General features: G+C 40.9%; 3 protein-coding genes across 11 annotated transcripts; 2 read left to right on the forward strand and 1 right to left on the reverse strand.

The window, feature by feature from the left end:
- The first annotated feature begins 2,296 nt into the window (after positions 1 to 2,296).
- On the forward strand, positions 2,297 to 21,050 carry LOC148900300 (sodium/potassium/calcium exchanger 1-like). 3 transcript variants are annotated; one of them, XM_088991929.1, is made up of 10 exons: positions 2,297 to 2,409; positions 2,761 to 3,832; positions 5,329 to 5,490; positions 7,326 to 7,434; positions 8,693 to 8,755; positions 11,904 to 12,028; positions 14,749 to 14,970; positions 18,202 to 18,291; positions 18,371 to 18,537; positions 20,801 to 21,050. In XM_088991929.1, the coding sequence occupies exons 2-10, from the start codon at positions 2,873 to 2,875 to the stop codon at positions 21,048 to 21,050; spliced, it is 2,148 nt and encodes a 715-aa protein (XP_088848055.1). In that variant the 5' UTR covers positions 2,297 to 2,409; positions 2,761 to 2,872. The 3 variants fall into 3 exon arrangements, with proteins under 3 accessions (XP_088848055.1, XP_088848056.1, XP_088848057.1); XM_088991930.1 differs by lacking the exon at positions 8,693 to 8,755 and adding an exon at positions 9,212 to 9,262; XM_088991931.1 differs by lacking the exon at positions 8,693 to 8,755.
- Positions 20,918 to 93,088, reverse strand: LOC148900301 (C-myc promoter-binding protein-like). Of its 7 annotated transcripts, XR_016114437.1 has the most exons (36): positions 92,619 to 93,088; positions 70,754 to 71,084; positions 67,430 to 67,676; positions 67,269 to 67,338; positions 65,669 to 65,838; positions 61,668 to 61,951; positions 61,170 to 61,236; positions 60,959 to 61,017; positions 60,671 to 60,815; positions 60,253 to 60,428; positions 59,757 to 59,857; positions 59,388 to 59,603; positions 55,030 to 55,175; positions 53,440 to 53,478; positions 51,694 to 51,827; positions 51,373 to 51,505; positions 47,919 to 48,125; positions 47,690 to 47,818; positions 45,979 to 46,120; positions 45,739 to 45,837; positions 45,414 to 45,476; positions 44,511 to 44,627; positions 44,259 to 44,405; positions 42,174 to 43,324; positions 41,022 to 41,253; positions 39,739 to 39,839; positions 38,368 to 38,543; positions 38,100 to 38,267; positions 37,841 to 38,015; positions 36,372 to 36,626; positions 36,187 to 36,304; positions 31,564 to 31,590; positions 30,196 to 30,358; positions 28,875 to 28,939; positions 28,327 to 28,809; positions 20,918 to 21,053 (listed from the first exon to the last, which is right to left on the reverse strand). XR_016114437.1 is itself a non-coding variant. In XM_088991922.1 (35 exons), the coding sequence occupies exons 2-35, from the start codon at positions 71,059 to 71,061 to the stop codon at positions 28,673 to 28,675; spliced, it is 5,967 nt and encodes a 1,988-aa protein (XP_088848048.1). In that variant the 5' UTR covers positions 71,062 to 71,084; positions 92,619 to 93,088; the 3' UTR covers positions 24,936 to 28,672. The 7 variants fall into 7 exon arrangements, 6 of the variants coding, with proteins under 6 accessions (XP_088848048.1, XP_088848051.1, XP_088848052.1 ...); XM_088991922.1 differs by lacking the exon at positions 20,918 to 21,053 and having other exon boundaries at positions 24,936 to 28,809; XM_088991925.1 differs by lacking the exons at positions 20,918 to 21,053; positions 53,440 to 53,478 and having other exon boundaries at positions 24,936 to 28,809; positions 92,619 to 93,087.
- A 20,404-nt stretch (positions 93,089 to 113,492) lies between these two features.
- Positions 113,493 to 117,200, forward strand: socs4 (suppressor of cytokine signaling 4). The gene is made up of 2 exons (XM_088993203.1): positions 113,493 to 113,754; positions 114,948 to 117,200. Exon 2 carries the CDS (start codon positions 114,959 to 114,961, stop codon positions 116,114 to 116,116), a length of 1,158 nt encoding a protein of 385 aa, XP_088849329.1. The 5' UTR covers positions 113,493 to 113,754; positions 114,948 to 114,958; the 3' UTR covers positions 116,117 to 117,200.
- The last annotated feature ends 2,173 nt before the right edge of the window (positions 117,201 to 119,373 follow it).

Consider the following 119,373-nt stretch of genomic DNA (forward strand, 5'->3'; position numbering starts at 1 on the left):
TAAAGTGCAACCCTCCAGTCATTTTTTCGTGTTGCTTGGTCTCACTTTCAGAATGGAGGATTACATATCTAAATTGAAAGAATTTTGTAAACTGGACTTTCAATCGAAGCAGGAGGTAATAATTAAAGGAAGACCAACACCGGAGCTAAAAGGTTTGCTTCAGACAACGGGACAGAATACTCGCTCTTTTCAGACGGACTGGTACACACGAAAAGGCTGGCTGTGTGGATGTCCAGCAAGAAACCGCCTTTTCTGCTTTTCCTGCCTTCTGTTCTCAACTTATGACAATGTCTGGACTCAAATGGGATATTGCGACCTAAAAAACTTACAACGGAGCCTCATCAAACATGAGCAGTCCACCGCGCACATCCAAAGTCAAATCGCGCTAAAAACATTCGGGATGTCCACGATCGACTTGGCTTTGGATGAAGACTCAACATCAGCATCCACAATGCTAAGGTAAAGGAGAACCGGGAGATTTTAAAAGATCTCATTAATGCCACCTGCTTCCTTGGCAAACAACAGCTGGCATTTCGTGGAAATGATGAAAGTAAAGGCTCTGCTAATCGTGGCAACTATGTTGAACTATTACATGCTTTCGCTGAGAAAGATGACAGGCTAGCGAGACATTTTGGGACATCCACTGTATTTTCTGGCCTGTCAAACAGAATACAGAACGATTTAATTGAAGCAGTTGGTGATGTCATTAGAATTGACATTAAAAAGGAGATTGGTGCAGCCCCATTTGTTGCTGTCGAAGTAGATGAGATGTCATTCTCAGCACTGAAAAGACTGAAACATACAGTCGCAACAGGACTGGTCAAGGACGACTTTCTTCACTGGCAGTGATCTCCATTGAGACAGAGAGACTTTTAAAACTGAAGAAAGATAAGGAAGGCTTCTACAAAGATGTTATCGATGCCTTTCTTCAGAAGGAGCGGCGCATGGACTTCATTTACAAGTAAAGGTAACACGATAATAACGTTTTTTTTATTATTATTTTTTTTCGATGCTGCAGTTTGTATATATAAAGAATGATGACATGACATTTTAAACAAAACACGTTAACTGTTGCCAATCAAATGGTGAATAAGCTACTCTGTAGAGTTCATATGTTTGTAAATCTGACTATGATGACGTCAGTGCCTCACCAGCCATGAACCTCACCGCACGTCACTGGAAATGCAAATGGTTTTCCCGCGTCGCTTCTGCGATCCCACTCCGGCCACGACGGTCGGATCGATGCTCGACGCCACTTCACCAATGGAGGGGTTCGGCCGTCACGCTTTGCACGGCGAATCGCCGTGTCGCCAGAAGCACTCGATCTGCTTCTTCTGCCAAACCACGATAGTCGCCGGTGGCAAGGCACGTCGAGTTAGCTAGCACGGCGCGCACTGCGGCCGGTAGCTGGCGAAGAAACATGTGGTGGGAAATGAATCCGCCATCATCCGAATTTAACAGCGACAGCATTTTGTCCATGGGATTCACTGCTGTTTCATCGCTGAGTCTGGGAAGGGATAAGAAGTCTGTGCTGGGGCGCTGTGCCAGAACTCGGGCAACTTCGGCGACGGCTGAGAGTTGGGGCGCCGGTCGTGGCGACATGGCCATAGAAGACACATCTTCGTCTGTTGCCATGAACATTTCCAAAGTCGGGGTCACCAGTGTAGCCGTTGAGGAAAGAGCACATACGGCTGAGTGTGGAGACATGTTTATTCCAACGGCTAACAAGTGGATCTAACTCAAACAGAAAATGCAGTGAAATATATGTAACATAAACCCGCCCCCTCCGGTGCACCTGCTGGGTGAGATTCCTGGTCCTGGTGCCCGCCCTACACGAACATATCTAAAAACTGATGTGCTTGGAAAAAAGTAAGTATGTTTTAATCGGTATCAAACACATTTCAAAACAAGAGCATCTCTAGTTTATTTTTTTTTAACCAATCTAATTGACAACAATGCTTAAAACGGATGCGCCGTCGTATTTGATCAGCTGAACGCCGTGTGGCTAATTACGTGCGAAATGATAGTTTCTTTTGGATGGTAAACAAAACGACTTAATATAAGATTTTTTTAAAATCTTGGCCTCACTTCACACGTCACTACACAGCCCTGAATGAGGATCGCTGATTAATGAGCATGACTGCACCTGGCGTCAATCAACCACCTGTTGTATCATCGATATGAATGTTGGATAATGTACCAGCCATATTTGTGAAAGGGAAGGTGAGAGGGAGGTGTTTGGTTATAAATCTTCTTAGTGGTGTTATGCTGAGCCTTGTTCTCGACTTGACAAGCGGGGCGCCTTTGTACTCTCCCCCACCCCCCGGCCCAAACCAATAGTGACGTCTCTGTGTGGCTCAGGTGGGTTGAAGTGAAGCTCGATCATGGGGAAGAACAGCTGAACAGTTGGTAAGTCTGCTCGCTTTACATAATCGGTAAAACGTTTCTTTTGTGGGTACCTTTTACTGTCGGAGAGCATGAAGTTGCATTTAATTCTTCAAAAATATATTTTAATTGTGACGTTTTTTGGTGAACTAACAACTCAATAACCACTTACTCCTTTATTGACCCGCGATAATGTCCAAAATGGAAACCCAAAATGTTCTGTGTTCTCACAGGTACCAAATTATGTGTGTAGTCATAGTAACAGCTGGCTGTTTGCATCTTTTCGCTTCAGTACCTACAGCTATCACGAGGGGTGAGGTATTTGTGTTTGTGTTGCTCTCACTATTTTCTTTGCATGTCTTTGCTCTGTCACAGGTGGAAGTCAGACAAGATAAGATGAAATGTTCGAGTGGCTAAATCTGTGTCTTTTTGCCACATAGCAGAAGAGGAACCATGAAGGACTTTATATGACATTTGCTTTTTTGACATGAGGACAATAATTGTGGCTCCTCGCCCGGGGAGATTTAGACGCAATCGCGTCCTCTTCTTAACTGTAAGCGTGCTTTTGTGTTTTTTCTACACGTTGACGCTGAAAGCCAGGCTGTCACAACTTGGAGTCTCCATCCATACGCGGGACATTTTGGAAGAAAAAGAAGTGGATGATGGTGTTGGAGATGTCAGTGTTGGAGTGTTCGCAGCACCCAATGCAACGCAGGAACAGGTGCAAGCACCCAAGAGTACAGAACCCACCTTGGTTATTGTCAACAGGACAGATATTGAGCAGTGTATTTATGTGGAACCGCAACCTCCTAATCCTCCACCAACCACCACAGCACCCACTCCGCTACAGCCGCCGCACAGAGAGGGCGAGTACCCAAAAGACATTTTCACGGTGGAACAGCGACGCCAAGGCTGGGTGGTTCTGCATGCCGTAGGGATGATTTATATGTTTGTGGCCCTCGCTATAGTTTGCGATGAATTTTTTGTTCCCGCTCTGGAGGTCATCACAAACAAGCTAGACATTTCCGATGACGTGGCCGGTGCCACCTTTATGGCCGCCGGCGGCTCAGCCCCAGAGCTTTTCACTTCCCTGATCGGCTGTTTTGTGTCCCACAGCAACGTGGGCATAGGCACGATCGTGGGCTCGGCCGTCTTCAACATCCTCTTTGTGATAGGCATGTGTGCCATCTTCTCTCGGGAGGTGCTGCACCTGACCTGGTGGCCGCTCTTCCGGGACGTGTTCTTCTACATCCTGGACCTGATCATGCTTATCATCTTCTTCCTGGATAACACAATTCTGTGGTGGGAGAGCGCCATGTTGGTGCTGGGCTACATCAGCTATGTTTGCTTTATGAAATTCAACAGTCAGATTGAGCACACGGTCAAGACACAACTCAACAAGCACGTGAGCGTTATCAAAGTGTGGACCACCGAAGAGCCCGAAAAGGTCAGTCACGATGACAGGAAACACCTGTTTCTGTGTCTGTTGATGTCAATACCATGTGTTGATGACAGCAGTTAATGACCGCTGAAATGATGTTTGCCTTGGAACTTGAGGGCTGAATAGTAGACTATACTTTGTCAGTAATGTCAGATCCATCAATGTTCGACAGCTCTTCTTATTCACGCCATGGGTGAGCCGGAGCCTATCCCACCTGCCTTTGGATGACAGGCAAGATATGACCTGTTGACCGGTTGAAGTCAATTGCAGGGCACAAATCTCATTCCCTTTCATACCTCTGGAGAATTTTGAGCACCACATAACCGGTTTTGCAAAGACCAAACCCAGGCAAGCACAAGGAGAAGAACATGACTACACCTCAATTGTGGCAAAGTCTATCACCTGTTTTGTGCAAGTGTTTAAGCAAGGGCTGTGCAGCACTCAAAATGTTACGTCACAAAATTATTCCCAATTAAGATGCAATTTATGAGATCTTCTCCATCAAAACAAAACCAAGTAACTGAGGGAGGCGAAAAAAAGAAGTTGATGATCATAGGTGGCCACAAAAACATAAGGGGAAAAGACACATGTCATACTAAATGCAAACATGATCAACAAAAACAGCCAAAATGCACACCAAATGTAGGAGAGATTTTTAAGTAGTGTTGATCTTGATGTTGCAACTCCTATCATCAACTATGTTCTCTCTTGCAACAGACAATCTTTGTTGACTGCATGAAGTCCTTTTTTGTGCTTTCACGTGAACACATTTGGCATTGTGTCCCCCTTTCTGATCCATTCTAAGGACATTGCACTATGAGCAGGTGTTTGTGTCAAGGCCTTTGATGCAGACCTAAAAGCAGTCCAGGTGCCTGGCTGCCTCCAAAAATGCCGGTAGTGGTCGCACCAGGTGATATAAATGCGTAATGGCTCATTGCAATGTTTTGATCAAAGCTCTTGTTTTGCAGACTGCCAAACAAGACAGCTAAGTGTATGCATTTCATATTCCAAACGGTTTCAAGTACCAACAGCACGTTCCGCTATTAGCATCAAGCACCTTCACGGATTGCATTTGCTTCTTTACTCGAGTGTCTGCGTGAGCCCACATCGTAATTACTGCCATATGTGGTCCTTGGATTCACACTTAAACATCCTCATCTCACATTTCCATATCGCAAATTGAGCTTTCAAAATATCTTCTAAAACAATCAGGAAACAAATGTTCAGTTATTCATTTCTCTCCCTCTCTCTGACGCTCTCTCTCTCTTCATTTACACCTGCTTATGCACAGTCTAGTTACTATTAAGCCAGTCAGTCATCTCCACTATTATATGGTCGCGGTGAATTTCACATGCAGCCCATCCAATGACGCTGTTCAGACTAAATGCTACAAAATGGATGAATTGGTGTTGGTAAGACCTCACACAGTAGGACTGCTCTTTTTCGAATGTGTCTATTTCAAGAAGAAATGACAATAACAAACTCTGTCCTTGACATCACAGGAGAGCGAACCCTCACCGCCTTCTCCACCTCCCCTTCTACCTGCTGCTCCTACTGCCGTTGTGTTGAAAAAGGAGGAGAAATGGAGACCGCAATCTGAGCCTCCTCAGAGCTCTTTACTGCGAAAACCGTTAAATCTCCAAGAGGACAAAGCCAAACTTTGGGTACTCATCAGATGTTTGTCATTTTGTTAGATCATATTTCGGCTTCAGTGACTTGCCAGAAACACAATGCAGGCAGCCTGGGCTGGTTTTCCCACTCAAATGAAACCTTGAATGGGATAAGCTGCAAGGAAAATAGAAGAACTGGCCAGAAGTTACCAAGTACATTTTAGCTTGCAAACCTCTTAATTATTATCGACAATATTCAGAATCAAGGGCTATATTCATTCAAAATGTTATTTTAAAGGACAACCGACTTCACTTTTTTGTTTCTTAACTGACATCAGAAAAACGTTTTATAGCATCTAAAATACCCGAAAGATGCAGTATGATATTTTTATTGAAATGCAAAACACCAATAAAAATGACTTAAAGTGTCCAAAATGAGCTGCGAATTGGGCATTTTCAGAAAGTCCCGCCCCCAGATTGTGACATCACGCCAAGACGTCTTGCATTGCTTGAGAATCAAAACAATGGCTTCAGATTTGGAGAATATGCTTTCTTGTTACCTCCAGTTATGAATATGATTCAAATAATTCTGAAGAGGTAAGCATACATGTTTGCAATCTATTAAATCATTTATTCCATGCCATGTTGGGGCAACATTGGTGAGAAACGATCACCAGAAAAGAGGCACAAAATGGCAACCTCCCGTGGCCACCTCCGTTTCCACAGGCTGAAATATTCCTTATATGGAGCTTGGACACCCTCTTCTGGCGACTTTTGGGTGCAACACAATATTTTCAGACCAAACAATACAGCAAAATACATTGACATGATGGAAAGACTGCTACAATGTGTCTTTTTTTCGGTCAGGGGGCGTTCCTTTAGTGACGTCACGTACGGACTCGTCACCAACTCAAAAACAAGACTTCCTGAATATTCAGCGAGAGTCTTAAAGCGTAAAATATAGCTAGCTGTAAGGGGTGGAATCTTTGTAAAATACGCTCAGTAGAAGCCATTTTACAAATTATGGACACAACTTGTCCGAAGACGTCGGTTGTCCTTTAACAGTGGTTAAAATTCATTATACCATATACCGCACCTTCAATGTATGGTACATTATATGTAATGTTTTTACATATATAAGGCCCTTTCTGACAACTCTATTCACCCCCACCAAATTCATAAACAACTGTTTTGTTATTTTTGTGACACAGTTTTTCTTTTAACATGTAGTGCAACATTTATATGACATAGTGGAGGGGAACTTTTTCTCTATTCACTTAGTGTATTCACAATACACTATCACCCGTAATCGTGCAAAGCAATAACAATAATAACTGAAATAATACTCTAAAGCAACAGCATAATAACTCAATGCCGTTCACGCGTTAATATCTGTATACACAATATGACCAAGCTTGGTCAACTGTAAACACAGAAAAGAAACACGTAAAGCTCATTTTATCAGTTTGTTTTATATATAAAGCACACTGGATTATAAGGCGCATGGTCAACTTTTGAAAAAAAAAAAAAAAAAAAAAAAGAAGGCTTTTAGGTGCCCCTCATAGGATGGAAAATACAGCAAGTTATATTTCATTTTTTTTAAACATTTCCAGTCATCCAGATTTTGGAGTCCACCTGATTCAGGTTTGGGAAACAAATTTGAATAAATCTATTCAACTCAATAGTGCTTTTGTAATTTATTTTAAAACAATCCGGGCTGTCCGTGTGGAAGAAACAGAGCTGACCACAAAGCACCTCTTCTCCACGCTGGTCACAAACCTGGTCGCCTCCTGCTTTGGGATAGCATCTCCCATTTTTTAAGTGTCACGTGTTTCAAGTTACCATAGGCTGGCTTTGCATGTCATTGCTTTTACGTTCATTGTATGCAGGTGCGTCCCACGCTGCAGCGAGGCGGGAGCTCAGTTTCCCTGCATAACACCTCACTGAGGAGCACCATCTTCCAGATGATGATCCACACGCTGGACCCTCTGGGGGAAGGTAACAAAGAGCGGAGCCGCGAGAGCGAGCCGTAGATGCGCTTTCAATCTCAGTCTTAATGCGAGTTTAGCAACGGTTTTGGTGGCATAGGCATGAATGCATGGGTGAAATTGAAAGTACCGCTACAGTAGGTAAGATAAAGTAATGCTTCTGTCTAGAAAATGAGAGGGAATATTTACATAACACTGAACAATCAACGGATGCAATAATGCGTTCATACTAATAGTTTGAGAAATGCAACGCAGAATACAATACATATTGATTTATGTAGCGCTTTAACAATAGCTGAAGCATTTAACATGGACAACTCTCATATACAGGAAATAAAGCAGTCACAAAGATAGAAAGCACCAGGGAATAAAACTAAGACCAAGTCTGAATCATGCTGAGTCAAATAGTTCTCTTCGTCCATCCAACTGGACAGTTGTAGAAGAAGAGTTCTAACTACAGTAATTGCCGCGGTCAACGTTGTGAGTGTGTCTTGGTGACGCGCATCGTTCAAATTGCAGTGCCGGTTCTTTACTCTTGCAACACTCCATCACAGCTAATCCCTAATCAGCTTTCTAATACACACTCATATGAGCTGGATAAAAGCCAGCATGCGAGTTCAGCAAGCTCCTTTATCTCTAATGAAATAGTACAGTGATCACTGTGGCAACTTGCAGCATCAGCATCTTTTGCATGCAACAGCATGCTATTTATTTTGTCGGTTTCAGCTTCTAAATACGATGTACACTTTAACAGAACCACCCGCCCCCCAAAAATGCTGATTGCTAACATTTCGCTTGATTGTAAGGTAAAAAAAAATGTGAATTTTAAATAGGTTTTTTTTTCATAAACCGGCTCATTAATCTGTTATCAGAATTAATTAGTTATTATTATTGCTAAATCCTAAACACTAGAATTTCCCTAAAATGTTTCTTCATTGTTCTTATTTTATTTTTAAATGTATTTAATTTTAATTAGTTTTCACTGTGCATTTGTTAATTTTTTTATTTTTTTTTCCAAAATGATTTGTTTTGGTTTAGATTTGAGTTTAGACTTTTTGAAGATTTTTAAAAAAAAAAAAGTATTATGTTGTAAAACTATTTTTAAAACAGTTTGAAAACAATTAGACATCTCCACATCAAAATACAGATACTGCATAACAGTCTGCAGTTTGATTTCCCATTACTGCATTTCACATTACTGGTGCTGAAGTTCGAAGTGGTTAGCGCATCGACCTCTGACTGTGAGGTCACTTTGGGTTTGATCCTAGATTCGGCCTTTCTGTATGGAGTTTTCGTCGGTTGTCCCCGTGCCTGCGTGGGTTTTTATCCAGGTACTTCGGTTTCCTCCCACACTCCAAAAACATGCATGTCAGCTGATTGAACACTCTAAATTGTTCCCCTTTGTGAGTGTGAGTGCGAATGGTTGTTTGTGTATGTGTGCCCTTCGATTTGCTGGCAACCGGTTCAGGGTGTCCCCCGCCTACTATCCGAAGACAGCTGGGATAGGCTCCTGTGCCCCGTGTGAGGGTGAAGCGGTTTACTTACTTTTTGATAGATGGAATACAAAAAAAGTCAATGTTCGTTATTTCATTGATTTTTGTTAAGGGAAATAAAGTAAGACTCAGTACCATACTTTCCTGTTGTGAGTTCATTTTGAAGGCTGATGTAAGTTGTGAAAGGAATTTTCAAGCAAGGTAATTCTCTAAATGAATGGAGGATGTTTTTGTACATTGACCGCAGTGGTGTGTGTGACTGGAGAGTCACCTTTTCTTGTGCATGTCCCTCAGAGACGTCCTTTAACGGCGATATCAGATCGGAGGGCTTATTGCAGAAGAAAGGTAACCTGTGTCTTGCGTCGTTGTTTTTTCTTTTTTCTTTTTGTTTATGGCCGTATGTAAACATTGCATTGTGGCATTTTGTTTGCATGGAGTATCCCATGACTGGCTGTGGTTGTTGGCAATTGATCCTTTGTGGTTACACAAAATATTCATTTGTGAAAACTCGGTGTCAAAAAAGGTCAACTGGCAAACACCCATTCTGTATCCCCCACACCCCTGTTTGTCCTTTTTTTTCTGTGTGTCTCGGGTGCCTCTTGTAGCTATTTTGAATCTGATGCAGTGATTGTCTTGACTGCAGCAAATAACAAAGTAAAGCCTCTGAATGCCCCTGACACAGTCAAGTCACATCACTTGGAAGGTGAGTCTGAATGTGAACACTGTTACCTATACACATACATGTTGTTGGGTCTCGGGTGGGCCTGCTTATCCATCTCTTTTGTCCAAACGTGATTATAAGCAAGCCGCTTTGCACTTTCAGCCCACCCCGACGTAACAATGGGGCTAATTTACAAAATAAATCCCCCCACGCAAGGTTGGTTGTTTGGGCAATTCGTTATACGAACACATTTTAAACATCACTTCTATTGCCTTTCACATCATTTTATTTTCTTGGACTTCCTGTTATGTCACACTGTCCAGCTTTACATGACGTCACATCCTTTCCGTCTTTATAAAAGCTCTCCCAACAAGCCCCTCCTTTCTCTTCCCTCTTGGCTCTTCTCCCCTGCCTGCCCTTCGGGGTGGGCAGTTACATTATGTGCCGCCCCAAAGATTATTTAATGTTTTTGTTCCTACTTCTGATTTTTCTATTGTTAAACGGACCTAACATTGGTTACCTTCTTTGGACAGCCGACGTCTCCGGACAAGTTGTGTCCATAATTGGTAAAATCACTTAAAATGACCTCTACTGAGCGTATTTTACAAAGATTCCACCGCATATAGCTATATTTTACGTTTTAAGACTCGCGCTGAATATTCAGGAAGTCTTGTTTTTGAGTTGGTGCCGAGTCCGTACGTGACGTCACTAAAGGACCGCCCTTCACCGTAAAAAAGACGCATTGTTGGGGTCCTTCCATCACGTCAATGTATTTTGCTGTATTTGTTTGGTCTGGGGACCTCGTGTTGCACCCAAAAGCCGCCAGAAAGCCAGAAGAGGGCGTCCAAGGGCCATATAAGGAATTTATCAGCCTGTGGAAACTGAGGTGGCCACCGGAGGTCGCCATTTTGTGCCTTTTTTGGGTGAGAGATTTTCCCCCTATGTTGCCTCAAAATGGCACAAATAAATTCTTTAATCGATTGCAAACATGTATGCTTTGCTCATCAGGACTATTTGAATCATATTCATAACTGGATGTGTAACAAGAAAGCATATTTTCCGAATCTGAAGCCATTGTTTTGATTCACAAGCAATGCAAGACGTCTTGACGTGACGTCACGAACTGGGGGCGGGATTTTCTGAAAATGCCTAATTCGCAGCTCAGTTTTTTGCAGATTTTGGACACTTTAAGTCATTTTTATTGGTGTTTTGCATTTGACTAAAAATATCATACTGCATGTTTTGGGTGTTTTTGGATGCTATAAAACGTTTTTCTGGTGTCAGTTAAACAAAAAAGTGACGTCGGTTGTCCTTTAATGAGCCAAGTTAGTTTGTTGGGCTGTGTTTTAGGATGATTGGGGCAAATAATTTAATATACACTGATTCTGGAATTTCTGATTACCTTTGTTCACGGTTGAATGTTTATCAAGGTCTGCACTCACTAATTTTGTCTCGTAAAGTGCATCTACCCCGGTCAAGGATGACGCTTCATACAGATGTCACGACCTTGGAACACTGTGAAAACTATAAGACATTTAAAACAACAATCGACCTCAATACAATATGTTCGACAAGGCATACAATAAATAAGCAAATTAATAACGTACCGTGTACACCTTATAAACCGAAGGTCCATAAACTTTGACGACGTGGACTTTAGACTGTCGTTCTTTCTCTCCAACAATTACTCGCGTTCTGTCTCTCTACAACGATTACTCTCGTTCTGTCTCTAATGATGACTTTGGTACATTGAAACACATGACACGGAAGCGGAAGTGATAATGACAAAACATAAATAAAGTATTGAAGACTATTTTAAGAAAAACATGTGACAAGAAATAACAAGATCAAATAAATTATATTTTTGGTGTCATGGCAACCAATGACAATATTCCCGCCAGCTACATAAAGCATGTACCCCCAAGGCCCCTCTATCTTTGGTCATTTACCAAACATTACTGATTGCGGAGGCTCAAAGTCGGTGGATCTTAGCAATCAGACATCTGTGTGACCATACATCATATTTTGACTAATGAGGTGCTTCATAGCACGAGAGGCAGAGAAAAGCGCTTCGACTGGGAGCTTGAAGAAGCCTCAAGGAGGCCAAATCAGTCAGCGAGAGGATTGACGAAATGATGGTTGTCTGTGCACTATGGGACTCAAAATACCTCACTGTAAACCACAATATTTCAGTGACTTTTTTGTTGTTGTGTAATTCATGTCAAATTCATCCAATCAAAATGTGACCGGCGAGTTCAAGAGATCATTTTACTCTGTGATGAAAACGTGTCTGACGTTTTCCTGTGATTTCTTTCCCCGACCCAGATAACGATCAGAAGCCACACCATGAGCGGTCCGCACCTGGTACAGCAGCAGAGGAGCCGTCCACCTCCCAGCTTCCAGCCGAGCACAAGGCAAAGAACATGACAGGCGATCGGGATGGCTCAAAGGTATGCAGCTCACCGTCATCTGTCACATTTACCCGATGGTTGCTCACCAAATACAGACATCCTAATCACTTCCCCCTTTTTATGAGTAGTCCGGTTGTTGCTGATTTTGAAATTAAAAGCATCATGAAAAAAATCCTCAAGAGTCACATCCCAGCTGACTTTCGGCAGTAGCACAGGACATCCTGAACCCAAATGCAGGGCATAGACCGAGGGTAGCCAACTTGTGGCTCTGGAGCTGAGAAAACGCATGGCACAAATATTTGTAATGTTTTCTTATATTTTAAAAATATGTAGAAATTATCTTAAATTCCAGCATTTCTGTCAAAGAATATTTGTGTCATAGCCTGCGACACACGTTTCTATTGGTAGGGCGGATTGTCAGTCAAGTGGCTGACAAAAAAAAAACCCAAAAACAGTGCTTTCACAGAGGATACAAGCAAAAAATCGGAATCTGTACAGCCGCGAGAAGCATTTTTAAATGGTATACATGAGCCACGACAGTTACCAGACTGCAAAAGTGTGTCCCATGCTTCGGTCATCTAAGCCGCCATAATGGCCGTTGCTCATGATGGCATGTAAGTGTGTGCGCATGCAGGCATGCACAGGTCGATCGAAAAATAGATCTTCATTCAAAATAAGTTGGGCTCGACAGCGTGCACTGCAGGGGAAAAAACATTTCATCATGAATACGTCTGCGTAAGCTCTTAGTCGTACAGGAGTGGTCCATCGATGAGATGGTTTCTTCAGCCGTCATCTGTACTTCTTTGAAACAAAACCCTTCACTCAATCGCCATGGTGGGGTGAGGTTTAATTTGGATCGTTCGTACAACAGATCTCTTAGGCAACATAGGCTTAGTTATGCTGATGGATGGATTTGCCTTTATTAGTCTCGCAGTGGAGAAATGCAAAGCAGCAACGTGATGAAAGGAATTAAAGTAGAAAAACAAAATACATGAGCAAACAATAAGGTGATACCAGAGCTAATGGGGCAGTCAGGCCAATCGTAGACCCCATTATCAGGCAGGACAATAGACGTATTGTATTGCAGGCTATTGTATGAACGATCCAAAATGGGGTGAGGTTCAATTTGGATCGTTCATACAATAGCCTGCTTAGGCAACATAGGATTAGTAATACTGATGAGGTCATACCAGTCGAAGTGGGGCAATCAGGCCAGTCGTTAGTCAGAACGATAGGAACTATCAGTGGAGCAGCTGCAGGGAATAGTCCTCCGCTCCCCCCAACATGAGAGCACGGACCTATCATAGCAGAGTCCGGACAGTAGGGATATATATATGTAGGGCCGAAACTACCAACAAAAGATTTTAGTTCGGTGACGAAGCCTCTTGGATGAGAAGCGAAACGTCCGACACCTTCAAAGAAGTACAGATGACGGCTGAAGAAACCTCATCGATTTCATCATGCAGGCTACCATAATTGTTTATTTGTAGCCAACTTAGTCATTTTGATAGTCGGCTAATATATCGCGCACACACTCACACTCACATAGCGTGTGTGTGGAGGCCACACAAGGAGGCCAGACCCGGAATCGAACCTTGCACCTCTGTACTGTGAAGTGGACATACCAACCAGATGACCACTGTGCATCTCATATATATAAAAAATAAAATACTGCTTAAAAAAACATGACTGATAAACCTGCAATTTACATAGTACATGGCCAACTGCCAAAACTAAGGAAAAACACAACAAATGTATAGAAACATTGATAAATTATGTGAATGACAACATTGATGGATGTCAATTCACAATTATTTATGGGTCCACTTTAGTATAGGAAACAATTTTATAATCCATTCATCCCTTGATCTGCAGCGCTAATCTTTACCAGGGTCGTGGACTCTCCTCTCCTTCCAATAAAAAAACTTATTTTGGGTGGTAAATGAATTAAGGTGGCGAGAGTGTTATCAGGAATGGCCACTGGTTGCCTAACATTGCTCTAAACCAGGGGTCTCAAACACAATTTACCCGTCTGGGTCTGGGTGAGGCTGGGCCGCATCAGGATTTCCACAAGAAAATCACAGATAAAACATTCCAATGTTCTCAAAATCTTTATTTTTAACACACAAAAAATGATTTCAATAAATAAATGGAAAAATGAATACAAAATAAATTAACCAGTAATAAATAAATAAAATAATTATAATGATCATAAGGCCGATAGAGACGACTGAAAAAAACACACGAAAACTAATTATTTTAATAAAGTTTCAAATGTCTGTATTCACAGTTCTTTAACCTTTAACTTTCTTAACATAAAGAAAATATTGAAGATGAACTAAACATGGCTTCTCTTGCCTACTTGTTCAGCTCCACACACAAGTTGCATTCATATCAATCATGCGGGCCGCACTAACATTAATCTTTCATATCAAGGCGGGCTGCAAAATATTCTTTTGGGGGCCGCGAGTTTGAGACGCCTGCTCTAAACAATCCCGATGTGAATCTGAATCTAAAGGTTTGTTTGTCCATGTGCCTTGCATTTGGCTGGTTAAGTATACGTCATTCTTCCCTCACGGTTAACCACGAGAGGCTCCAGCTCTCCTGTATCCCTCGTGAGAATAAGCTGTCGAGAAAATAGATATGCATTGTAAGATTGAATTGGGAAATACTATATCATCCATGACAAATAGAAAGCGACCCTTGATGAATGCCTTTGGTGTGACTCACGGATATTCGGAAATGTCTCTTGGCTGCAGGACAGCTCAAGCGGCAGAAGTGGTGATGAGAGCAGTGATGCGGATAGCAGTGTATCGAATGAAAGTGAGGATGATGATGATGAAGACGAGGAGGAGGACGAGGAGGAGAACAAGCCCTTGTCTTTAGATTGGCCAGAAAGCAGACGCAAGCAGGTCACTTACCTCCTCCTGCTGCCCATTGTGTTTCCACTGTGGCTCACGCTGCCTGACGTCCGCAACCCGGTGCGTATATTCACACACACCTGAGATTCTTGACCTCTGCCATGTGAGTGAGTTGCGATGTGAGAAAATTAATTTCAGTCTGGTGACTATTTTTGTTAATTGCATCAGTGCATCCAAACACAAATCTCACGACACACTCACACAATGTAAAGACTGAAAATCATGATCTTGCTTAGTTCATACTTTTACAGTTATACATACTGTAATTTTTTTTGACAGATCGCAAGGGCAATGGATAGCACATGAACGCTGCAGTCATATACGGTTTTGTGTCCCCAAACCTATTTTTGATGCCTATAGAAAAACAACAACAACCAAAACACACTTTTTTTGGAGATATTTTCGTTTCTTGTATTTGTTACCGTATTTTCCGGTGTATAAGGCGCAGAGTGGACTATAAGGCGCACCACCAATGAATAGTGTATTTTCAAACATTTTCAATATGTAAGACGCACTGGACTATAAGGTGCACCTTCAATGAACGAAGAAAAACAAATCAAAATAAACTATATAAATATATACATGTTTTCCAAATACAGTGAGACCTCAACTTATGAACTTAATTGGTTCCCAGACAGAGTGTGTAAGGCGAAAGGTGTGTATCTAAAAAAAATTGCCATAGGAAACCATTAAAATGGGAATAATCCGTTCCCGGGTTTCCATAAAATATACTTTTCAACTAAATGAGCCTTAAAACTACACACAACATACCTTATTCTATGTATAATAAATGTGTTATTGTATTGTAATGAAAGAAATACACTGCATTGTATCATAAAGTCACTTTATTTACATCATTTATGGCTTGATGGAATGGCGTCGGCGGTCAAAGGGAATTGCTGTTTAGAAAGAGGCGCATTACATGAGGACTGTAATTAAAGAAATAAACTGTGCTGTAAAATAAAGTTTTATTGACCTTTTTGATGGTCGTTGATGGCTTATGGAAGGAGAGTCACCTTCCATAAGGACTGTTGGTAACTTAACCTCTGGTGCTGTTCGGTCGTGTGCTTCCGCCGAAGATCACTCCGCCAGCCGTGGTGGGTGTGTATTATGAAAATAGTGCTTATTATAAGGTTTAATTTTCATAAATTTGACGTTTGTAAGATGAGGTGTTTGTAAGTTGAGGTCTCACTGTACATATAAGGCGCACCACACGACAGTATGAGGCACTACAGTAGAGGCTGGGGTTATGCATTACTTTTTCACCTGTTGTGGCTCAATATTCACATATAAGGCACATCTGCGTACAAGGCACAGGGTCATCTTTTGGAGAAAATGAAAGCTTTTGGGTGCGCATTATACACCGGAAAATATGGTACGTATGTAAATTCAGTCCTGATTCTACCCTTCTGTGTTTCAGAAAATAATTACACCTGCTGCTGACTCGAATTCCCAAATGTATATAAATATACAGTGGTACCTCATCTTACGAACTTAATTGGTTCCCAGAAAGTGTGTGTAAGGCGAAAAGTTTATCTTTCAAACATTTATTTGCCATAAGAAACCATTAAAATGAGAATAATCCATTCCCAGGTCCCCATAATACATAATTTTCTACGGAGTAAGCCTTAAAATTGCACAAAGTATACCTTATTTTATGTATCATAAATGTGCTATTGTACTGTAATTAAATAAATTAACGGTACTATGTAATGTAGTCGCTTTATTTACCTTTGTGATGGTAGTTGCTCTGCTCCCAAACTCTGGAACTCACTTCCACCCGACATCCGTAATATTGGCCCCCTTCCTACTTTCAAATCCCAACTCAAAACCCATCTGTTTAAAATTGCATTCATGGTCTGGTTTAGTCAGATACAGTAAAGTCTCGTTGTATCGATATCGGATATATCGATAGTCCCGGTTATATCGATACTATTTCTATGCACGCACGGAGAAAATTACATGCAAACAGGGTCGGATATATCGATAGTCCCGGTTATATCGATATTTTTTCGGACTCCCTTGAATATCGATATAACGAGACTTTACTGTATTTTATTATTTGTCATTTTATTTATGGTTTTATTGTTCTGTGTATTGTTATTTTTATTGTAAAGTGTCCTTGAGTGTTCAGAAAGGCACTTGTAAATTAAATATATTATTATTTATTATTATTATTAGTTCTCAATGGATGGTAGCGATGGTTGATTTAACGTAATGGTACTGGGACAGCTAAGTCACATAAACACACACCTCGTTCATGTTTTTCGATGATATCCTTCTTCTGCTCGACTGTAATTTTCTTTTGTGTCCTCTTCGGCTTAACGCCTGTGGTGCGGTCTTTTTCTGTCCCATAATAGAAAAAGTACTCCACTCAATAACAAACCATGTCTGCACTCAGGTCCTGACAAAAACTAGTCCGCTAGCCTCTGTGGCGCTGTTCTTCCATGTGGTTTGGTGTTCATCCGCCGAAAACTAGTACGCCAGCCACAGTGGTGCTCTGTGGTTTGGTTCGTCCACCGAAAACTAGTTTGTTTGCCAAGACTATATGTACGTGAGGCCAACGGTTTGTAAGCTAAAGCGTTCGTAAGCTGAGGTATCACTGTATTGCTAAATTGCATATGACAATCTTATTGTATCTTTGTCATGAAAACCGAATGAGCTTGAGGGGAAAAAACACAGGTGGATTTGGAATCTTCACAAAAATAGAAATGTTTATTTGCAGCTCTGATTAAAAAAAAGTCATCCATTGTGATCATGCCAATTGATGTACATTTTCAAATACTGTGAACCTACAGCCGTTTCTGTCGCTCTAAAAACCACAATTGCAGACGATGACATTCAATTGTTTGTTTAGTTTCGAGCTAAATTAACTTATTTGCTGAAATTCCCAAATGTATTCGTGTTTTTGTTTTTGTTGCGGGGTTGGGTGGGGGGGCAATAAAGCGCCGGTCAGACCTCTGGCAATGTTTTTCCCTCCCACGAGGGGGCAGCATTTGCCTTTTGTACGTGGCAGCACTTTATTTGCACCTCATATTACTCCAAATATCATCTGGCAGTGAATGAGTTAAGTGTATGGCACACTCGTGCTCAAAAGTGGAATTGCATCCCATTTGGCCAAGTGAGAGTTGAATGGTTAACCGTACACCAAAAATACAGATTTTGATCTTGACAATCAGGCAGACACCCCGACGGCCATTAAAAAGTCCATTTTGAAATGGCATACATCCCAACATGCAATGCCTTTCTGCAACAGAATTTCTGTCAAACCTTTACTCTTACCTTTCACAGGCATCCAAGAAATACTTTGCCTTTACATTTCTTGGCACAATTCTGTGGATAGCCGTTTTCTCTTACCTGATGGTGTGGTGGGCTCATCAGGTCAGTTAATCTTCATCTGCGTTCGGTTTAGAGTGCCAAATACGTCCTCAAATCGAGTCCAACCTTTTCCTGGGCCCAGGTGGGTGAGACCATAGGTATCTCAGAGGAAATCATGGGTCTCACCATCCTGGCGGCCGGTACATCCATTCCTGACCTCATCACAAGTGTTATTGTGGCCCGCAAAGGACTGGGCGACATGGCTGTGTCAAGCTCAGTTGGCAGTAACATTTTTGACATCACTGTGGGGTAAGTCGACTGGCCTCTGACTCCGGTATGTTATTGTTATCCGCTTGCACCTAACAAGGCGGGAAGCAAGATTTCATTTTTTTTTTTGGCTGTTTCAACTAGTCAGGGTCAAGATATGGAAGCACTATTATAGATCCATGCAGTGCTTATGGTTGCACCATGTGGACCTCCTTTGACCGAATATTTATGTTAGAAGACAAAGTTGAGCTAAAATGTGGACCATTGAGACATGACCGGGATATACTAGTCAATATTTTGCATTTTTAGAGTACAGGAAGTGCTGAAGAATGAATGACTGTGTCTTTGTGGTGTCATATTATTTGTTATTTACGTCTGTGTAAGCTCTCAGTCGTATATTTATTTTGTTTTGTGTTTTTTTGACTTTGTTACTTCCGGGTTGAGTGAACGCTGGCGTGTCTGGCTGCCGCTGCTCACCCGCGGAAAAAATATCCTGTGACTGTAAAGTGTCCTTGAGAGTTTTCAAAGGTGCTTACAAATGAAATGTATTATTAAGGTGTTGAGCCACAGCCTTATTTCATTTGCTGTAACTTTGGTTTGATTAATTGTACATCACAGAGAACATACACAATAGATGGACATTCAATCAAATGGATGCCAATTTATTGATTTCAGGAATGCACAAAAGAGGATTTAAAGGACAACCAACGTCACTTTTTTTGTTTTTTAACTGACATCAGAAAAACGTTTTATAGCATCTAAAATATGCAAAACATGCAGGCTGATATTTTTAGTCAAATGCAAAACACCAATAAAAATGACTTAGTGTCCAAAATCTGCAAAAAATTGAGCTGCGAATTAGGCATTTTCAGAAAGTCCCGCCCCAGTTCGTGACGTCACCCCAAGACGAGAATATGCTTTCTTGTTACACATCCAGTTATGAATTTGATTCAAATAGTTCTGAAGAGGAAAGCATACATTGTATAGTACATAGTTCCATACATTGTATGGAATTGTATAGTGCCTCTTTGCAATTTTTTTGCTGATGATACTAGTGCAGCGTGTTCGACCGGAAACAAATTCCTTGTGTGTTCTACATACTTGGCAATAAAGATGATTCTGATACATGTTTGCAATCGATTAAAGAATTTATTTGTGCCATTTTGAGGCAACATTGGGGAGAAATCTCTCACCCAAAAAAAGAGGCACAAAATGGCGACCTCCTGTGGCCACCTCCGGTTCCACAGGCTGATAAATTCCTTATATGGCGCTTGGACGCCCTCTTCTGGCCTTCTGCCGGCTTTTGGGTGCAACACGAGGTCCCCAGACCAAACAAGTACAGCAAAATACATTGACGTGATGGAAGGACCTCTACAATGCGTCTTTTTTACGATCATGGGACTTTAGTGACGTCACGTACGGACTCGTCACCAACGCAAAAACAAGACTTCCTGAATATTCAGCGCGAGTCTTAAAATTTTACAAATTATGGACACAACTTGTCCGGAGACGTTGGTTGTCCTTTAAATCTTAGCTGGCAGCCATTAACAGTGACCATACCAACAGTGTATGAGCTGTTTGTTTTTGGAATGTGAAGTTGACTGTAAAACTGACACACACCCAAAGCAAATCCAACATTTTATATTGAGAGCGCAGCACAGCTTGTCTAAGAATCTGTTCTATAGTGCCCCTTCGAAGAACAACTAAAAGCGTCGGGTAGAGAAGAAATGCTTTTGGTCTCATGGATGGACTCCCTCAAAAAGAACACCCAGTATGATGTAGCGTGTCTTCCGAATTCACCAAGACACCGAATTAGATGATGGCCCCAGTATAAAAATGAAAATGTGCCTGTTTTTACACCGAACACAGACTATTTTGTTCCCAAATTGTCCAATGAATCGGGGTTGGAGCAACTCCATGCGAGTTTTGGGAACAGGGTTGGACCGATGTTGTTGGATTAGCCTTTATTAGTCTCGATGCTGCCAAAAAGGCGCAACTGCTCAGTCCCCCTTAATGAATGACATGGCGAAAATGCTGAAAAACAATCTGTATCCGTTCCACAAGTTCACAAGTCGGTGACAAAAGAAAGCACAAAAAACAACCCAAAAAAAAGCACGGCTCGTGAAAGCACTTGCTGACGGCTGCCTAATCGGGCGCCATTTCGGACTTCTTTTGGATAATAACTAAGAGCATCAATACAGCAAATATGTAAAAAAAGGTTTTCATAATTTCACAAGAGCGACAGAAGTTAAAAAAAGTCCTCCGGTTGTGGAATGACTCCTGTCTCTCTCTTTTGCACTTGTAGTTTGCCCGTCCCGTGGCTGTTACATTCACTGTTGCACGGCGGCCAGCCTTTGACCGTCATGTCCAAAGGCCTGTTCTGCGCCATCGTGCTGCTCTTCCTCATGCTCCTCTTCGTCATCATCTCCATCGGCACGTGTCAGTGGAAGATGAGCAGAACGCTCGGCCTGACGATGTTCGTGCTCTACTTTGTGTTCCTCGTCCTCAGTGTTCTGCTGGAGGACCGCGTCCTCGTCTGCCCCATCTCCATATAAGGTCTGACCCACCCCGTCGTCCAGCAAGGATCATGTGCAGACATAGCATCATATCAATGAAAACGTTTCTTCAGCCGTCATCTGTACTTCTTTGAAGTTGTCGGACGACTGGCCTGATTGCCCTATTTGCTCACCTCATCAGCATTACTAATGCTATATTGCCTAAGCAGGCTGTTGTACGAACGATCCAAATTGAACCTCACACCACCATATCGCTTTCGTGAAGGATTTAGCTGTTTTATGAAAATCGCTTCTTTTACTCCCCTTTCAAACCATCTATGTTCTTTCGCTAAGATTTTAACCTCATTGTCATCAAATGAGTGGTTGCTAGCTTTTAGGTGCATATGTACTGCTGATTGAGGCCCACTAGTATTATCCCTGCGATGTTGATAGTCTTTTTTGAGAATTGGTTTAGTCTCCCCAATGTATTGCTCTTTAACATTTTCATTCAAATTTCACAATGCTGATGAGGTAATACCAGCGCAAATAGGGCAATCAGAACAGTCGTTAGTCAGGACAATAGGAACAATCAGTGGAGCCGCAGGGAGTAGTCCTCTGCTCCCCCCAACCTGAGAGCAGGGACCTATCATAGCATGTCTGGACAGTAGGGATATATATATATATATATATATATATATATACATATATATATATATATATATATATATATATATATATATATATATATATATATATATATATATATATATATATATATATATGGGCTAAACTACCAGTAAAACTTTAGTTTTCTAACAAAGTTTCTTGGATAAGAAGCGAAACGTCCGACACCTTCAAAGAAGTACAGATCACGGCTGAAGAAATCTTTTCATCGATGGACCACTCCTGTATGACTGAGAGCTTACACAGACGTATAGAATCATATCTTTTTTTAATATTCAGTAAATACTTGTTTGGAAGTGGGTAGATAAGTGACATGACTGGAAACAAATGAGATGAGTTAATTTGACATGCAAGATGGAAAGTTACAAACTGAGGCATTCAGGCACTCGATGGTAGTTGGTCATTGGTTACTTTGTCAACAAAAAAAGTTGCAAAAACTGGTTATTTCCATTCTCATTTTTTATTTAACGGTACAATAAAACTACCGTTGAGAGCTTATTAAAAATACTGAGGAATAAGAACGAATGGATGTCATTTGCATTCATTTCAAATGGGTCAGTTGATTTGAAACAAACCATTTTGCCACTTGTATTCACTCGTACTCAAAATATGCATGCAATGTCATGTTGCATTGACTGTACAAAATGTTAAACATGCAGATTTATGAGGGACTATTTACAATGGCCAACTACAACATAATCAGAGTTGACAGTTAAAGGACAACCGACGCCACCGGACAAGTTGTGTCCATAATTTGTAAAATGACGTCTACTGACTGCATTTTTCAAAGATTCCACGGCATATAGCTATAATTTTACGTTTTAAGACTCACGCTGATTATTCAGGAAGTCTTGTTTTCGAGTTCGTGACGATTCCTGACGTGACGTCACGTCAGGAATGCCCCTGACCGAGAAGGCGACACAATACATTTTGGGTGCTTTTTTTGGTCGGAAAACTTTGTGTTGATGGCGGAATTAGAAGGAAAACACATAAATAACGCGATGGTGAATCGTTGTGTGTTACACCAAGACTACTATTTGATATTAATTGACACAAATTCCCAGCAGACAAATCAGCCCATTTCCAACGGAGCTTGGGCGCCATCTTGTGCATTTTCTGGGACGCTACATTGGAGTCCTGACAGCTCGAATTGATACGGGAAGGACTTCTTTAATCGATTGCAAACATTTATGCTTTCCCCTTCAGAACTATTTGAATCATATTCATAACTGGATGAATAACAAGAAAGCTTATTCTTCAAATCTGAAACCATTTTTTTGATTCTCGAGCAAGGCAAGACATCCTGCCGTGATGTCACGAACAAGGAGGCGGAACTGTCTGAAAGTCAGCATCTCCGGTCATTTTCAAGTAGTTTTGGGACACTTTAACTCATTTTCATTGGTGTTTTGCATATTACTGAAAATATCAGCCTGCGTGTTTTGGGTATTTTAGATGATATAAAACGTTTTTCTGATGTCAGTTAGGAAACAACAAAAAGGTGTCTGTTGTAATGTAAAGGTTCAATACTATAAAACTCAATTTATTAGAAAACGGATGTCTGGTTTGTTGAAATGTGTCATATCTGGTTGGCGCTGTCGGCCCCGCCTGCACCTGCACAGGTGCTGGTCGTCCCGAGCCTTGGCGGACTGCCACGTTCGGATTGGCGACCAATGGGTAGTGCTGTCAGCCCTGCCTGCTGCCTCGCAGGTGCTGGTCGTTACAATCAGTGACACTCAAAAGGACTCCCGGCACGACCATTCGCTGTCGGGTCATTGTTGAATGCTGTTGTATGCAATTGTATGCTGTGCATGTGTTTGTTTCATCTGGCAGACTTTTACTCTTGGTCTTTATTTGATACTTTGTATTTTTCTGTTTGAATGACTGGTGATTTTGATTTTATTCCTGTTGACTTCATTTTTAACATGATTCCTCAAACACAACCTGCTGCTCCCGCCTGCCTGCTTTTTTGGGATCCACATCTGCCATCACCACCTTGCAAAATGTGACAAAATGAAATCAAACACATCAAGCAAATAGTCAACCCCCCCCCCCCCCCCACAAAAGAGCAAGAGAAACGTGAGATCATATGACTTTATTTACATTCAAAGACCCCTGAATGCCTGGTCCTTGGCAGAACTATTACAAGGTATGTGTGTGAATAATGAAAAACAGTTGTAAAATGTATTTATTTAAACAAAGCATTTAAATCCAGATTGTGCAGTCATTCATTTCTACATTTTCCTGTTCAGAGATGAACAGCACCTTTCCCAAGCTGTTCCAAGTTGCGTCAGCGTGAAGCATTTTTTGACAAAGTTGATACCTCTCATTCACGCATTTTCATTCAAATACATCTGGATCATACATCGACTCGATAACAACCTGTGTCATTTTGAATCTGATGATATATGTCAGCCTTCAAGGGCAACCAACGTCACTTTTTTTGTTTTTTAAGTGACATCAGAAAAACGTTTTATAGCATCCAAAATACGCAATATATTTTTATTAAAATGAAAAACACCAATAAAATTGACTTAAACTGTCCAAAATCTGCAAAAAATTGAGCTGCGAATTGGGCATTTTCAGGAAGTCCCCCCCCCAGTTCGTGACGTCACACCAAGACGTCTTGCATTGCTGGAGAATCAAAACAATGGCTTCAGATTCGGATAATATGCTTTCTTGGTACACATCCAGTTATGAATATGATTCAAATTGTTCTGAAGAGAAAAGCATACATGTTTGCAATCGATTAAAGAATTTATTCCGTGTCATTTTGAGGCAAACGGGCGGGGGGGAATGTCGCACCCCAAAAGAGGCAAGAAAATGGCCACCGAGCTGTGAGGAATGAATCAGCCCGTTTCCACAGGCTGATAAATTCCTTCCATGGAGCTTGGACTCCCTTTGCTGGCGGCTTTTGGATGTAACACAAGGTTTTAAAAAAAAAAAACAGTACAGCAAAATACATTGACGTGATGGAAAGACGCTCCAATGCGTCTTTTTTTTACGGTCAGGAGGTGGTCCTTTTCTGACGTCACGTACGGACTCGTCATCAACTTAAAAACAAGACTTCCCGAATGTTCAGCGCGAGTCTTAAAACGTAAAATATAGCTACAGTAAAGTCTCGTTATATCGATATTGTTTATATTGATAATACTGCTTATTACGACACTATTTTCATTTCCCGTGCACATTTCTAGTCTTTTTATGTATTCCGTTCAAGTTCAAGTTCCGTTTAGTACGATTCGTGGTTTTTACGTTAATCCGCATCTCCCGCCGGCCATTTTGCTATGTTTATATCGATACAAAAGATATTTAAGATGAATCGATATTTGCTTAGGGGTTTCTATACAGTACCACCGTTATCGAAATCTGTATCGGTCGCGCCATTGGTCGACTTGGTCACGTGAGTTTGTTACGTGACCAGTTCCCGTGTAGCAGACGGCATTTTCATTTTCAGACGCCAGCTCGTGTGTAGCAGACGAGATTAAAGTGTTTGTGTTAAAAGGTAAAAATGGGAAGCAGAAGATTGATGACTTTTTTTAAATTGCATACATAATACAGTAAGATGTAAGCGTTGCAGTTTCCCTGTTGTGTTATGTACATGCCCACTGTACTGTATATGAATGCAATCGTTTTTTGCAACAATGTTTCTTGTTTTGTCTGCTGAAGCGTGATGATTTTGAAAATTACCATACATTCCATACTGTGTATTAAAGGACAACCGATGTCACTTTTTATTCAAATGCAAAACACCAATAAAAATGACTTCACGCCAAGACGTCTTGCATTGCTTGTGAATCCAAACAATGGCTTCAGATTCGGATAATATGCTTTCTTGGTACACATCCAGTTATGAATATGATTCAAATACACTGTAGTTCTGAAGAGGAAAGCATACATGTTTGCAATCGATTAAAGAATTATATGTGCCATTTTGAGGCAACATTGGGGGAACATCTCTCACCCCCCCAAAAAGAGGCACAAAATGGCGAGCTCATGGCCAGCTCTGTTTCTTATATGGCGCTTGGATGCCCTCTTTTGGCGGCTTTTGTTAATGCAGTTCGGCACAGGACGGATATATCGACAGTACGGTTATATCAACATTTTTTCTCACTCCCGAGAATATCGATATAACGAGACTTTACTGTATATGCGGTCGGTGGTCCTTTAAAGGATAACCGACATCTCCGGACAAGTTGTGTCCATAATTTGTAAAATGGCTTCAAATGACTTCTACTGGGCGTATTTTAATAAGATTCCACCGCATATAGCTATATTTTACGTTTTAAGCGTGACGTCACGAACTGGGGGCGGCACTTTCAGAAAATGCCCAATTCGCAGCTCAAATTTTTGCAGATTTTGGACACTTTAAGTCATTTTTATTGGTGTTTTGCATTTGAATAAAAATATCATACTGCGTGTTTTGGGTATTTTAGATGCTATAAAACGTTTTTTTCTGATGTCAGTTAAAAAACAAAAAAGTGACGTCGGTTGCCCTTTAAACCAACTTACATCCCCTTATGCATTTTTACAATGATTGTAGGAGTGTCCAGCAACCACGAGATGTTACACTTTTCCTGTGATTTGAAATATTGGCGTCTGTTTGCTTTCTCATTCCTTTCCCTTTTGGGGAAGCCACATAGATTTGGAAACATGCAACTAACAACAAATTAGTTACCATGGGGCTATTGAGTTCAATAGGAAAGAAGGGGGTTTCGTGGCAACAAGGGATTTTCTAGTATTAGCTACAAATCAGCCTATTTGCAAGGAATATTATAGGGGCCAAATACAGTGATACCTCGGTTTACGAACCCCTTTGGCTTACGAACGTTAAAATTTTACCCTGGCATACAAACTATTTTTTGGGATACACGCGGAGCGCCCACAATGAGTGATGTGTCGTTCGCAAACGAGCCCGTTCTCCTAACAAGGAAATGGCAGCCTACTTTTTTTAGTCCTCTATTCCCCGCCCCCAGTCTTCAGTTAAAGCCACGTGATTGGTCAAGAATGCAGCAGTGGGGGGCGGGGGGGGGTTAAACATGAAAGAGACAGGCAGACGACAGAGAGAGTGAGAAAATGCATAGAAAACTGTGAAATTTGGACTCGTTTCAACTTTGATAGTTCAGAGTGTAGACTGCAAGGTTAAAATGTCTACACTGCGAGACTAATAAAGGCAAATCCAATCCAATCAGGCTCCACAAATAACCCGCACAAGCCATCTGTACACTTTGCAAAAAGCTATCAACCCAGCTAAACGGAACACAATTGATGAGGAACTAGGTGAAATTATCGCAGAGAAAGCACCTCCATGGGATCATTCCTCAAGATGGTGAAAGAAGAAGGCTACGTTCCTCATCAAGTGTTTAATGCTGATGAAACTGGCCACTCCATTCCATCAAGCCATCAACGACCATCACAAAGGTAAATAAAACAACTTTATCATACAGTAGTTTATTTCTTTAATTATAATACCATAGCACATTTATTATACATAAAATAAGGTACATTTTGTGTAGTTTTAAGGCTTTGAAAATTAGATGGTAGAAAATTATATTATATGGGGACCTGGGAACGGATTATTTTCATTGTAATTGTTTCCTATGGAAAATTAATTTTTTGGGATACACACTTTTCACCTTACACACTGTCTGGGAACCAATTAAGTTCGTAAGCCAAGGTATCACTGTATAATCAAGAGTCAGTCTCAGTCCTCAAAGGTTTGAGTGTAGTTCTTCTCAGAACAGCTAAAAAAATAAAGCATCTTTACTGATACAGAATCTCCATTTTGCCACAAACAATATGGCAGCTGCGTCAATTATGGAGACAATGTTTGTCGATCCTTTGGTGTCTTGACTTTACACTAAAACATAACCCAGCAAATAGATCACTATGTGTTAGTGCGGGCAAAATAAGAGGCTATGGGGACAACCGACGGTTACATTTTGAAGTTTCGGAATGTCGGAGCAAATCACAAAAACGAGACCTGCCGTGTCACCTTTAATGAATTCATCATCCCTGCATTTTAGCATCTTATTTGTGATCTATTAATTCATGTCCTATGTGGCTTTAATGTGCAAGGTCTGATTGCAAGTGCGAATGGGTGTTCCTGGATGTGTGCCCTGTGATTGGCTGGCAACTCAATTGCTTCTCACCTCTGTATGCATTGCTTTTTTATTTTTTTTTTAATTTACTTCTCCACCTTGAGACTAATAAAGGCAAATCACATCCAATCCACAAATAGAATGTAGAGAATATGTCAGCATTTCTAACAGCCGTTCTATAAGAAAGGAGGGCTAGTATCATTGTTGAAACAGAAAATGTCTAAAAAACAAGTTAAAACAGCATTTGATAAATACGGCGATATAATAAAATTGGCATTCATACCATTTAAAGATCATGTCCTGTTGTAAACGTCCACCCATTTTCTAGAAACATTATTATGATATCAAATTTGATTAGGTTAAACACTAATGACCCACGATTATGAAACCATTCCCTTGTCGACCCGATTCAAACATGCACAGATGTTGCATCAAGCTGCTTGTCCGACAAAGTCATCGTGAAGAATTGACTATTAGTACCACAGTTGTAAAACAAAAAGTGTCTTCCTAGTATAAACAAAAATACTTCCTAGTCGTAAGATTTAAATTGTTACCTGGGGGTGGTCCGTTTAGAATTGTTGCTGAATATGTATATCAGGCAGCATGATGGAGGCAAACTGTAACACACCATCAACCACAGGACAGTCAACAGATGATGCGAGAGTTACATACAGCTTACTTTGTATAAATAGAATTCATGTGAAAATACCCTCAAGCGTAATTTCACCTGCTTTCATGTTTCCATGAAAATATTGCTTTGAAAAAAAATACTCTTCTGGTGCGTCGTAACAGTCTTTCTCGAAGGCGACTTTTGTTCAAATAATTGAAGGCGTGGCTACAATGAACAATCCCACCTCACAAAGAGCTCGGCTGCTTTTCCTGACTATGTCTTTATACAATTTAGAGGAAAGGCTCTCCGAAAGTCCTGCGACACTCCATGACGCCTGCGCTGGGAGGGCGGTCGCAGTTGCGCGTCAGCTTCACCAGACTCGGCGACAGGCGATCGTACGCCAGCTTGTACTCGCGATCAAAGGCATCTGTGTAAACAGCAGGGTCAACGTTGATTTGAACTCTTTTCTTTCAACCGGGAAAGCGAACTCACCAATATCGATGTTGTCTTTTCCCAGAGCCACCAGGGAAAGGAAGAGGAGGTCTCTGTACAAACTCCTAAGTAGGACAAAGTCAAGGTCATATCAATACCACGGACAAGATATCCCCTTTGTTCCTTGTAGACATTCAAACCGACACACACAAAGTCATTCATTGAAATTGTTTCCATTTTCTCTCTTTCTGTTGAAATTTAACAGCAAAGATGGACACAAGTACAGTGATACCTTGGCTTACGAACTTAATTGCTTCCCAGAGAGAGTGTGTAAGGCAAAAAGTGTGTATCCCAAAAAATAATGTCCCATAGGAAACCATTAAAATGAGAATAATTAGTTCCCAGGTCCCCATAAAACATAATTTTCTACTTTCTAATTTTCTAAGCTTTAAAACTACACAAAATATACCTTATTTTATGTATCATAAATGTGCTATGGTGTTATAATTAAATAAATAAACTGTACTGTATAATAAAGTGGTGATTTTATTTACCTTTGTGATGGCCGTTGATGGCTTGATGGAATGGAGTGTCCGTTTTCATCAGCATTAAACACATGATGAGGAACGTAGCCTTCTTCTTTCACCATCTTGAGGATTGATCCCTTATAGGTGCTTTCTCTGCGATAATTTTACCTTTTTCCTCATCAATTGTGTTCTGTTTAGCTGGGTTGATAGCTTTTTGCATCAAGTGTACAGATGGCTTGTGCGGGTTATTTGTGGAGCCTGATTGATGATAGTTTAACCTTGCAGTCTACACTCTGCCTTCGAACTATCAAAGTTGACACGAGTCTAAATTTCACTGTTTTCTATCCATTTTCTCTCTCTCTCTGTCGTCTGCCTCTCTTTAATGTTTAACAACCCCCACCCCCCACTGCTGCATTCTTGACCAATCACGTGACTTTAACCGAAGACTGGGGGCGGGGAACGGAGGACAAAAACAGTCGGCAGCCATTTTCTTGTTAGAAGAAGGGGCTCATTCGCGACCACCACCCATTGTGGCGCTCCGTGTGTGTACCTAAAAATAGTTCGTATGCCAAGGTAAAATTTTCATAAATTTAACGTTTGTTAACTGAAAAGTTCGTAAGCCAAGGGGTTCATAAACCGAGGAATCACTGTAAGTCATTTGTCATTATTTCATCAGTGTTGGTGTAAATTGTTACATTGAGGGCTGATTTCTTTTGTATGTGCTCTTTCTTACAACAGTAGTCGAAATAATTCTAAGGTTCTTGATACATGACATAAAATGGAAGATAATTATTGAACACCTGCAGAAACTGAGAAGAATATACAACTGGCTTTTTTCATATAATGACACGGACCTTTGCCTTTTGACACCGAGGGTCTGGTTCTGTAGCTCAAGCAGATGAGCCATCGGTCGGCTGACATCGTTCCTCTGGATGCTCCTTACCACACTGTGCAGCAGCTCCTCCGTGAACGCCTTCTCCTCTTTTGGGACCGTTCGGGACACAGAGTAGCCCACATCTACAAAACCAAACACGCAAGCCAGTCAGCAAAATGTTCTTTCACCCATTGACAGATTTCGAACGGTACTGTTTCGTATTCCGTACTTCATTTTATGGCACTTAAAGGACAACCGACGTCACTTTTTTGTTTCCTCACTGACATCAGAAAAACGTTTTATAGCATCTAAAATACCCAAAACACGCAGTATGATATTTTTAGTCAAATGCAAAACACCAATAAAAATGACTTAAAGTGACCAAAATCTGCAAAAAATTAGGCATTTTCAGATAGTCCCGCCCCCAGTTCGTGACGCCACGCCAAGACGTCTTGCATTGCTGGAGAATCAAAACAATGGCTTCAGATTCGGAAAATATGCTTTCTTGTTACACATCCAGTTATGAATATGATTCAAGTAGTTCTGAAGAGGAAAGCATACGTTTGCAATCGATGAAAGAATTTATTCCGTGCCATTTTGAGGCAACATTTGGGGGAAATGTATCACCAAACATGAGGCAGAAAATGGCGACCAAGCTCCGTGTGAGGAATTAATCAGCCCATTTCCACAGGCTGATAAATTCCTTACATGGAGCTTGGTCGCCCTCTTCTGGCTATTTTTGGTGCAACTTGACATTTTCAGACCAAACAAGTACAGCAAAATATATTGACGTGATGGAAGGACTGCTACAATGGAATATTCAGCGTAAGTCTTAAAACGTAAAATATAGCTATATGCGGTGGAATCTTATTAAAATACGCTCAGTAGAAGTCATGTGAAGCCATTTTACAAATTATGGACACAACTTGTCCGGAGACGTCAGTTGTCCTTTAAGAAAAAGGTGGCCTGATAGCCAGTGTTCAACTACTATGTGCTGCTATGTTATGTCACTTTACACAAAGGCAAGTATGGCACATCAGTTAAAATATGAAGTCTGCACAGTGGCTATGTCCCTCTATAAATCTTAATGCGTGTGTGTGTAAACATTCACAAAAGCAACACCCACATTCAAATACAGCGCAGTGATGTATTTGGTCAGATGCCTTTCTTCAGGGTCACTGCCCCCCACCCCAAATACAAAAAGGGTAATCGACCGCCCCCTCCCCCCCAAAAAAAAACAAATATGAGTAGTAAAAGATGCCTTTTCATGGACATGGATGCGAACACAGAGTAGAAAGCTAATTCAAGGTTATAAAGCACAAGTCTGCGGCCAGAAGACAACACTCACTTTCTATGAATAGAGTACATTTAAGCCCTGAAAGACAAAGAGCAGACAGAGCCTGTTATCAGGAGACTATTGCCTTGACCAACAACACATTCCTTATAAAATAAAATGAGTACAACAGAGCCCAGGATACACAATAACAATAATTATAACAACAACAACAATAATAATAATAAAACAACAACATATTTTATTGCTGGGGCGTGTGGCTGCCGCTGCTCACACGCAGAAAAAATATCCTTTGACTGTAAAGTGTCCTTGATCTTATAAATAAAATGTATTATTATTATAAAGCGAGAACATAAATAAAACCACAACCTCCATTCATGACTGACAGTCAAATAGGAAATGCACACACAAAAAAAAACATATGACTGACCTTTGAAGGGAGTAACCACGTAATATGGACAATTCTGATACATCACCATAAAATGATTGAGATTTGTGAAAAGTAATGAAATAGTAATATATAGTGACTACATTTACAAATCTGAGCTATAAGTGAGTCACCTGTGCGCATCTTAGAATTAAAACTCTGCTGATGGGCCCTTTGCATTTTGGGTGGGAGTCTGTCCCAAGCACACCTTGCAGTGGTGTAGTGGTCCCTTGAGAAATGGGTATACTCTAAAATTTCACAAAAATTCAGAGAGTAGTACTGAAAAAAAGGACGGTTTTAGACCCAGTGGCATGTAAGACTACTCTATTGACCCAAAAAATGTGTCATTTCTACTCACTCACTATTATGAAATTATCATGACTTAATTAGAAGCGGACTTTGTACCGATCTGTCGTGGTGAAGACGGAGCTGAGCCACAAAGCAAAGCTCTCAATCTACCGGTCGATCTACATCCCAACCCTCATCTATGGTCACGAGCTATGGGTTGTGTCCGAAAGAACGAGATCCCGGATGCAATCGGCCGAAATGAGCTTTCTCCATGCGGTGTCCGGGCTCTCCCTTAGGGATAAGGAGAGAATCTCGGTCATCCGGGAGGGGCTCAAAGTCGAGCCGCTTCTCCTCCACATCGAGAGGAGCCAGATGAGGTGGCTCGGGCATCTGATTAGGATGCCCCCAGGACGCCTCCCTGCTGAGGTGTTTCGAGCATGCCCCACTGGCAGGAGACCCCGGGGACGACCCAGGACACACGGGAGAGACTATGTCTCCCAGCTGGCCTGGGAACGCCTCGGGATCCGCCAGGACGCGCTAGAAGAAGTGGCTGGGGAGAGGGAAGTCCCTACTGAAGCTGCTCCCCCCGCGACTCGACCTCGGATTAGCGGCAGAAGATGGATGGATGAATTAGGAGCAGTTGTTGTCACGGTTTTGCTCGGTGGTGATGGCGGGTGCGGATCCCAAAAAGCAGGCAAGAGTGAGTAGGAGGTTGTTTGACAAATTGTATTAAAATAAAGGTTAGCAGGAACAAAATGTAAAACATCAAAATCATCTGAATGGAAAAAAATACAAAGTAGCAAAAGAAGACCAAAAGTAAAAGTCCGCCAAGGTTAAACAAACACATACACAATGCATGCCACAAACATGCAGCAAACATTGAACCGACACCGGATGGTCGTGCCGGGTGTCCTTTTAAGTGTCAGTGATTAAAACGACCAGCACCTGCTAGGCTGCAGGCAGGGCTGACGTCGCTACCCGTTGGTCGCCAATCTGATCGGGACGACCAGCACCTGTGCAGGTGCAGGCGAGGCCGACAGCCCCCCCCGTTGGTCGCCAACCAGATAATGACAGTTTTTAGTTACTACTGGTCACACAAACAAATGTAAAATGTATTTATCATGAGATGAAAAGGTTTCTTCAGCCGTCATCTGTACTTTTATGACAGTACTTTGATGACGGGAGCGCTGATTGTTCCGGTAGGAGGGAGGGGTCCTCTGCTCCCCCCAACCTGAGAGTAGGGACCTATCATAGCTGTGTCCGGCGTCGCCATGTCTGGACATTAGGGATATATAAATAGGGCCGATACGGCCAGTCAGAATTTAGTTCGCTGACAAAGCCTCTTGGATAGGAGGCGAAGCGTCCGACACCTTCAAAAAGTACAGATGACGGCCGAAGAAAACCTTCTCATTGATGGATCACTCCTGTACGACTGAGAGCTTACACAGACGTATTTATCATGAGGCAAACATGGTGTTTTGGTTATTTTTAACAATTTTTTAAACATTTTTTCTTTTCCTCTCGGCTTTTCCCTTCAAGGGGTCGCCACAGCGAATACTTTAAATCACAGGTGTCAAAGTCAAGGCCCGCGGGCCAAATCCGGCCCGCCACATCATTTTTTTCGGCCCGCGAAAGCAAATCAAACTTGTTAAATTCTATGATGATTGCTAAAATCTGAGCCAAAATGTCATATTTTTGGATGTCAACCACAATAAAAGTCATTATTCTTGACTTCAGATTTGAAAACGAGTTATTCATTAATTTGCTGTGTGCTCTATATGTAATATTTGAAGGGATTTAAACATTCTAATGGGTTCCCCAAATTAAAAACGGCTCTAGAGAAGAAACCATAACTACAATGTGGCCCGCGGCAAAAAATGACTTTGACACCCCTGCTTTAAATAATCTGAAGTTGACAATGCATTCTTGCATTCATATTTAACTTAAAATACAACACAAATCATTCTCTTCCAACCTTCAAAAACAATAAATTAAATTAAAAGTGCTCTGTCATAAAATTGAAATACATTTGTTCTCAACAGCCGAACAGATTAATTCAACAAAATGCACTGCTCTAAAAAATTTGAGGAACACTTCGAAAACACATCAGCTCTAAATGGGGTAGGGGGGGGGGGTGATCTTGAATATATTTCCTGATAATGAGCAGGTGATATACTAGTAACAAAATGATGCTACATAATTTGATAGAAATTAAAATGATCACCCTCTAGAGGAGGAGAAATCAAAGATGTCAAAGAATTTGACATTTTCTGTGCATCATTCCAGTTGAATAGGGAAGAACAAACAGGTACTTGAACTATAGAACCTTGGAATATTTACTGCACCTCAGCAGACAGCAACAGATTTAGCCTACACTTCAAGTGCACTTGTAACAAAAGTAAACAGTAAACAATATAATAAAATGACAATCAACAGTAAAAATAATCTAAAGTGATTTTAACTCTAAATCAGATTGCTCTGCCATCATATCGTCGCATCTCTGTTTTGTGCGTGCGTGTGTTTGCCGTCCACGCTGTTCTGGTGTGTGTGTGAAAACACCATCTCAGATTGACTTACCATGACACATTACTCTACCCTTTAGCCAATCACAATCACTGCTATCGCATCTTGCCAGGAGGTGCGTTCAAGTGTAGCAACACAGAAACGTTTTTGTGAAAGTTTCTGTGAAAGGTTTTGTCCCTGCTCATTAAGTTAGACAATGCTTTCCGAACAGCCTAGAGTCATAAGAAATCGTGCGCTATTCTCGAACCTGAATGCACCACAAGTCTTGTATGACAAATAAACAGAGCAGAGTAGACGAGCTACAGCTGGTAGTTCCTTCAAATTATTCATAGTAACGCACCACATTTGACTGTCGGTATACGCAATGCCGACCGAAAAATAAGTGGGTATACGCCGTATACCAGCGTATACCCTCGAGTACACCTCTGACACCTTGGCTGAATACTGACCATGTTTTCTTTGCAAAGATTTGTTTAGACCAAACTTTTGGCTGGTGTAACTGTGGAAGACAATGTAAACTACTGTATTTTCCGGGGTATAAGGCGCACCCCATAAGCCTTGGTTTTCTTCAAAAGATGACCCTGCGCCTTATACGCATGTGCGCCTTATATGTGAAGTAATATTGAGCCACAACAGGTTTTGCAACTACTGTCAGTAGCCATCGACTCCATTTCACCCTGTAGAAGAAGTAGTGCGTAACCCTCACCTCGACTGTAGCGCCTTATAATGTAGTGTGCCTTATATTTGGAAAATCTTTTTCATTCTTTGAAGGTGCGCCTTTTAGTCCGGTGCACCTTATATAGGGGAAAAGTTTGAAAAGACACAATTCATTAATGTTGCGCCTTATACAAATACGGTACATCATGGCCTTTCTTCCATACATCCATTTTCTGGTCCATTTTATCCTCATAAGGGTGCTGAAATGTATCTCAACTGTCTTCAGTAGGTGGGGGACAACTTGAATTGGTTGCCAGCCAATTGCAGGGCACAAAAAAGCAATCACTCTCACACTCACATAAGGGACAATTTGGAGTGTTCAATCAGCTTGTCAGGCATGTTTTTGGAATGCGGGAGGAAACCGGAGGACCCAGAAAAAAACCCACGTGGGCCTGGGGAGAACATGCAAACTCCACACGGGGATTGAATCAAAGACGTCTGCACTGTGAAATCAACACGCTAACCACTGGACCACCGGGTCACCTAAGCCCTTTCGACCCTTTTTCATAATTAGCCTTTGAAACTTGGGGACTTTTTTTCACGCATCACATCATAGCTTGCTTGGAGAAGTCTGAAAATGTGTTCCACCGCATTTTCACAATTGCTTTTCCCTGACAAAATGCTTCAAAGTGTGTTTTTATTTTTACATTGACGTCAACTTAATGAATATAAAATGTCAGCCCAAGTCCAAACATCTTGAGCAACACAAAAAAGTGACTCACTGTACATATTCCAGAGAATGTAAAAAGGCTGAACGGGGTCCTGCTGCAGCTTCAAATTGTCCCACAGGATCTGGATCAACACATGTTTGCTGTCCTCTGACATCCATTGACGAGGGATCTGCAGAAAGCAGAGAACTTAGTTTCTTGTCTTAGCTGTGCTTGTTCATAAGTGTGCTTCTTCTTACCTGGGATTCCCTGTTGCAGTGTTCGGAGGTGAGAATGAGTCCCGGAAGGTTGCTGGGTAGGTCCAACCGTCTGAAGTACCACACAAGGTTCCAGAAAATGATAGGATGATGGTCTACCATGTCAGCCTCTGTAATTACTGGGTCACCCTCATTCTCCAGAAGGCTCTCCAGTTCCTTCCACAGCACCAGCGGGCTCAGGTACGGAACCGTCACTGGCTCAGGGTTGTGGAGACGCCAGTCCATACTCAGTGGGTCCTTGACAAAAATGAGAGCGGAAAGATTTTGGATGAACCCAAAAATAAGTTTAACAACAGCGATGAAAAATAAACCAGATTAGCCTTCTAGATTTGAGCCTTTCAAAAATTCAATATCACAAAACTTGGACATTTTTGGGTGGAGCGTCGAAGCGCAGGCCAGCCTAACAATAATGGAAGCCAGGCATATACGGAAAAAAACATTCAAGAATGGGGAGACCATGAAAACTCCGCAGAGGTACAACGAGACAATTCGCACGACAAGTCAGTTCCGGTAATATCATTTTATCATATCTTCTGTCTTCTAAGTGGAGGATAAATCGCACATTTAATTCCGGTATTTCGGGGGGAATAGAGGACAAAAACAGTCGGCTGCCATTTTGTTGTTAGAAGAACGGGCTCGTTCGCGAACGACACATCACTTATTGAGGCAGCTCCGTGTCTATCCCGAAAAAAGTTCGTATGCCAAGGTAAAATGTTCAAAATGTAACGTTCGGAAACTGAAAACTTCGTAAGCCAAGGGGTTCGTAAACCGATGTATCACTGTACGACGTTATGTGTGGCATGCACTTTTGGTGATTTTTTTTTAAACTCATTGACTGCCATTACCGAATTGAAAAGCATGACATTGTGCGCCATTCCCGAATTTGTTCGGGTTTTGGTTTTTCGTGGGGCATATAGGGGGGGGGGGGGGTGCAGATCAAGTTCTAGTCAGCCATCTGGCAATGTTTTTCCCTCCCACAAGTGGGCAGCATTTGCCTTTTGTACAGCTGCCCCTTCTTTCAAACCAGATACTGTAACTGCAACCAAGTCAGCTCGAAATTCTTTTTTTCTGATGAAAGAACAAACTCTAAGGTTTCTTATGCTACATTGAATGTTTGTATAATCCTAAAACTCAACATTTTATGGATCCTGCAATTTGAGTCAAAATAACAAAAACCCGGGCACTGGAGTGGACACATTTTTGCACATTGTCTGGAAGTGAATGAGTTAATGATCACATCTTCTTTAAAATTATTCACAATGTCTCATTTTGTCTGTGTAAGCTCTCAGTCGTATGTCTCATTTTATTAAAATGATTTGTTATGTTATGCTAACCAGATTTATGTAGATTTATTTCAAGATTGCGTTTCATTATAACTCCAAATGATTTTTCATTTCGTGTAAAAATGTCAAATATAGACAATACTCTGGTATCAGTGGTGTGGCACATACAGTGGTTTCATTCAAGCGGCTGGGTAAACTGCCAGACATTGGCAAAAAATAGCTGCATGCTTCCTCAGTTGGACCAAAGGCACTGACGCTGCGGGCCATGGCCATTCCAGAAGAAAAAGCCCCGTGGCACCACTCCGAGGGGATGTTGACACAGTGAGATCTCATAGATCGAGGTCTGTGGAGAAATAACCCGCCCGGGGTCAAAACTGCACCACATTAAAAAAACACTCAGTAAAAGAATATCATGACGTCTTTGTACCTCGATCTCACTGAAGGGTCTCGGATAGAAATACCAGGGGAAGGAGGCGAGATAGCAGTGTTGGGACAAGGGGTGGACAAGGTGGATGTCCCGGTGCCAAAGCCGGTAGAGGCAGAATATGAAGAGCTCATTGCCTCGTCGACAGACGTGCTTCCCTTTAGGAACATCCTAAAACAAAATGAGGGATCAAATCACATTGACAGTGTTATGATAGTGGACCTGTACACTGTGCATTTGGACGCCATGACTTAAACAACGTTTTATTAACCTGCTCGGTCCTCTCGTGTCTCTAATCTCCACGTTAAGAAAAGGCAAGAAAGGGTTTCCACAGAAGGGACAGATGGTGTTTAGATTGGAATCATCAGCTGTCCAACCAGCCATTATTTCCTCGTCGTAGACCAAACAGTCACATGTCTTACAGCGTGAACAACTTGATATCAACAGCTGGGGTGGGACAAATCGAAAATACGTTGAGCATAAAGAAAAACACATTACATATTTCTACAGTATATGCTCAGATAATAATAATAATAATAATAATACTAAATAATAATAATAATAATAATAATAAAGTTCAGTCTTCTGTCATTGTTTTGTACACGCAATATTTTTCTTTTATACTTTTCTTTAATAATAATAATAATAATAATAATAATAATACTAGTAATAATAGTAATAATAATCATGATAATAATAAAGGTCAGTCTTCTGTCATTGTTTTGTACATGCAATATTTTTCTTTTATACATTTCTTTAATAATAATAATAATAATAATAATAATAATACAAGTAATAATAATAGTAATAATAATAATAATAATAATAAGCACAAGCGCCCAGACACGAACGCACACGCACGCACACACACACACACACACACACAAACACAGGCTGTCTAAAATCTGGGCATATCAGATAATTAGCTATTTTCCATTTTCGTCAACTGTTAACCAATTGACTGCCATTCCCGAATTTATGCAGGAATTGAAAAGCATGACGTGGAGCGGCATTCCAGAATTTGTTCGGGTTTTGATTTTTCTTGTGGGGGGAGGGGTGCCGATATAGCGCTGGTCAGACCTCTGGCAATGCTTTTCCCTCCCACAAATGGGCAGCATTTGCTTTTTGTACAGTTGCCCCCATTCCAATCTCAGATGACTGCAGACCCATATAATTTAGGAATTAACTGTTCTTTTTCAGATGAAAGAAGAGAGTCTAAGGTTTCTTACGCTGCATCGAATGTTTATGTCGTCCCAAAAGTCAATATTCTGTGGGTCGTGCAATTTGAGTGAAAATGACAAAAGCCCTGGCAATGGAGTGGACACATTTTAGCACATTGTCTGGCAGTGAATGAGTTAATCATCACATTAAAAATGTCATTTGAATAAAAAGTTGAAGGTTGCGTGATGTTTGAAGTTGCCTTTCACATCTCTACCAGTGCGGCGAGGCCTTACACATTGTTTTATCAATCGACTTGAGAATGCAAACAAATTAGTCTATCGAAAAAAAAGTCTGCTGTTCACGAATATATACTGTTGCTTAGCCAAGTGTTATGACTAATTATGACAATATTTCACACAAAATCCAAATGATAGCTCTATCAATAGATTTATTGCAAACAAAATGTGCTGTTTGTGTTCACCTCCATTGCATAGTTATTGAAGATGCTGGTGTTGCTTGTGTAGCGTGATGAGCCCACGTCTGACTTGTCTGACAAAGGGAAGCCAGGTGGAGAGAGGTCGCCTGTAAAATTAGGAAAAATGGTAAGATTATGTGGCAAACGGTTGTTTACGAGTGGTCAATGGAACAAAACTAAGTGGATCAGTTTTGTTCTCACAAAACAAATAATTTTCTTCTTGGGGTTGACATGTGATTTTTGTTACAAGAACTTTGAAGACCTCTGTTTTCTCAATCCTTTTTGCTTATGATAAACGGTTTACAATAAGGTGCTGTGATTATCTGTTATTTAAGAAAACAATCAACATCCAAATATTATACATCTTGGGAACATGTATAAAACCATTCAAACTACGGGGCAGCCCAGTGGTTAGTGTGTCGACCTCCCAGGGTTCAATCACCACTCCAGCATTACTATGTGGAGTTTGTATGTTCCCCGGCCTGCGTGGGTTATCTCCCATTCTGGCATCCCATTCTTCCAATCTTGATGGGTCTCGTCGCCACACAATGTCTGGCCATTTGGACCACAGCTGGAGTACATGACTTGTACATGTATGGTTCAGCATACATTTTGGGTGTACTGTAACCTCCTCTATCTCAAACTCTTTAAAAACCCAGATCCCCTTTGATAAATTTGAAATGTCCCTCTCTGAATCCAATTTCTGACTGGCTTTGTACATATTGTTGTCCTTGAAATGACGTCACACTTCCTGGTGTCGCTCACCAGGATGTCATTTTAGGACACAGGTGTCAAAGTCAAGGCCCGCGGGCCAAATCCAGCCCGCCACATCAATTTTTTCGGCCCGCGAAAGCAAATCAAACGTATGAAATTCCATGATGCTTGCTAAATTCTTAACCAAAATTTCATATTTTTGGATATAAACCACAATAACAGTCATTATTCTTGACTTCAGATTTGATAACAAGTTATTCATTCATTTGTTGTGTGCTCTATATGTAATATGTGGATCGGATTAAACATTCTAATGGCTTCCCCAAAATCATAACGGCCCTCGGGAGGAAACCATACCTACAATGTGGCCCGCGGCAAAAAATGACTTTGACACCCCTGTTTTAGGAAAACGATTACTTTGTCAAATTCACAAAAATACTAATTAGTCTTATATGCCTTATTGAATATGTTTTAAATTACTTTAATTGTAACAAAAACATGTAATTTTCAGAAATTACTTCTCACTGGTTCTTCAAAGAAACTCTTCATGCATTAATTAAAATGTAAAGATCTACCAGAAAATAGGGTTGTTGGTCTTCTGGGGGTTGTTGATGCAGTGGCACAGTTTAGTCTGCCGTGGAAGGGGCTTGGTCTCGGACTTATTCGAGATCCCTTTTGGTCAAGAGGCCCATTCTTTTGTGGGGAAACCATATTGCTCCTTGACTCCCTTTTGTGTTCCTCATCTTGATCGGAGAAGGAATCTGCATCCTCAATGTCAAGCGCAGACCCACTGAGATGGTGAGTTTCCTGCATGAGCAGAGATTGGAACGTTAGTGATTGGATTGGATTTGCCTTTCGCAGCAGCAAAGTTATGAAATTATGAGTTATGAGTTGTTGATCCAACAAGGCAAGCTAAGACAGTGCTCACAATAATGATAGAGACACACATACCGTAAACACTGAATGATGGAAACATTTTTGACACAGACTATAGTCATTCATTGCACATGATGAACTTTAACTTGGTTGAAGAGTCAAGTTGAAGGGCAGGGAGGGCTTCGGGGGGCATGTCAGTTCAAACAGCAAACATACAGTATTTGCGCACTAGTGAGCTTCATGCAAGTGTGCAACGTTGTGAAATCTAGACATATTGTAATCCTATTGTCCCAAATTATGATGGTCATTACGGTTCTATAGAATTTTATGCAGTACAAACAAGCATATTATTAAGATGCATGCCACCTACTCACATTTGTTAGGAATTCAAAATAGTTATGATATCAGTACCGTATATTCTGGTGTATAACGTGCACTGGACTATAAGGCGCATCCCCAGTGAATTGTGTATTTTCAAACATTTTCCAAATAGAAGGTGCACCTGAGTATAAGGTGCACCTTCAATGAATGAAAAAAGTTTTCCAAATCTAATTTTTTTTCCAAATATGAGCTTAGTATGACTTCACATATAAGGCACACCTACATATAAGGTGCAGGGTCATTTTTTGAAGAAAATTAAGGCTTTTGGGTGCGCCTTATACACTGGAAAATGCGGTGCATTCTTTTCTTGATAATGTACTGTGTGAGTCTCTCACTAAAATTAGAATGTTAAAATCGCTGCTGACAGGTACAGCCACTTTTTGTTTGGTCAAAGCCAAGGCTCGCTCTTATTTTATGTTCATAATATTGCTGTACACGCTTTCAAGAAGGCCATCTTTTTATAGGATTACCTTGGTGGGTGTAGTGTATGTAGCCAGACGCGAGTACCAACGGCTAGCCTTCTCTGCCACACCTTTACCAGCAGAGAACATACTGCTTTTGAACACGTCCAGTGTTGGTGTGAGCAGTGTGTCAAGACCAAAAGAAGAGGAGGATGGCGAGGGAGTAGCAATATGCATCCTGCTTGTCTTCTCTCTTCTTGCGTGCGGACTAGGGCAAGGACTTGGGGTGGTGCTAGCGCTGCGATAGGGTGGCAACGACCACAGACGATGTGATCCGAGCTGCGGGGGCGAGGGTGGATGGAAGGTGCGAGACCGTGGCACCGCCGTAGTCTGAAAGGAGGAGCTATGGGGTAAGCTCGCTCGTCGAGTAGCAGACTGTGAAGAATGGTGGAAGATGAGAGGGCTGGCTGGGTCCTGCAGATCCACACTTGGTGTACGACTGCTCAGTGGGCTCCCCATGTGCTTCATGTACAGCTCGATCTCCCTTGCCAAATGCCTGTTGGCGGTGGGCGTGCCGTCATCCTCTGGGCGCGGATGTTTCTTTTGCCGCTCTGACTGTGACGCTGCAGCGAGCAGGGACAGAGGGTCATAGCCCGCCTCGATGTCTGTGCGGTTAACAGTTCCACTTGATGCCACATTGCTAACGCCACAGAAGCTGGGGCTGCATTCAAAATCCTTTTCACGAGACCTGCAAGTTTTTTGACAAGTCATTCTAACTCCTGTGGTAGTTTTATCCAAATCCAAGTCCTCCAAATCAAAAATAGCTTCGGGATTATGCGTGTCCTCATCACTGGAGTCGTTCTCCTCCTCACCATGATGAGTTCTTGTGACAGCAGTCTCCTCTAAAACACTCATTTCCAATGACTGAGGCCTCTTACTCTGACCAAGTTTGGTATTAGAGAGAATTTTTGCATCTGCGCCAAGATGTCCTGCTATTTTAAGTGGGTCTGTTTCACCCTGCCTCATACCCAGACCAAGGACGGTGGTGGTTTCTACTTTGTCACCGCTCCTATAACGCCCCCTCACACCCTGCCAGTCATAAACTGAGCCACCACCAACAACTTCTTCCAGAGTGCTCTTGTGTCTCCTGAGCAAACTATTTGATTGGATCTCACCGATCTCTTCCAGGGAAGAAGTGAAGAGAAGACCTGCAACATGGCCTAAAAAAAGGAAGCGGGAGAGAACGTTTAATTTTACACAGAGTTTCATCGACTACTACTACTACTTTGATCCACTATTGTATTGTGCCTTTTAGGCACATTTGTTGACTTCTCAGTTGTGAATTCGCTGATCAGATTGAATTCAGACATTGCACCGGAAATATTTTGACCCTGGTTATGAAGATGAATGAATGAATAATAATAATCAATCCATTTGTTCATTCATTTTTCAAAACTAAAATGAAACCACAAAAATCAATTACCATAATTACTTTATTATTATTAATATTCTGTCCCAAAAAAAGAAAATGGAAAACAAACAAAAAAAGTTACTTTGAATTTCCGATATTTGCACTAATGGAATGGCACAGAAAATAGGCAATGTGAATCTTTGAATCAGCTGTTCACAATAATTTTTTAACAAAATATGTTCTAATAAAATAATAATAATAATAATAATTAACTTCAGATGAAATGACTTCTCACTATTCCAGAAGTAAAGTGAAAACAATTCTTCTGATTTTGTACACAAATAGAAAAAACAACAACAAAACATAACAAAGCAAAGTCTTTTCAGAATCCCCTCACTCCTTTTCATCACGAGAATTTCCTCTATGCACTATCCCAGCACTTGAGATTGATTCTTAATTTAAGTCACTATATCCTGCTTTTGAAACCTGCTACAATTACAGTATTTCAGAGCCTAAATTAGACTACAAATATTTATCGCCAACATTATTTTATATTTGCTTGTCTTTGCCTAAAATGTGCAAATTTGAAAAAAAGTCTCCTTTTTCCTGAGCTCCATAAAAACCTCAGCACTTTTATTGTAATTAATAATAAGAATAGCTCACTTCAACTCACCCCTAACTCAAACGAGGACAAGCGGGATGGAAATACATTTTATAAAAATGATATTATCAGTCACTTTTACCTGTGCTTGACGAGGTCTTAGCTCTACATTTTGAATTGTCATATTGACAACTTTTTACAATGCCACGAGAATGCAAGGAAGAATTGATCTCCACGTCCAGCTGAGGTAGACAATCTTTACTTCCTTTCGTACTCTCTGTTTCTGACACTACAAATATAAAAAGCACAATTTAAAAACGTGTGATAGAATAGACGGCCAAGTTATTTTACCAAAATTAAACAAAATATCAATTAGATCAAACAGACTACTGACAGGAACTGCAGTCACTCTCTTTCTTATCCTTGTCAGCAATGGAATCCTGTGCACAGCTGTCTCCTCTGCGAACCTCCTCTTTGGACAGTGAATTGTATCCCAAATCTGACTGATCTCCTAGATGGCGGGGAAAAAAATGACAATGAAATGATGAAGTAGAGGGAGAGATAAGAGGGACAAGACAAGCACCAAGGTACCTGATGGCAAACCAAACAATCAGAGTTCACAATAGAGTACAAAAAACCTCATTTGACAGTAAGCTCCGATTGTATTGTGCAAATTAATTTAGCAAATCAACGGCGGCAAAGACCAGTTGGTTATTTCATACTAAAAACTACCAAAGAATACATTTCCAGTGGTTTTCTTTTGAAGCAGAACCCCAAATTGTCCTTCGGTGTGAGTACAGATGTTTTTTTGTCTGAGCGTGGTTGCACTTGGCTGGCAACCGGTTCAGGGTGTCCCGCACCCACTGCCCGAAGACGGCTGGGATAAACTTGAACATTGTGAGGATCAAGTGAATCGGAAAATGGATGGTCGAATGGATATTTTTGCTACTCCTCCCAAAATCCATTCATTGTAATCTCTAAATAAGTTAAGAAATTGTATGCATTTGACATCCTTTCTTCTTACTCTGCTGTGAACCATCTTAGCCTTGTGGACTATGGCCAATGTATGCATATAATCATTAACAAATTTGTGGGTTCCCATGCCAAGAATTGCAGAGGGACAAACAACACACAAATGCGCCCCAAGATAAAAATAAGTGACTGAAGTTAAGAAGATCAGAGATTGGAGAAGAAAACACCAGAAAAATACTGGAGCAATGAAAAGGCAGAAAGAAAACACAAACAGTTATGGGACAGTTAAAGTGTGGAGAGATGGTCGGTAAGAAAGAGATTTTACCTGGATTGAGGGTGGGTTTTCTGTGCTCTGTGCATGAGTGGGCCCAGGCGCCCACATGGCTGACTGTATGCAAGAAGCAACACAGGCAGGGCCAAAGTGAGGGCAGCATTAAAGACAGAGGAGAGCAGAAATCACAGCCACAAAATCATGAAGAGACATGAAATGATATGAAGGAATAAAAATAGTCAAAGTAGAGCGAAATAAAATAGTGGCCAGTGGGTGAGTAGCAAGGGACTAATGAGGGAGGAAGGGTGTTTAAAAAAAAATCTGTCATAAAACGAACGTGTCGTTCAGCAAACGACTGAGCCATTCCGTTGAATTATACCTGTGCTCGATCGATCATCTTTGATGGTGTCAGCGGGATAAGGACCCTGCTCAGCACTATCCAGGCTCCCATGACTAACAGCATCCATATCGCTGCCATCTAAAAATGAGAAAAACAAAAGTGCCACTGCGCATTTGAATTGCAGTTGCCATTCAAACACAATTGTCAAATTGTAGTTGTGGGACTCTCATTAAACCACATTTCAAAATAAGTTTGAAATTTTCCTCTCAGAGAATTTACCTGACAGCGGGCTCTGCGGAAGAGGGGCATGTTTCCGTAATGACCGTTTAAACTGAGCCACACCCAGAACAACATTCCTAAGCTTCATCCATAGGAAGTAGCCACCTCTCGTACTGGTTGGCCATGTGCTTTCCAACACCGCCTGACAAAATAAAAAATAAAAAAAAGAGAGATTACATCTGTTGTCTTCATGTTTTACTATTTACCTAAATGACAAGGTACTATGCTGAAAAACGACTCAACATAAAAATTATATAACGTATTTTCCGGTGCATAAGGCGCACACCCAATGAATGGTGTACAGTATTTTTAAACCTTTTCCATATACAGTAGTATAAGGTGCACTTTTAAGCATTTTGTCAGGGAAAAGCAATTGTGGAAATTCTGTGGAACACATTTACAGACTTCTGAAAGCAGGATATAATGCGATGAGGTTAAAAAGTTTCCCAAATTTCAATGGCTGATTATGAAAAAGGGTCGAATGGGCTTCGGAGACCCGTTGGTCCATTGGTTAGCGTGTTGATTTCACAGTGCAGACGTCTTTCATTCGATCCCTGTGTGGAGTTTGCATGTTCTCCCCGGGCCCGCGTGCGTTTTGTCTGGGTCCTTCGGTTTCCTCCCACATTCCAAAAACATGCATGGAAGGCTGATTAAACACTCCAAATTGTCCCCACGTGTGCGTGTGAGGGTGAATGGTTGTTTGTCTCTGTGTGTCCAGCGATTGGCTGGCAAACAATTCAGGATGTCCCCGACCTACTGAAGATAGCTGAGTTACACTTCAGCACCTCCCAACACCCTTATGAGGATACAGTGGATCAGAAAATGGAAGGAAGGGCATGGTGTACCATATTTGTAAGAGGTGTTCCTTCAATGAATGGTGTATTTTCACACTTTTCACATATACAGTATAAGGTGCAACAGACTATACGGCGCACTTCAATGAATGAAAAACGTTTTCCAAAAATAACCTATGAATATATAACATATTTCCAAATATAAGGCACACCACATTATAAGGAACGACAGTAGAGGCTACTACTTCTACAGGGAGAAATGGAGTCGGTAGCTGCTGACAATAGTTGGCATTTATACGGTTCACGATCACCTCGCCAATGCCGGATGATTGACTCACCTCGCCACCGTACCTGGACTCTTCCTTCGATACGCGAGTGTATCCGGTCCGAGGTATTTTCCCTGCGTCCCGTAAATTTATGTCATCTTCCGGGATTGCGTAATTTCGTGTGCCATTTGCTTTTTGGCGTAGTAAGCGGGTCGGATCACCCCCTGCCTTCTTACTCGCTGTGTTTTCTTTTATTTGTGAATAAACATCCTGCTTGGGTAGTACGTCTCTGCCGCCTGCTCTGGTATCCCAAACATTGCACTACTTTCCGACGAGTCAGCTGCCGTCACTCTCGCTCGGAACGTGACAGCTACGGATGACTCAGCTACAGGATGTTCTTTTCTCTTCAAAAACTCTTTGTACACCTATATTAAATGCTAGAGCAAAACGCAGCACGTCCGCAAGCGACAACAGTTGGTCACGGAGAGAGCGATACACCCGTACGGCGGTCAGCCGATTGTTGTTCGATCTGCGAAGCAAGAATTCTCGAATATTTTGTTCAAACTCCGATTTGTTCAAACTGTGAGTCGTTCGAAAACCGAGGTTCCACTGTATTTCTAAATTATCATTCTCAGGGATATATGTGAGTACCTTGTTGTAGTAGCCATATGTGATTGCATTGGGGTGGACTCCAGCTTTCTTCATCTCAAAGAGGACCCTGACAGCAAGGACAGGCTGACCGTATTGTCCACAAAGCTGCATCAGCACTCTGTAACAAACCTGTATAAAGATGAATACATTGTTCAGATTAAATAACAAAAGTTGACTGGCAGCCAAGGGATGATTGACATGGCATTAGGACATTCTTAGAATAAATTACTTCATCAGGTGGCTGCAATTTCTTTGACTGCATCTTGCGAAGGACGTCATACGCAGTACGAAGTGCTCGCACCTTTGAATGGCAAACCTTCACATATGCGGGCAAGCAGATGAACCAGAGGCCGTAACAATGGCGGAGGAGGCACATGGACCACAGCTTTGGGATAGAAGAGTACTTCTTGGCTATTTTCTGGGCTGATTTAATCTCCTGTGGATAAAAAAGACCGCAGGTTGAAAAGAAGCTTTGAAGTTAAAATTATGTATTGGGAAGACTGCCTGTCAGATATGCAATTTGAGTCCAATTTTTATGCCATTCGTTCAGAGAGCAGTTAGCATTAGAATTACGATGAGCACATTTTTTTCATATTATGTGCTTTACAGTACATCCATCCATTTTCCAGACCTCATTAGGGTCGCAGGGGATGCAGGAGACTTTCCCAGTTGTCTTCGGGCACTAGGCAGGGGACACCCTGAATTGGTTGCCAGCCAATCGCAGGGCACACAGAGACAAACAACCATCTGCACTCATACTCACACCGAGGGATCATTTTGAGTGTTCAATCAGCCTAGCATGCATGATTTTGGAATGTGGGAGGAACCCGGAACCAGGGAAGAACATGCAAGTCAACATAAAATAAAGGAATACAATAATAAAATTACGATGGTTTTGGTAAACACCTGTCAAACATTTTTCTGACTCTCACGTTAAGCAGTTTATATCAAAATTAATTTAAAAAAAAACATCCGCTATTGTTTTAGGAGCATGATTCACTGAATAATTTTTGTTGGTCGCATTTTATATTATTTTCTAAACATGCAAATGACATAGAATAAAAAAAGAGTGAATTAAACAATAAATAATATTTTCACAACACTTTGAGGCGAAACAACATCGAAACAAAAATAGAGCAATTTACGGTAGCTATTTCACTCAGACTCTGAACAACATCTATTTAATTCCATGTACCACCTCTATGTCAATCAATATTAATACAGTAAAGTCTCGTTATATCGATATCGGTTATATCGATAGTACCGCTTATTACGATACTATTTTCATTTCCCTTGCACATTTCTAGTCTTTTTATGTATACAGTAAAGTCTCGTTATATCGATATTCAAGGGAGTCCGAAAAAATATCGATATAACCGGGACTATCGATATATCCGACCCTGTTTGCATGTAATTTTCTCCATGCGTGCATAGAAATAGTATCGATATAACCGGGACTATCAATATATCCGATATCGATATAACGAGACTTTACTGTAATTAGTACCGTTTAGTACGATACCCGGTTATTACGATAATCCGGTTATTACGGTGCTCCTTTTCATCCCCCGCCGGCCATTTTTGTTGTTTATATCGATATATCCGTCGCGCCTTTGGTCAACTTGGTCACGTGTCTTGTTACGTGAGCCGCCATCGGTCGCGCCATTGGTCGACTTGGTCACATGAGCCGCCATCGGTCGCGCTATTGGTCGACTTGGCCGTGTGACTTTGTCACGTGACACGCCATCGGTCAACTTGGTCACGTGTCTTGGTTACGTGTCACGCCATCAGTCGCGCCATTGGTCGACTTGGTCAGGTGACTTGGTTACGTGCCCAGCACCCGTGTAGCAGAGCCATTTTCATTTTCAGACGCTAGCTCGTGTGTAGCAGACGAGATTGAAGTGTTTGTGTTAAAAGGTAAAAATGGGAAGCAGAAGAAGATTGATGACTTTTTTTAAATTGTATACATAATACAGTAAGATGTAAGCGTTGCAGTTTCCCTGTTGTGTTATGTACATGCCCACTGTACTGTATATGAATGCAATCGTTTTTTGCAACGTTTCTTGTTTTGTCTGCTGAAGCGCGATGATTTTGAAAATTATTAACATTCCATACTGTGTATTAAAGGACAGCCGATGTCACTTTTTATTCAAATGCAAATAAAAATGACTTCACGCCAAGACGTCTTGCATTGCTTGTGAATCCAAACAATGGCTTCAGATTCGGATAATATGCTTTCTTGTTACACATCCAGTTATGAATATGTTTCAAATACACTGTAGTTCTGAAGATTAAAGCATACATGTTTACAATCATTAAAGAATTATATGTGCCATTTTGAGGCAACATTGGGGGAACATCTCACCCAAAAAAAAAGGGAGGTAATGGCCAGCTCCGTTTCTTATATGGCGCTTGGCTGCCCACTTTTGGCGGCTTTTGTTTAATGCAGTTCGGCGCAGGATCGGATATATCGATAGTCCCGGTTATATCGATATTTTTCGGACTCCCTTGAATATCGATATAACGAGACTTTACTGTATATTATTTATTTACATCACCATTTAATCAATTAATGTAGAGCACAGGTGTCAAAGTCAAGGCCCGCGGGCCAAATCCGGCCCTCCACATCATTTTTTTCGGCCCGCGGTAGCAAATCAAACTTGTTAAATTCCATGATGATGGCTAAAATCTGAGCCAAAATGGCATATTTTTGGATGGCAACCACATTAAAAGTCATTATTCTTGACTTCAGATTTGAAAATGAGTTATTCATTAATTTGCTGTGTGCTCCATATGTAATATTTGAAGGGATTTAAACATTCTAATGGGTTCCCCAAATTCATAACGGCCCTTGAGAGGAAACCATAACTACAATGTGGCCCGCGGCAAAAAATAACTTTGACACCCCTAATGTAGAGGGCCTCTGCCATTTTTTAATGACAATATTAGTGCAGCATGTTCTACATACTTAGCGATAAAGGTTATTGTGATTCTGAGTACATATTCCCATTTCCTGTTTTCCATAAGCACGCACGCACGCACACACACACGCACACACACACACCACAATGATTGTAAAAACATGTTGAATACTTCACAAACTGTCTACTTCCAATCACTTTTTCCCTTTACTCAGATATCATAATCGCTCCAGTTTCTTCAGGAATACTTTGTGGTTGATTGTGTGAAATACAGTGTTTTTGTCTCTATCTATGACTATTCTAATAGTGTAGAATTTTTGTTGCACTGAAATTTTAACACTGAGTATTAAGCCCAGTATTGGTGATTTGTTTGAATTTAGGCATACTGCCTTTTACTGAGTAATTCGTGTCTGGCCAAGAAATTATCTAATCTGCTATTGAATAGCTTTTCTAATATACAATATTTTAAAATTGTTGTCGTAAAGAGACAGGTTGATAGTTTCTGAAAAGTTGCTGGCTGTCAGTTATTAAATGACCTAAATTATGTTATACCTACATACCTACATCTGTACGTGTGTGTGTGTGTGTGTGTGTGTGTGTGTGTGTGTGTGTGTGTGTGTGTGTGTGTGTGTGTGTGTGTGTGTGTGTGTGTGTGTGTGTGTGTGTGTGTGTGTGTGTGTGTGTGTGTGTGTGTGTGAAACACCCTTCTTCCCTATGCATTATGAAATCACAATGAAGACAGCAGCCTGCTGCGACATTCACCTGCTTGCTGCGCCGAAACATGGGTGCGGGGCTGGTGGGACAACTGTGCCTGGCACAGAGACGAGAAGCTGGGGTCTGAAGCCCTTCCACTGGATCAAACAGGTCAAGATTTAAAGCTGGGAAGCCGTCATATCTTTAAAGAACATGCATATAGACATTATGAGATAAATCATTTTTCACAAATGACTTGAAAATATTTCACTATTGTAACTAGGGTTCTTGAAAATATATTGTATTGTAAATGGAAAGCCCAATTTACTTCTCTTTTAGTCAATAGACAATTTGGGAATAAACTTTTGCGTTCCTTCAATTTTGTTCTACCTGTAGCATAATGTATGTTCTTCGCTTTCACGCAGAGGAGGCAACTCTGGAGGTGTGATGAAGACCGTGTGCTCACTCCGGTAAGATTCATCAGTTTCTATTAGCCTGTTTTCCTCTGGTCTGTCACCATCGACCTGCAGAGAAGTGATGAACACATTGTTACAAGGACACCATTTCACTTCCAGTACATCTTTTAGGCTCAAACCTCAGATGAAATGATCCAGTTGGACATATGCTGTTGACGGTTGCCAATATCACATCACAGAGATGTAATACTGCTGTTTACAAAATTTGAGTACTGTATTTTCCGGTGTATAAGGCGGACCCAAAAGCCTCCATTTTTTTCAAAAGATGACACTGCGCCTCATATGCAGGTGCGCCTTTGGCAGAGATGTTTTTTCGGACACTGAACATAGGCTCAAATACAGGAAGATTGTCTTTTACTGCCAGCAGGGGGCGCAGTTTTCATAAAGTCACTTTGTGTGAGCTTCTTGACTGACACACCCGACCTCTGCGGCCCCTGTCCAGCAGTACTTATTGAGTGTACATGGAAATTCAAGTGATACATTAGTAAAACAAAGCCTTCTTGATTTGAATACCACGCCCCTGGACGTCTCATGGAAATCCTCCCAAGTCTTCCGTTGGTACAAGCACCAACTTCCATAAACCAACAGAACAGACATTTTAATTGATTGCCTTTCCATGAACTGATAGATTTGTAACCTGGCCAATGAGCTCTTCTCGTGTGCACAAGTTTGACCAAGTCCTCCCTACTGCTCAGGGTTGGTTTTCAACAAATATTCCTTTCCGCCCAAGGCTAGATTTATTACCTGAGAAACCATTGTGTATTATAGTCACACGTGTTCGGCCTACTAAGCATACGACAGGATGAAACTTAAACATGATGACTTCTACTCTGTCTATTTTCTATCAGTCTTATTTGTGAAGTAATATTGAGCCACAACAGGTCTCGCAACTACTGTCAGCAGCCACCGACATTTCCCCCTGTAAAGGAAGTAGTGCAGAACCCGAGCCTCTACTGTAGGTAGAGGTAGGTTTGCCTTATATTTTGGAACACTTATATATCTTGATATTATTTTTGGAAAACCTTTTTTTCATTTTTGAAAGTGCGCTTTATCTGGAGAAAATTTTTGAAAATACACTATTCATTGAGGGTGCGCCTTATACTCCAATGCACCTTATACACTGAAAAATACGGTACGTGAGGAGAGCATTGTATTTTATAATTAAAAATGTTTCTTTAAAATGAGATATTGACACGTAACCATTCTGTTTCAATCCAATCCCTGCTTCTGTGTTTGTGCTACACCTGTACCTTGTGTTTGAGAGGAAAGGGGCCAAAACAGCCTCATTGACTTGCCTTTCAGGCCCCTTTTCACACCAAGGTTGTGGAGATGCCACATTGCAGTCAATGTGGCATCTCCCAAAACCATTCCAATGAACTTTAAAAGACACCCTGTCATGGCAAGCCATAGTGTGCAGGAGATTACTGGAGCCAGACCTTGCAAATATTTGTCCATTGTATACTGCATGCTGGCCACGCCTCGTTAATTAAACAAAGATTACAGTGCATCACTGTTGTTGAAACTGACAAGGAACACAACCACAAAATCCCAATTGTGAGAAACTGGGTTGATTGTATCTTCTTTGTTGTTTCCTTGGACGATTAAAATGTAAGGGCCCTAAAAAGTAAGAGAAATACCCATAACAAAAAAAAAACTATACCTTGACCCCCTTTTCAGCATTCCGGTCAGAACTGTACAGCTGCTCACAAAGAGACAGACAGAATAGGAAAAAAATGAGTACATGAAAAGTGGATTAAAATTCAACATAGTAACAGGAGACTGAATTGAAAACCATTTGGTAGAACATAAGAGGTTTGAAAAGATAAAGTCAGTCTGAGATGCTAGACCAGGGGTCGGGAACCTATGACTTGCGAGCCGTATATGGCTCTTGTGATGATTGCATTTGGCTCGCCGATGAAACTAAATACATATTCTCGCGGATGATACTGACCTATCGCCGTTGATGTCGAAACAGGTAAACGGCCCCTTTTAAATAAGCCTGACGAGTAAAAAAAAAAAAAAAAAAAAAGAGTATCGTTGTATGAGTATCGTTGAATGGCCCGAAGGATTTGCCTTTGTGGAGAGAAAAGGTTCTGCCGTGATCCTAATTTGCAATGAAACAATGAATGAAACAGTTGAATATCAGTGGCACTTTGACAAGCCCCATGCTCACATTAGCATCAATATACTTCTGTGAGAGACAGCAGAAAGCAAGCGTGCAAGCTAATGAGCAGTGTGCAAGCTAGCTAGCAATAGCTTCGCCTAAGTTGACTTTCATTCCGATCGTTTGGCTGAATCGATCATGAGGAAAACTATTCATATTAATGGTGAGTATTATCACAAAGTTATTTGAAATAATACATTCTGGCATTTTGTTGAAATCACGTGTGTGCGTGTGGCTCTCACTAAAAAATATTTCTAAATATTTTACTTTTATGGCTCTCTTAATCAGTTCCCGAGACCTGTGCTAGATCAATCAACAGTGTCATTTGATATAAGTCGAATTAAGTTTAAGCTTTTTCACCCTCATTGTATTGTTTCATATACCCTCATCATCGCCAGTGTATAATCATCAACAGCACTGATATTGTCGAAAAACACTTTGTCATGAAAAGGCCAATCAATCAGGGATGGAATGCGTGATCGAATAATGTAGCAATATTTTTCTCTTGCACAAACACACACTCTCTTCAACAGCAGCATAGTGTATCTCGAAAAACAAAGCCAAAGTTGCATTATGATGCAATGAGAATGACAAGTTTATCAACTCTCACTCTTTTATAATAATACAACTCATCTATAAGTAGCTTTCAAAACTCGCAAAGACACATTACAGTCACAGAATAAGTTTTTCTGCGAGTGAGCAGCCAGTCCAAAATCTACAACATCAAACCTGTAAGATTTCCATCCATCCATTTTCCGTACCGCTTTATCCTCATTAGGGTCGTTGGGGGTAAAGGAGCCTATCCCAGCCGTCTTCGGGCACTCGGTTTGGCAATTTTCAACACGAATAAGTCAAGCTACTAATCTAACAGATATAGCGATTTGTATGCAAAAGAACATGTTTGTGAGGGGCATTGCTTTGGTCAGGCAGGAAAAGGAAGGGGAGGGCGGAGTTCAGTAGTTCTAACGAGCACCTTCAACATCATAGACTGCATGTTTAAGCACTATCCAAGCGAGCTACTCTGATCTCCAATTTTCCCTTTGGGGATCATTGCTGGATCTTATTCTTATTAATGAAGATGCTCACCTTTTCCACACAGTCATCAAAGAAGGCCAGACTGGCATCTTTGTCGCTAACAAAGGAGCACTCCTCAATAAAACGGATGAACATCTGGGTTTTGGTCATCAATGAATAGAACTTCTGGTGGGAGCGGTCACGGCTTTTCAAGAACCCTGGAGACAAAGATAATGTTTTGTTAGCTTACACCAGTGTATGAAACTCATGACAAAACGTTACCGGACGCCAGGGCAGACAGACAACTCTGAAAAGTTGCCTGCTCAGCCGTAAAGTTGCCGGCCCCATTTTCACAACTTGAAACACAATAAGATGACTAACCGCAAAGTATTAAAGATTGTTTTTATTAAGGATGTACCTACCACAAATGCACCTTTGCTTAATTTATCGTAAATATCCCTTGCTGATGATTTTGCTCCAGTTGGTCGTTTGTCCATACACTGTTGGTCATTTTGCACAATGCAATGTTTGCGTTGCGTCGTCTGCTACAACCCACGCGAACTACTCTTTCCACGATGCTTTTAATGTACATTCAATTTCTAAGCGCCTTTCAAAACTCTCAAGTACACTTTACAGCAGGGGTGTTCAAACTGCGGCCCGCGGGCCAACTGCGGCATACAGTCCATTTTTAATTGGCCTGCAAGAAATTTTATGAACAGAATGGAATATGGCCCACATTTCAAATTTTGCCCGCACTTCAAAGTTTTAACACCAGGGGGAGCTACTGTTGATCAAGGAGTTGCTTCACCAATAAGGCCAATCCCAGAAGAAATTTACCCATTTACTAAACATGGCAGAACCAAAGAAGCGAAAGGTAGAAAGTGAGTGCAGAAAATTTCAGACACGGTGGGAGAGTGAATATTTCTTCAAAGAATTCAAAGGGAAGTGTGTCTGTTTGATCTGCACTGAAACTGTGGCAGTTATGAAAGAATATAATATAAGACAAATCTACAGTGTAGATTTTACTGCAGTAGTCATTTGTCATCATGGTGCACAATGCAACGTTTACATTGCTTGCTACAAGCCACTAAGCCCCTTTCATAAGTCTCACGTACAGTTTACAGTCACGGTTTAATGTAAATTTACGTTTTGTAGCGTCACATATGTTGTTAGCTTCTTTTGAATCTTTCTTCTGGGCTGAGGTTCTGTGCATCTATTTTGGAAAATGATATGCAAATGCACGACCTTAGAACGCTTGCGAAAGTCCGGAAGAAAGAAGCAGGCTTCTGATTGGCTGCCGTGCCGAGTAGCCGATGTCTGTGTGCTCGGCGACGGTACACATGTATTGTTTGCGCGTGAAGGCGAGGGCGTCAGTGGAGAGTTTGTTGAGCGCGCGGTCAGGACAAACCATCCATGATTTTGCGGAATTTAACACAGGTAGGTATTATTGAGCTTGAATATTTCGTTGTGTAATATGTTTTGATTGTTGAAAGTGATTCCATTTTTCAATAAATGTTGATTTCTTTAACTTTGCCCCTTCAATGAAAACTTATTAAAAACAGATGCAATCTTGATAAATCACAGTGCATAAGTTATTTTAATCTATTTCGATTTCCTCCTCTAAGTATCTGCGAAATAGTATGTAAACGCCATATCTTGCATATTCCTTGAGACAGATTTATTAACTGAACAGGGATATTTTTCACATTTGAAAGACAATTAATAAATTGAGTTGTAGTGTACTTACTGTGCTATTGAGGTTTGTACACACTACATTTAAAGGACAACCGGCACCATTTTTTTTTTTTTGCTTCACACTGACACCAGAAAAACGTTTTATAGCATCTAAAATACCCAAAACAGGCAGGCTGATATTTTTAGTTAAATGAAAAACACCAATAAAAATGACTTCAAAATGAATCCGGAAATGGCCAGTTTCAGAAGGTCCCACCCCCTTGCTCGTGACGTCACGCCAAGACCTCTTGCCTTGCTCAAGAATCAAAACAATGGCTTCAGATTCGGAGAAAATGCTTTCTCTTTACTCATCCAGTTATGAATATGATTCAAATAGTTCTGAAGACGAAAGCATAAATGTTTGCAATTGATTAAAGGAGTCCTCCCATATCAATTCGAGCCGTCAATGACAGCAATGTAGCACCCAGAAAATGCAGAAGATTGCGCCCAGGCTCCGTTGGAAATGGGCTGATTTGTCAGCTGGGAATTTGTGTCAGCGAATATCAAATAGTTGTCTTGGTGCAACACACAACGATTCACCATCGCATTATTTATGTGTTTTCCTTCTAATTTCGCCATCAACACAGATCAACACGAAGTTTTCAGACTAAACAAAGTGCCGCAAAATGCACTGTGTGTCGCTTTCTCGGTCAGGGGCAGTCCAAACGTGACGTCACATGGGGATCATCATCAACTCGAAAACAAGACTTCATAAATATTCAGCGCAAGTCTTAAAACGTAAACTATAGCTATATGCTGTGGAATCTTTGTAAAATACGCTCAGTGGAAGTCATTTGAAGTGATTTTACATATTATGGACATAACTTGTCCGGAGGCGTCGCTTGTCCTTTAATGCTTTTGGTTTAGTATTTCCGGCCCAAACACTCCCTCCAAATGCTCCTAGCCCGGCCCCTCTGTCAAATCTTAGAACCCAATGCGGCCCGCGAGTCAAAACGTTTGCCCACCCCTACTTTACAGTCACTGGATAATGTACGTTTACGTTGTGTTTACGTTGCTTTTGAATCTTTCTTCTGGGGCTGAGGTTCTGTGCATCGACTTTGGAAAATGATACGCAAATGCACAACTTTATATCGCTCGGGAAGGACTGAAGCACAAAGCAGGCTTCTGATTGGCTGCCATGCCGAGTATGTAAATTGACAAACGAACCGCAATTCAGACATTTCCAAACCAAATGAAGATTTTGAAATCTGAATAATTTATTCCGATTTTGAAAGCTTCGTTCAAATGTTTGCTTTCTTAAATAAAGCAAACGTTTGATTTGAAAGAAAAAAGTTCTTTTTTTTCCCCTTGAGCATTTGACGAACACATTAATCAAGAGATGTTGCTGTTATTTTTGTGGTCAAGCATCAATACAATTAAAATTTATTAGAATACAATACTATCCCTTTAGTCTAAAATCAAAGAGTAATAAAGTAAATCACTTTTGTTTATATCACCACAAAATCATGTTTTGTGACATTTAACAATATTGGTAACAGCTATTCTCGAAAGAAGACATTATGACATCATATCATACATCAAATGACTTCAGCAGCAATATTGTCAACAGAAGACAGCAGCAACTGACATGGGAAGATGACAAGTAATAATAATAATAATAATAATAATAATAATAATTTTCATTTGTAAGCGGCTTTCAAAACTCTCAAGGCCACTTTACAGTCACTGGATACGTTTTTTTTCTGTGGGTGAGCAGCAGCAGCCACATGGGCCAGCGTTCACTCAACCTGGAATAACTCAAATAGATAGAAAGCTAGCTAGCTAATATATAGTCTACTGATTCAAAACGTGTTTTTTAAAGCAGATGCCTTAATGATCACTAATAATTGGATGGATTTAACTATGGTACTTATCCGCCCATTCTCTAAAGCACTTGTCCTCATTCGGACCACTGTACCTGTGGGTTGGACCGTATCCCAGCTGACGTTGGGTGAGACAGGATACATCCTAAACTGGTCACCAGTTGTAGGGTTCATATAGATAAATAGCCATGTACCCTCCCTGGTCTGAATATGGTATATTCTTTTCATTTGTGATGATTTTATCATTGAGATAAATAGACAAAATACATAGCACATTTGCATGCAGAAAATAGAATTTTTGTATCGTATCAGTAGTAGTTTTTGCTTTTTTGAATGGTGCTGTGGCGATGACCATTTTGTGTTTGGGAGCCTTTTACTGAGTGAGTTGCTTGTTCTGTAGGGACACAAGTATTCTAGTGCCGGTCCCAAGCCCGGATAAATACAGAGGGTTGTGTCAGGAAGAGCATCCGGCCAAAACAAACATGCGGATCAAACCTCTAAAGATGGAGGACACTGATTTGCTGTGGCGACCCCTTGAAAGGAAAAGCCGATTGTGGAAAAATTGGGGGAATATAAGAGATAGTTGAAGTCTGGTCATTCTCCTGAAAGCCCAGGGACCAAATGCAGACCGTTATAACTGGGAGGCTATTCACACGAAAATGACTAAGAGCTCCTCAACAGCTCATTAAATTCCCATCAGAGCATTTTTAGATCTGCAAGGAACGAGTTAAACCCTTATTAAAAAAAGGTTGTTTTCTGGTGCATTATCCTAGCCATCTGACACTGATACAAAAGGGATTGCTACGTAGAATAAGAATGTATTTCAATTGGTCCCTACAAGTAGCTGAGCTCCAACTAAAATATCTGTCATACCTTGTAAGTCAAAAAGTGAGCTGGCATCAGTGGCTTTCTCTGATGGTGCTTGGGTGATGGGACGCAGGAAGGAACGGTATCCCTTTAGAATGGCTGCCATGAAGCGCAGAAAGGCTTCCTGGATCTCTAGTTCCACAGTATGGAGACTTTTCCCACAGCTTAACTCTGTTAAATCACTCATACTGAGCTCTAGCAGGCTGTCAGACCGGTGCTGACCTGAGTACAGATATGTTAATAAACAAATAAATAGCCAAATCACATCTAGAACTAGAGCCATAAAATTATGAAGCAATAACTTTGTGCTCCACTGTATCTGCTAAAAGCACTGTCGGGGGACAGGTTTCAAGGTGCATGTTAGTGGGTGCTCACCATCAACTAGTTGTTGGTAGAGATTGTTCAGCACATTCATGAGGTTCTTACAGGCTTTCTTGGGCAAGCTCTTCCATGTGAGAGTACGTTTATCTTCATTACTAGAAAATAAGACAAGACTAATGCATTAGTCCTAACCCTAACCCTAACCCTAACCCTAACCTAGGTTGCAATATAACCTGAGCCCCATGGGGCTCAGGTTATATTGCAACCTACACCACAAAAAAACAACAAAGAGTGCCGCCTAAACTATACCGCTCAATTTAGAACTAATAATGTGTACACACGTGACTAATGTGGAAATAATGGGATATTGTACATGTACAAGATTTAGCAAGTTACAGACACCATCAACAACTATATTGCATAAAATACACAAAAAGATCCATTTGTATGTGTCATGTAACCAGAATGGTTACTTTTCAAAGAGGTGGCATCCATTTCAATTGAACTGTATATAAATGTTGGAGAATTAATTTTAGTAGGGTGCACTCACTGGAATATGGTGTTTGTGTCCAGGTCCACACAGCTCACATCTGGTGGCGGGTCATAAAGTTCAAAATAACGAGAGTCCACTCCTACGATAAACGGGCATGGAGCACTCAACACATCTGCCAGTGCCAGGGGGCAAAGAGGAATATATGGGCAAGGCCAGTGGAAAGGGAAGATCATCTGAGGAGAATGAATATTTCAAACCAAGAGTTGTGCATTTACAACAGTTTCTAGTTTACTTTGCATCTGCAGTCATTCATTTTGGTTGTTGGTGATGATTGTATCATTTTTAGGAATATAAACACAACTAAGTTAGAGCGATCTGAAAAAAGAAAGCGATCGCAAGATCGCAAAGATATATTGAAGGACACAATTGGAAATGACACAAAAACAAGTCACTACATCTGAATTTAGCAACTTACAGACACCAAAGCTTCGGTTACACTGGTGAGTACTGCCGGTCGTAATGAGTGAACCAGAATCTTTTGTTCAGTGACAGCAAACACCAGCAGGGTGACGGCATTCTCTGGACCCAAGTTCTGGAGTAATGTGGAAAATCGTCCGCCACTGCAAGAAAGACAAATGCCCTAAAGAATATTCAGATTTATGGGCCTTGGAAAACAGTCTATTCTTTTATCATTCAGAGAATAACTATGTTCAAATAATAAATGAGACCATGAAACGTACAATTCTGAAACTGAAATTCTTACCTGAGTGGTAATGGAGAAGATACAGGTTGGCTCAACATTAGACTATCATGAGGGGAAAGCTGTGGAAATGATAAAATACATATTTAAGTATGCAAAGATTAAAAACAAGGATTGGGACTTCAGTGTCTTTAGACTTTTTACAGAAGTTCATAAAGATTACAAAAGATCACACCACAATGAGGGGCAATCTACTCTTAAAATTAATGTTTACCTGCAAAAGGATGCGAGGCCTCTGAGAGGATGGGAAAGGAACTTTGTGCATGAAATGAGAAATGTGCCTGTGAAATACAATATCCGATTTAAAAAAAAAAGAGTATGTTCAAAACCAATGCAGATTTTTGATCACCTAACAGCACGACAACAAAAAAATTAAATATTAAATACAGTACAAGCTTGGGCTTAGCCCGTTGATTTGCTCAAAGCAACCATAAATTGTAATTGTGAGCTTGGGGTCGGGATATGCGGTTGTGATGAAAAGGTTTCTAAGCTTGAATCAAAAATCAACATTGAGTAAGTGATGATGCTCATTATCCAGAAATCTACATGGCAAAACCGACAACTATCACTCAATACCATGATTACACATGTGTCAACTAATGAGATCACAATTCGTCTCGTCGAAACAAGGCGTGTGTCTGTGATTGTATTCCTAAACGAACATGGAGAAGGTAGATAAAAAAAAGCCAAAGACACAGTATGGACAACTCACTTTTCAATTGGCAGAGCATGAGGGCCAGAGATGGAATAGCGATACAGAAAAGTGAGGAATTTGCGAAAGGCATCGAAGAAGGGCCAGTGAGAAAGCAAGCAGATACATTTGTTGGTGTGGACAGAGCAAGTGGAAGAAGTGGTCTTGTTGGTGACATCAGTTGGGCTGTTACAGGGGGAGGCTTTGGGTGTGTCTGTGTGAAGTAGACCCAACTGGGAGCTCTGTTGATCAGTGAGACACTCCTGTGGGTAGGGCTCATAAAATTGGATGGCTGCACCGTATACCTGCACACAAAAAAGATGTGTGTTGATTAGTAGCCCACCATCTAGTAGCCACAGGATAATGTTACCCCTCCATCAATACGTCAATCCGATGGCACAATGTTTACATATGCCGTTAGCATCGTCATAATGTTTACCAAGTTGCTGAGGCTGGGACCTCAAGATAGGTACGTGCAACTATTTGCTTGCTTTCTGCAGTATAAAAAACCCATTGCTCCTGACTTGGATAAAAATGTTTCAACACCCCCACCCTCCCTGCCTGTCATGTGTTGAGGGAAAGACAAAAAAAGCAGTAGGTCGACTGACACGGCAAAATAATGCTGAAATAATCATTTCAAGTCTGACTGTTTAAATGATCCTGGCTCTCACTTGAGGACATATTGTATTTCTGTAAAGTGTGTGAAACATAAATGGTAATCAAAGGATTTCACGAGAGGAAAGGAGGCCAATATTGCTGAAGGATGATTTTCCAAAACTAAATTGTCTTTATCAGGTGTACATTTGGGTTGTGTATGTAAAAATACAGCAACAAAACAAACATAAGGTCATGGTTGGCTTCATTGAAGTGTTTTAATTTTGTTTCGCCACATTGTCATAACCCGGAGCATCCACTGAAAGTTATTAAATATTGTGACCAAACCCTTCCACACCCACTTTTTTCTGTGTGGGTGAAGACCTTTTACCCAAAAAGGTAATTATTTTGTCATTCCCCAAAACATTTGTCAACATTCCTGCACCTGGGGCCGCAGCATTAAAAAGCCAGATAAAGAAAGCACACTTCTTTTCCTTTCGGCTTAAAGTAAGCACACTACTCTTAAAAATCAATACAGGACTCAAACAAACCAGGGTTAGTGGAGCTGGTGATTACACTTGCCCCCAAAACTGTCACGCTTCCAAGAAGTATTGGACAGATCAAAGCACAAGAGACTTTATCAACAAACCAACTAAGTTGTTGGAATGATGACGCACAGCAAGGCCAGAGCTGGAATCGAACCCAGTACTTCCACACTTTGAGGTTGACGCGTGAATCACTGTACACTGAGGAATATGTCAACTGTTAAAGTAGTGAAAATGCAATTTTATGAATTTGTGATGTCATTGAATGGTGGGTAGCGGTGGTGCACAAGTGGGTAAAGGCGGTAGAGTTGGCTAACAGAAAAATGGTTGAAATACACTATTTTGAAGCCTGCCAGAAAAGCATGTTTTGGTTTACGGGAGCAGTTAATACTACTTATAGCCATCTAAACAGCTGTTATCAATGAACTTTGTGATCAAATACTGCATGAACTGTTCAGTCTTTTATTCCGAAAACATCAGATTCAGAAATTATTAGACAAATAAACACACGTCTGTGTAAGCTCGCAGTCGTACAGGAGTGGTCCATCGATGTGAAGGTTTCTTCTGCCGTCATCTGTACTTTTTGAAACGTCCGACACCTTCAAAAAATACAGATGACGGCTGAAGAAACCTTCACATCGATAAATAAACACAGTCTTCTTCTTTTCCTTCCGGCTTTTCCCTTCAAGGGGTCGCCACAGCAAATCAGTGTTCTCCATCTTAAGAGGTTTGATCCGCATGTTTGTTTTGGCCAAGCTTTTACGTCGGATGCCCTTCCTGACACAACACAGTGTGAAGTTAAGAGTCTGGAATTTGTTCAAGCTCTTACAGTTTTGGTTAAAACAGCTAGATGGATGACCATTTCTATAACTGGGAACTATTAGTTGGTGAGAATGGCTCAGGGGTGGGCAAACTTTTTGAGTGGCGGGCCACAATTGGTTCTAAAATTTGACAGAGGGGCCGGCGGGCCAGGAGCATTTGGAGGGAGTGTTTGAGCCACATATACTAAAGCATTAAAGGACAACCGACGTCACTTTTTTGTTTCTTAACTGACATCAGAAAAACGTTTTATAGCATCTAAAATACCCAAAACACGCAATATGATATTTTTATTCAAATGCAAAACACGAATAAAAATGACTTAAAGTGTCCAAAATCTGCAAAAAATTGAGCTGTGAATCGGGCATTTTCAGAAAGTCCCACCCCCAGTTCGTGACGTCACGCCAAGACGTCTTGCATTGCTGGAGAATCCAAACAATGGCTTCAGATTTGGAGAATATGCTTTCTTGTTACACATCCAGTTATGAATATGATTCAAATAGTTCTGAAGAGGAAAGCATACATGTTTGCAATAGATTAAAGAATTTATTCCATGCCATTTTGAGGCAACATTGGGGGGGAAATCGCTCACCAGAAAAGAGGCACAAAATGGCGACCTCCTGTGGCCACCTCCGTTTCCACAGGCTGATAAATTCCTGATATGGAGCTTGGACGGTCTCTTCTGGCGGATTTTGGGGGCAACACGGTTTTCAGAACAAACATGTCCAGCAAAATACGTTGACGGGATGGAAAGACTGCTACAATGTCTCTTTTTTACGGTCAGGGGCGGTCCTTTAGTGACGTCACGTACGGACTCGTCACCAACTCAAAAACAAGACTTCCTGAATATTCAGAGTGAGTCTTAAAACGTAAAATATAGCTATATAGCTATATGCGGTGGAATCTTATTAAAATACGCTCAGTAGAAGTCATTTGAAGCCATTTTACAAATTATGGACACAACTTGTCCGGAGACGCCTTTAAATGTAGTGTGTGCAAACCTCATAGCACAGTAAGAACACTACAACCCAATTTATTAACTGTCTTTCAAATGTGAAAAATAGCCCTTTTCAGTGAGTAAATTTGTCTCAAGGAATATGCAAGATATGGCATTTACATACTATTTTGCAGATACTGGGAGGAGGAAATGGAAATAGATTAAAATAACATACACACTGTGATTTACCAAGATTTTGTCTGTTTTTAATAAGTTTCAATCGAAGGTGCAAAGCTAAATAATATCTACTTGTGTTAAACTGCAAAATCATGGATGGATTGTCCTGACCGTGCGCTCTACAAACTCGCCACGGACGCCCTCGCCTTCACGCTCAAACAGTACACGTGTATCATCGCTAAGCATCGGCTACCTGCAGTTGAAATTTGCATACTCGGCACGGCAGCCAATCAGAAGCCTTCTTCTTTCTTCCGGATTTTCGCAAGCGTTATAAGGTTGTGCATTTGCATATCATTTTCCAAAATAGATGCACAGAACCTCAGCCCAGAAGAAAGATTCAAAAGAAGCTAACAACATATGTGACGCTACAAAATGTAAATTTACATTAAACCGTGATTGTACATGAGAGTTATGAAGAGGGCTTAGTGGCTTGTAGCAGGCAATGCAAACATTCTATTGTTCACCATGCCGACAAATGACTACATGAGTGAAATCTACAGCCATGGACATTTACCGTAAATTAAGCAAGGTAGCATTTGTCGTAGGTACATCCTTAATTAAAAAATTAAAGTTTATATTTTGCGACAATGCTTTTATTGGTGATTACTCGTCTTATTGTGTTTCAAATTGTGAAAAATGGGGCAGGCAGCTTGTCCGAGTTGTCTGCCTTGTTGTCCGCTAACTTTTTGTCATGACTTTCAGACACTGTTTTTCCTATAATTTGGACAAGTTTGGCGGGCCGGATTAAAAAGCCCAATGAGCCGTATGTGGTCCGCGGGCCGTAGTTTGCCCATGTCTGGAGTAGTTCTGATGGGGCTGCATACGCACTTGATAGTCGATTGGCCTGATATAGGAGAGAGAAGAAGAAAAGATGAAGTAATCCATCTTACCTTCTCTCCAGAGGCCCCAGTTAGGACAAATGTAGAGAAAACAGGCAGCGAGTATTTGGTGTTGACAGGCCAACACTCAATTGTGGCACCCATGGGAAGGCAGAAGAGAGGAACAGATAAGGGTAGTGGGAATGACTCATAGTCGTCCTCTGGATATCTGCTGAATAATCCTAAAGGAATAAATAAATGTAAGCCTTAGCCAAGGCTACCGGTGCTTTGTAATTACACATGGAATTAAAATACTTTTCTGTATGATACTACCTTTTACTATAAAATACATCTGAAATGTGAAAAGGAAAATGACAATGCAGTGTGGCAAAGATGTACAAAAAAAGCCAAATCATGTCAGCTCTGTGCATAGCCAGTATTTTCCCAGCCCCATTTCCCCTAGAGATAGGTATAAATATAGAGAGCACATGGGATACAAGAGTGACTTTTACTCAAGTTACCGGTATTCATCAGAATCAGAATTGGAATCATCTTTATTGCCAAGTATGTAGAACACACAAGGAATTTGTTTCCGGTCGAACACGCTGCACTAGTATCATCAGCAAAAAAATTGCAAAGAGGCACTATACAATTCATGCAATATGATATTTGCTCATGTGGATTGAATTTTGGGAAAATTCAACTATGTTAAGTGAAAAATGTAATACAATTGCTCTGGGCTAAAGTAACGGCCAATCATGGCTCAGCTTCAGAATCAGATGAAGTGCGATTGGCCTTGTGGCTCCCTGGAGCGATTTAAAATTTTTGAAAATTGAAAAAGATGGAGGGGGTAAAATATATATATCTTTTGTTTGAATGTTGTTTCTGTAGGAGGATAAGTCCGTATGCTTAGCTGGCCGCCGAACAATAGGCCCACAGTGAAGGCGCAGAGGGCCTGGGGTCAATCTGAGTTGAACAGACACAGCCTGTTAACCTGTCATTGTCATCTAGGATCTGGCCTTGGGCAGAATTTAGGACTTGGAAAAGTCCTTTGTCGCAGGAGTAATTTAGGACTTGAAACCCCCTCACAGGAAGAGCTCATTAGCCAGGTTACAAATCTATTAGTTCATGGAAAAGTTTTATTGCTTACAGCTGTTGGTGTTTAGAACGTGCAGGGACATGGTATTCTAATCAAGAATACTATGTTTTACTAATGTATCACTTAAATTTGCATATACTCTCAATTAATAGCTTGGCAGGGGGCTGCAGAATTCGGGCGTCTGTCTTGAATGCCTGCGTCCCCTGCGGGCAGTAAAAGACAATCTTCCTGTGTTCGAGCCTTTATCCACAGTGTCCGATCGAACATCTCTGACACAATGCCTGCGATACATGTTTCTACTAGCAGGGCAGGATTGTAAGAAGAAATGGCAATTTATGTCCAATTCACCAACGGAACTGGCAGAAAATGGCAATCTGAAGAACCGAGATAAGGACCTAGTTTGGTTGTTTCCATAACACTGGTTCTCCCAAATGTCTCAACATGAACATGGTTAATAAAGTGCTGCATAGACTCATGGTGACTGATCTAACAAATCTGTTCAGGCCACTCATTTATGATAAGCGGACTTTCATTGTCAGCACAAGTGTCTACACCCAAAACCAAAATAATTACCTGCTTTGTATGCTATTGAGTTGGTTTTGGTCACAGACTTCTTATAACATAAGTAGACAGAGGAACCCCACTGAAACAACACAAGCGCATAGCAGATTATTTCATGTCAAACACCAGAATACTGAATGTAAACACCGAACATTTTGTCAATCGAATCTTACCATACTACTGTTCAGATTCTTTTCCACCTTGCAGAAGGTGTGGGGAGGAGTCTCTCCTTTGCTTGGAATAATGATACAGATGTCTGTGACAGCCAGAGCAGCGTGCGGTTGGCTCTCAGGTGCCCTCCGGTAGGTGACATAGATGCGCTGGGAGGAGTTTCCACTGATGTTGGCTGGGCGACCAGAGGGGGTTGTCTGGATAAGGTGGCAGCCCTGCTTTAGTCGCTCTTTCCATTCATAGAGGACACTGTGAAGAAAATTGAAACAGTAATCACTCACATAAATATAATGAATATATGATTATTAAACATACTAGGAGTATCATTGCGGGGGTAAGGCAGACCTCTACATTGATACACAATGGATAGCAGAAACCACTTAGTTTACTGCTAACTTTTAATAATTACAAGGTATTCATTATTCATAACCTTGTCAAGATAGATGAGAAGGTTTCTTCAGCCGTCATCTGTACAAAAGTGAAGGTTTCGGACGTTTCGCCTCCTATCAAAGAGGCTTCGTCAGCGAAGAAAAAATGTTCGCTGACGAAGCCTCTTTGATAGGAGGCGAAACGTCCGAAACCTTCACTTTTGTACAGATGACGGCTGAAGAAACCTTCTCATCGATGGACCACTCCTGTACGACTGAGAGCTTACACAGACATCTTGTCAAGATAGGCCAATCAAAGACTGCAGAGACATAACACATGACAGAATAATTGGTCAATCAATTTTATGAACATGGCTCACACACGCATTCTCAATCTGTCCCATTGATAGATCTCATGGGCATATTTTTTGTACTCTGGTTAGCAATACAAGTTAAAAAGAAGGGAATGGACACCCCTGAAGACAAATGAAGGGTAAATACTTTACTGTATATTCCAAGTCGTTCTCATTCGGTAAGTTGCTCATTTCTCTTCTATTTTTTTATTGACTGTGTACAGTATTCCACCCAATACAACATTGTCTCATTTGTGACCTTCAAACATGAGATAAGTCATGCTACCAACATAGCTGCATTGGCTAACGCCGGCTTGTATGCAGTGTACACTCTACATAGGGCTGAATGACATGTGCTTGGTTCACGAGGCGTGAAGCTTTGGTCAGTGACATGGAGTGACGCTACATTCAAATCTTGTTAGCGGCTGGATAAATGCATGCACCTTAAAGGACAACCGACATCACTTTTTTGTTTCCTAACTGACATCAGAAAAACGTTTTGTAGCATTTAAAATACCAAAAACACGCAGGCTGATATTTTTAGTCAAATGCAAAACACCAATAAAAATGACTTAAAGTGTCCACAATCTGCAAAAAATTGAGCTGCGAATTGGGCATTTTCAGAAAGTCCCGCCCCCAGTTCGTGACGTGACGTCCCGCCACGAAGTCTTGCCTTGCTCAAGAATCAAAACATTGGCTTCAGATTCGGAGAATATGCTTTCTTGTTACACATCCAGTTATGAATATGATTCAAATAGTTCTGAAGAGGAAAGTATAAATGTTTGCAATCGATTAAAGAAGGTCTTCCGCATCATTTTGAGCGATCAAGCCTGATGTGTAGTGTCACAGAAAATGCAGAAGATGGATGCACAGCTCCGTTGGAAAGAGGTTTATTATTCAGCTTGGAATTTTTGTCAACGAATATCAAAGAGTTGTCTCTGTGTAACATGCAATGATTTACCATTGCATTATTTATGTGTGTTCCTTCTAATTTCGCCAACAACACGGATCAACACCAAGTTTTCAGACCAAACAAAGTACCGCAAAATGCATTGAGGTGAGCATCACGCCTCGTGAACCAAGGTATGTCCTTTCTCAGTCAGGGGCGTTCCTTCAGTGACGTAGGGTGAGGACTTGTCACCAACTCAAAAACAAGACTTCCGGAATATTCAGCGCAAGTCTTAAAATGTAAAACATATATAGCTATATGCGGTGGAATCTTTGTAAAATACGCTCAGTAGAAGTCATTTGAAGCGATTTTACAAATTATGGACACAACTTGTCCGGAGACGTCGGTTGTCCTTTAAGTTATCTAATCCATGACTGTGACCATGACAAGCATAATTCAAAGCATCATTTGCGTGTGATATTTCATACACAAAAAAGGTGACCTTGAACATTTTGGGTATTTCAACTCAACTGTATTTATAGATAACTTTCAAACAGCCAAGAATGCATTTTCATAACTGATGTTATTTATCATTAAACAAAAAAATGCCAACAACTTTTTTTTTCAATTTCAACTTAGAAATGACACAAATCAGCACTAATGTATACATTTGCTCACACAGAGAACGGCCCAGTTCTCATTAGTCCTACTTATGTCTACACATTTGTAGCCCCTCATAACTATCGGCACACAAAGCCTGCTGACAGTCTCAATAGAGCCTCTTTGTCAGAGCCTGATAAGCACCTAACTCTGTAGTCTGAGACTCCAGTAATAGTCCCCTACTCATTGTCATAATTTGCTGTTACGGGAAAACAGGAAAACTAACAAATGACTCTTTTTCATATGTTTCATACATGTTGCTGAGGGTGACACATATACTGGCCGATAAGGCGCACCTTCAAACAAATGACATATTTTAAAATGTTTCCATACATAAGGTGCACCACATTACAAGGGTCACCTTCAATGAATGCACATATTTTAAAATGTTTTCCATACATAAGGCGCATGGTCAGCTTTTGAAAAAAAAACATTTTCTTTTAGGTGTGCCTTATAGTGCAGAGAATACGGTACACATGTATTATTATTACATATACTTTTTAACAATTTTTCTACCGACATCAAAAGAACAGCTGCAAGGAAGTCAAAAAGTAACTGTTGTCGACATTGCTATGGTAAATAACACCTTGCATTGTTCCAATGTAATATAGCAAAAATGAAGCTGTTTTAACAAAGATTTACGCATGTCGCTAACATGGTACTAACAGATATATTGTTACTTTCATCCAGTGTTGCACCTCACATCTGAAATTCAACATTTCAACTGTGTTTCATATTTTATTATCTTTGGCAGACAGAGAAACTTAGCCTCTTTTGTTTTTGGCAAACCTGACAAAAGGTTTTGTTTATTAAGATAAATTATAGACTGACCATGTAGTGGTTCAATCAGCTGACACGCAACTACCTACTCTCATGGAAGGCTAGGTATTTCTGTGAATCATCCAGTCAATCACAAATCAAATACTGTACAGAGAAAGACTGATTAAGAAAGACAAGCTCACACTGTCACTGAGGGGGAATGAATCTACAGTATCCACTGTGAATTTGATGAACTTCGAAGCTATGAGGCAAACAAAGAAATGTCAGGATTCTTACCCTAGATCAATGAGTGGTGGTTTGTCGCAACCTCGTCTATAGCATAGGAAAATCTGGGGAGCCATAAGTCCTCCATTATTGAGATCGGCAGAATGTCCACTTGGCGTCGTCTCAATGCATGTAAACCCTGGTGGCACCTCATCACCCATGGACCGGATCACCAGAGCCACATCAGTAATGGGGGACTTGGGCTTGGCAGTTTTATGGCAGGCATCGTCAAAGTGGATTTCTTGGTCCAATGGCTTGGATGAGTCTGTCAGGCCCGCCACCACAAAATAGTCGGCTACACGAGGGCCTTTGTCCTCCATCCTTTCCCATTACCACCAGGTGTCTGTAAGGTATGTGACAGCCATGTTAAATGACAGCCATATTAAATACATGATTGGAAACAAATGGGGAAAAAGAAACATTCACATCGACATAAAGTCAAACATTTTCAAAAATAGTAATTTTCCTGTGTGTTGTGGCTTTTGTCTGCAGACACAAAAAAACTCTTGATCTATTAAAAACCTTACGGTACAGTACATAAATGTAAAAATGCTCGAGACTGATTCGAAATTTCTCCATACTGTATTTAACTGATGCTTGGTGTGTAGCGGGCCGCTTTTAAGAGGCCAAGGTGAACGCATTCCCCGCCCCATTCAGAACGGATGCCACAGACAAGGACTTCATTGAAAAACATTTACTGTACCAAAATTATGGAAAGCATGGCATGTTTGAGAAAGTTTCCATACCTGAGACATTGTTCTTGTTTCATGACTCTCTGTTAACATTTGTATACCACGACAGCCAAAAACCTAAACAACAACTACAGGGCTGACTGACTCCTCGTTATATTTGTCCAAGGACAAGGGCACTGCAAAATGGCTGCATAATTTTGCCATATATCTCGATAATGGTATTACAATGAAAGCAAGTGATTGTACATCAGTAAGAAATTTAATAGGTCTGTGCTTTTGATCATTTTTTCAAAGGTACCCTTTCTCTGAGTCCTTCTGTGTCAATTTTATGCTAAAACAGCGTTGTTTGCGTGTGTGAAGTGTGTCATGTGTTGTTATGTACAAATCTTTCCAAACTTAAAAGAAGGAATGTGAGTGTATGGACCGAAGTTGCAGACACCAAAAGTATGGCAAGGTCTCATTAACCTGCAATGTTCAAATCCAATATCAATACAATAATGACATATCGCCGTGCCGTAATTGAGCTGGTTAGTAGGAAGGCCATCGGCACGGGGTTGTCTGTCGCTCACGCTGACTTTGACAATCCATCAAAATATCTTCACAGAAAAGCGGTGTGTGGTGAAAAAAAAAATCGGCAAAGGATGGCTGACCTAGAAAATTGCACTAAATAAGACAGTTGCTCACAGGTTCCTATCCTGCAAGTCAGAGGTGGGAAATTTAATTCTTGAATGGGCCACAAAACTCAATTGTGTTAGATATGTATTGAAAGTCTTTTACAAAACAAGAAATTGTGGTATTTGTGGCCGCAATTAGGAAATTTAAAAACAATTCAATGGGGGAAAAATATTTAGTTATATTGACTAAACACACATTAACTCATTCACTACCAGATGATGTGCAAAAATGCGTCCACTCCAGTACCAGTTTTTTTGTCATTTTCACTCAAATTGCAAGACCCACAGACTACATAAATATTCAATGCAGCATAAGAAACCATGGACTCTCTTCTTTCATCAGAAAATAAAGAGTTAATTCCTAAATTATATGTGTCTGGAGTTATCTGAGCTAGAAATGGGGGTGGATATACAAAAGGAAATGCTGCCCTTTCGTGGGAGGAAAAAACAATGTCAGAGGTCTGACCACCGCTTTATTGGCACGTAAGAAAAACCAAAACCCGAACATATCACGTTCCGCCGGCAACAGTGGCAGCTGACGAGTTGGAACGTAGGAATTCGGGTGGATCGCTATGCAGGTGACAGAGACATTGGTGCTGGCAGATGATTTATTTACACAAAGCGCGGGTCTGATACAACACGGACCCGGAAAAAACTTGTTGAACAAAATGTGACAAACAGCAAATCTAGTGGGTAAGTGGGGGCAATCCGCCCAACCTCATTAGCGAGAAGAAAAAATAAAAAGGCACACGAGGGTGCAAAACAGCATACGATACGGGGCGTACAAACCGACACGATCGTAGCTAATAAATACCTCGGGCGAAGCAACTCAAGTACTGAATACTCATTCAAGGTACAGGCAAGGCGCAAGGCGTAGTATCTTCCGACGCTGGGTAAGTGCCAGCGTCAGGTTTAAATGTCCAACAGTCAGTGATGAGGGAATTGACAGCAGCTGGTGGACGTCGGGAGCGGAGGCCCCGCCCAGCTGTCAACTCGCTCATGACAGAATAAATTTGGGAATGGCAGTGAATGAGTTAATGATAAACCTTGCCTAGATGTGCTTTAAATTGTCAAGTTCATCCATGACGTGGTGAATCAGGAGAAAAATGAGCACCAAACAACAACCTCTGGTGCTCATTTGAGAACCACGCCCAAACTTTCCTGTGCTCCCTGGTCTATGAAAACATTCCACATGCAAAACCGCTGTCATATTCTGAAAGCTGAACCCATCCAAAGGCAATTTCATTGGAAAGAGATTTTGTAATTCATGTGTGTCCCCAATTGAAAACATAATTGTAATCTGGAGGATATTTAGAATTCCAAACATATTGGGTAAAAGGGTGGGGGCATTGCATTTCATTAAAAGGGTGTGTGTTGGTTATTTATATTAAAATATAAAAATGGGAAGCAGAAGAAGATTGATGACTTTTTTAAATAGCATACATAATTACAGTGTTATGTACATGTACTGTATATGAATGCAAGTGTTTTTTGCAACAATGTTTGTTGTTTTGTCTGCTGAAGCGTGATGATTTTGAAAATGACTGTACATTCCATACTGTGCATTAAAGGACAACCAACGTCACTTTTTTGTTTCTTGACTGACATCAGAAAAAGGTTTTATAGCATCTACAATACCCAAAACACGCAGTATGATAAATGCAAAACACCAATAAAAATGAATTCACGTCACGCCAAGACGTCTCTTGCATTGCTGGAGAATCCAAACAATGGCTTCAGATTCGGAGAATATGCTTTCTTGTTACACATCCATTCACGGATATGATTCAAATACAGAAGAGAAAGAGTAAAGCATACATGTTTGCAATCGATTAAAGATTTACTGTACTGTATACTGTATCCTATCGAGCCTGGGTGCCCTCTACTGGCGGCTTTCGGATTCAACACGGTTCTCAGACAAAACATGCATACATAATATACAGTAAGATGTAAGCGTTGCAGTTTCCCTGTTGCAGTGTTACTGTATGTACATGCCCACTACTGTATATGGATGCAATCGTTTCTGCAACAATGTTTAGTTTTCATTCCATACTGTATTAAAGATCCCCCAGTCACGTAACCAGCTTCCGTGTTTATCTTGTCGACGCAAGCACAATAAAAAAACTAGCGATTGGCCGAGACTGTTGATAGCTCACAGCTTTCATTACTACTGGTCGGTCTTTTTAATAACAAAACGTAGCCGTTATCACATCCAGATACGAACAAGAGATGTTGTTACGTCACAGCTGCGCGCCGGCATTCTATTCAGGCACTCTCTCGAACCCTGTTGTCGGGTCCTCCCAAGCCCCTGTCACGTAACCAGCTTCCGTGTTTATCCTGTCGACGCGAGCACAATAAAAAAAACTAGCAGCATATCTTATATACAGTACTGTTGTTTGACGCCAATTAAACCATAGATTTAATAGAATTGTGATATCCAAACAACGTAGAAGGCAATCGTGGCTGTGGAGGACTATCTAACAAGCAAATCCTTCATCGCGAAAGAGTTTGACGTGCGGCATCAACGTAAGTTATGTAAACGTTGCAGTTTTGGTTTTTCATCCATGTACAGTATTTAATTGTGTTGCATCCAGATATCTTTATTGCTTGCAACAATCACTGTTTTTCATATGATTGTACATGCTGGCGTTCGTGGCTTTGTGTGAGTAGAACTTGAGGGTTTAGCATTGGTTGGTTGCATTTTTGAAAGGAAATAGTCATTAAAAAAGTGTAAAGACGTTTTTTATTTTATGCACAACTTTATTTTTCACTTCACTACTGTACAAAAACATGTTAGATACGCAATCCATGAACCCAATGATAAAATTACATGCCATAACAAAGATCCCCCATTTACGTATCCCCCCCCCTTTAATGCAGTTCGGCGCAGGATCGGATATATCGATAGCACGGTTATATCGACATTTTTTCCGACTCCCGAGAATATCGATATAAAGAGACTTTTCTGTAGTTAATTCTGAACCCTGCCACACTTGAATGTAAGAGGCTATGGTTTTACATTCTCTTGGTTGGTGTGTTTGACTTTTGGATTACATAAAACCAAAATTGAACAATCAAGTCCAAATTTACATCAAAACGTGAAACTTGAAGAAAATACAAATACAATGGGACCTCGGTATACGAACACCTTGCCTTACGAACTTTTCGGTTTACGAACGTTAAATTTATGAAAATTAAACCTTGGCATACGCACTACTTTTCGGGATACACACGGAGCGCCGCCTCACCACAGCTGGCAGAGTAATCTTCGGCGGAAGAACACCAAACCACACGACCGAACAGCGTCACAGCCGGCCTACCTTTCCACACCCCTTTTCTCTGAGTGCACACGTCGGTCTTATTCAAGGATTTATCACGGATATTTTTGCTGTTATGGGACCGAAAAAGACCCCACCATAGGCTCGTGTTCAGCCAAAGAAGACACAAAACAAAATTACAGTCGAGGAGAAAAAGGAGATCATTGAGAAACACGAACGAGGTGTGCGTTTGTCTGACTTCACGGCCCAGCAGCAATATGCTAAGTCCACCATTGCTACAATCCTTCGCCACAAAGAAGCTATTAAAGGTGTGTGTATTGCTAAAGGTGTTTCCGTGCTGTCAAAGCAACGGTCTCGGGCAATAGAAGAGGTTGAAAAACTTCTGTTAATTTGGATTAACGAAAAGCAGCTAGCCGGCGACAGCGTGAATATCGCAAGTATATCCGAGAAAGCACGGCAAATTCACCCTGATATCGTCATGCGTCAACCTGGAAGTTCGCCGTTTCTTGATGATTTTAAAGCTAGCAACGGATGGTTCGAAAACTTTAAGCGCCGTACAGGGATTCACTGCATTACTCGTCATGGTGAAGCAGCCAGTTCTGACAATAAATCTGCCGAAGCCATTCGTCGAAATGGTGACAGAAGAAGGCGACGTTCCTCAAGCATTTAATGCAGATGAGGCCGGCCTTTTTGGAAAAAAAGATGCCTAACGGGACTTTCATAACACAGGAAGGGAAGTCTGAACCCCATTCCATCAAGCTATCAATGACCATCAGAAAGGTAAATAAAACGACTTTATTATAAAGTACAGAGTATTTCTTTCATTACAATACAATAGCACATTTATTATACATAGAATAAGGTATATTGTTTGTAGTTTTAAGGCTTATTTAGTTGAAAATTATATTTTATGGAGACCTGGGAACGGATGATTGTCATCTTAAAGGTTTCCTATGGGAAATTAATTTTTGGGATACACACTTTTCGCCTTTTACAGTCTGTCTGGGAACCAATTAAGTGTGTTAGCCAAGGTCCCACTGTAAAACACACCCGTGCTACTTTGGTTCCGTTTTCTATTTTTTAATACATAATTGAGGTGTAATTCTTTGCTCTGCTGATTAGTGATGTAATGATGAAGAAATCCACAATGCATAGGTAGCTAAATTAATATTGTATCGTGAGCCGCCATAATTTCTACATCTTCTGTCCTCACAGATTACATAGGACCTGATGTTGTTCGTAAGGAACCCTAAAACCAGCGCTTGTGATCTGAGAGCGGATGCCATTAGGTTAGTTTATGTTTATCTTCTTGAGCACATTCCTTTTTACCTTCCCCATGTGTCCGCCCTGCTGTGGCTGTCTTCCAGCTCAGTGTCTATACAGCTGGAACCCAGAGCAGCGACCTGGCTGTTAGAACCTCAGCGGAGAGCCCAATTGGTGAGTTGTCACCAGCACCACAGTTTTTTTTTTCTTTTTAAGTCAAGACAGCTGTGAGTTCCCAATCACATTGTCTTGGACAAACCCCTTGCGGATGCAGATGAATTCCTGTGGTTTGGAGATCTCAGTGCCCCCTCGATTGAACTCCTGCACTCATCTTGAGTCAGCAAGTGTCAGCAAGTTCAAGTTGAGAAGCTTTGTCTACAGCTTCAGCATTCAGATTCTCACTCAGATGAGTCTCGTTGTGTGATGTTTTTCCAATAGCGGCTTGAGTTCTCTCTTATTGTTTACTTCATGATTCTTGCCAAATGGAGTTTGTTGTTATGATTTTGGCATAAAATCTGTCACATAATTGCCATTTTCTCCTCTCTGAAGGGATATTTCATGCATTGTTATCACCAAATCCCTGAATGTATACAAACAAGGTTGCCCGTACCAAAATATTTTCTTGTCACTCTTTGTTGTTCAAGCAGCTTTTCAGATTTGGAACATGTGAACATGTTTTTTTCCTTAGAAATACATTAGACAATCTTCTTCTTTTCCTTTCGGCTTTTCCCCTCAGGGGTCGCCACAGCGAATCAATGTCCTCCATCTATCCCGGTTTTGTGCATCCTCTTCTCTCACACCAGCTACCTTCATGTCCTCTTTGACCACATCCATAAACCTCCTCTTTGGTCTTCCTCTCGGTCTCCTGCCTGGCAGGTCAAGACTCAGCATCCTTCTCCCGATATAGTCACTCTCTCTCCTCTGGACATGTCCAAACCATCTCAGTCTGGCCTTTCTGACTTTCTCTCCAAAGCCTCTAATATGAGTTGTCCCTCTAATGTACTCATTCCTGATCCTATCCAACCTGGTCACTCCCAAAGAAAACCTCAACATCTTCAGCTCTGCTACCTCCAGCTCTGCTTCCTGTCTTTTCTTCGGTGGCACTGTCTCCAGTCCAAACATCATGGCTGGTCTCACCACGGTTTTATACACTTTTCCTTTCATCCTAGCTGAAACCCTTCTATCACACATCACACCTGACACTTTTCTCCAGCCGCTCCAGCCTACCTGGACAGGCTTCTTCACCTCTTTTCCACACTCTCCATTGCTCTGGACAGTTGACCCCAAGTACTTAAAATCCTCCACCTTCTTTATCTCTTCTCCCTGTAGCATCACTCTTGCACTTGGATCCCTCTCATTCACACACATATATTCCGTTTTGCTGCGACTGATCTTCATTCCTCTCCTTTCCAGGGCATATCTCCACAGCTCTAGTTTCTCCGCCACCTGTTCCCTGTTCTCGCTACAGATCACAATGTCACCTGCAAACATCATGGTCCAAGCAGATTCTTGTCTAATATCGTCTGTCAGCCTGTCCATCACCATAGCAAACAAGAAGGGGCTCAGAGCTGACCCCTGGTGGAGTCCCACCTCCACCTTGAATTCCTCAGTCATACCGACAGCACATCTCACAACTGTCTTACAGTCATGATACATGTCTTGTACCGCTCTAACATACTTTTCCGTCACTCCAGACTTCCTCATGCAATGCCACAGCTCTTCTCTGGGCACCCTGTCATACGCTTTCTCCAGATCTAGAAAGACACAATGCAATTCATTCTGACCTTCTCTGTACTTCTCTATCAGCATTCTTAAAGCAAACATTGCATCTGTCGTACTCTTTTTTGGCATGAAGCCATACTGCTGCTCACAAATGTTCACGTCTGCTCTTAGTCTAGCTTCAACTACTCTTTCCCAGATTTTCATTGTATGGCTCATCAACTTTATTCCTCTGTAATTAGTACAACTCTGCACATCTCCTTTGTTCTTAAAAATGGGCACGAGTACACTTCGTCTACATTCTTCAGGCATCTGTTCACCATCTAAGATCTTGTTGAATAACCCAGTCAGGAATACATTAGACAATACAATTGTTTAATCATTCTCACAAAAAGCACAGGGAGTTCCCTGGTTCAGCAGTATGCCTTGGAAAGTTACACAAAAATGGAAATAGCTTCCCTAAGTTTTCGACAGTAAATGAATTAGTCAAAAATATTGCAGAGACTTTTGAGGGTCGGACACATGTCTCATAAAGCTAAGAGAAAATTATCTGAGGTTTACCCAATTTTAAGATGAAATCTATCCATCCATTCATTTTCTATCGCTTATCTGGGTCAGGTTGCGGGAGCAACCTGACCCAGCGTTAATAGGTAAGCCCAGACTTGCCCCTCCTCATTCACCTGTTCCAGCTCTTCCCGGGGATCCCAGGGTGTTCCTAGACTAGCTGGGAGACAGTCTCTCCAACGTGTCCTGGGTCGAGCCCAGGACCTCCTGCTAGAGAGATATGCCCGGAACACCTCACCATGAGTCATCCTAATCAGATGCCTGGCTCCTCTCAACGTTGAGAAGAAGCGGCTCGATTCTGAGCTCTTCCTGGATGGCAGAGCTTCTCACCATATCGCGAAGGCAGGGTCCGGATACATTGCACAGAAAACTGTGGGCCCACAGTGAAAATAGAATCCAAACAAGATTTGGGTGTGAGTACTAGAAGGTGGTATTGCATAATGATGCAGCTTTGGTTTACACTGTATTTTTAGCTGACTGACAACATGGCGGGCATGTATGTCATTCTTCAACCTGTCACGTGGCACTGGCACAGGAAGGTGTTGTCTCTAATTTGCATTTATGAGACAGCAGTAGTATCAGCAACTTGCGCTCAGTGACATGGTCACTCGGCTGACATTAAATGTACCATACTTAGCGGTGCATAAGGCGCCCCGGAGTATAAGGCGCACCCTCAATGATTGGTGGATTTTCAAAGTTTTTTTCCATATACAGTAAAGTCTTGTTATATCGATATTCTCGGGAGTCGGAAAAAATATCGATATATACCGGACGATCGATATAAATCCGATCCTGCCTGAAGTGCATTAAAAGGGGGCAATAAATGTGGGATCTCTGATATGGCATGTAATTTTATCCTTGACTTCATGGATTGCGTATGTATCATGCTTTTGTACTGTCGTGAAGTGAAAAATAAAGTTATGCATGAAATAAAAATGTCATTTATTATTTTCATAACGCTCTTGCAATCGTGACTCTGAGTAGCACTCGACATTGTTCTATACACACGAGAGAATCCCCAAACGCCAGCATGTACATACTGTATGAAAAACAGTGATTATTGCAAGCGATGAAGATATCTGAATACAACACAATTAAATACATGTAGGGAAAACACAAACTGCAACGTTTACATTACTGACGTTGATAAAGAATTCTGCGGCACGTCGAACTATTTCGCGATGGAGGATTTGCTCCTTGTTGGATTCTCTTCGACAGCCACTATTGCCTTGTACTTCGTTCCGAGGTCACAATTCTTACGTTTCCCCATGGTTGAAATTGGTGTTGAACAATTGTATACTGTATAACAACACTACAGTATGTTTCAGATGCTATTGCAGCTCTGCTACACTGTGCAAGACAGGAAAGCTGGTCACGTGACCAACGGTGTGACCAATACAGATATCGCTAATGGTGGTACTGTATAGAAACTCTTAAGCAAATATCGATTCAGCTTAAACTGCTTTTGTATCGATATAAACAGAGCAAAATGGCTGGTGGGAGATGAAAAGGGCACAGTTGTAACCGGATTATCGTAATGACCCGGTATCGTACTAAACGGAACAAATTATACATAAAAGACTAGAAATTTGCCGGGAAATGAAAATAGTATCGTAATATGCAGTAGTATCAATATAACCGATATTGATATAATGAGACTTTACTGTATAAGGCGCACCTTCAATGAAGTAAAAAAGTTTTCCAAATATAATATAAATAGATGAGTTTTCCAAATATAAGACACACCACATTATGAGGAGCTACAGTAGAGGCGGGGTTACACACTACTTTTTCTACAGGGGAAAATGGAGTCGGTGGCTGCTGACAGTTGTTGTGATACCTGTTGTGGATCAATATTACTTCACATATAAAGGAACACCTACGTATGAGGCGCAAAGTCATCTTTGGAAGAGAATGAAGGCTTTTAGGTGCGCCTTTTGCACCGGATAATACAGTAGTTATTATTCCATAAAGGTGTATTGGAAAAAATATGAAAAACCAACTTGGCCATTTTTGAATATATATATTTTCTAAATATTTAAAATGTAATGAACCAAATGTCTAAAATTAAAATATAAAAAGGGGCTGAGCGAAATGTCGTTCCTGGGTTGAAATCTATATATCAACATTCAAGACGTTAATATCAAAAATTAGCAGGATATTAGCCGTGGATTATCCATGCTCATGTTGCATTTACAACTCAGTCCAAGTAACCACGTACCCCCTTTCACGTTTGCCAATAATCAGCATCTTAAACCAGCCAAAGGCAATCATTTCTTGGAGGGAGAGAAAATCTCTCTTACACACACACACACACACACGCGCGCATATGCACGCACACACACCCGCACACGCACAAAGTGTCTATGCACGGAGGCATGTCTGCGTTTTCAGTCATTTCCCTCCACGCTGCGGCAGTATATAAATTGAGAGCAATAATGACAGTTACTTACTGTCAGATACTTCTGAAATAGACCAAGATGCCTCATTCAAATTCAGAGGAGTTGTGTGATCAACAGAAAAAAAGAACAATAAATCAAATAGAATTTTAAAGTATAAATTATTTGTTGACTAACAAGTTTGTTCTTCTCTGTTTGTATTTAATGAGTTCATAAACCAAATTGTGACGTTTCTGCAAAGCCAATTAGAATTAAGTTGGGTGTTGTGTTAACATAAATAAAAAAACTGAATGGAATGATTTTCAAAGAATGTTCAATATATAATTAATTTAATATACTAAAACAGCAATCATCTTTGTTAAAAGTAAATAATCATAACACTGTACTTTTATGGCGGCAACATATTCACAAAAATTGAGATAGGGTCATGTTTACCACTCTCACGTCACCCGTTAAATAAATGTTTGGAAAGTCTGTGAAAAAAAACAATGCTAGGATCACAGCATATGTTTCTCCATACTGATACCTAGCAGCATTAATCGACTCTTTACAGATGAGTAAATTATCGATTACTTGGCACTAAGACAGCCCTACAACATCACAGATGCTTTTAATCTTTAGAACATCCATTACAGTCCGGATGGTTCTTTCCCTCTTTGGCCCACAGGACACGACTTCCAGCATTTCACGCAGTCTGACCGGCTCCTCAGAAAATCTAGCAACAGTCATATGAAAACACTGCGTAGCAGAACTATTTCATATGAATATGCAATTTAAGTGGAGGCACAGTGGCAGCTAGAAACTGAAGCAGAAAAGTCCTTCAGTTCAATGGTACCAATTGAGGGCAGCTGAAAACAGACAGACAGTAAGTCCGGAAAGTATTCAGAATGCTTCATTTTTCCCGCATTTTCTGATGTTACAGCCCTATTGAAAAAAGGAATACATTAATTTCTACACAAAATACCCCATGGTGACAACATGAAAGATGTTTTGGTAAGATTTTTGTAAAGTTATTAAAAATAAAAACAAAAAAATCACCTGTGCATAAGTATTCAGAACCTTTGCCATGAAGCTCAAATATGAGCTCTGGTTCATCCTGTTTCCACTGATGGGAGTCCACCTGCGGTAAATTCAGTTGATTGGACTTGATTCAGAAAGACACATACATGTCAATATACACAGTTGACAGTGCATGTAGGAACACAAATTAAGCATTAAGTCAAAAGAATTATCTGTAGACCTTCAAAACAGAATTGTTTCAATTCACAAATCTGGGAAAGGGTACCAACAATTTTCTGGTACTTTGAAGTTCCCAGTGAGCACTGTGGCCTGCATCATCCTTGAATGGAAGAAGTTTGGAAGCACCAGGAATCTCTCTAGAGCTGGTCAAACGTCTAAACTGAGCAATCGGGGGAGAATGGCCTTAGTCAGAGAGATGACCAAGAACCCGATGGTCACTACGTCAGAGCTCCAGCGTTCCTCTATGGAGAGAGGAGGAACTTCCAGAAGGACAACCATCTGTGCAGCAATCCACCAATCAGGCCCGTATGGAGGAGTGGCCAGGCGGAAGCTACTTCTTAGTAAAAGGCACATGGCAGCCCGACTGGAGTTTGCCAAAAGGCACCTGAAGCACTCTCAGACCATGAGAAACAAAATTCTCTGATCTGACGAGACAAATACAGTAAAGTCTGGTTATATCGATATCGCAATCGTTTTTTGCAACAATGTTTATTGTTTTGTCTGATGAAGCGTGATGATTTTGAAAATTACTGTACATGCCATACTGTATTAAAGATCCCCCAGTCACGTAACCGGCTTCCGTGTTTTGACTTGTCATAAGCAAGCACTATAAAAAAAGAGCTCACGTCTTTCATTACTGCTGCAATAGCATCTGAAACATACTGTAATGCCCCTCAGCATGGCAAATGTTGCGCACAGTCGCTGCTATAGCGGGTCAGTCTTTTTAATAACAAACATAGCAGTTATCACATACAGATACAAACAGGAGCTGCTGTTACACCACAGCTCAGCCATTCTATTCAGGCACTCTCTCGAACCCCGTTGTCGGGTCCTCCCAACCCCCAGTCACATAACCAGCTTCCGTGTTTTGGTCTGTCGACGCGAGCACAATAAAAAAAAGGCAGAGCTTATATACAGTACTGTTGTTCAACACCAATTTCAACCGTGGGGAAACGTAAGAATTGTGATATCCTAACAACGTACAATGCAATTATGGCTGTGGAGGACAATCCAACAAGTAAATCCTTCATCGCGAAAGAGTTTGACATGCAGCAGAATACTTCATCAACGTAAGTAACAACGTGAGGATTTTGCATTGGTTGCATATTTGAAATGAAATAGTCATTAAAAGTGTGAAGATGTTTTTATTTTAGTTTATTTTTCACTTCACTACTGTACAAAAAGCATGCTAGATACGCAATTCATGAACCCAATGATAAAATTACATGCCATATCAAAGATCCCCCATTTACGTGTTGCCCCCTCCCCCTTTTAATGCAGTTCGGCGCAGGACGGATATGTCGATAGTCCGGTTATGTCGACATTTTTTCCGACTCTCGAGAATATCGAAATAACAAGACTTTACTGTATTGAACTTTTTGGCATAAATGCCAGGCGTTGTGTTTGGAGACCAGGCGCCGCTGCGGGGTTGTTTTTCAGCAGCAAGAACTGGGAGACGAGTCAGGATTGAGGGAAAGATTAACGCAGCAATGTACAGAGACATACTGGCCGAAAACCTATTCCAGAGCGCTGTTGACCTCAGACTGGGACGGCGTTTCATCTTTCAGCAGGACAACGATCCAAAGCACACAGCCAAAATATCAGAACAACCATGTCAATGCCAGGGCAGATTTTAATCCCATTGAACATCTCTGGAGAGATCTGAGAATGGCTGTGCACCAACGCTCCTCAATCAACCTGATGGAGTTTGGATTGGATTGGATTTGCCTTTAGTGTCGCAGTGGAGAAATTTCACAGCAGCAAAGTTATGAAAGAAATGAAAGTAGAAAAGCAAAACACAGGAGCTGCTGGAAAGGCAGCCACTCTCGCGGCGGCGTCTTGAAGTAAAAAAAAACAAAAAAAAAACTAAATAACAAATAACATGACAACAAAGACACAGAGTGACATTCATTCTTAAGCACTTTCTGTACCCTCTTTGTTACATGAAGCAGTTCCAGATGAAAGAGGAGAGGATCAAAGCGTCTCTTCACCAGTGGATCAGGGACATCATGGTGGAATGTGCACGTTCTGGTTCATCCTGTTTCCACTGATGGGAGTCCACCTGCGGTAAATTCAGTTGATTGGACTTGATTCAGAAAGACACATACATGTCAATATACACAGTTGACAGTGCATGTAGGAACACAAATTAAGCATTAAGTCAAAAGAATTATCTGTAGACCTTCAAAACAGAATTGTTTCAATTCACAAATCTGGGAAAGGGTACCAACAATTTTCTGGTACTTTGAAGTTCCCAGTGAGCACTGTGGCCTGCATCATCCTTGAATGGAAGAAGTTTGGAAGCACCAGGAATCTCTCTAGAGCTGGTCAAACGTCTAAACTGAGCAATCGGGGGAGAATGGCCTTAGTCAGAGAGATGACCAAGAACCCGATGGTCACTACGTCAGAGCTCCAGCGTTCCTCTATGGAGAGAGGAGGAACTTCCAGAAGGACAACCATCTGTGCAGCAATCCACCAATCAGGCCCGTATGGAGGAGTGGCCAGGCGGAAGCTACTTCTTAGTAAAAGGCACATGGCAGCCCGACTGGAGTTTGCCAAAAGGCACCTGAAGCACTCTCAGACCATGAGAAACAAAATTCTCTGATCTGACGAGACAAATACAGTAAAGTCTGGTTATATCGATATCGCAATCGTTTTTTGCAACAATGTTTATTGTTTTGTCTGATGAAGCGTGATGATTTTGAAAATTACTGTACATGCCATACTGTATTAAAGATCCCCCAGTCACGTAACCGGCTTCCGTGTTTTGACTTGTCATAAGCAAGCACTATAAAAAAAGAGCTCACGTCTTTCATTACTGCTGCAATAGCATCTGAAACATACTGTAATGCCCCTCAGCATGGCAAATGTTGCGCACAGTCGCTGCTATAGCGGGTCAGTCTTTTTAATAACAAACATAGCAGTTATCACATACAGATACAAACAGGAGCTGCTGTTACACCACAGCTCAGCCATTCTATTCAGGCACTCTCTCGAACCCCGTTGTCGGGTCCTCCCAACCCCCAGTCACATAACCAGCTTCCGTGTTTTGGTCTGTCGACGCGAGCACAATAAAAAAAAGGCAGAGCTTATATACAGTACTGTTGTTCAACACCAATTTCAACCGTGGGGAAACGTAAGAATTGTGATATCCTAACAACGTACAATGCAATTATGGCTGTGGAGGACAATCCAACAAGTAAATCCTTCATCGCGAAAGAGTTTGACATGCAGCAGAATACTTCATCAACGTAAGTAACAACGTGAGGATTTTGCATTGGTTGCATATTTGAAATGAAATAGTCATTAAAAGTGTGAAGATGTTTTTATTTTAGTTTATTTTTCACTTCACTACTGTACAAAAAGCATGCTAGATACGCAATTCATGAACCCAATGATAAAATTACATGCCATATCAAAGATCCCCCATTTACGTGTTGCCCCCTCCCCCTTTTAATGCAGTTCGGCGCAGGACGGATATGTCGATAGTCCGGTTATGTCGACATTTTTTCCGACTCTCGAGAATATCGAAATAACAAGACTTTACTGTATTGAACTTTTTGGCATAAATGCCAGGCGTTGTGTTTGGAGACCAGGCGCCGCTGCGGGGTTGTTTTTCAGCAGCAAGAACTGGGAGACGAGTCAGGATTGAGGGAAAGATTAACGCAGCAATGTACAGAGACATACTGGCCGAAAACCTATTCCAGAGCGCTGTTGACCTCAGACTGGGACGGCGTTTCATCTTTCAGCAGGACAACGATCCAAAGCACACAGCCAAAATATCAGAACAACCATGTCAATGCCAGGGCAGATTTTAATCCCATTGAACATCTCTGGAGAGATCTGAGAATGGCTGTGCACCAACGCTCCTCAATCAACCTGATGGAGTTTGGATTGGATTGGATTTGCCTTTAGTGTCGCAGTGGAGAAATTTCACAGCAGCAAAGTTATGAAAGAAATGAAAGTAGAAAAGCAAAACACAGGAGCTGCTGGAAAGGCAGCCACTCTCGCGGCGGCGTCTTGAAGTAAAAAAAAACAAAAAAAAAACTAAATAACAAATAACATGACAACAAAGACACAGAGTGACATTCATTCTTAAGCACTTTCTGTACCCTCTTTGTTACATGAAGCAGTTCCAGATGAAAGAGGAGAGGATCAAAGCGTCTCTTCACCAGTGGATCAGGGACATCATGGTGGAATGTGCACGTCGACTACAAGCTAAATGTTGAAAGCAAACACGCAGCTGTAGCATCCATTGACGAAAAGAGATTGTCTCACATCTCCTGTCCCCCATAAATCAGCTTCAATTCCATCCCGCGACAATTCCATATACGCATTGGCGCTCTGCGCTGACGCTCCTTTCTTCTTATCGCGGGCTCCTCAAGCCATGTATCCATCCAGCCGCAGACTGTCCAACAGCACCGACCTTCCACTGAACAAAGCGGGGCTGTGAAGATGCTGCCCATTCCAGGCGCAAAAAAACACAATGGCCCCAGAGCTGTCCAGCGATGACAGTCGAATGGCACCAACATTCCTCCCATTCAAAAACAGTACTGGCATATTCATGCTGCCGAAAAGGCGCAACCGCTCAGCACAGTCTCCTCCTTGATGAATGTCATGGTCAAAAATGCTGAAAAACAATCCGTATCCGTTCCACACGACGCACAACAACACAAAGTGACAAAAGAAAACACAAAAACAAAAAAAAAAGCAAGGCTCATCAGAGCACTTGCTGACGGCTGCCTACTCGGGCGCCATCTTGGACTCCTTTGAGAGATGCTGTAATGAGGAATGGGAAAAACTGCCCAAAAATAGGTATGCCAAACCTGTAGCAACCTATTCAAAAAAGACTTGAGGCTGTAATTGCTGCCAAAGGTGCTTCTACAAGGTATTAAGAAAACGTTCCGAATACTTATGCATATTTATTTCTTGTTTAGTTTATTTTTAATACATTTACAAAAATCTTACCAAAACTTCTTTCATGTTGTCATCATGGGGTGTTTTTTGTAGAATTCTGAGGGGAAAAAAATAATGTATTCCTTTTTTCAATAGGGCTGTGACATAAGAAAATGCGGGAAAAGTGAAGGATTCTGAATACTTTCCGTACTGACTGTAAATGACTGACTGACTGACTGAATGAATCAGTCTGATAACCCTTTCTTTGGTTATCTGCTGGGTTTCAGCCACCAAAGAAAATGACATTTATTTATTTATATTTTTTTATGTATTTATTTATTTACATCTGTGACTGGAAGATAAAGCATCTTAAAGGACTGAAGTTCTGTTTGTGACGTTATGTAAGGAAAGAGATGCCCATTCCACGGTAAGATCAGAGCATTGTCATCAAATGGCGAGTATAGTTTTTGCTTTTTTGAATCATGCTGTGCCGATTACCATTTTGTGTTTGGGAGACTTTTACTTGTGCTGATGACCATTTTGTGTTTGGGAGCCTTTTACTGAGCGAGTTGCTTGTTCTGTAGCCACAAAGGGACATAAGTCTTCTTGTGCCTGTCCCAAGCCCGGATAAATACAGAGGATTGTGTCAGGAAGGGCATCCGACGTAAAAGCTTGGACAAAACAAACATGCGGATCAAACCTCTAAAGATGGAGGACACTGATTTATTTATTTATTCCTTTATTCATTTTCAAACAATGCCATCAATATGGCGACTCCTTGTCACCTTACTAATTGGAGACAATGCAATGTGTTATTTCAGAAGTAAGAATAAAACGAGAATCCCTTCACATTAAATTAATTGGTACATAAATTGGTAGCCAAGAAGTAGCTTTCTGCTTCCCAAGAAAATGCTCTAGAGCAGTGGTTCTCAACCTTATTTGTGGTACCGAACCCAACTACTGTGTATGCACATTCACCGAAAATGGCTTTTTATTCAAAAGACAAGAAATGCGTTATTTATTTTAATGACGCTACGTCCACCAAAACTTTGAATTGGCGCATAGAGGCAAACAATTTGACTTTACGGTTGGAATGAATGCACACTAGAGATTTGCGCCAGATTAGCAATTGCAAGAGAGGCCACAAATCACCCAATTGAATTTTGAAAGGCGAAGAGATTGGTTTGAAAATAAAAAAAAAACAATTGGTGAAGTCTTGAATGTGGAGTATTGGATTTTTTTATGGTGAAGCAAGTTGGGCAATGCAAGAAAACAATGAGGAAGGAACATGATGAAGATAGAGGCCTTTGAGACATTTGGTTTTGCCATAATACCCACCAAGTCAGTTGGATGGAGAAAAATACCATTTGGTTGGCTTCTCAAAAGGTAAGCGCAACTGAGAAAGATGAATTTGCTTGACTAGTTGTTGTTTTTTTTTCTCATGCTATTCATGTCTGACTGTATTAAACCAGTCCAAAGTCAGTTGGCATAGGCTCCATCATGCCCACAGCCGTTGCGAGTAGTAGTTCAGACACTGGATGGACGGATAGGCGGGTGGTTGGTGTTGGGATGGGATGCATTTTTCTTTCTATCAATTGCACAACAAAATGGGTTTGTAGACGACATAATACAGTCAGCTGCTCCTATCGTGAATGTGTTTACTACCAAATTTAATGGAAAATATTAAATATTTTGTTTGAAAATATGTTATTTTAATACCGTGATAATGCAAACTATTTGCTCAAGGTTATCATACAATTTGAATATAATACGGCTGGTATTATGCACACATATTGCATAGTAATTTAAACAACAGGCCGAAGGAAGAAATCAATTGATTGTCGTGCTGCCTTTTGAAACATCACAGCATTTCATAGCAATCCTCAGAAACAAAGCAAAGCTCATAGAAGCCTTTAAGATGACATCATAATAATAATTTCTCCACTGTGAGACTAATAAAGGCATATCCAATCCAATCCAATCATGCACGTCTTGCTCAAATCACATCATGCACACCTCATAAACAGAGCTTCAACTAAGATCCAGCCTTTGGACTCAAGCTTTTATGTTTTCCTATCAATATCTTGTTTTTCATTTTCACCCATTTTTATATTTTCAAACATATACATTGGCAGAGGAATGAAACCAGGCAGTCCATAAGCACCCTTTCGGGAGCTACTTCAGAAGAAGGCGGTGGCTTTTTTCACCAGACTTGAAAATGCTGGGAAATTTCAGCATGAATTGACATTTGAAATAACAATAATAATAATAATAATAATAATAATAATAATAATAATAATAGGATTTGCCTTTATTTGTCTCACAGTGGAGAAATTTACATTTCACAGCAGCAAAGTGATGAAAGGAATGAAAGTAGAAAAAATATAATACATAAATACATGAGCAACTGCAAAGGCAGCCACTCTCGCGGCGCCGTCTTGAAGTCAAAAGAACAACAAAAAAAAACTAAATAACGAATAATATGACAACACAAAGACAACATGACAATACAAAGACACAGAGAGTCATTCATTCTTCAGGACTTGCTGTACCCTCTTTGTGATGACATGACGCAGTTCTAGATGAAAGAGGAGACGATCAAAGCGTCTTTCCACCAGTGGATCAGGGACATCATGGTGGAACGTGCACGTCAACTACAAGCTAAATGTTGAAAGCAAACACGCAGCTGTAGAATCCATTGACGAAAAGAGATTGTCTCACATCTCCTGTCCCGCATAAATCTGCTTCAATTCCAAGCCGCAACAGTTCCACATACGCATCGGCGCTCTGCGCTGACACTCCTTTCTTCTTATCGCGGGCTCCTCAAGCCATGCATCCATCCAGCCGCAGACTGTCCAACAGCACCGACCTTTCCGCTGAAGATGCTGCCCATTCTTCTTCTTTTCCTTTCGGCTTTTCCCCTCAGGGGTCGCCACAGCGAATCAATGTCCTCCATCTATCCCGGTTTTGAAGACGCTGCCCATTACAGGCACAAAAAAAGCACAATGGCCCCTTTGGTGTCCAGCGATGACAGTCGAATGGCTCCGACATTCCTCCCATTCAAAAACAGTACTGGCATATTCATGCTGCCGAAAAGGCGCAACTGCTCAGCACAGTCTCCTCCTTGATGAATGTCATGGTCAAAAATGCTGAAAAACAATCCGTATCCATTCCACACGACGCCCAACAACACAAAGTGACAAAAGAAAACACAAAACAAGACAAAAACAATAAAAAAAAGCAAGGCTCATGAGAGCACTTGCTGACGGCTGCCTACTCGGGCACCATCTTAATAATAATAATAATAATAATAATAATAATAATAATACATTACATTTAAGCGCCTTTCTACTACTTTAGCATTGTAGTCAATGTCATGACAACATTGCAGTGGCTGTAAACAGATCCAAGAAAAAGTCACTTGAACTTTTAAGTGCTTTACAGAACATTGAACAAAAAATAACAATTAAACAGTGTTGTGAAAATGTATTAATATAAACTTGTTCTCGATTAGAAATGTTACACTACATATTAAATCATATTTAGATCGGATTCTAACATGTGGGTAACTGATTATGAGATAGTTATGTATGAAGACATCTTTAATTATTTTTGTGGGATCAAAATGCTACATTAGCAAGGTTTATTTGTGTCCTATAACATTTCCCGATTTCTGATCTGCACTACAGTGTGTGTGTGTGTGTGTGTGTGTGTGTGTGTGTGTGTGTGTGTGTGTGTGTGTGTGTGTGTGTGTGTGCTAGCGCGTGTGCGTGTCTAAGGTAATGTGGCATATCCAAATGGTATGATGCCAATTTAGATTACATGAAGAAGCACACTCATCATTGTTACTGAGAATAAATGGTTCAATCATAACTGCTACCTATCCTAAATGGGCGGTTGTGGCATTTCAAATTATTCAAAGTGCAGAAAGATAAATATGCATATGTAGTGCACTCTAGGATGCATGCTTTTTAGCATTCTTAGATTGCCGATTGTTCGTGGGTTTAAATGTCACTCGTAATAACAATAAAATGGGTGTAAAATACTCAGGAACGACTGGCGTGCTTAATCTTAAGGCCAAATGGTGAATCTGAGCTCTTTAGATGCTGGATATAGATCAAAATGCTACAAAGTGAAATTAAACTTTATTGAAAAAAACAATCCTTTTTGATCTTTTGATTTTCTTCACTAACTGGAGGATTCGCACTGGAACATCTAGAACTTTAATTTCATTTCGATTATTTTCAGTCACAATCACATATCTGACAGATGGCAACACTGAAATCTCATTGGTGAACATAAGTAAAAAGGTTACCTCACGCGATTAGTTTCAAGGAAAATGAATAATTTGGCAACATACAGGTTGCAAAGTGGGGTTTGTCATTCTGGATGACTACTTCACAACTGTCATATTCGTTGCAAAAGTAAATTGAACATGCGTTTCATACATTGATGCCAGCTCTCCCGGAGAAACTTTTTGTTGAGTGTCTTGCTCAGGTATACTATACACTGACAGGGGTAGAAATATCCCATATATTGAAGCGAGGCTCTCCTCGTACAAAACTACAGTACTCACCAACGGCAAAAAGCCTCTTGATATGTGTACAATCAAAGGACTGCATTAGACAAATCAACGTATTTGAACAATGTGTAAAATAGAATGGGAGGTGAATGAATTTTAACATTTCGGCACATGACTCAGAAGCAGCTCGCTCATTGATTCTTCCTGCAATAAACAAGAGACGGATTTCTAACATCATAACCCTAAAATAACCCGAAGCAACTGGGTTTCCACAGTGTTTTGGTGTATTTATAGCACTATAAGACAATGTGGTGGGGGGTCAAACAGTGAACGCGTTTAAACCATGGAACCATTTGGTTTGACGAAAACGTGACTTGAATTCATCGTTACCAATCCAGATGATTGAAGCATTCGACAATTTAACTAGCGTAGGTTACAACAACCTGTGGCACACACTGTCGTAAGCTAGCGAGGAGTGTACACGTTACATCCTCTTCTAGGACAGAATTCAGTTTCGAGCAGTGACAGACGGCGAGAGCGTGAACGAGGGCTCGTTCATTCGCTTCAGATGAATTATATTGAAGAAAACGGGCAGCAGCTGCATTTACTCGGTTTATCATTCCCTACTTACCCCAGTTGAAATCGTTATTTTTAGTCCTTTGGTCGCAGCTTCGTCGGGTGTCATCTACCGGTGCCACTGCACTTATGTGGTAGCCATCCTTTCGTGCGTATGGACAGTTGTCCCAGAACGTGACCGTGTTCGAGTCCGGCCAAGTGAAACGTTACCGCTCGTCTGTCAGTCACCACGGTGAGCCGGCCCGGCAACCCATTGAGCCGCCATTTTGGTTGTGATGGAGGAATCCGCTGACCGGCGCGTGCGCGCGCAAATACACGTCCGTGGTACACATAGCCACACGCGTACACACCTGTGATGACCCTTTCCCGTCAGCATTCAATTTGGAGGTTAATCTCAATTTCCTGAACCAAATTGGAAGGAAACCTTGATTTTGCTACTATTTTCTCACAAAATATTGGAATACTTCGTAACTGTAAATTTCCTTCAGGTATCCTGAGAGTTCTGACTACTTCTTACTTTTACTCGCATAATTTGTAAACCTGTCTATATCATGTTTTTTCACTACTTTGTCGAAATTGTTATTTTTTCTCAACGAGTAACGGGAGTGGGACGGGAGTCGCCGCGGAGAGTGGAAGAGAGCCGTTGACTGACAGACTGATTAATTACGTCAGTTTTATGCAGGGGCGGATTTACAGGGTGTCTCAGAGTGGCAATGGCCACGCCTATCCAATTCTTATAACCCATTGCTACTCTGTCACAAGTTTGTTTTTTTTCTATTCCAATAAGAGTATGTTTAGAATAAATATACAATTCAACTTCATGAAAACACTAAAATAATCTTTAATTTTTCCATAAATTTTCCAATCCGCTTTATTCTCACAAAGGTTCCAGGGAGAAAGAGGAGGGCCTGGAGCCTATTCCAGCTATCTTCGTGCAGTAGGTGGGAGACACTTTAGATAAAGAACTTTCCCCGGTGGTCCAACGGTGATGGTGTCGACATCAACAAATCAGCGCAGGAACTAGACTAGGGGTGTCAGACTCATTTTTGTTGTGGGCCATGTTGTGGTTACAGTTTGCCTTGTAGGGCCGTTATGAATTTTGGGAAGCCATTGAAATATTGAATGATCTCTACATTTTACATACTCAGTGGACAATAAATTGACAAATATAATTTTCAAATCAGAAGCAAAGAATAATGGCTGTGATTGTGAATAACATCGGACAATTTCAAGTCAGACTTTAACAAGCATCATGGAACTTGAGATGCTTAAATTGCTTCCGTGGGCCACATAACATGATGTCTTCTTCTTTTCCTTTCGGCTTTTCCCTTCAAGGGATCGCCACAGCAAATCAGTGTCCTCCATCTTTAGAGGTTTGATCCGTATGTTTGTTTTGGCCAAGCTTTTACGTCGGATGCCCTTCCTGACACAACCCTCTGTATTTATCCGGGATTGGGACCGGTGGTGGGCCAAATCTGATTCCTGGGCCTTGACTTTGACACGTGTAAGATCGACCATCAGTACAGATGCTCCCCGACTTACGAGCATTTGTGTTACGAACGACGGTACAGGGGAACATTTTTGCGGGTATGTTGAAAAAGTTTGGACAGAGATGCTGTTAAATTTTATGATAATAATAATACATTTCATTTATATGTGCCTTTCAAAACTCTCAAGGACACTTTACAGTCACAGGATAAGAACGAAAAAATATATTTTGTGCTGCGGGTTTTTTTCCGGCAGTCTCCACTGTGCTTCACACACGCAAGCACACAGACACATTGGAGGTTTCAAGGGCTGGGTGTTTACGCGACGGACGCCGAGGCTGACCAATCAGCGTACGGCTATGCAAACTCTTGCTAACAAGTTCAGGGCCATCCACCGAGCATGCTTGTGATTGGCTGCGTGGACTATGTGGCCGGGGAGGAGATCCCTCTTCCCAGTTGAGGTTTCCAAGGAGGAGACGATGCAAAAAGTAATGGCTGCTGGCACGTAATTCAGTAATTACATGCAAGCAGTGTCAGGAATGGCTGACTGAAGGCCCACTGATATATGTCGTCGTACTACAGTATGTGTGAATTTATTTTATGACTATTAGAGCGTCTGTGTTTTGTAGTTCCCACTTCAGTGTTTTACTTAAACATACATTCCATACAAAGTATAGCACTGAAGCAACTTACGAACAAATTCACCTCACGAACAACCGCTCTGGACATATCTCCTTTGTAAAGTGGGGAGCTTCTGTACTACGCAAAAAGCAAATCCTCAGCAAAGAAAATTGAAACAATACGTCCAGATCAACAAAATTTTGCTTTTTATTTAGATTAGTTGCTGCTTGATTAGTAAGACAGTTGTGAGGTGGGCTGTCGGTGTGACGGAGGAATTCAAGGTGGAGGTGGGACTCCACCAGGGGTCAGCTCTGAGCCCCTTCTTATTTGCTATGGTGATGGACAGGCTGAAAGACGATGTTAGACAAGAATCTCCTTGGACCTGTCACATCTCGTCACCGTCCTGGGCGCGCCCCGCCCCCCCTGTCACCTCCTCCTCTGCTCCCTGGAGACGGCCCCTCCCATCATCACTCACCTGGGTTCCCACAGCTGTTTGTCATTCCTTTGATTGTGCCTTCTGACTATATTTGCCGATCGCACACTACCGTCTCCGTCGGAGTATTCTGGAAGTTACCCACGCCATTACCTTGCCGTCAGGTCTGCCATTATTTTGTCTTCACTCGCCATGCCCTGCTTGTTATTTTTTGATCACATGTCTCAGTAAAGACTCTTGCTTCTCAACACCTGTCTCACCGTGTATTTCGGATCCTACCTTCTCACCTTCCCCCCCGTCACTCGAGTCCTGCCTTTTAGCCTCGAGCAACGTGATAGGACCATGATGTTTGCAGATGAAATTGTGATCTGTAGCGAGGACGGGGAACAGGTGGTAGAGAAACTAGAGATGTGGAGATATGCCCTGGAAAGGAGAGGAATGAAGATCAGTCGCATCAAGACGGAATATATGTGTGTGAATGAGAGGGATCGAAATGCAAGAGTTATGCTACAGGGAGAAGAGATAAAGAAGGTGGAGGATTTTAAGTACTTGGGGTCAACTGCCCAGAGCAATGGAGAGTGTGGAAAAGAGGTGAAGAAGCGTGTCCAGGCAGGCTGGAGCGGCTGGAGAAAAGTGTCAGGTGTGATGTGTGATAGAAGGGTTTCAGCTAGGATGAAAGGAAAAGTGTGTAAAACAGTGGTGAGACCAGCCATGATGTTTGGGCTGGAGACAGTGCCACTGAAGAAAAGGCAGGAAGCAGAGCTGGAGGTAGCAGAGCTGAAGATGTTGAGGTTTTCGTTGGGAGTGACCAGGTTGGATACGATCAGGAATGAGTACATTAGAGGGACAACTCATATTAGAGGCTTTGGAGAGAAAGTCAGAGAGGCCAGACTGAGATGGTTTGGACATGTCCAGAGGAGAGAGAACGACTATATCGGGAGAAGGACGCTGAGCCTTGAACTGCCAGGCAGGAGACCGAGAGGAAGACCGAAGAGGAGGTTTATGGATGTGGTCAAAGAGGACATGAAGGTAGCCGGTGTGAGAGAGGAGGATGCACAAAACCTCGATAGATGGAGGACATTGATTCGCTGTGGCGACCCCTGAAGGGAAAAGCCGAAAGGAAAAGAAGAAGTTGCTGCTTGATTAGTAACATGCATTTTTTGAATAGGTGTGAATTTTATTTAATGGACCCTTGCCGTGGACTGTGCCGACATACTTTTTTTTTTTTTTTTTTTTTTCACTTTTATCGCACGGTGGTACATACATACAAATGAAAAGTGAACCTGAATTAGTCACTGCTCCTATTTTTACTACATCCAGCAAGTATTGATGCTGTAAATCCCTGGAGTTTCTCCTATAACAGTAACCTAAGTAGAGAAAGTAGCAGAAAAGAGTAATGAATCATGAATGTTTCATATTATGTACATTGTGGTGTAACAGATGAATCAAACTTTTACTTACTTGTTCTTTCATATTGTGATTTACATTTGCATTTGGAGAAAAAAAAAATCAGGGTTTGTTTTCTTATACCTACAAAGTATGTGTCGTGATTTGCAAAAGTGGTAATGGTGGTTGTGGATCCCAAAAAAAGCAGGCAGGAGGGAGCAGCAGCAGTGACGTGCGGTGAGGTTCATGGCTGGTGAGGCACTGACGTCATCATAGTCAGATTTACAAACATATGAACTCTACAGAGTAGCTTATTCACCAATTGATTGGCAACAGTTAACATTTTTGTTTAAAATGTCATGTCAGTATTCTTTATATAAACTGTAGCATAGAAAAAAATAATTAAAAAAACATGATTATCATGTTACCTTTACTTATAAATGAAGTCCATGTGCCGCTCCTTCTGAAGAAAGGCATCGATAACTTCTTTGTAGAAGCCTTCCTTATCTTTCTTCAGTTTTAAAAGTCTCTCTATTTCTTTCAATCTGAGAATAAGGCCAAGCAACACAAAAAATGACTCGATGGTTGCACTTAACTTGCTAACTGTTTACTGTAGGTTGCTCTCACTAATTCTGTTATTCTGCAGCCGAGGAGGCGCAAGAAGAATCTGTAATCACCAGCGCCCCCTGTCATGAGGCAGGAGAACTGTATGCCTCACCTATGCACACAGTTTTGATGAAAAATAAAATAAAATACACACTGTAGTAGAGTGTTTATAATCTAAAATGACTACATTATATACACCAGCTAAACTGTAGAAATTTAGTTCATATACTAAAAGTGTTTGAACACTTTAATAGCGATATGCAGAGGGACAGCAATGCAGTCTCACTGCAGAGCAAGCCAGCACAGTTAGCATAGTGATTGCGCAATCCATGGTGAGGCTCAGCCGGCTGCTGCCTCACCGCTCGTCTCTACTTCTTATTTGAACGGTAAATGTGAAAATTCAGCGATTTTGAAAAAAATATCCAAAAATGGTGAAGTTACATGGAAAATAACTTTAAAGTACAAATCACTAAATAAATATAAGTGTTTAATTTATTTTTTCATTTGATATTTTCATGATGACAGGTGAGGCACAGCCTCACCTGCCTCGCCTGACTGCACGTCACTGCTCCCACATCAAGCAAATCTACAGGACTGTGGGAACACCATACACCAGAGCAACTGTTCTCTTTTGTATTTTATAAACATCTTTAGGAATATCATTCAAATGATTTCTATTTCAAAGTGTTTATGTCTATACACTTATTATGGTACACTATGGAGGTATTTACATGTATTTTCTTTATTCTTTGGTTTATTCCATTCATTTAGACAAACTAAGCAGATTCGCCTCTTGGCATTTCAGGTTGTAAATTTCGGCAATTTCCATATTTCACTTCAGCACAGAGATCAATTGTTAAAATATTTTTTCATCATTTTGGCATGCAGATGAGGAGGGAGTGGAACATTACAAAATAAATTGTGCTAAAGTTGGTCTGAATTAACGCATGAAATATACTAAATGAATGGAATAAACCAAAGAATAAAGAAAATACATGTAAATACCTCCATAGTGTACCATAATAAGTGTATAGACTAACACACTTTGAAATTGAAATCATTTGAATGAGATTCCTGAAGATGTTTATAAAATACAAAAGAGAACAGTTGCTCTGGTGTCAGTCAAGAGTGTACTAGGCCTCTCTCATTAGTGGTTCTTTGGTGTCATCTGCTGGTTCCATTAGTCAAACACAAGTTCTCGATCCTGGTTTATCAAATGAAAAGAAACTTATTACAATACAGTGAGACCTCAACTTACAAAAACCTCAACTTACAAACTTTTTGTCTTACAAACGTCAAATTTATGAACATTAAACCTTATAATAAGCACTATTTTCATAACACCCACCCACCACGGCTGGCGGAGTGATCTTCGGCGGAAGCACACGACCGACCAGCACCAGAGGTTAAGTTACCAACAGTCCTTATGGAAGATTACTCTCCTTCCATAAGCCATCAACGACCATCGAAAAGGTAAATAAAACTTTATTTTACAGCACAGTTTATTTCTTTAATTGCAGTCGTCATGTAATGCGCCTCTCTTTCCAAACACCAATTCCCTTTGACCTTCGACCTCCAATGCCATTCCATCAAGCCATCAATGACCATCACAAATGTAAATAAAGTGACATTATGATACAATGCAGTATATTTCTTTCATTACAATACAATAGCACATTTATTATACATAGAATAAGGTATGTTGTGTGTAGTTTTAAGGCTTATTTAGTTGAAAAGTATATTTTATGGAAACCCGGGAACGGATTATTCCCATTTTAATGGTTTCCTATCGGATTTTTTTTTTTTAGATACACACTTTTCGCCTTACACACTCAGTCTGGGAACCAATTAAGTTCGTAAGTTGTGGTCTCACTGTATTGGAAAATACATGGATAGGAACACCACCAGCCACAGATTATAAAGGTTCACTGAATAGGTAACGTGAGGCATATTGTTCTTGATCATCATTTGGAAAATTGTTTTCATTCAACACGGAGCTACTTATACTTTGGACAAAATATTGCTAGTAGAGGGAATGCAAAACTTTGCGAGGAAACGTAAAGTTATTATTATTTTTCTTCGATGTCCCCTTAGGGGATCCGTAGTTTGCTACGTTGCTGTTTGAGATTTTGTTCCTGCTGACTTTATTTAATACATTGTGTCAAATACACCCTGCTCCTACCTACTGCCAGCTTTTTTGGGGTCCACCACCATCACCACCTTGCAAACCGTGACACTTACCAGGAACAGTATAAATTTGTTAATAATGGCATGGAGACAACAGATAACAGAAGGACATAACCACATACTGCAGAAATTTAGCTGAGGTAATGATTTTAGTGATTATCAGCTTGTAGCCTCTCTTCATTGAAGTGGGAATGGCTGTCATCATGCTTTATCATACTGACAGAGAATAGACAGAATAGAAGTTATCATATTTAAATGTTTCAATGTTAGTTAGCCGTCAAACAAAGAGGCCCACAAGAAAAACACAGAAAACCTGGGGTCAATCTGAGGTGAACAGACACAGCCTGTTAATCTGTCATCTTCATGTAGGAGACCTGGCCTGGGACAGAATTTAGGACTAGGGAAACTGCTTCACATGACATAAATTAGGACTTGGGAAACTCCTTCACATCAAGAGCTCATTAGCCACGTTACAAATCTATCGGTTCAGGAAAAGACAACTAATTAAAATGTCTATGTTCTATTGTTTATAGGTGTTGATGCTTGGGACGTCCAGAGGTGTGGTATTCAAATCAAGAAGACTATGTTTTACTAATGTGTCACTTAAATTTGCATATACTTTCGATAAATAGCTTGGCAGAGGGCTGCAGAAGTTGGGCGTCTGTCATGAATGGCTACGTCCCCTGCCGGCAGTAAAAGACAATCTTCTTGTGTTCAAGCCTTTCCACAGTGTACGACTGAATATCTCTGACACATACCTACTCAATTAATGCGTTATTATAATTGCAAAACCAAAATGACTTAAACCAGGGGTGGCAAATTCTTCTTTGCTGTGGGCCGCATTGTAATTTCAGTTTCCTCATGAGGGCCGTTACGAATTTGAGGAAACCATGAGAAGGTTTCGTCTCCTCCACGTATTACATACAGAGTACACAACAAATTATGAATAACTAGTTTTCAAATCTGAAGTCAAGAATAATAACTGTTATTGTGGTGTGCATATGACTATATCAAAATTTGGACTTTAGGAAGCATCATGGCACTTGACATGCTTGATTTGCTTTTACAGGCCGAATAAAATGATGTGCCAGATTTGGCCCTCGGGCCTTCACTTTGACACCTCTGACTTAAACCATCCCAAAAGTATTCTGTCACTTGACACCGGAAGGTACACTCACTCACGCAGTTACAGGAATTTTCTCATCTATACTATTGATTTTTCTTTTCTTTTTTGCAGCCCAACATCCCCAATCCTACTCTTTTATATTTCTGCACGCATTTACACCTCAGAAAACACACAGAATGTGATCAAACCAATAAACTACTGTACTGGGAGGCTGAAAGGATGTCAGGGATTGTATATCAAATGGGAGATCAATGAAAATCTTTCTTCAGCCGTTATCTGTACATCTTTGAAGTAAGCGGTTTCAAAGAAGTACAGATGACAGCTGAAGAAACCTTTTCATCCATGGACCACTCCTGTACGACTGAGAGCTTACACAGACGTATCAAATGGGAGATTAACTCTTTCATGCTTGGAACAGCTAAAATCACATTAACATCATGAATGCTTGGGAGGTGATCCACATTATTCAATGTTCATAAAAATAAAAATAATCAAGTTTTTATAAATAAGGTTTGAAGTGTGCAGCATTATAAAGCATGCAGAGGTTGTACTGTATTGATTAATCTAATGGGACTTCACGAGACAGTCAGTCACTTCATGCTCTTAAACAAATTCCACGCTACATGATTACTGGATCTTTGCTCTTATATTTACTGTTTACCACAATGCGGCATTTGGCATTAATTGTGCCCGTGGCCAGTACCAGTGTCTGAAACTCATGACAAAAAGTTAGTGGACAGCCAGGCACACAATTCTGAAAAGTTGCCTGCCCCATTTTTCACAACTTCAAACACAAGACAGCAAATCGCAAAAAAAAAAAACATTGTTGCAAAGTATAAAGGATGTTTTAAAATTTAGAAGTACCTACCACAAAAGCTCCCTTGCATAATTTATGGTAAACAAATGACAACTGGAGCAAAATCTTCAGCAATGGATATTGCGATATTGCTGAACATTTTGCTCCAGTTGTCATTTGTCATCATGGTGCACAATGCAATGTTTGTGTTGTCTGCTCGAAGTGACGGGGACTCTCTTTCTAAGCGCCTTTCAGAACTCTCAAGTACACTTTTCAGTCAGGGTGTAGTCCGAAGCAGGCTTCTGATTGCCTGCCGGTGCCGAGTATGCAAATTGCCAAACGTTTGGCAATTTGCATACTCGGCACCGGCAGCTAACCAGAAGCCTGTTTCGTGCTTCGGACTACACCCTGACTGAAAAGTGTACTTGAGAGTTTTGAAAGTCGCTTAGAAAGATGAGTCTACGTGGCTTGTAGTTGTTTGTAGCTTTTGCATTATTGAATAAAACAAGCGTTTGATTTGAAAAAAAAAATGCTTTTTTTGTTGAAGAAGTTGTCGGCCACCCGGGACAAGATGTTTTGAAAGTTGCACGCCTGACGTAAAAGTTGTACGCCCCGGGCCACCGGGCAGACGCTATTTCAAACACTGCCAGTACCCCTATCGACAAACACTGGGTTTGCTGGATCATCGGGTACACAGAAACAAACAACTATTCACACCCACAATCACACCTTGACCTATGTGCATTATAGAGTGCTTCATTAATTTAATGAGAGGAAAACCAAGGACCTGGAGAAAACCCACTCAGTCACAGGTAGATCATGCAAACTCCACACATGAAGGTCAGAGTCCGGATTCAAACCTCTGCAAAGTGGGGAGATGTGCATTGAACCCCTATTTTGATGATTCACCATAGAAGATAAAGACAATAATTTGTTTGATGAATTAATTTCTCCAATGATTCATTGTCCCCCTGAAAGAAATAGGATCACAGAAGTCCATAGAGCTCAAAATCTGTCTGCTTCTGCCTCATTTGGCTCTTCTCAAATAGCATTGTCCATTACTGTCTGTAGGGTGTACGTTTTACATTTTCCATGAATTTCTCCTAAAAGCGTAACTTTTTTTGAGTAGTGTACAATTGTAAAATCAAAGTTTGGACAGTTTCTCATTCAATAGCATGAAAAAAGTGTTTAAAAACTTTTGCTGTGTGTGTGTGTGTGTGTGTGTGTGTGTGTGTGTGTGTGTGTGTGTGTGTGTGTGTGTGTGTGTGTGTGTGTGTGTGTGTGTGCGTGTGCGTGTGCGTGTGTGTGTGTGCGCGTGTGTGTGTATTCAGTGAATCATATATGTTTTACTGATCATTCATTTACCCACAATGCTGTGAACAATGCTGAATAACATAAATGCACATTAGTAGCATTTTTTGAGGCCTCAAAAGGTCCCACAGCATAGATCGAAATATAACACTATAGATTGAGCCCGATCAGTCACAGAGGTACACCCTATATCTAAGGGAGTACAGAGTATGAGTGTCTCTTGGAGTGAGCAGCCTTGGCTTGGTTTACAGTCTTTAATGTGACAGAGGGGAACGAATGCTCTGGATGCTTACCGGCAGCAGAAAAGATGGAGACAGACAAAAGTCAATACAGCAGCTCACATGTCCGTTGCAGATGATGACCTCTTATCTTATTTATTTTATACAGATCTTTGAACAGTGCAGTAAAATTCAAGACAATCTCTTAACTATAAAAATGAGCATATTGGTAAAATCATACACCTTTGTGTCAGCCACACCGTAACTCTAGTTTCTTCATATTCATGAATTTTAAAATAAAAATGAGAAATAATATTAAGTATACTTAAATGTGTAAAAGGGATATGCAAAATGTTGAATGTTTTAGGGTATAATGCATTTAATGTAATTCACAAGAAATTACAGTTGCCAGCAATTCAAAATGATCTTCTTAAACAGATATGAATTGATATGCTTTTTTCAGATTGGTCCACTATCACGCAGGTGTCAGAAGCAAGGCCACTACTGAAGTCAGCCTGCCACGTCATTTGATGTGGCCTGTCAGTGACTTTTCAAAATAAAATTGTATGAGCCATGAAGAAAAGAAAAAGAACAGGGCCCACAAAGCAGAGATCGTCCAAAAAAAGGATTTCGACCTCACTAACGAAACAAAATTAATACCTGTTTAGCCAAAACACAATTGTTAAGATGATGTGGCACCTGTGACGGTGTGAGTCTTCTCTTCTGAGATTGGCACTGGCCCTTGTCACACTCCACGACTCAAGGGGAAGAGCCAGAGTAGGCGGAGCAAAATGGCAAAGTCAGAACAGAACCATGACAAAAATGTAGAGTTAATTATTTAATGTGATGGAATGCAAAATAATTTATCAGGTCAGAGTCATGATGTGTTAGCTATAGCCACAAACAAAAACAGTTTGGCTGCGCTTTTGGTTGGTGGAGCGGTTCCAAGCGGTCACAATAACAACCTTGTTCGATAACCCGTGAATATCATCGATCTATCAGTTCATCCTTCCTTGCAGGGCTCCCATAATAAATCATAACATCTCTGGGGTGCCTCGTGATCATTCCCACATAGTTTCTCACCCACATAAAAACTTATCCTGTGATTATAAGCTGTCCTTGAAAGTTTTGAATTTATAAATGAAAATTCTTCTTCTTCTTCTTTTCCTTTCGGCTTTTCCCTTCAGGGGTCTCCACGGCGAATCACTGTTCTCCATCTAACCCGGTTTTGTGCATCCTCTTCTCTCACAACAGCTACCTTCATGTCCTCTTTGACCACATCCACAAACATCCCCTCAGTCTCCTGCCTGGCAGTTCAAGGTTCAGCATCCTTCTCCCTATACAGTGAGACCTCAGCTTACGAACTTAATTGATTCCCAGACAGAGTGTGTAAGCCAAAAAGTGTGTATCACAAAAAAAAATTCCCATAGGAAACCATTAAAATGGGAATAATCCATTCCCGGGTTTCCATGAAATATACTTTCAACTAAATACGCCTTAAAACTACACGCAACATACCTTATTATATGTATAATAAATGTGCTATTGTATTGTATTGAAAGAAATACACTGCACTGTATAATAAAGTCACTTTATTGACATTTATGATGGTCATTGATGGCTTGATGGAATGGCGTTGGAGGTCCGAGGTCAAAGGGAATTGCTGTTTGGAAAGAGATAAGGACTGTAATTAAAGAAATAAACTGTGCTATAAAATAAAGCCGTTTTATTTATCTTTATGATGGCCATTGATGGCTTGATGGAACGGTGTTGGAGGTTGAAGGTCAGAGGGAATTGCTGTTTGGAAAGAGAGGCACAATACATGAGGACTTTATTAAAGAAATAAACTATGCTGTAAAATAAAGTTGTATTTACCTTTTTGATGGTCGTTGATGGCTTATGGAAGGAGAGTTACCTTCCATAAGGACTGTTGGTAACTTAACCTCTGGTATGGCTTCTCTTCTTTGCTTCTTTGGAGACTCATCATTTTTGCTGATTAAAAACCTCTTAATTGACACCTGTTGCTTTCTGACTTGTAAGGTCTTACGAAGCTGAGGCATCACATTATCGTTCATTATGTTGATGATTGTCATAGCCACAGTCTTTTCTGGATGGAACTGTATAGTCACTCTCTCTCCTCTGGACATGTCCAAACCATCTCAGTCTGGCCTCTCTTATTTTCTCTCCAAAGCCTCTAATATGAGTTGTTCATCTGATATATTCATTCCTGATCCTATCCAACCTCGTCACTCATGCATGCAGACGATGAACCGGAAGTACATAAATGCACATTTTTTAAAAAAGATTGCGAGATCTCGCATTCTTTGCGAGGGAATGCAAAGTATTGCAAGAGAATGCAAAACTTTTCGAGATCTCGCAAAGTTTTTTTTCTTTGATGTCCCTTTAGGGCAGGGGTGTCAAAGTCATTTTTTTGCCGCGGGCCACATTGTAGTTATGGTTTCCTCTCAAGGGCCGTTATGAATTTGGGGAACCCATGAGAATGTTTAAATCCCTTCAAATATTACATATAGAGCACACAGCAAATTCATGAATAACTCGTTTTCAAATCTGAAGTCAAGAATAATGACTTTTATTGTGGTTGACATCCAAAAATATGAAATTTTGGCTCAGATTTTAGCAATCATCATGGAATTTAACAAGTTTGATTTGCTTTCGCGGGATGAAAAAAAATGATGTGGCGGGCTGGATTTGGCCCGCGGGCCTTGACTTTGACACCTGTGCTTTAGGGGCTCCATAAGTTTCTGCAAAACAGTATGATGACATTTTATTGAGGAAAAAACTCGTAAGTCATATTTCCCACTTCATGACACACATCTAAAGTTTTTACGCTGATGATTTAGGGTGGAATACTTTTCCGGGTGCATGTAATTTGACCTGTTTCTTTAGAGGCTGTGGCGCAGTATTTCTATTTTGCCAGAGGAGTCTTTGGATAAGGATCAATGGAAACAAAAGAGACTCGTGGAGCCAGACTCCATACTGATTCAATTTACCCTCACTGCAATTCACATTATCCTTCTGCCTCTCAGATGAACACACACGCACGCACACGCACACACACACACACACACACACACACACACACACACACACACACACACACACACACACACACACGCGCGCGCACACACACACACACACACACACACACACACACGCAAACACACACACACACACACACACACACACACACACACACACACACACACACAGAGTAGTTGGCCGGAAGAAATAGTGTGATCCTTAAAAGCAAGCTCACTTTCTAACAGTGATTTCACTACTGATGGGGAGGAAACACGAACAAATTGAAGATAAATGTAAGTCGTGACAACTACTGTTTAGTGTCAAAGTGACACGTGGCATTAGTGTTGCAGCTATGAGATAATAAAAGCCTAAAATCCGATTAACTCAATGAACTGTAAGGACATTGTAGGGCGTGTGACTGCATTGACTAGATTTCAAGGGAAGAAATTACCCAACACTTAACTACATTTGGATGTCGTGTCAAGTGAAATGAATGGAAATGGTATTTTTATTTAGGAGCTGAACTGAACTTGGGTATGTATCACCCAGAATATGCAAATGCAATATCAACATTTATTGATGAGAAGGTTTCTTCAGCCGTCATCTGTACAAATTGGAAGGTTTCGGACGTTCAAATTTTTACAAATTTGTCAAATTTGACGGCTGAAGAAACCTTCTCATCGATGGACCACTCCTGTACGACTGAGAGCTTACACAGACGTATTGCTATCAACATTTATTGTAAATTTCTTCTGAAGTTACCCCAAAGTCAATTTTCCTGAAAAATTGTACACTGTACAATCCAACCGACAACACTACATGACATTGTATCTGGCCAAATTGAACTACATTTAAATACTTCAAACAGGAAATCAAAAATTGTTGTGCATGCACAGTGCACGTTGGTAAAAATCTTCACTATTCAACAAATCTTCATGGAATGCATTTGAGGGCAGGGAGGTACACAAGAACATTGGATGTAAAAACTGAGCTGTACAAATCGTTCAGTAAGGTTTTGTGTGTGAAGTAAACAACCACATTTGGTGTACGTACAGTATCTGACAACTTGAACATAATATAACGTTTGATTCTTGGATTGGTTAGGGCATTTTTCCTTTCTTGTGGATTGGTCTATCCCTTTCCCATAAGTGGGGCAGCTCGACGCTGGAGTTCAAGGACGAAAAAGACCTTACTTGATACTAAAAATATCTGAATCACAGACTCAATTAGATTGAATTTTAATTTTTCCATAAATTCTTATTAAATAATTCCAAATTGTCTTTCAGCTTCCTTTCATTGCTTTTTCCCTGTTGTGCCGCTTCCAGATGTGTCTTTTCGTATTTAAGCATTTAACGAATCACATTTCAGCAATCATTTTTTTACCACGGTCAGAAATCTACCTGTATGCCTTAAAGGACAACCGACGTCTCCGGACAAGTTGTCTCCATAATTTGTAAAATGGCTTCAAATGACTTCTACTGAACGTATTTTACAAAGATTCCACCGCATATAGCTATATTTTACATTTTAAGACTCACGCTGAATATTCAGTAAGTCTTGTTTTTGAGTTGGTGACGAGTCCGTACGTGACGTCACTAAAGGAACGCCCCTGACCGAAAAAAGACACATTGTAGCAGTCCTTCCATCACGTCAATGTATTTTGCTGTACATGTTTGGTCTGAGAACCGTGTTGCACCCAAAAGCCGCCAGAAGAGGGCGGCCAAGCCCCATGTAAGGAATTTATCACCCTGTGGAAACGGAGGTGGCCACAGGAGGTCGCCATTTTGTGCCTCTTTTCTGGGACGCTACATTGCATCCAGATGCCTCAAAATGGCCCGGAATAAATTCTTTAATCGATTGCAAACATGTATGCTTTCCTCTTCTATTTGAATCATGTTCATAACTGGATGTGTAACAAGAAAGCATATTCTCCGACTCTGAAGCCATTGTTTTGATTCTCCAGCAATGCAAGACGTCTTGGCGTGACGTCACGAACTGGGGGCCGGATTTTCTGAAAATGCCCAATTTGCAGCTCAATTTTTTGCAGATTTTGGACAATTTAAGTCATTTTTATTGGTGTTTTGCATTTGAATAAAAATATCATCCTGCATGTTTTGGGTATTTTAGATGCTATAAAACGTTTTTCTGATGTCAGTTAAGAAACAAAAAAGTGACGTCGGTTGTCCTTTAACTATCAGTTCTGCAGGCCCTGGAGCATAACAATTAATGTGGATGAAACTTTTGCTTTAACCACTCAGAGTTTGACATGGCAACCCGAGGCCTGTTGGCCGGCATTGGAAACGTCAGAGTTTTTGCAAACTATGATTGTCTAGTCACATGGTTGGCTAGTCACTAGCCAATCATAGTATCCCTAGCCGCTGAGGAGAGCATACTGGTCAGAGCGAGCACACTGTATATGTCGCGAGCTGCATAGGCAGCTATATTATTGTGTTGATTTAATAGCGGTTTTGTCTACCCGCAATGGCTGAAGGAAGGAATTGAAGAAAGAAAGAAGAAGAAATTGATTTGGTTGCAGATAATCTGTAAAAGCCATTTTCAAGAAAGACTTTTCAACAATAGATGGACATCATTAAGAAATGTTGGACAACTTCAAAGCTAGCAAAATATAGCAAATAATATTGCAATTTTATGAGGTTATCATCAATACACACGTTCATAGTAAAAATTCTAACGGTTTAATGACAGTATTTCTTAAGTTTCTTCAAGTCAAAAGTTATTTCCTGGCCCACGGAATCCTCTAGTGGACGTTTAGTAATATCACACCACACTCGCTGATTGATTCAGACGTAGCACTACTGAAGGCTTCGGAGAGACATGGCCATACATGTCTCTCCGCCACTGGTGATAGGCTGGGTGTACCCCGGACTGACTACCTGTTTCATTTCAGTGTTTGCTGATCCTAGTTATTGTGCCCTTTATGATTTCCCCCCACCCTTTCATTTGCAAATACTCAATAATTCTGAAAGGATCCTTCCGTTTTTCTTTCCAAAGTTCCCTGGTATGTGAAATACATGACAAATGTACCAGTCCTGATGAGACAAACACGAGTTGAAATCAGAAAACATTTTATATTATATACTAAATGAAAACAAGCTGCTATAATGTATTTTGGAGTTTCACTTCAGCAACTCCATAAATATCAATGGAATAGAAGTAGAAAAGAAGTGTAAAAATCTAAGCAGTGTAGTTTTCATTCAGTCAGGTTTTCATTAATTATTCATGGTAGATCCCGTCGTCCATGCCGCTCATTGGATCGATGCCTCTATAATGTGGATTCATACGAGCCCCTGTTCAAGTCCTGACAGTACTAGACAAACTGAGGAAGCTCCTTCCTGGACCAAACTTTGCACAATCCCTATTGGACAATTATTGAGACCACATTGTGAGGATGAGAATTTGTGTCCATTTCTCTGTGGACTGTGCAGTGTGGAGTTTTGTACTCAAGGTTAAGATGACCTTTAATGGTCTCACAATGGAGAAATTCCCACTTAAGATTGTTGAAGTGTATTCCGAAATAAATATTATGTTCAATAAATGAGTTATACTTAATTTGCAGGATTCACTGATTTGATGTAATTTCGTGGTCTCTGTGTGGAAGTGATCAGGTTGGTTAGAAAAACATAAAACAGTTGTCATCCATCAGGCTGATGCGATAATGCAAAGTGCATTAAATATTCAGTTTAGAGGAAGTTGAGTGTCACGACATGATCAGATATATCAGCCGTGATATAGATTTATTGATGAGTCTTCTCAAAGCGAAAAAAACACACACACACACACACACACACACACACACACACACACACACACACACACACGCACGCACACTTGCACGCACCCACACATACAGTACATACATTAAACTCAAAGAGTAAAATTTTGTGTCTGACAGTGTTCAGAAATTATATCCAAAAGTGTTTGTAAGTAGCTCAAACACCACGTACAACAAGTCTGTCAGAAGCGCTTGCTGGAAGTCTTAAATGAGAAACGCAACAATCATTCAATCCATAAGTGAAAGCTTTTAGATGCGTTGTTGTTTCCTCCAATGAACCAAATAATTGATTGAACTACTATAAGCAGGTAAGGAGTCCAAACAGGCTGCAGGTAAATCTGATTATTAACCTATACCATAGGTTATTAATCAGATTTACAGTATAGGTCCTATACTCTAGTTGGGAATCTCCTGCAGAGCAACAAATACATTTGTGTGCTCTGAGTCATTTAGTTAAACAACATTTAGTTAAACACGCGTCTCTTCTGCTACACACAAACAGACACACACGCGCATATCTATCTATCTAAAGTCAAAGTCAAAGTCAGCTTTATTGTCAAATATGCTAATATGTATGACATACAGCACAGATGAAATTGGATTGGATTGGATATGCCTTTATTAGTCTCACAGTGGAGAAATTTACATTTCACAGCAGCAAAGTGATGAAAGGAATGAAAGTAGAAAAACAAAATACATGAGCTGCTGGAAAGGCAGCCACTCTCGCGGCGCCGTCTTGAAGTCAAAAGAACAAAAAAAACTTAAATAACAAATAATATGACAGCATAGAGACAATATGACAAAACAAAAACACAGAGAGACATTCATTCTTCAGGACTTGCTGTACCCTCTTTGTGATGACATGAAGCAGTTCTAGATGAAATTACTGTCCTCTAGGACCCAGCATGCAAGGCACTTATAATTACTTTAACAAACATAATAAACATGAAAACGCCAATTTGCCGGGAGAGGGGAGCCGCTGCGTGTTCACGCGCCGCCATCTTGGGAAAAAAATAAAAATAACAAATATGACAACACAAAGACACAGTTATTCATTCTTCAGGACTTGCTGTACCCTCTTTGTAATGACATGAAGCAGTTCCAGTTGAAAGAGGAGAGCATCAAAGCATCCATGTCAGCAGTGGATCAGGGACGTCATGGTGGAATTTGTACGTCTCCTACAAGCTAAATGTTGAAAGCAAACACGAAGCTGTAGCATCCATTGACGAAAAGACATTATCTATCTATCTATCTATCTATCTATCTATCTATCTATCTATCTATCTATCTATCTATCTATCTATCTATCTATCTATCTATCTATCTATCTATCTATCTATCTATCTATCTATCTGTCTGTCTGTCTGTCTGTCTGTCTGTCTGTCTATCTATCTATCTATCTATCTATCTATCTATCTATCTATCTATCTATCTATCTATCTATCTATCTATCTTCTGCCGAGTCTCCGCCCATGATGCGTTCAGGGACATCTTGTAAATAACAGTGAATTTGTGTTGTATTCTCTTTTTCTGTAAATAACCACTATACGATCACACGTTGTTAATTCTGTTTTGTTATCTACAATGTTTTGCATTTGAGAACAATCTCGAGGAGATTCAGGTTAATCACAAGACGAAACCCATGCGACTTCACCCATCCCTTCTGCCATACTGTGTTGCAGAAATAAAAGAAATAAAAAGACACATCCACGCGTCTCGTCTTCATTAATACGGCAGCATCGTGGAGATGAAGACAGTCACTGTTGTGACACCCGTCACATTGGTGCCGTGACCCGGACCACAAGTGACTCTCCACTTCGGACCGGGACCGCGATGCTGCACAATGAAGACGCTGTGCAGTCCCATCACTCGGTGGACGGTGTGTCGACCCCCGTTTTGAAAATACATGTAGTGTGTTAATTGTCTGACCTGCTGTTTTGCAATTAGTGTGTTTTTTTTTTCATGTACGTGTTTTCGTGTGTTAAGTCTAAGAATGAGCTCCTTACATGTAACAAGTAGCACACCTTTGAGTGTGTTGGTAGAGGCTTCCCAACCGTGTAACAGTTGTATAGTGCAATCCAGAGTGGTGTAGGTTGTACAGAGGGGAATGGGCAGGTTCAAGCTGAGGCCACTTATGTTAGTGGGGACAGAGTTCCTTCCCAGACCCAGTGCAGTGCATCTACGACGAGCGCACAGACAACTGATACACCAGCAACAGATACCTTTCTCCAGTCTGTCACAGTTATGTAGTGCTATGCAGGGTGATGTAGTTTGTACAGAGGGGAATGGGCAGGTGCGAGCTGAGGCCACTTATGTTAGTGGGGACAGAGTTCCTTCCCAGACCCAGTACAGTGCATCTCCGACGAGCACACAGACCCTGACACACCGGCGACAGATCCCTTACTCCAGTCACCTGACGTAGTTGGTCAGATGAGTGACATAATTAGACAGCATTTTTGTACATCCTTGCCCGATAACCTTGTCTATTTTGCTGTTGGTCTTTCTGTTGTCTTCCGTGTGTATGTTGCCTCACTTCTGCATAATTTAAGGGGGGTGTATGTAACGGAGTTGTACACTTAGGTTATTAAATTATGAAGGAAGTGACGCAACGGCGCACAGTGTGGCACTATGTCCCGCCCATAGTTTCCAGAACAATCTCGAGGAGATTCAGGGTGAGTCGCAATTTTCTGTTGGTCTTGATTAACGCGCATTTTCATGACAATATCTTATTTTGTTTCCCCTTTTGTACTGTCTAGTGTTATCTAATTAGTTCCCTTATTCATTCGAGTCCAGATTACTTTTTGTGTCATTATTTACTTCACGTTTTGTCGAGTGGAACTTAGGAATATGCGCTTTTCTATCGCAGTTAATCACAAGACGAAACCCATGCGACTTCACCCATCCCTTCTGCCATACTGTGTTGCAGGTAATAATTGTTTCATTTCGTTTTTATTGAACAATATTTAGTTTCTTGTGTCGTGTTTCATTTGCCCGTGAGTGTCCGTGGCTGGTTGAACTGTGCGCCAGCCATTACAAGCGCACCGCGTGTTCTGCCGAGTCTCCGCCCATGATGCGTTCAGGGACATCTTGTAAATAACAGTGAATTTGTGTTGTATTCTCTTTTTCTGTAAATAACCACTATACGATCACACGTTGTTAATTCTGTTTTGTTATCTACAATGTTTTGCATTTGAGAACAATCTCGAGGAGATTCAGGTTAATCACAAGACGAAACCCATGCGACTTCACCATCCCTTCTGCCATACTGTGTTGCAGAAATAAAAGAAATAAAAAGACACATCCACGCGTCTCGTCTTCATTAATACGGCAGCATCGTGGAGATGAAGACAGTCACTGTTGTGACACCCGTCACAGTTAAACACGCGTCTCTTCTGCTACACACAAACAGACACACACGCGCATATCTATCTATCTAAAGTCAAAGTCAAAGTCAGCTTTATTGTCAAATATGCTAATATGTATGACATACAGCACAGATGAAATTGGATTGGATTGGATATGCCTTTATTAGTCTCACAGTGGAGAAATTTACATTTCACAGCAGCAAAGTGATGAAAGGAATGAAAGTAGAAAAACAAAATACATGAGCTGCTGGAAAGGCAGCCACTCTCGCGGCGCCGTCTTGAAGTCAAAAGAACAAAAAAAACTTAAATAACAAATAATATGACAGCATAGAGACAATATGACAAAACAAAAACACAGAGAGACATTCATTCTTCAGGACTTGCTGTACCCTCTTTGTGATGACATGAAGCAGTTCTAGATGAAATTACTGTCCTCTAGGACCCAGCATGCAAGGCACTTATAATTACTTTAACAAACATAATAAACATGAAAACGCCAATTTGCCGGGACACCCGTCATTATCTATCTATCTATCTATCTATCTATCGACAGTTCCAATTGACTTTGAGATCACCTACTCATATCCCACCCATGCCACCCCTCCTCCACCTTGACACCGCTCCACCTCTGCACTTGAGACACCACAACGGGAAGGAGGAAACTGCCGCCCCCTATGGGAATATAGACAGTGATTTTATAGGATGTACAACAACCTACCATCTGTCAGAAGAGGAGAGGTTGCAAGCTGGTCTCACATGTCCGCTAATGTGTAGACAACCATCATGGACGTGGAGTTCTGTTTGCGTCACTGTTCATAAGGTACGTCTTTTGAATTAATTATATTCATTTATCATCGTTTGAACAACTGCTCACAGTCTATTCAGAGATAATGTTGCCGAACGATATCACTGAAGTCCTGTTAATGAAAAAATATACTGTATCTAAGAAGCTATAGTACATCAGTATAATACACTGTGCATTGGTCAGGCATTTAAAGATTTGCTTGTTTGTCGCTGAAAAGCTATTTTTACACATTCCATTTCCCAATTAACATGCTTGTGCATCAGCATAGTACTACTTAGCGTTGAATGATCTGGCAAGCAAAACGGTTGTCCTAAATGTCGTCTCAGGACCCAAAGGGGTTCCAGGGCTGTTACCAATTGTACATGTGCCCTATGCCTAAAGTTATTTGGGATGGGCTCCAGCTCAATTGACCGTATTTTCCACACTACAAGGTGCACCTTCAATGAATGGTGTATTTTCGAACTTTTACTATTTATAAGGCGCACCGAATTATAAAACACACATTCGACGAATTACATATCAAATGTTTTCAATCTATAAGGCAGACTACATTATAAGGCACTACAGTAGCTGGGGGTACGTTATGCATCCATTAGATGGTGTTGCCCTAAAAGGAATGACAACAAAATAGTCAGCTAGTCAAATGTGTGAAAATCTGGACTCACTTCATCCATATTGTCAATAGCACAGCCACCTTATGCTACATTTATGCAGTTGCATCTTGATGTTATATTTTATACTCCATTCTGTACTGTGTACAGTAGTTTTTCGGAGACATGTGCATGCGATACATTGTTTCTCTTTTCTACCCTCGCCCCCTTTAATTTTGCTGCGGGAGACTGCTAATTTTCCCATTGTGAGGCTAATTAAGGATTTGTTCTTGTCTTATCTAGATCAGTCAAAGTTTATTGATAGACTCCAAATCAGCTGACAACTGTTGGATTGGATTGGATTTGCCTTTATTAGTCTCGCAGTGGAGAAATTTACATTTCACAGCAGCAAAGTTATGAAAGAAATGAAAGTAGAGTAGTAGTTGTGGCTCAATATTACTTCACATATAAGGCGCAATGGATTATAAGGTGTAGGGTCACATTTTTAAGAAAATGAAGGCTTTTGGGTGTGCTTTATAGTGCAGAATATATGGTGAACAAATTTTTGTGTGGATTATTGTTCTGACTAAAATTTTTTTTTTCTCAAATACATCACAGAGAAAAGAGCCATGTCTGAGAAGAAACCCCATTGCTCAGACACTCGTCCCAAATTTGGCGTTCGGAGTTGGAGCGCAGACAGTTATGTATGGCGAGGAAAGAAGCGATCAAGGAATTCTAGCAAGAGTCCTGGAGCTTTGGAGGTGGAGGTCACAGAAGAACTTGGAGTACGGTCCACATCCTGCCCAAGGAGGCGCAGAGACAGAAAGTGTAGCTGTGGCAGCAGTCTTGGGGAAGACATGGATGGTGTGTGCCGAAAAGCTTTGTCCAGGCGTTCTCTGCGGCAGAAATTTCAGGATGCTGTGGGACAGTGTTTGCCGTTGCGTTCGCATAATTCCCACCACCATCATCATCTTCATCACCACTATCTACAGGGAACCTCACATCCCTTTTCTGTGTTATTTTGGTCCAAACGCAAGATTCACGTCTCAGAGCTCATGCAAGACAAGTGCCCTTTTGCTGCTAAATCTGAACTTGCTCGCAGTTGGCACTTTTTAAAAAACAATGTTACTCAAGCAAATACCCTCCTGGACCTTAAGGCTAGCAATCCATCTTCATGCAACTCACCACCACAGACACCTCTCTCTTGGGAGGAGGTCTGCTGTTCTCCTGGACCTGGAAGCATCACTCAGGAGGACTGGAACACGATTTGTCCACATGAAGAAACAGAGGACAACAATAGCTACATCCTGGTCCCTGATCTCCTGCAAATAAACAACAGCTCCTGCTACTGGGGGGTACTGAACCGCTTTGAGGCTGAGGAACTGCTGGAGGGCCAGCCAGAAGGAACCTTCCTTCTCCGAGACTCTGCCCAAGATGAATTCCTTTTCTCTGTCAGCTTTCGACGTTACAGTCGTTCCTTGCACGCTCGCATTGAGCAGAACGGGAAGTGTTTCAGTTTCGATGTGCGTGACCCATGCATGTACCGTGATGTCAGTGTCACAGGTCTGCTGAGACACTACAGCGACCCTGCCACCTGTCTCTTCTTTGAACCCCTCCTATCCCAGCCGCTACCTAGAACATTTCCTTTCCCTCTCCAACATCTGTGCAGGGTTTTGATCTGCAGCCGCACCACTTACCAGGGTATAGAGAAGCTTCCAATGCCCCCTCAGCTCAGGAACTACCTCTGCATGTATCACATTAAGTTTCAAGGTGCCTGCGCTGTGTGATTATCCAAAATTATTTTCTTCATCTTCCTGACCATCTTCGAGCATAAGGCGGGGGACACCCTGAATTGATTGCCAGCCAATTGCAGGACACACGGAGACAAACAACCATTCGCTCTCATACTCACACCGAGGGACAATTCAGAGTGTTTAATCAGACCGCCATGCATGTTTTTGGAATGTGGGAGAAAACCAGAGTACCCAGCGAAAACCCAAGCAGGCCCAGGGAGAACATGCAAAGTCTACACACGGTGTCTGGAGCAGGATTTTTTTTAGTTTGTTGTAGTATCTAAAGTAATTTCCAAATATTAAATGTACTTTAAAAGAAGTAAAAGTGCATGTATTGAAAGAGAAACTGTGTGTATCCCCAATTAGGAATACCTTTCCACTTTTGGGCTCTACTGTTCAGGACTTATGTCAACAAACAATTCTTTTGAATTAATTTTGTTGTAACAATTAACAAAGAAAGTTAGGATAAACATGGCGGTTTAGAGATTATTTACACAATGCCATTGACTGTTTTTGAACATTGAATGAAGTGTAAACAACAAAGTAATTTTTCACTTAGGTAGAATACTAATTACATGAGTGTGTTTTTATTTGTAATTTGTTACACGAATTACAGGATAGGTCACCGCAGTAGGACTCCATCTCCCTGTCATCAGCTGCTTCAACTCTACACTATGTACAGGATGCTGAGTTTATTGCAAAACTAATTACTATGCCCATCCCTTCAAGCAAGTGATATCATACGAGGGTAACTTTCAACTAGAAATATGTCGTTCCTTTCTGGCCAACGGTATACAAGTGTATTGTAATGTTCAAGTTCACGGAACAAAAAACAAGATTCCAGGCAATATTCTGGCGTTAATTACCATTTATTATCAGCCTAAATGCGCTACTCTTCTAAACGGAAATACTCACAAGTGCTTATTAATTATCCTCAGAACCTAAACCAAATCTTTCTCCTGTGGCTTCGATTGGAAACCGTGGTGAGAGACTGTGCCTTGTTAATTTTTCAGCTTTTCATATTTTTTTCCTTTGCATGGGCAGGTCAAATGCAAAATCATGTGCTTCATTAAAACTATTAAAACTACACACTAAAATCTGTCATCTGTCTCAGACTCTTTTGATTGGTGGATAGATGGATGGAGATAATATTTTAAAATATACTCTCATAGAAGAAGCCAGTGAATGTAATCTTCTCTATAGCCACAAGATGGCAAAATAAATCTTCTAACCGTTGTACTAAATTCATCCTGTCTACTTCGACGAAGGCGGAAGTAGACGCCGAAACATGTCAGGTAATTGAACACCTACACTGTCTGTAAGTAAAGAATCTGCTTTAAATTATAAATCTTCTAATTCTTGTCAATCAACACAAAGTCCTTTCCCGGGTCATGCTTTTTAAATGGGTAGTTTAGATTTGGCCCCGTTGTATTCAAAGCATTTGTCGTTAATTTACTGGTGCATAGAAGTCGAGGGATACATTACAGTATGAATCTAATCTTAAAACACTCCTCTCCGAATATTGGGGTGCATATGATATTACCTCTCATCTTAAACCATATCCATCATCAGAATCAGAAAAACTTTATTCGTCCCACAATGGGGAAATTTGCAGTCCACAGCAGCAATTAGAAAGGGGGATGGGGCAGGGTAGGGAGAAAGCATAGAAAACAAGATACTAAGCAGAGTAAAATAAAAAATGTCAACTATATACTGTAAATGTGCAAAACCGTTTCATAAAAAAACTGTACACAGTGAAAGTATCAAGAAAGTCATATTGATATATGTAGCTGTATTGCATTATATTAATAAACAGAACATCCATCCATCAATTTTCCGAACTGCTTATTCCTCATTAGGGTCATAGGGTACTGGAGCATATTCCAGCCGTCTTTGGGCACGAGGGGGGGGGGAGAAGTAAATTGGTTGCCAGCCAATCGCAGGGCACACAAAGACAAATAACACTCACACCGAGGGACAATTTGTAGTGTTCAATCCGCCTGCCATGCAAGTTTTTGGAATGTGGGAGGAAACCGGAGGACCCGGAGAAAACCCACGCGGGCCCGGGGAGAACTTACAAACTCCACACAAGGTGGCCGCAGTAGGACGCAAACCGGCAACCTCTGCACTGTGAAGCCGTCGTGCTAACCACTCGACTACCGGGCCGCCTCATAAAACAATAAATATAATTCATAATGCTTCAGTGGTATTAGTGTTTCTGAGCTTTACAATGTCGGGATAGAATTAAATGCCATAAAAGTCATACTTCTTTGTTTCCTTGGAAAGAGGTCATATCTGGTAAGAGGGGAGGGTTATAGCCACTGTGACTGATTTTTCTGAAAGCCACTTAAAAACTTTGCATCGATATGTTCCATTCAACAAGCGAATCAAGCCTCTGAAGATGGAGGACACTGAATCGCTGTTGCGACCCCTAGAGGGGAAAAGACGAAAGGAAAAGAAGAAGTTCAATTTTAAAAAGTTCATCAAGGTACGATTAAAAAAAGTACAGAAGTATGATTTATTACTTTTTTTAAAAAAAGTACAGAAGTATGATTTATTATGATTTATTTTTTTGATCAGTTCACTGGTTCACTTATCCTTTTTTGGCCTAAAACACAGTCAGGCAAACACACAACATAAACGTTCTCTGTCGCTTCCTGTATGGTATTAGATTTCACTGATGTGCTTTTTAGACACCCCGGGTGCCTGTCAACGGAGGAGTTCCTGTTGTACAGATCAAATTGTCCCCTGAGGTAGAACTCAAAGTGGGGAGTGAGTGGAGAGTCAACACATGCCGGTGTTGTCTTTTCCAGGCACAGGAAGGACTCAGTCAATATTGTACCGGAATACATACATACATGTATGCATATGGCACTTTGCAAAATTCTTTGGCATTTTATATATATATATATATATATATATATATATATATATATATATATATATATATATATATATATATATATATATATATATATATATACGTAAATGTTGATGTCACTGCTTGTTTTACATATTTTTTTCTTTATTTACATCCAAACCACTAACGGGCATGCACTTGTTGTGACACATTTATTTGGAAAGAACACAACACTGTTCTATTTCGTGTAGTAAGTGCGTGTGTGTGTGTTTGTCTACGTGAGTTATTGACAAATATGTTATTTATTTGCTTCCGGTTAATTTCTGTAGATGTACATTCTTCTGCTGCTAGATAACAAAACGAGAAGTAGAAGCCATCACGTGGATAAAAT

Source organism: Hippocampus bargibanti, linkage group LG03 (genome assembly GCF_051943395.1).
Source record: "Hippocampus bargibanti isolate YZ-2025 linkage group LG03, ASM5194339v1, whole genome shotgun sequence".
Lineage (NCBI taxonomy): Eukaryota > Metazoa > Chordata > Actinopteri > Syngnathiformes > Syngnathidae > Hippocampus > Hippocampus bargibanti.

Excerpts from the sequence above, each read along its gene's own strand:
- LOC148900300 (XM_088991929.1), top strand. The coding sequence starts at position 2,873 with ATGAGGACAATAATTGTGGCTCCTCGCCCGGGGAGATTTAGACGCAAT. Across the intron at positions 5,491-7,325 it reads AGGACAAAGCCAAACTTTGG|GTGCGTCCCACGCTGCAGCG; the intron begins GTACTCATCAGA and ends CATTGTATGCAG. Across the intron at positions 8,756-11,903 it reads CTGCGTGGGTTTTTATCCAG|ATAACGATCAGAAGCCACAC; the intron begins GTACTTCGGTTT and ends TCCCCGACCCAG.
- LOC148900301 (XM_088991922.1), bottom strand. The coding sequence starts at position 71,061 with ATGGAGGACAAAGGCCCTCGTGTAGCCGACTATTTTGTGGTGGCGGGC. Across the intron at positions 65,839-67,268 it reads CTCAATAGCATACAAAGCAG|GATTATTCAGCAGATATCCA; the intron begins GTAATTATTTTG and ends TTATTCCTTTAG. Across the intron at positions 30,359-31,563 it reads ATGTACTCTATTCATAGAAA|ATGTGGGCTACTCTGTGTCC; the intron begins GTGAGTGTTGTC and ends TTGGTTTTGTAG.
- socs4 (XM_088993203.1), top strand. The coding sequence starts at position 114,959 with ATGTCTGAGAAGAAACCCCATTGCTCAGACACTCGTCCCAAATTTGGC.